The sequence below is a fragment of the Coenobita brevimanus genome, chromosome 69, assembly GCF_032717465.1.
Source record: "Coenobita brevimanus isolate Jiangsu-jjx chromosome 69, ASM3271746v2, whole genome shotgun sequence".
Lineage (NCBI taxonomy): Eukaryota > Metazoa > Arthropoda > Malacostraca > Decapoda > Coenobitidae > Coenobita > Coenobita brevimanus.
The window spans coordinates 1,531,591-1,675,769 of NC_137022.1; the positions used below are offsets into that span (position 1 = coordinate 1,531,591).

A 144,179-nucleotide genomic window follows, 5' to 3' on the forward strand; every position below is an offset into this window, starting at 1 on the left:
AAGTCATAACCTTGTGTGCACCAGACGTAGTACTAAGTAACCGACATATTTAGCATCTAATGCACTCCGGTACTGTGATCTTTTAACGGTATTTGTTAGTACTGGCGTTGATTGCATTGATGACAAACAAGGATATTAAGGTGTTTAAAGAAATCGTTGGGGAGGAGGTGATAACATTCTGTTAACGAGAAGAGACTGGACCTCAGTTGTGCTGTTGCCCCTCCTCCCTATTATTAAGGTCTACTTTAGGTTTGCGTGTATGTGTTAATGTGTACAGTATACCGTTTAATTGTGTATTTATCACGTTGCAGGAAGCAGGCGGCAGGATGCAGGATCAAGATTCTGAACTTCTGTTTGACCAGGAGGAGTACTACACCCTCCTTAGAGATGACTCACTTCTGGCTCGCACTGGCTCCAACAACTTTGCCGCTTTGATAGAGCCATCTGACCCTCCTACACCACAGAATGGCCACAGCCAGCAGCTGCAACAGCCACAGCCAGAAGTACTACAGCATCATCAACAGCAGCACTTGGGTGCGGTGGTGACCCAGGTTGAGGTTCCCAGGGAGTTTGTATACCAGGTGTCACAAAATCCCGATGATAATCAGCTTGTGGCTTTACCCTGGAACATGGTGGACAACGCTGATGATATGCAGGATCTGCAGGTGGGTGCACGTACGGTTTGCAGAGCTACTGTTCAGTATACTGTGATTATTTTAAGAAGGTGCTGTAGCGACCAGCGGTATCAATCCACTTTTTAGTCAAAAAATCATTAAACTTACACATTCTTCTGAAAAGCGTGTTGGGTTTCGCAGATGTTACCAAGTTCCAAAATTCATTGTTCACTGTCTTGCTGTACCGTATATCGTTAAGGCAGTGGGTCGATATTACAGTCCGCACTAGTACCGTAGGATGTATTTTCATGAATTTGTCTAATATTTCAATAGGGTGCTTAGAGAATGCATGTTGAGGGTACCTTGGGAAATATTTCTAGAAGATACATGAGAATATTATGTAGGATGCGCTTCAGAGAATATATTTGGGAGGGTACTAAAGGAAATATTAGGTGGTAGATATTTGAAGGAATATTGGGGCTACTGTTGTGAATATTTTAGTACTTTGAGGGGTACTTAAATATTGGTACTCTGGGAATATTTCTACATTGTACTTTTTGGTAATATTAATACTTTAGGGAAATTATTTCTTAGGGTATTTGAAATGGTGGTAATTTCTGGCTGTCAAACGATTTCCTTTCTTAAAATCAACATTCACAACTTCTTAATCATATGCGCAGTATCTTATCATTGTTATCGTCTGTCCCTATTTTCAGTGGATGCGAGTTTATTTGGTAGCAATATAGCTGTTAGAATATACGTAACTGTTTTACGCAGCTGATGGATTACATAATGCTATCCAGTAATAAGTTTCATATGAACGTTGGTGTCATACGAGAGCGTAGGCGCCAGATGCTGTGCTATAAACAGTGTACTTGCCCGTGCTTGGTTTAACGCCTGTAAACCATCTAATATCATTATTTACATTTTTTTTCACATACACTTACTGTTATTACATTTTGCTTTGTAATTGTTGAGAGTGTTGCAGTTGTGATTATCCATTGGCTTCGTCGAGTTTGAGCTGTATGCGATTAAGCGGTGTGAACAGGAATCTTGCTCAAACTTGCGAGGTGGAGGTGCATGGCAGTGTACGAGAATCTTGCATATCGAAATATTTTACGTCCATCATTTCACCTTATATTGGTACTTCAGACCTTATATATATACGATATTTTTATTGATACATTTTATTATATCTCTGGAATTCTTAGTAACCGCCTAGAGTGTTTCAAAATCGTTAAAATGGTAGATGTAATGGTACGACGGTGGTGATTGGCGTACCGTACGTGGGAGTGGAAGGTGGATGACTCGCTGGCTGCCCTTCCCTTCGTTGTCCGTATACAGCTGACGGAGCAAAGCCTGTGAATAAGTGAACGGTGGAGAGTTTATAAAAAGTGGAGACAATAGGAATTTTAAAATGATCCTTTTGGAATTAGTAAGTGAGCGTGAATAATGTTTCGTGAACGACATAGTCACATTTACGGGGTGTGAAAGTTGGCAGTCCCTTGTCTTCATCGCGTAGGCTGTGTTATTACGTTCGTGCATCGTAAAAATTTAATTTTGTGGCATAATACACTATTTTCGTATATTTTTAATGTAACGTTCGGTTTAAGTAAAACGTAACTGCTAATCTAAATGCCCCATCCTTTTTAATTCTTTTCAGTAAGGTGCCGAAAGTTTGACATATGGGGCTTTGATTCTGGTCAAGTAAGGAAGCTCCCAAACATCTTTTCATTAGGAATTTATTTTTTGATATGGTTGGTTAATGTATTTTTTAACGTTAATTATGCAGATTTTGGCGATATTCGAAGGATTCATTTAACAAGATCTATATAAGGTGCAATAATTCACTCGGGGAAAAGTTTTTAGGGAGCTTCCTTGACCGACGAGAATGGGGGCCATGGCAGCAAAGAGCAGCTCCTCCATAACTTCTTTTGCAGTCTCAAAATACCCAAAAAAATGACATATGAACTCATAAAAATGTAAGTTCTCACAGATGAGCATTTTAGTGTTAAGTAAATAAGCCGTAAATGCCATAACCTTTTAAGTGAATGTGGTTAAGTTTATTAATTTGTGGGATGTGTAAATAATGAGTATTATGAATGAAATTACATGTGTATTTTATTTGCTGTTGTTGATTACTGATTCCGTATTTGCCGTCAATGTGCTCGTTGGTTTGGTTGTCCCAGCACCCCGTTAGAGATCTGGGGGGGGGGGATATTTTGCCCTTTTTCAGTTTCCCCATTTTTCTTTGGCCGGAAAGTGGAGAAAAAGTGCCTTTATTATATCTATATGTATCTATCTATATATATCATCCGGACCTCCTTTCCCACCCTAGGGCAGGGTGTGTGTGTGTGTGTGTGTGTGTGTATATATATATATATATATATATATATATATATATATATATATATATATATAAGAACAGGAAGAGCAAATGAATAAAAAGTAATTAGTAATGATACCCAACACATAACATGAAATAAGTAAACAGAATTATTGAAAGGAATGGGATTTTTGTGTGTGTGTGTTTTTTATTACTAACTGAATTTTAAAACATGCATGTTTCACCAAAGGAACATTTTACATGCACACATCTTAGACTTTTATCTCCTTGAATTCAGGTTATGTTCTTTTCAGTTTACTGTTGCTGCTGGTAGGTGTGATAGCTTAGGTGGCCTGCCTTATTGAAGTAGGTTAAGACTGCCTAACCCCCTGAGTTTAGTTTTTCCTGAACCTGACAAAATTTTCATATTGCAAGAGTATAGTGACATTCCTTGGCCCACTGGGTCAGGTGAGAGCTGATTATGTGATATTCACAGGTAATAGATATGTTCAGGAAGCAGAAGCCTGTTTCACTTAATTACATATTGCCTCCATACATCAGAAGTAACCACGGACTATCATTTGTGTGGCCAGATACCTGATGGTTCGGGTGAGCTGATTGTGCCTGAAGCTCTGGATCAGCTGCAGGTGGGGGTGGTGGAGGGGGGGCCCAGCACCCTGGTGGCTGACAGCAGCAGCACCACCACCCTGCCACCAGCACAACCACCATCGCTGCAGCCGTGGCCTGGACGATATAACTTCACTGTCTCTGTGCCTGTAGACAATAGGGACAGAAATAAGGTTAGGATCCAGATGAAGCTTATTGCATGTGCCACAATATCTAAGTGATTCCCTGTTAGAAATAATGTCAGTCACCAAAAGGACATACGGTATATTCACAAGGCATAAGTGCCCTAGTTAATACTGTAGGATTACTTTTTGCAGAGGATATACACATTGGCATTTGTCACTGTTTAGGCTGCATCACGGTACATTTTATGTTGGCATATTGCTGTCACTGGCAAACAAAATAGCTGTATTCTTAAATTCCTGATATGCTGCAGGAAAAATTTGCTAGCTTACAGGCCTACCCACATGTACAGTGCCAGGGATGGAGCAGAGTACCATCTGGTAGTAGACTGTGGAAAGCTCTTGTTTTGTAGATATTTTTTCAATTTAGATGTGCGTCATGTACACCTGCTACATTGCCAGTATTTAGTGTAGGAGACACCATACAGGGGAAGGTATGGAGAGAGAGGAGTTGCTGGTGGTCAGGTGGGTAGGGTGTTTGTTATGAGTTCTGGCTGTGGTTGTCCCACCCTGTGTGAACATTTCCCAGGGTGTGGTGGTATGTGGTTTCACATGATTACACCCTGTCAAGGCTCCTGCAGACTGAGTCACTGAGAAAGAGGTGCTATGAAGTCTTGTAGGTAACAGAAGGTCTTGTGTTGTATGAAAAAGAAATCATTAAGGAGTAGGTGCCATGAAGCCTTACAGGTAATTTACAAAATCATGTGCAGTATGCAAAATAAATCACAGGAAGAGGTGCCAGGGAACATATGGCCCATAGACAGGTATGTGGTTGGCCTGATCAGTTGTCTTTGGTTCCGGCAGTGGTGCTTCAGCCAGATGCAGCGTAAGCTGTACTTGTGTCCCAACGTGGCTGTGCCGGTCAATGTAATGGTGAACCAGTGGACCACAAATGCATCCATCTTTATAACACCGGTTTTCAAGGACAGCCGCTTCAGGTTGGACCCAGTCAGGCGCTGCTACAACTGTAAAAGTGGGAAAGGTACCTTAGCTTAGTTCTTCAGTACTTTTTTATTTGTTCTATTTCTGGTTCAGTCTTTAACCCATTGAGGCCAGGGATCTCTCAGGTATCCATTGACACATTATCTGTCATGTGTCATATTCCATCACAGCAAATGACTGAATTTAATTAATTTCCCTGGGGGGTGGGGGGGACGAAATCCACATGTCGTTACCCAGACAATATCCTGGCAGCCATACTCTTAACCTGGAATTCTTGCTGAAGACAGATGTCATTTACTTCAAATTTCTTATGTTTATGGCCTTTTGTAATGTTTAATATTCAGTGAACATTATAGTACTGTAACCTGGCTTATGATGTCAGATTGGCAGTGTGTCATATCCTGGAGTTGACCTTGCTGCAGATGGCTTCTCTGTATGTCTAAGTTATTACCATATATCCCTGTCTTTTGTTTCTTCTCATGTTCTGTATTGAATAAGTACAGGGTCTGTCCAAAAAGAAACCAAACTTCAACAGTGCACCCGACAAACAAGCTCATGACTGGAGTGCTGTGTTGTGGCGGCTTTGAGCTTTGGTCTAACACTAGCCACATCATGCCACGTCACTTAGTCATGAAGATACATGCACTTGAGTGAATGTGTGTTTAGTGCACATGGCAATTTGCTGCAAGGTGAACAATGAAGGATCTTGAAGAGCATTGTGTTTGTGTGAAAGTCTGTTTCAAGTTGGTAAGAATTCTAATACATGGGCACAGTGATAGAAAAGAGAGCAAAATGTGCAAAAGGAGTGGAAAGTAGAGTGACACAAGGAAGGAAAGTAGCTGGTGTTATGAAGGCCTTGATAAGAAACAGAGGCTTGAGTGTTGCAGCTGCATGAGGCTTACATGATGGAGTGTTAGTGCCAATTTTAACATAGGGATGTGAGACTATGGTGTGGCATGAAAATGGAAAGTCAAGAGTAAGAGCAGTGGAAATGGGACTGCTGAGGAATGTAGGTAGAGTACAGAGGGTGGATAGGATGCGAAATAATGTGATTCGTGAAAGTTGTGGAGTGAGGAAGTCAGTGGACACCAGAAGCGAAGAGAGTGTCCTGAGTTGGTGTGGTCATGTGGAGAGAATGGATAACAACAGAGTGGTGAAAAAGGTATATCTGAGTGAATATGAAGGAGGGAGGAGGCGAGGTAGGCCTAGGAGAAGGTGGAGAGATGTGATGGATGAGTGTGTGAGGAAGAGAGGTTTGGAAGTTGGTGAGGCTTGGGGACTGACGAGAGGTCGAGCTGGCTGGATGAATATTGTGAGGAGAAGTGCATGATCAGGGATTTGGCACCCATTTTTAACGTGACAGTGTCCGGATTTACTCTCATACGTTTATGTTAAGCTACAGAACGGGGCCTTGAATGATGAGTGAATGGAAGCGTAGCCCATTGGATTGGGTAAGTTTGAGCTGTCTGGACAATGCTACTCCTCACCCTGCCCTAGGATGGGAAAGGAGGTCTGGATGATGATGGATCTTGTTGATTGTGTTGTCTAAACCTAGCTTAATATTAGACCTGATAATGTTATCAACTATTTCAGCAGCAACAGACCCTAGCCTGGCAGAACACTTGGTGCAGGTGGAGGGTGAGGGTTGTGAGTACCGACTGATGAATGAGCGTCACGTGGTGAGTGTGCCGCTCCATCCTCCACCACCTGGGGATATGGCATCCACCATCCTGGTCAAGCTCACCTGCCTGACCTCATGTGTTGGTGGCCCTAATCGACGCCTGTTTTCCCTGGTCTTCACACTGAGGAGCAAGTGAGTGGTTGGGATAGGCAGTCAGTCTTTATTAATTTAATACCCTCTCAGCCTGAGAACATTTGTTTATCATTTGTAAAGACTCCAATATGCTTGCATATGTCAGCCTTTGGTTACCTAATGGCAGCTTTCTCTTGGTAGGTTTAAAGTCCTCAAGCTTGCTTTTGTTTCATTTCACATTTGGTCATAAGTCAGTAAAATAAACAAGGAGACAAACCACAGGCCCTGCCCACCTGCACAATCCTGAGTTCAGGCATGAGGCTTGGCACCCTTAGCCCACCAGCTGTGGCCATTGACTGTGAGTGGCCTCCAGGCTGCCTGCCAGGACAGCTACAGGGACACCCTCCAAGTGTGCCCTGGCACTGTAACTGTCCAGCCATTGTAGTACACCTACTGACAGGGCAGCCTCCAGGAGTGCTACCCACAGCTTCAGGCCCCTCTTTTTGGGCAGAAGTGGCAGCTTGTGAACTGCAGTGCCCAGGACCTATGCTATGGGACAGATCTGAGCCCCATCCCATCCCAATCTCCAAAACTATGGTGGCAGAGCCCACACCTCGCCTCCCCTCAAGTTCACCACTAGGTAGCAGAGGCAAAGTTTTCTGGCTATATGCCCTTGTTGGCGTCAACCCTTGTGACATAGTGGGGTACATTGTGTGGTATGTTAAATGCTTGTAGAATAGTGCATAAGATAGATAAAAGTCTTTGGGAGAGTATGCTGGCCTACTCTTCTTGTTTGTGTTGGACTGAAAAGGTCAGCAAAGGAGCATGGTCAGCATATCCTGATGGCCAAAGTTTTTTTATTATTATTATTAAATTTTGCTTAGTCTTCAAACTGATGAGCAAGTTGAGCAGCAGCAACTAAGTAATAAAGATGAAGTTAGCTGTTAGGATTGACAGTCTCTATAGCACAGAAAGAGATCCAAATCCAAACTTCAGAAGTGTACAGTAGACTACCACATTCAAATATGGGTCAGCTTGCATAGCAGTAATGCTGTGATTGGCAGTTTGGTCCAACTCTTTTGGGTCTCTACAGTTAGGAGTGAGTGAGTGGCTGTGATATTTGCTTTTTTAACCCCTGTATTATAATGACACTTTATACTGTTCCACTTATAGGCAGTTTTATTCAACTTGTTAGTTCATCTGTGTTTCTTACAATATCTTAATTGCCAATACTGTACAAAAAAATTTGGACTTTCACTGTTGTGGCTGTCTGTTGGATGTTGCTGTATTTCACAGCTTTTTTGACTCAGAGCCATAATGTTCCCTCGGAATCTACGCATAGGGGATTATGCATTCTCAGCAGAAGAGGCATCTTTGAACTTTACCTTCGGATCACAAAAACCGAATGATGGTATGCTTTCTCTTGATGAATCTCCATAGTGAGGTTGACCATAGTACAGCTGTTGTTTTATGTCAACTGGAACCATGTGCAAGAATCTGCAAATTCTTTCCAACAGTTGCTGGAAAATGTTGGGAGAAGAGCTTGGAACTTAAGGGTTCTCACTTATGACTGAGGAACTAACAAAGATCTTGACATGTGGTGATATGCAGCTTGGGTGGAGCAGCTGCAGCATCCATCCGGGAGCCAAACCTCCTTATGCTTCTGTACACTTCACCATGGGAAGGACCCTGGTCAGCCCAGGGTGAGGCACTGTCCACCACAGGTGGGCATCAGATCCCTGCACACTGCATGAACAGTATGTATTGTATTTGTAGGATGGCTCCACTAAAGCAGTTGCTTAGGTGTGGTCGGTGGATCTGCACAGCCAGACAAATAGGTTAAGCAGTATCAGCATCCTTGTAGCTGAGTATTCTTCTGTAAGAGACAATTGTTTAGCCCTGACCACATTTTCTTGAGTGCTAATTATGTACATTGAACCTTCCAGCACAACCGGGGAAGAGATTGGCAGACAAATCCTGGATGTAAAGTGTTGCAAATGTCCTTCAAGAGACATGGGACATGAGGACAAAAACTGCGCTGCCTCCCAGCAAGCCAACATGCGTGCTGGCAGTGATGAGGAAAAGCTGACCAAGGTGATTATTTTGTTTGCATGTATATTGGGATCATTATCCATTAATTGTTGAAAATGAATTATTTGCTTAGGGATGTGTTGACCAAATCCATTACAAATAGGAGAAATATTGTTTGAATGATAAATGATTCATGGAATATTATTCTGTGTCAGTACATGCTCTGGCCTACATGTAGGGTGAAGGTGGAATGACAGTTAAAAGATGTATGACTGCATTACCCTCTCAAAAGTAATTTAGTGCCGATACACACCACCCGTCATTACACGACAGACACACACAACACATAGGCACATAGAGCAATCGCCACACAGATATTATCAAACTCACCAAATATTCCACCTCCAGACCTACCAACACTAGCAGTGAAGAAGCAGCAGCTCAATCGCACCACCATACTACAAGCTCCCTCCCAGCATCCACCCACTGGAGGTGTCCATAGAGAGATGATTGAGTTCACCTAACTTGGCGTAGAGCAGGACATCATCCCTCCTCTGTACCCAGCGTAGATTTGTTTGGGTGGAATCACAGGTGACTCATGCCCAGCTTTTTGAACCGGGCCACACAATATAGCACATAATGGAGCACTGCACATCACATGCCACATGCAGACACATCAACAAAGTAGGGAACTCGTGGGAAAACTCCTTAGTGGTGATTACTTACCTGTGATCAGTGGGTCTGCTTGATCAAATGGATGGGTGAAAGCAGCAACCTCCAAATAATACTACATCCATCCATCATCTAAACCTGACTTGCCCCATGAGTGGCTATAGTCTCACCAATCTAAAACCAAGGTTTGGGTGGAGTCCAGCCGGGGATTTCCCGGCGTACAGCGTTGCCTTGTTTCCTATACTCTGATTGGCTAGTGGCTGACCTGACACCTAGAGTTTGCCGCTCACATCTCGCCACCTGGCCTGACATGACTTCACCCACTTATGTGTGTGTGTGTGTGTGTTTGTTTATGTATGTGTGTGTAAAGACAAACTAATTTAAGTTATAAATATAACCAAAATAATGAATTTAAAAATCACATTCTCTCTCTCCCATATAATTTATGATTCCTAGTATGGGCCTGGATATTGCCGCTCGTGAGTGTTTTAACTTATTTATTTCTATTAAGAAAATAGCGTATGTTCTACTGATTCCTTCAAATTATATTATAAACGTAATTGTTACATTACTTACCCAACTTAGAACTACCATGAAAGTCGGTAAAAGTAACTACATTTTTTTCAGCAACACTGTAAAATATGTATGGAAAGGTGAAAGGGTGAGAGAATGGGAATATGGTTTAGGTATATGTGCGGGAGTCAGTGAAAATGAGAGGGCAAGAGAGGGAGTATGTCTGATGATAAGCAAGAAGTGGAAGGAGAATATAAGAGAGTATGGAACAGTGGGTGCAAGGATTGTATGGGTGAGGATGAAAGTAGGTATACAAGCGTGGGCGATTGTATGTGTGTATGCCCCGACAGAGGGTCGAGTGGCAAGAGTGAAAGATGAGTTTTGGGCGAGTGTAGAAGCGTGTATGGACAAGTTTGAGAGGAGCGAGAGAGTGCTGTTGATTGGAGACATGAATGGCAAAGTTGGGAATATACGAGTGGATGGAGTGGTTGGTCAGTGGGGTGTGCCAGCTGACGTAGATGGGAATGGAATTGCTTTGGTGGACATCTGTGCTTGTAAGGGGTTGGCAATAGCCAACACCTACTTTCGGCATAAAATGATCCACCGGTATACATGGAGAGTAATGAGGAGGATGGATGGTGAACTTGTTGAACGAAAGGCAATGATAGACTACGTGTGTGTGGATGAGCGAATGAGAAGACAAGTGTTGGATGCAAGAGTGTGGAGAGGGTGGGGGAATGGAGTCTCGGACCATCACTTAGTGATGGCCAAGGTAGAGCTGCAAAGAAAGTGGTTGAGGAGACGAAGGGGAAGACAGGAGGAAGCAACTCCTGTGAGAAGAGTGGAGAAATTGCAAGATAGTGAGAAAATGACAGAGTATAAGAGCATAGTGGAAGAAAGACTGGGATGGTATGAGCTAGAGCAGATGGAAGGGGTGGAAGACGTATGTAAGATATTCACTGAAGAGATAGGCGCAGCGTGTGAGACGGTTTGTGGAGTGAGGAGGAGATGCAAGGGTGTGCAAGGGACAGCATGGTGAAATGATGAGGTGAAACGAGCTGTGGAACAAAAGAAGAAGGCATATAGTGAATGGTTAGCGAGTAGAGGTAGGGGAGAAGATGAGAGAGAGAGAAGAGAGAGGTATATGTGAGCAGGAGAAGGGAGGTTAAGAGACTGGTGAAGGAGAGTAAAAAGAAAGTGGATGAGGAGTTTGGGAGGAATCTGAGTGTGAAATGGAGGGAGAGTAAGAAATTGTTTTGGAAGGAGGTAAAGAAAGTAAGGCAGTGTGAAAGGGGAAATAGTAGGGGAGTGAAAGATAGGAATAATAGATTGTTGGTGGAGAAGAGAGAGAAACTGAGGAGATGGAAGGAGCACTTTGAGGATTTGTTGAATGTGGAGAGTGAGAGCAGTGCGAGTATAAGTGGTTGGGGAATGGCTGGGAGAAGAAGAGATGAGAGGAGGGAGGAAGTAGTGGAAGCGATGAAGAATATTAAGTTGGGAAAGGCCCCAGGAATTGATGGAGTGTGTGGTGAAATGCTTAGGTATGGGGGTGAGATTGTTGTGGAGTGGATATGGAAGTTGTGTAGATTGGCTTGGGAAGAGGGAAGGGTTCCAGAGGACTGGAAATCAGGTATAATTGTTCCTTTATACAAAGGAAAAGGAGAGAGAGAAGTATGTGGTAACCATAGGGGTATTTGCCTACTTAGTGTGACTGGTAAAATATATGGTAGAATACTCATTGATAGGGCTAGGCATATGACAGAGGAGCTAGTTGGAGAAGAACAAGGGGGATTTAGGAAGGGAAAAGGGTGTGTAGATCAGATATTTGTTCTAAGATGTTTAGTGGAGAAGTATCTAGAGAAGGGAAGGAAAGTGTATGCTGCCTTCATGGACTTGGAGAAAGCTTATGACAGAATAGATAGGCAAGGTATGTGGAAGGTATTAAGAATATATGGAGTGGAGGGAAAATTGTTGAGTGCTGTGAAGAGTATGTACGAGGGAGCTAGGGTTACGGTGCAAGTGGATGGTGAGCTGAGTGAGTTCTTTGATCTCAATGTGGGACTGAAACAGGGTTGTGTGATGTCTCCATGGCTGTTTAATATATACATGGATGGGGTTGTAAAGGAGGTGCAGGGTAGGGCAGTGGATGTGGGGGTGGCTCTAATGAATGAGGGTGAGATTTGGAAGCTTCCGGTGTTGCTGTTTGCTGATGATACAGTACTGTTGAGTGAAGATGAATGGGAGTTGCAAGGTTTGGTGAATGAATTTGGGACAGTGTGTAGGAGGAGGAATCTGAAAGTTAATGTAAACAAAGTAAAGTTATGGTGTTTGAGAGGAATGAAGTCACAGAGTGTGCAGTGAGGTTGGATGGTGAGGATATGGAGAATGTGAGTGCATTCAAGTACTTGGGTAGTGTGATGAGTAAGGATGGAACTTTGGGGGATGAAGCGCGTGAAAGGGTACAGCAGGGAAGGAAGGTTGTTGGTACACTGAAAGCAGTGATGAGAAATAGGGAGGTGAGTATGGAAGTTAAGAAGTCACTGCATGATAGTATTGTGATCCCTACCCTGACGTATGGAAGCGAGGCATGGACCTTGCAAGAGGGGAACAAGTCAAGAGTGAGAGCAGTGGAAATGAGTTACTTGAGAGGAGCATGTGGAGTGACATGGAGGGACAGGTTGACGAATGAAGAAGTGAAGGAACTCTGTGTGGTGGATGTGGATGTGGTTGACAAGATTAGGAGAAATACACTGAGGTGGTTTGGACATGTGAAGAGAATGGAGAATGAAAGACTGACTAAGAGGGTATATGTAGGTGAGGTGGAGGGATGGAGTTGAGAGGTATATGAGGGAGGGGGGGGGGGTGAGTTGGGGGGAGGGTAGTCAAATCGTAGATGACAGAGCGACTTGGAGGCGTTTTGTCTGCGGCGACCCTTTGCGGGATTAGGGCGTCGGGCTATAGATAGATATACATTTCTTTATTGATGTACAAGAGCCATATCCATTACAAGTTTACCTTCCTTTGATATGCTAGAATACTTACTAATACGTCAGTATTAATATGTGTGTACCTATCTGTGATGCCTATTACATATATAACAGAATCTACTCATCGCTCGTTTAGGAAGTATGGCATGGCTGCACCCAGCGCCAGACCCCACCCAAACCTTGGTTTTAGATTGGTGAGACTATAGGCAGTTTGGTTGTGACATTTAAGATGAGTGCTTTTAACAAATTAATAATAATAAAGGAAACAAAAAAATCTAAATTTCAACAAACCATTCAGGTCCAGCTGTTAGCATCGACAGTCTCTGTAGGACAAAAACGAAAGAGGCCAAACATCAAACTGGAGCCAGGGACTGACACCCAGTATGTGATTGTAAAGGTGAGTGGAGTTAGTACTACCAGTTTACTGCATATGTCAGTACCTATTCTTACAAGATAATAAGTACCAGCCCTTTAAAATATGAAAACCACATACAGTACAGCAGCAACATAACACCTTTTGGTATAAATTATGTCCTTTGATATATGAAAATTGCAGATATAGATGTGGTAATTATGAATTGTAATTGGTACGCCATAAGGTGTTAACCAACGTGTCATTCTTTTCTAGGTTCCTGCAGAGTTTGAAAGTAAAGTAAAATCTTATATAAATTCCCTGGTGGCTGAGAGGGAGGTGAAGCGGCACAACAGGGGCGTCCTACCCTACCCTGATGTAGAGTAAGGCCATTGTTATCCTAATTTTCTTTGGGTAACTACTGTACACCTGTTCTTTTTTGTCTGGGTAGTGTACCCATAAATTCCACACATATTTGTTTGTTTTCTTTGTTTATGAAGATTTTCTGAGTTGCAGAAAGCTTTTTAGGATAACTGTTATTTGAAGGTTCACACTGTAGGAATGATAATTACCTTTTTGTATACAGTACACTGATCCCTTGATTGTTATGCATAATTGGTGCTGAACCTGGTGCATGATAAGGCAATTGCACTATAACAAAAATATAGAACCTGTAGGAAGGCAGTTAGGTTAACATGATAAAGACAGCCAAGCAGAGTAAGGAAAAGACCTGTACTGTAGAGATACCTGAGATAGGCTTGAGGTAAGGGGTTCTGAGGCTAGGGGGTGGAGAGTTAGTGGTCTCCACCACAATTACCCCAACAAGTAGGGCCCCATCTTTGAATTCCTCAAAGCCATCAGAAACCACTGACGCTGCCATCATTGTCGGCAGAAATCAGCGCAGGTGCATGATAGTGACGGGTTTTGAGTAAAAAAATGTGTGATGACGGCAGGAATGCAGATTTTCATCTCACAGCGATAGCCAGCAACAAACCACCATAACCAAGGGATCACTATATAGCTAAGATTTGAAATATACTGCCATGCCATTGCAGACCAGTAAATGGCAGTAGTCCAGACCTGGGGAAAAAATGTACTGTACACAGTAGCTACTGAGAATATAAACACAATTTCATGTTTGTTGAGTATATTAAATACACGACCTTGTTATAACTTGAAGTGCTTTACTAAAGCACTAAATAATTTGGTATTTTGTTTTATGTATTGCAATTTATAGGTAGATTAATCATAGTGTGATAGAGTTTGTGAAAAATTGTAATATTCTTTTATGTAAACACTTGAAGTGGAAAAAACAGCTTATATAATATCACATGATGTGACCATATTGTCATTTTTTATAAAATAGCGAATTATTTCTAGAGGGTATAAGTGGAAGTTGTGAGTGTCATGCTACAGTTTTGCCATATATATACAGTGTGTGTGTGTGTGTGTGTGTATGTATCTTTGATAGTATGGAATTTTTTACTATATATATATATATATATACCATTTATAGGTACTATGATCTGTGTTAATGATAAGTTTGGCATTATACACATGCCATACATTCCATTTGTTAATTAAATTTTATATCTGCTCAAAATATTTTTGCAACAACAATTTCCCAAGAGCATAGTTTTAATTCAGCTATATTGTCAGTTTCTAAAGGAATATTGGAGCAGTTTATTTTAGAGTATATTATATACTATTAACGTGGCATGTTTGTCAGTGTCTCATTTGCTTCTGGGCAGTTTAGTTTATGAAGTTTACCAGCCAGGATTATTGCTAAGTGCATTAGATTAAGTTAATACAGAGTAATAGTAATTTTGCATTCTTTTACTTCCTCATGTTGAAGAATCACAGTCTACATGTATTATGGTTGTCAAGGAGAGCCAATAAATACCAAAATGTAGAGCACATTTATATTTCACCACAAAACTATCAAAGCAAAGCAAAGCATCTTACAAATGTTAATATAAAATAAATAGACAACATATGCCACAGAAGTACAAATAGTCAAATATCCCCTGGTTGGAAATACTGATTTAAGATTTGTGTACAACTAGAAAATAATCAGGTGCCAGACACTGACAGCAGTTACAGAATAGTGGTTGATATACAGAATGACATATAGTAACTCATTATAAAGCTCCCTGATATTGAATAAGAACTATCATTTTACTGTGCTTTTAAGTTAGTGAAGAATGTTCTTGTCATGTTTTGGGGGTGGAAGTACTGCCTGAAACCAAGGCGTAGAGGAAACAGTATGCCTGAAATCATTCTATCAGCCATTCCTCTTAAATCCCTCATGAAGTTGTGTAGACATGTAATAATCAGTGTTTATTACATTATTACTTGGGGATTCTCGTTTGGCATAAGGTAAACTGGTTGTGCCTGTACCTGTAACCTTATGGCACACTTGAAAGCAAATGAGAAAAAAGATTACCATACATCAGTTTCAGTACCATAACTTACTTGTATGCAGAGTATTTCATATTCACTGCATAGATTTTTCAACCAGTGGGTAGCAGTGAAAGGTTGATGATCGGTAAATGGTTGACTATGTGGCATGAACAACGGTACTTTTATTACTGCTGATGTATTACTTACCATCTAAGGAATAGGTATGGATGTACAGCACTTACGTAGAATGAATGTAGTGTATCAGGGGAGCTTTTGAGAACTCCATCACCATGTCTTGGATGAGGTATTGGTCCACTGCCGTTTTTCTAGGGAGGTGATAAAACACACCATTTTTATACATTAATGAAATCAGCATTGCCAGAGTTCCCATTCAGACCCTCAAAATGCATAAAACCCCAGCAAGCCCATTAGCAACCTTGCCAATTATTTCTCTGGTTTCTCTACCACCACCATCACCTCATGAACAGCAGGTGGATATTACATTTTTTTCCATATAAACTGTGTACCTAATAACCGGAAAAGAACAGTTAATGCAGAAATTCTGTTCCTGCTATCTGTTGGACACATTCAAACTATCTATTACATTAATAATTATTAACTTAATTATTAAGCCAAGGGAAGGGAAGTGCCCCACCTGTAAAGGGTGGTTGCAGCACACTGATTACACTGTATCCTGGCTACCATTCAGTAATTTTTGTTGAGATCAGCCAGCCTTCTCAAGGTTAATTCTAAATTGGTAGAATGAATATGAATGTAACCAAAAAGTGCAATGTAGTACATGACAGATGTATAGTGGAAGGTGTGAAGTGTAGCAGCAATAATGTCTGGAATTCACTTATCAAACTCCAGTAGTTGTTTATAACATTTCTGTTGCCAACTGTATGTACTCTATATAACTGTACAACATTTTAACATACCAGCTTCCTCAGTAGACCCTTCCCATGGTATTACTTTCAAAACAAAGATGATTCCATTCATACCCGGTACATATTCTTTGCTCAGCTCCTAAGGTACGAGCAGGGGGTGTCTATGATTAGTGTGTTATACCAGAACCAGTCGATTTGCTCTTCTCAAATTGAGGATGTATTACTGTATATGGTAAAATACTTTTCAAGCGGTTGGGGTTTCTCATATCCGTTGCTAAACCATTCAGTACCAAAGGAATAAAATAATCTTGTACTACAAAAAATGAAATTCAAGTAGGCTTTATAACAAACCTCCTGTTGGACTTCTTAAAGGACCTATACTCAGTAAGGTTTAGTATATACGGTAGATGTAGCCAACTGACTGACAAGTGGTTAGTCTAGTTCTGCTTGGCATTGTGTTAAATACTTCCCCTGCTGCAACACCACTTAAAGTCAATATTTTTTTCCTACAATACTGTAATTTATTTTAATTTTTTAGTGTCCTGTACAATGCCATATATGTACAGATGCCATGCCGATAAAATGGAAAAGATGTCTGGGACTGGTGGTGGTGCTGTCTAAGCAGAGGGAGTGTGGCCATGTGTAGTTTGCCACAAGGGTGTGGGAAGTTACCTCACCTTATCCAGTATGTATGATAAAGGGTACATAAAAGGTGTAGTGGTAATAGAGGTAGGCTGTGAATTTATGGTGATATCGTGTGCTCGGTGAATGGATTGATCTTGCTGCAGTTTCTTGAGTGTGTGGAGGAGTTTTGTTATTTGGGGGACACTTGTGCTGGAGGTGAGGCTAAGGTAAGGAGTGTGTGGAGAAAGTTCAGGGAGCTGTTGTCTCTCCTGACATTGAGAGGGCTCTCCCTTTCTGCAAAGGGATCTTTTTATGCAGCATGTGTTAGTACTGTAATGCTGTTTGGTTTTGAGACCTGGGCAGTGAAGGAAAAGGATATTTATAGGTTCAGACATATAAAAATGACAATGATTAATGTGTAGTGCATAGCTGAATGCAAGGCCTGGGGAGGAGTGACTGAAGAGTTGAGAGCAAGGATGGGCCTGGAATGTATTGGGCGCTGATGAGGAAGGGTAGATTGAGACAGTTTGGGCATGTTGAGAGGATGGAGGATAAGTGTGAACATCAGGAGCAGGGTTGCAAGAGGCACACTGACAAAAAACTGGAATGAGGTCATGGAGTGTGGTTCAGGACTAAGGGACTGAATAGGAAGGCTGTCAGAGACTGAGTAATGTGGGAAGCTGCCACTGGGCAACCAAGGCTGATGCATGCAAGCATGGTGGAGTTTATAAATCGTATGAACGAAATGATATGAACCATGATGAGTTGTACAGTACCATAATGTGTCTGGCAAATTTGGAAAGGGATATGACACATTGGGTCAGTAATTTAATGACTGTTGAATATCATATGTCAAACATGTTGATGCCTGCCAGAAGAGGCAGGGGGGACAAGCAAGAAGGATAGACAAGGTGGGGGAGGCAAGCAAAACCAAAACACCAAGCACCTGGGAAACTGCATGTCTTTCCAATCTTAGAAGGGTTAATTTGAAAGAAAAAGGGGGGGGGGGGTTACAGTTAAGTATTGCATGTGTGAACTATGATGTTACTTAACCCTAAACTATTTCAACAAGCAGACCCACCAACCACATGCAAGCACCTGCCTTTGTAGAGCCATCCTACAAGTAAAGCACTCTTTGACAGTGCCTGCCAGCCACCCCACCCCACTGAGGTGCAGGAAAATGTGAGGTGGTTTGGCTCCCAAGTGGATGCCACAGCTGCCCAGCTCCACCCTAATGAGTGGACTAGAACAATATATATGCAGCACAATGTTTGTGGTAGGTGGGGGCACTCACCATCCACTGACTTGATGTAGTGCTGCTCTCGGGTGTCTGCCCTTTCCTCTCCTCCATCCTCTTCTGTCTTTCTTTCCTCATCTTTCTGCCTACAGGTGACTGCAATCCCTCTTCTGTCTTTCTTTCCTTCATTCATTCCTCCTCTCCTGCTTGTGGGTGACTCTACACTGACAAGCCAAATGATTTTCTGTACACCAGGAAACCATTTACTATGCCGGGTGGTAACCATATAACCAAATTTTGGCACCTGGTGGTTCAGTGGGTGATTATTGCACTCCAGTCGGACTGAGCCGGTGAAGGTTTATATCCAAGGGGTGGTTGGGGTTCACTGCTCATGTAATGCCACTCAGGGATGAGTGAGGCTGGTCACTCGTCTTAAATGTCAGGACCAACTTGCCTAGCCCCGGGCTTCTATATTCCTCATGGGGCAACATAGGATTGGATGATGAATGAATGACAGAATGCTTGTAATGCTGGCCTTTAATCCCACAAATGATGGGATGAGGTGTGATCCAGAAACAAGGAAGAAAAAGTACACGAGTGAGAGAAATGCTGTATCAGTATTATTAATCCATCCATCATCTAATCCTAAGTTGTCCCATGAGGAGTGAAGAAGCCTGGGGTTAGGCAAGTTGGTCCTGACATTTAAGATGAGAGTGATCAACCTCACTCATCCCTGAGTGGCATTACATGATCAATAAACCCCAACCACCCCATGGATATAAACCTACCCAGGTTCAATCTGACTGCAGCCCCTTAATTACTCACTAAACCACCATGTGCCATAGTTTGGTTATATGGTTACCACCCAGCATGGTAAATGATTTCCTGGTGTACAGGAAACCATTTGGCTTGTCAAATGTAGAGTCACCCATAGGCAGCAGGAGGATAAAAAAATGAAGGAAAGACGAGAGTGTAAAGTCACCCATAGGCAGAAAGAAGAGGAAAGAAAGATGGAAGAGAGGAAAGGGCAGACGCCCAAAGCAACACTACATTGAGTGGGTGGATGGTGAGTGCCCCCACTTACCATAGTATTATTAATAGATGCACAAAATGATAGAGAAAATGATTGATTTAGTAACTCAACAGGAAGGTAGAAGTAGAGAGCTTAGGTCATACAGGGAGGGAGGCAGGAGCTTGAAGGAATGGGTGGAGTTGTCTTCTGGTAGCCCCCATACTGCCTTTTCTGTGTTGGCTGAGCAGCACACCCTAGCACTTTTGCACTCAAGGATCTGCATAATCCATATACCTTTCCAAAATGTAGCAGAGACAAAGGTACATTGAGCCCCATATGACCCTTTTTGAGTTGTCGAGGCCAGCAGCAGGGCTAGTGTAATTCACAACATAAAAGGATAGAAGGATGGCCTACACCCCTAACAGCCTCCCATGATGAACCTATAAACCTCAGGGGATTACTTATCAAGTATACTCTGGCTAATGCTAAACAATTTAACAGACCATGCAACCTCCCAACATCTGAGGAATAAAAACTGTCCCAAATGAACTGTAAACCTCAAGGGATGATGGCTTAACTATTTTACTTGCCACTAGGAACCACCAGAGGTCTAAGGTTACATGTAAACAAAATAATAATAATAATAATAACAATCCAGCCACCTCCTGGGGATACAAATTGATGTTCACTGTACCAGACCCAGATCCTGACAGGCACCTCACACCATTACAGTACCACATCACCTACAACAACTATAAATTTCATTAAATGTATCTGTACCCAACCTCACCTCACCAGCAGGTAGGAAAAAAAGTAGGGATGATGATAATTGCAAATGTGTATACAGTATGCCGACCTGTGGAAGTGAAAATTTGACAAGGACATTAGTACAGTACTGTATTTAATTATTCTTTAACTGTTACATAATAAGTCATTGAACAGTGGTTTTGTTCAGCCAACCAGTTTAACCCCTTCAATACAAAGATTTTCTATTTTTAATCTAATTCTTGCTACCCTAGAGGATGATAGTCAGCTTAAGTGAGGTTGCAAGGAACCATACCCCTCTTGGCATACAGTAAACCCTCCATATACCAAACAGTACACCCTCTGTATACAGTAAACCCTCCACATCCAGGACTAAACTGGGGGAACAGCAACTCATTAAATCAGATGTTTACCGATAATATTCTATTAATTTACAAACCTTAGTTTATAAAAATACCTACACTAGTTTGTTAGATGTATTATGGTACTCTGAGTGTTCATAAAGTGTCTCAATATTTGGAGGGCCATAACTCTCATATATACCAAACTTTCTCCTGTATGTGACATACTCTGTTTGCTCAATGATTTTGTTAAAGTCTATCTGTCTACTGCCAGACACCTTAATCCCGTAAGGAGTGGCCACAAATCGCCTCCATGTCACCCTGTCCCCCACCATTGTTAAAGTCACAATTAGGTAAGCTGAGGACTGTTATGGAGGGTTTACTGTAGTTCAATATCCCAGCTGCCTTTACAGTCACACTAGCCACTGTTAACATCAATATAACCTGTGGTCACTCTAGGGCACACTGTAGCTACATCTTTGTGCATAATGCTTTAAAACAAACAGTTGCAGAATTTATTATTATTCATGCTGTGAGACATTCTAATATTATGGAAAATATAAAAACCAAATGAAATACAGCTCAGAAGGTAAAGATACACTTAATATAGAAAACAGCTAACTAAACGCACTGTTGTTTAGCATCGTACCATAATGGACCCTGTTCAGTAAAAGTTGCTTTGCTTTAAATACCTCTTGACAAAAAAAAATTAACTACAAACTGATAAACATAGTCTACATATCAAAGCTACAAATTTAATAACTGAAATGTTTAATATTATACGCTCACAATGTACGTTAACTTTAGCAATACGACTGAGAGTTACAGTAAGAACGCTATAATTCTGAAGGTCATTCATAAACCCCAAAATAAGTGAGGTATTTACACATATATACACACTCAGCAGCCTACAGGAACAATCTGTAGTCACCGGAAAATTTCTATAGAGGGAGAGGGAGGCAAACAAGATGGACCGTCTTCATCTACGACACAACTTGGCCAAGCTTCATGGAAATATCCCAATACATATATATATACTTCAAAGTCTTCCCATCCTTTGAGTAAGCACAGAAGAACGTAAGGAGTTAAAAGGACAAGAAAAATCCCCCAATACATATATATATACTTCAAAGTCTTCCCATCCTTTGAGTAAGCACAAGAGAACGTAAGGAGTTAAAAGGACAAGAGACTATCATCCATAAATAAATATAAAGTCAGCCTATCTAAAGGAAATACATAAAACTGGACTATCCTACTATTGAACTTGGAATTGCACCTCAGCTACTGTGACTCAAAATTTATGAGATCAAGGTTGTTTGTGGGGGGCACCGGGATTCTAAACCACGCTGACTTATGAATGTGTTTCCGATCTTTAATTTATGATAAGTTAGTCTGAGTGGTCTTAAATCTGGCCAACTTTTCTTTATCAAATAAGGATGATTTTGAGGGTGAGATGCAACCCACAGAAACAACTCTTACCTATGAGATTCAGGGCCGAATTCCTCATGGCATGGAAAGCTTGCTATCACCTTTTTGTCTATGATTTATCCTGTCTATTACACCTTTACATTCTCCTGTATGTTATCAGTACTAATATCACACTGTATCTGTAACATGCAACAGGAAACTGAGGTATAATGATTCAAGCACTCAACATTTACAAGTATGCAATCTATGTAATTTCAATATCAATACAATTTGCATAAACGACACACAAGAGGATGCTGAAGTGTGGCATTCAGAATGAATCACTCAGGTGTAATGAAACCCCCAGAGCCAGTTGGAACATGACCTGCACAGATACGAGGAGTGTGTGTCTTGTACCAGCAGTCGCACCAGCACTTCCACTAAATTTCAAGAGTAACAGTAACTCACCGGGAAAGGGTAGTATGTTCAGTGAAAGATTAACCTCCTCAGCATTATTCTTTCTCTTGTGCTGCTGACATTATGTTCCAGCTTAACCCAGTGAACCCAGCAGTGTGTTCAAGTGTTCATTTTTGTTCTTGCTCTCTCCTGGCAGTTCATCCGGCTTGCATTTTTGTTCTTGCCCTCTCCTGACAGTTCATTCAGCTTGGGGAAGACTCTGTACTGAATGGATGGATTAAGTAAGACCTTAATACACCCATCTAATACACAATGCCTTTCCTAAGCAGAATAGACGCTCTAGTAGCAGTAATTATAACCTAAACAGGACATCACGTGGATATAAGGGCTTGGGAGACCTCTCAATGACAACCTTCAAGATCTTTTTAGTAGATTCTACAATTTTTTTCTTCTTACCACTAGGTCATTTCACTGGGGTTATGAGAGAAGCATGGGACTGAAAGGGTTAATGGTAAACTCTTGTGTCAACTGAGGTCAAGAGCACAACCACCTCCTGCTTTAGGTAATGATGGTCGTAGTGTTAAAACCAGGAATGCAAAAGTGTAAACAAGACCCTAACTCTTGACAATCACTTATCGAGCACACGTACTATATTCAAGTGTGATTGGCCGGCACTCCACATCAGAAAGGTCAGACAAGTTCTGTTATGATCACACGTCTAAGAAAACATCGTCAAAAACTAGGGGTCTGTCTCTACCTTCACATTCCCAGTTTTACTAATACGACCCTGAGAGTATCCCTCCAATCAGTCTATCAACACTAATTATCCTATTTATTTGTAAAGGGCATCCAAGATACAAGCTTAGTCAGGGTAACGGGAGCACAGCGTCCCAAATGTTTCAGTAACGAGACATTACTGTACATGGATATCCTCACAATACAGGCAGTCCTTGCTATATGTTAAAAAATATTAAAAATTTTCAACAGATACTGGAAATTGAGGGAAGTGGCAAACCAGCTTCACAGGTAGCAATGGAACTTTACTTGACAATTTTTGTGTCATCTACTGTACATCTACTAGCTAGAAAAAAAAAGGATCGGGGTCAGGGAAGCGGGGGCCATATTACAAGGACTTACTGTACAATCAACTTAAACTTCATAGCACTGATAATGAACACCTCTTGACAACATCCCAGCCAGTGTACAAGGTAAGAATGACTGTCAGTACCAGCCATTGCACACACAGCAGGGCATTTTATCTCACTCGCCACTCACACCTTGCTCCCTCCTGAGAACCTTCCAATCATAGCGGTCTTGGGGCCAAATGTCTTCAGGCTACAACAGTTTTAACATCCACCTACAACTCTCAATACTATTTCACATAACAACAATACCCTTCACTTAACGATGGCCTCAAAGCTTCCAGGCTACGTTTGTTTAGTGTAAATCTCTTCCTCTAACTCTCACTGCCATCCCACTGTTAACGCTGTCTTTTGCTGCAACTCATATCTTTGTAAGAACCTTATCTTTATAAATGTTAACTGCCTATCCCATTTATCCCCTTCCAAGATAGGTTCAAGGCTGTGCTAATGTAGTCCAGTACATAACCAGCACATGAAAAGCCTACCCCTCTTGGTGGTAGTACATGCCTGGACAACTTTGAGTGACCTCTCTGGTACTCAACCTATACAAGACCATCACTCTGACTGAGGCACTCCAACCAGTGGACCATCATGCATTCTTTACACATGCTCATTCCACGACTAAGTACTGTTTTACCAGTCACCTCTGCTGCTTCTACCATGCCCAGTGTTGTGCAATATATCACTCTGTTCATCCATCCATCCATCATTCAATCTTTTACTGCCCCATTAGGAACACAGGGGCTTGGGGTTAGGATACTCATTGCAGATATTTACGGTGAGTGTGACCAGCTGCTCCCCTAAGGAGCATTACATGAACAATAAACCTGAATCAACCCTTGGATGTAAACCCTTTTGGGGACCCGTGTGGCTGGAGCACCTTACCCCACTAGGTCACTAGGCATGCACTGGGTTGCACGGGTACCACCCACTGGTTCTTTTCCACCATAAATTCCACTAATCTACAGCTGCAAGGTTATCTGTAATCTCCATTACAGTACTTCTCACAAATCACCCAAGTTTCATTCACTTGTGGGGCTGACAGAGGTAAATGTTGTTAATGCAATGGCATTGTCTTCTTCAAATCTTTACTACCCATCCTACGCTTCCAAAATACTGTTTTGCTCTCCAGTTGGCCTCCTCTGCAAGCTGTGTGACTGTCTAATCTCATCAACCACTTCATCAGACAGGTACCATACTATCACAAGAAAAAGTTTGCCAACCTTCCCCTGCAAGCACAATGTTCTATCTTTTTTAATTCTCAATCTTCTTCACACACCAGACAATATTCTCCATTCTTGCATGTTTTGCTGTGTGTGTGTCACATTGCTATTACAAAAATATTTCACATAATACTTTTTACTGCCTGAGCTGATGGAGAAATGTTAGCAAACTTTTAGTCGTAGTACAACACAGCTCGTTTTATTATTCACATCCTCAGACATCTCTCGTCCCGTCTACATTACACACATTCCATCCTTCCCTCACAGTCCTTGTGTGAATACTATTATAAACTACCATTAACACATTTTCAATGCCATATCCCCAATTAATATTACCTTTCACTCTATTTCTTTAGGTTCACACATTTTTTTGTTAACCATAAGTGTTCTTTATCTTTCTACCCTTCTACTACACTTCATGCCTCCTTATCCAGCATCACTACTCCATAAACTGTTCTTTTAATATTCTCTGACCTCTCATGTTGTACCTCCTAGCAAGATTAGTCATACACAGTTGTATTCCTCCACTCACTTATACCATATACAGGACTGTGTTATAAATATTCAAGCTAGTTATAACCAACACTGGTGATCCCACAAAGAGTTTTTACAAATACCTTTTCATTTCCTCTATATATGTGAGGTGTCCTGGCATCCTGGCTGGTGACACATCAGCCTTAGTGCAGCTGTTTCACAAGGGCACCTGGAATATGGCCATTAATACTTCCAGCTAGGCCTATGATTATCATGGAAAATTTTCAGTTCAGAAAATTATAACAGAAGTAAATCTACATGTTATATGTAAAATTACATTACTAAATCAACTGCATGTCATTATATACCTGCCATCCCCTTTGGTTCCTGCTTCAATAAAATTCAAAATAACTAGTCATTACGAAGGTTACCTAATAAAGGCAGGAAGGGATTTACTTACATTACACAAAAGGTACAGTACTAAAATCCTTCCTTTCAGGTGAAGGTTTTGCATTTACAGCTGACACTGCACAACTCGGAGAGGAACAATGCTTCAAAGCAGTGTTAATAAAGCACATCCTTCCGGTCATTCTGCGACAGGTCTTGGTGGTGGTGGTGGTGGTGGGAGTGGTGGTGATGGTGGTGATGGTGGTGGTGATGGTAGGGTGGGTATGACCCTCCAAGATGGTGGTGAGGCTCTGGCATGGTATGGGGTGTATGAGGTGGTGGCAGTGGAGGCGGCGGTGGGGGCGGCGGTGGAGGGGGTGGGGGTGATACGTACTGTTGGTCCCCTGCCTCCACCTTCATGCCAGCCGGTGCCGCTCCCTCCTGGTATGTGGGGGAAGGCTGGTGAGCAGCTGCATTCTGGGCTTGCTGGGGAGGGGCACAGACAGGGTAGGGCATATTAGTAATATTCAACCACCACGACATAAACTTGGTTACATACCCTTAAATCAACTGGACTATAAAGGGGGCGCAAATATGGTGAGGCATATTACTGTAGTAGTTATCAATAAACAGGACCTACACTTGGCCTACCCTTACATGAACTGGACTACATACAGGGCACAAACAAGGTAACAGACACTAGTAGTTTCCCATCTCCCCTCAATAACATGGAATTCATTACCCTAGCTTCAAGCCTCAATATCTCAAAAGGGACATGTATGCAACTGGCTGTGATTATTTAACTTTTCCAGTTCCTCGCCCTCCTTTTTTTTCATCAATCAGATCTGAAATATTCCAACTAGCCATTCTCTACCAGCTTCACTCCTGTTTTCACTCAGCTTTTGACCTTTCTCTATAGACTATATTCTGAACAACCCAACCCAGGGGACATCACACGCCCTTGCCTCATTCTAACACTAATGCAGATAGTCCTCATTTGAAGCCAGGGGTGAGTTAAATGATACCAGAATTTAAAAAACTACAGGTAATACAAATTGTCCTATCAGCTTTATGTGCAGCAGCAATACTTTAACATGGCAATTTCTGTGTGATGTGCTGTGCAGTTAATGGCAAAACCAGACATCAAAGAGGCATCTTTGAGTAATAACAGCTACAGTACTAAAACCAAATGCTCACTGAATCATTCTCTATCATTAGTCAGGTTTCAATATCACCATCATAGCTCTTCACGGCCCTCAACAATTTTTGGATCATTCTCTACCATTAGTCAGGTTTCAATATCACCATCATAGCTCTTCACGGCCCTCAACAATTTTTTCCCCCTAAATCTAAACATTTAAGAAGAGAGACCAGCCTGCTGACCCTCAGTGGCATTTTGTGATTAACCAACCCCAACCATCCCTTAGGTTTAAACATTCATGTACCTTTGCCCACTATTTTACCACACATACGAATGAAGTACTGTATCCAAAGTTTCTCCCTGTTTATCATGACATTTTCTTTTTCCAGATTCATAAATGCTCTAAGCCACGAAAACAATGTGCTCCAGTTGGTTACGTTGGTCTCAAATCACATGTGGGGTGCATCCATTCTGTTAGCTGTACAAAACACTACCAGATGTATACCCAAACACACTTCAACCACACTGATCTATCCACTGTCAGTTCTTTGTTTTCTTAACTTCCACCTCTCTCCAGAACTGTAAGAAAATGTTCTGGAGAGAGGTGAAAAGAGTAAGACAGGGTGGAAGTGAAGTTAGCAGGGGAGTGAAAGATAAAAATGTTAGATTACTAGTGGAGAAGGGAGAAAAAGTGAGCAGATGGAGAGAACACTTTAAGGAATTGTTGAACGTATAGGATGGAAGTAATGCGAGTGTAAGTGGCTGAGGAATGGCTGGGAGAAGGAGGGAGGTGAGAAGACAGGAAGAAATCAGTAGGATAGAAGTTGTGGAAGCAATGAAGAAAGTTAAATCAGGGAAAGCCCCAGGAATTGATGGAGTGTGTGGTGAAATGCTGAAGCATGGGGGAGAGATAGTAGTAGAATGGATGTGGAAGATGTGCAGATTGGCATGGGAGGAAGGTAGAGTCCTGGAGGATTGGAAGTCAGGTATAATTATTCCCTTGTACAAAGGAAAAGGGGAAAAAGAAGTGTGTGGTAATCATATGGGCATTTGTCTTCTTAGTATAATAGGAAAAGTGTATGGTAGGATACTTATTGACAGAGTTAGAGAAAGAACAGAGAAATTAGTTGGAGAACAGGGAGGCTTTAGGAAGGGAAGAGGTTGTGTAGATCAGATATTCATTCTCAGATCTTTAGTGGAAAAGTTTCTAGAGAAGGGAAAGAAGTTGTATGCGGCTTTCATGGATTTGGAGAAAGCATATGACAGGGTGGATAGACAAGGAATGTGGATAGTGTTAAGAATATATAGAGCAGATGGAAAGTTGTTCAATGCTGTGAAGAGTATGTACGATGGTGCGAAGGCTGCAGTGCATGTGGATGGTGAACTAAGTGAATTTTTCTCTTTGAAGGTTGGGTTGAAACAGGGATGTGTCATGTCTCCATGGTTGTTCAATCTGTACATGGATGGGGTAATAAAAGAGGTACAAGGTAGGGTAGTGGATGTTGGAGTGGCCATGGTGAGAGAGGATAGTGTTTGGAAACTCCCTGTACTGTTGTTTGCAGATGATACTGTGTTGTTGAGTGAAGACGAAGGGGAGCTGCAAGGCTTGGTGGATGAGTTTGAGAGAGTGTGTAAGAAACGGAATCTAAAGGTGAATGTAGGGAAGAGTAAAGTGATGGTCTTTGAGAGAGGTGAAGTCAGTGAATGTACAGCGAGGTTGGATGGTGAGGAATTGGAAAATGTGAGTACATTTAAGTACTTGGGTAGTGTGATGAGTAAGGATGGAGGTTTGGAGGGTGAAGTGCTTGAAAGGGTACAGCAGGGAAGAAAGGTTGCTGGTTCCTTGAAAGCAGTGATAAGAAACAGGGAAGTGAGCATGGAAGTGAAAAAGATACTACATGACAGTATTGTGATACCAACTCTAACGTACGGAAGTGAAGCTTGGACGTTGTTGGAAGGACACAAGTCAAGAGTGAGAGCAGTGGAAATGAGTTATTTAAGAGGAGCCTGTGGAGTCACATGGAGAGACAGGCTGACGAATGAGGATATAAAGGAGCGTTGTGGTGTTGATGTGGATGTGATAGGAAGCGTTATGAGGAACACACTGAGGTGGTTTGGCCATGTGGAGAGGATGGAGGGTGAAAGACTGACGAAGAGAGTGTATGTGAGTGAGGTGGAGGGGGAAAGAGGGAGGGGGAGGCCGAGGATGAGATGGAGGGATGGGGTGGAGAGGTATATGAGAGAGGGGGGTGTGAGCTGGGAGCAGGGGAGTGAAATGGCGGGGGACAGGGCGACTTGGAGGCGATTTGTTTGTGGCCACCCCAAACGGGATTGAGGCGTCTGGCAATAGATAGATAGATAGACTTCCATGTCTCACTCTCTCACACAGTCACTTTTGATAAAAAAACATTTTCCGAGCCTTCCATCCTTCCTGTCACCTTCAAACTCACTTATATGGTCCCTTTTCACCACCTCTGTTCCATCCATTCTCTTTGTGACCATAACTATCTCAGCACAAACTCTTCTGTCCTTTGATAAACAGGCTTCCTTAATCCACATCTTTTACTTTTACTTTCTTGCTATACCTAATCAACACAACAATCCCACTACCAATGCCCTCACTCTTGGCTTTTCACACTCAAGCCATACGTGTCCCATATCCTTGAGTTAATGTGGGTATTAATACACTCATACGGTTCCCTTCCAGCCTCTGAACTACACAGGAAGGTTATGTTGCAGGTTGCCTTCTTTAGACATTACAAATTTTTTTTCAGTTAAGTCTGGAATTATTTACAAAAAAAAAAAAAAAAAAAAAAAAAAAAAAAAAAAAAAATTCATTGCCATCAGTCAGTCCAATTTGCAAGTATCCCCCAATTTACAGTATCAGTTGTATGGATAAAGCTGTGATAAATTGTACATCACTAACTTATGAGAAGTGCCTGTATTTTTGTTCCATATCAGGGCCTCCATAGTACCAGCCACTTTACTGTTTCACTGTCACACCCTCTCTAATCTCACAATCGAGCTACAGTCCACAACAAAGCTCTGTCACCTCTCCTGCTCCTCCATGTGCTCTGACAAAGAAAAAGGTACGGTTAAGAACGGAAAAGTCCCACTGTCTCTATTTCCTCTCTTCCTACAGACTTATAACACCATCGGCAACGACCAAAATTAATTATTTATTTGGCTACAAATCACTGTCATCAATGTCCTTTGTTTCCGATTCACTGCACTACTTTTCAATGTTTATGGAGAGAAAAGGAGAGGTGACAGTACTGTAAAATCTTCCATTAATTCACATCTCTCATTGTTCACTAACACATCACACTGTAAGTCACCTCTCGCAACAACTCACCTTTCAGATCAGGCCACTCATAAACGTTCGCCAAACTCTCAATAATCATGTAAAGGTCTTGTTTAACATTGGGAATAAGCAGGAAATAATTTGCTTGCATCAGCTTCCAAAATTTCTCTCTCACCTGACCTGCATCTCTGCAACTCTTTTGGCCTCTCCCATCACCATCCATACACAAATACATACACTTATATGCAGTACAGTATTAACATCTTCAGTCAGACTACATAATTTTTTATTCCATTCTTGTTGGGTCCAAACAATTTTATTCAGCACAGACCAGCAGCCTTGTATGTCAAGTGTCCTGTTACGCCACATGTCTTGATGGTGGAAAGAATACAGTAAAAATTACATAATCTGACTGAGGGGACAAAACAGCCTATCAGGAACACACACATCTTACTCTCAGTACTTCCTCTTTAAGTAAACTCCAGCAATGGCTTCATTTTGATCACTTTTCTCTTTTGACCTCCTCTTACTCAACTTTCATACATCACCCTACTCTCCCTCATCTGTTAGCCAAGATCCTCCAAATACAAAGAACCTCCTTTGGCATGTTGTACCAAGGTTTCCACAAACTTCCCTTTCCACTGTCACTTACTCCAATACCCTTTGCACATGTCGTTTACATCTCTGTTTTTCAGTTTTCTTCATTGGTGTTTACTTTTTGGATGCATATGTCTGCTGTGTAGTAGGAATGGTGTATAAAATAATGATAACAGAGAAGGTAGGGAGGATATCATAATGCCAGTGATGAACGTTGCTTTAAGGGTGGTTAGGAATGCATGGATCAACTGCACTGAAACAGACAGTGGAGAAAGCTTATGATAGGCTACATGTAAGGTACTTTAAGGCATTAGTGGATCTGAAAAATGTGGGTAATAAGGTGAACAGAGAGGGATTATGAAAGATTTGATGTATAAATGACGAATGAAAAACTGTTGAAGCATCTACTACACAGTTTTTATAAAAATAGCACAGCACAAGTAAAATTAGATGGCTGTCTGAGTGGTTGGTTTGGTATCAAGGTTGGAAAGAAAAAAGTAAGTGTACGAGGTCTGTCCAAAAAGAAACAACGTGCACCAACTACCCAGCGCAGCATGATCATGACAGGAATGCTGTGTAACGGTGACTTTAAGCTTTAGTCCAACACCAGCCACATCACTCAGTCATCGAGGTACACATGCTTGAGTGAACGTGTGTTTAATGCACTTAGCAAATTTTCTTCTGTCTTGTCTATCATCTGAAACTGGCGACCTCTCAGAGTTGATTTCAACTTTGGAAACAAGCAAGCACACACACACACACACACACACACACACACACACACACACACACACACACACACACACACACCAAATCCAAGTCCACAGGGGCCAAATCTTGAAAGTAGGGTGACTGGGGGACGATAGGTGTCTCAAGCTTTGCCAAAAAGTCAGGGATATGGAGCGATACAGGTAGGTGCATTATCATGGTACAGCATCCAAGTTTTGTTTGTCCAAACCTCAGACCTCTTTTTTCACACTGCTTCCCTCAAATGCTTCAGTATGTCCAAGTAAAACTCTTTACTGACTGCCTAACCAAGTGGAACAAACTCATGATGAACAATACCCTTCCAATAACAAAAGATGATCATCATCACCTTCACATTTGAACAACTAACGTGCTTTTTTTGGTCGAGGTGACGAGGTTCCAACCCACTGCAACAACCGCCTTTTTATTTCTATATCATACCCATACACCCACGTTTCATCACCTGATATGACATTTTTCAGGAAGTTTTCATCAGCATTCAATCAAACGGCTCCTGACTGACTGTGAAAAGCTTCTCTTTTTGTTCGTCTGTCAGCAAACATGGCACAGATTTTGCAGAAACACAATGCAGCTCCAGTTTTTTGGCTAAAATTGTGTGGCATGAACTTTTTCAGATGCCTACTTCAGAAAGTTCACGGACAGTCACGTTACAATTTCACTGATCACAGCATGCACTTTCTCAACATAATCGTTGTCTCTTGGTGTGAATGGCCATCCAGATTTGGCATCATCTTCAATGGATGTTCTTCCAAATCTGAAACACTGGAACCACTTGTGACATTGCATACGGCTCAAACAATCCTCCCTATAAGCCTGCTGCAACATCTGAAAAGCCTCTGTAAAAGTTTTTACCAATTAGAAACAGAATTTCACACAGACACATTGCTCTTCAAGATCCTTCCTTGTTCAACCTGCAACAAACTGCCATGTGCACTAAACACACATTCACTCAAGCGTATGCACCTTGATGACTAAGTGACGTGGTGTGATGCGGGTAGTGTTAGGCTTAAGCTCAAAGTTGCCACTACAGAGCGCTTCCACAACCAGCTACTTGATGTGCTATTTAAAAAGATGGTTTCTTTTTGGACAGACCTCTTAATGTGCCCAAGGTTGCTTAATATGTATATCTGGATGGGGTTATGACAAAGATCAAGTCAAGAGCTACTGAAAGGAAACTGAAGCCACAAATGAGTAATGATGGGTGGAGTATTTCAAATCTGATGTGTGCAAAGGATGCTGTACTGTTTCCTAAAGTAAACAGAACCTTTGACGACTGGTTCAAAGTTCTGTGAATGAGTGTGAGCAACGTGGTTTGAAATTATATGCTGATAAGACTCAAGTTGAGGCTGTAAGAGAAAAAAAGTGATGTGGTGTAACACGTCGAACACGAAGAGACAAACTGGTGGAGAACCTTGTGTAATCCAGTGCAGTACCAGGAAAGAGAGGAGTATGTGTGCTGTACAGGACATGACGAATAATGGTTCATTGATAAAAAATACTTGGTAATATAAGGATCTTGAAATGAAACACAGGACTGAGTATGAAGGCTGGAAAAGGACTGCATGAAGATGAATTAGTGCACCCCCTGGGTTACAGGTATGAGAGTTTGCCATGTCATGAGTCTGCAGAGCCAAGAGAGGGCTGGACTTGGCACTGTTATGGAATATGTATGGCCTGCTAAAACGGGAAAAGCTAAGGAACACACAGATTCATGAAAGACCTGGAGTGAGGAAGGACAGTAATCACTCAAATATCCAGATGCTCCACATCCGACAAGCTCTGAATCTGAATGTTAGGCCTTGGCTCTATTATATCGGTATCCGGATTTATTTGTCCGTATATGAACATAAAATTTCCAACATTGACGGTTGGGCGGCCTACAAATTTAAAAAGTCGGTTTGGTGGCCAGCTGGCCTCTCTGGCCAAGCGAGAGTAATAAACCCTAACTCACAAGCTGAGCAAATATGGCCGTCCACTTCTTCGCTGAACAGACAAAGTCCTCTGGCCTCCCAGATCACTCGGAACTAACAGCCCCGCGCAAGTAATACAGAACCTAACCCACAAGCTGAGCAGTAATGGCTGTCTGCCTCACTAATAGATGGTCAAAATTGCCTGGCCCCCCTCCTGAACCAAGCCACACACTGGTAAAAGAACGTAACCCACCAGCTGACCAGAAACGACTACCTCCTTACCAGATGGTCAAAGTTGTCTCACCAGACAGTACAGACATGGCATCACTGTGACCAGTGGCAGTTACCACACATCCCCACTCTAAGTCAAGCTCCAATGGTTGGAGGAGGAGTTTTCTGACATCTGTTACGTGATTACTAGTGATGGGCGACACCAGTAATTAAATGTAGATACAATACCAATTACTCTGTTGGCCAGTATCGGTGGTATCGATCACCAATACCAACAACTGGGTAGTTTCATCATCAATACCTTTTCAGTCTGATGAACTAATTAAAAATTTAATAAAATCACAGCTACTCAACAGGCTCAGTCTGGGTTAAAATAATTAAATGGCCACTATTTTAGGGAAACATGAGCATCAAAAGTGCCATTCAGTGCACCAATAAATCTTAAAATCATCACTTGTCAATGAAACAGTACTTTTGACAATACGTTTTCAGTTAATTAGGAAGTCTATTTCAGTACTCATAGTAATCGATACCTAGCCATCAGTATCAATACTTGCAGATAAAGTTAGTATCAGAAGCATCAATATTTTGGTACTGATACGGCCACCACTAGTGGTTATGTTTGCCAGTGGACCACACGGGATTACCGTACACCAACTAGTGGCTAGCAGGTTGCAATGCATGTCTGCCATTCACTGGGTGGTAAGTATTGTACTTCAATAAAATTCTTTTTGCAACATTTGTCTTCTTCATTTATTTGTGGATTTTTGTTGTTTATGCATTGTTTTCTTAGTGGCTAAATGCCTAGCATTACAGCATTTTGCATAGTCCCATGTATGTTTTGATGTCTACATAACTGAAAGACTGAAAAACACTGCCACAATTAGGAGGGGTACTGTTCATACAGGTAAGGTATTTTGTGGATTTTTGTTGTTAACGCATTGTCTTCCTTGTGTCTAGCATTGTCCTGGATGCTCTATTACGTCGGAAAATTGAGGGATTGCTGTACAAGTGTGTGTTTACGGCACGGTATACAGAGAGAATGGATTTAAATAAAGTGGTGAAAAGCGTATATAAAAGCGAGTTTGTATCATGATGGAAGGAGGTTAAGAATGTCAGGGAGATTGGATGGACAGATAAGTGAGGATGTTGAGAAAGCAAAGCATGGAAGTTGATGAAGCTAAGACACTGACAAAGAATCAATATGGATGGATAAAATATGTATGGAGATGTACAGAACAGTGGCTGAACCCCCCCCCCCTTTGGTTCTGCTGAGATGAAGCCAAGATTTTAAAAGGCTTGGATGATAAGCGAATGCTTGTGTGACTGATTTCACTGTGCATGCTGTTTGATAGTTACGGTTTTGTGCTTTCTGCTGCTTGGTTCCTGGATTTAAATCTTACTCATCTCTTAGACAGGAATTAAAGGATAGTATGATGATAATGATAATGATGATGATGATGATAATGGCAAAATAATGATCTGAAAAGGTCAACAATGACAATTATATTACGAGAAACATTTAAAATAAGAGAGTTTTTATGATGATTGTGAAACATGGGTGAGGGTCAATGGAAATCTGAATGGCTGACTCACTACTGATGCTGAGGGTGGGACAAAGGTACATTACGGTACGTCCCTATGGCTGTGAGGATATATAGATCTTATGGTCCTAATGTCCTGCCCCACAGGAATCTGTTACCTAATCTTTTATTGTCCCATCAGGATTGCAGGGACTTAGGATGGGCAGCTCAGTCCAAACATTTAAGGCACGAATGATCAGTTGCTCTTCCTTGAGTAGCATTAGGAGAGCAACAAATCCCAACCACCTCTCAGATATAATTGGGCCACATCCAGCTGGTGTGCCTTTACCATGTATACCTTTTTTTTAAGACCACCCAATGTAGTCAATGGTCTCCAAGGCTACAATAAACCATTTGGTTTGTCAATGCTGGTACACTTGGCAGGATGGTCAGTGCCCTCACTTATTTTTTTATTTTTATTTTTTTTTTTAAGCAGGGAAGAAGGAACTAAAGGCCAGGAACCACATTATATTCCAAACCAACTTAATAGCCCAATGTTTCTGATGTAGGTATATATCTCTTGCTTCCACATCTGTCACCCAGATTTGTGACAAACATAATATCATCGATCATCATCATCCAACCCATTAATGTTTAATAATATTCAGCTTAATCCTGCATCATCCTTGAACATGCTTGGGGTTTCATTTACTCAGGACTTATCTTGGAAAGATCGTATTACATCTCTTGTAAAATCTGCTTCCAAGAGATTGGGTGTGCTAAGCCGACTCCGCTCTTTCTTTACCCCTGCACAATTGTTGACTCTATACAGGGGTTTTATCCGCCCCTGTGTGGAGTACAACTCTCATGTGTGGGGGGGCTCCCCACATACAGCCCTTCTCAATATGGTGGAGTCAAAGGCTTTTCATCTCATTAACTCTCCTCCTCTTACTGACTCCCTTCAACCTCTGTCTCTTCGCCGCACTGTTGCATCTTTATCTCTTTTCTATCGCTACTTTAATGGTCACTGCTCCTCTGAACTGTCTGCTTGCATTCCTCCACCTCTACGACGGTTGCGTAGCACCCGTCTGGCAGCAAACTCTCATCCCTTTTCTGTCCAACTCTCTAATGCAAGAGTTAACCGTTACTCCCAGTCTTTCATTTATGCAACAGGTCAGCTCTGGAACTGTCTCCCTCTGTCTGTATTTCCTGCTGCCTATGATCTCCAGTCTTTCAAATGCAGTGTGTCCAGGCATCTCAATATGAGCAGATCTTGAATTTGGCTTTCTATTGTATTTTGTTTTTCTCTTTGAGGGAACTGTTACTGTCGGCTCATGGCCTTTGGTTCCTTCTTCCTCGCATTATTTAAAAAAAAAAAAAAAAAAAAAAAAAAAAAAAAAAAAAAAAAATCCTACATTGCCCCATGAGAAGCGTAGCAGCCCAAGGCTTGGCAAGTTGGTCCTGACATTTAAGATAAGAGTGACCAGCCTCACTTATCCCTGAGTGGTATTACGTGAGCAATAAACCTCGACCACCCCTTGGTTCAATCCAACTGGAGTGCTGTGATTACTCAATAAACCACCAGGCGCCAAAATTTGGTTATATGGTTACCACCCAGCGTAGTAAATGGTTTCCAGGTGTACAGGATACCATTTGGCTTGTCACTCAGTGTAAAGTCACCTACAGCAGAAGGAAGAGGAAAGAATGAAGGAAAGAAAGACAGAAGAGGGAGTGTAAAGTCACCTGTAGGCAGAAGGATGAGGAAAGAATAATGCACAAAATATGTTTGTTATGGGTCTTGTGGGAGTGTATGTGTATGGCAATGCAGCCATCTCTTTGACCTTTTCAGAGATGCTGACCCTATGAACTGTCACTTACATGTCACTGCCATATAATGTTCAACACTACTTTACGGCACATTTGATGATAAACACGGAAAAATCTGACATACATTAATGATTACAAACTGCAATGAAACAAGGTGGTACAGACCTGTTAAGGATTTTTTTAAATTTACATGTAATTACTCTATGGGTCAAGATCCTGGATCATCCCGATTACTGTATACTGTATGTACAGCAGTGTGTGTGTGTGTGTGTGTGTGTGTGTGTGTGTGTGTGTGTGTGTGTGTGTGTGTGTGTCCTGATTACAGTATTGTTATATATATATATATATATATATATATATATATATATATATATATATATATACACACACACACACCATCATCCACTGACATCATGTAGTGCTGCCTACTTCTTCCTTCACCTTTATCATTTTTTCTGTCTGCCCTCCTCTCTTCCTATTTCTTCCATCTTTCCTGTCACTTTTTATTACTCTTCTTTCCTTTTCAGGTGGCTTTACATTGAGTGACAAGCCTAATGGTTTCCTGTAGGCCAGGAAACAATTTACAACGCTGGGTGGTAACCATATAACCAACCCATACATGTTCCTTACGTGTCAGCAAGTGGGTTGACGGAGGGTTAGTGCCCCTCCCTGTAAAACAACTAACTCTAAGACAAAAGGCCACCCTGTAAGGGATTATGGTGTCTGGCTATAGACACATAGAACAGACAGTGTATACAGTGCATTTACTAGTTTCCCTCCTAATTGATACCACAATCGTGACGCGAAACTCGTGCATATACTTTACACATAATAGGTGGTAAATGGTTTCAGGGTCAGCCATCTCATTCCCCCTTAGCTACCCATTAATGACATAATACCCTTACTATAAATTACATACAGTTAAAGGGAAATATATTATATTACAGAACTGTAAGATCAGGCAAGAATGGGCGAGGAAGATGCAAAGAAGGAGTTGCTTTGTTGATGAATGAGGTGTGGCCGAGTGGAATGAAAGATTACAGATATGTCAGCTTGAAGTGTATGTCAGGTTCAAGGTTAAGAGAGTGAAAGTGGCAGTGATTGTAGTGTATGCACCACGTGAGGATAGGAGTGAGAAAGACAGGTTTTGGGATGAGCTGGATGAAGTGTTGGGAAAAATGCCAAGGAGATATAAAGTGATCTTAATGGGCAATATGAATGGAAGAGTAGGCACTGGTCCAGAGGATAACATAATGGGTTGTAATGGAGTACCAGGAGAAAATGATAACGGGAAGCGACTGAAGAATACCCTCTTCAGGCATAAAATGATCCACAGGTATACATGGCGAGTGATGAGAAGGGTGGGTGGTGAACTGAATGAAAGGAAGGCAATGACTGATTATGTGTGTGTGGATGAATGGATACGATGATGTGTAATGGATGCAAGAGCATATAGAGGTTGGGGGAGTGGACTTTCTGACCACTACTTGGTGGTGGCCAGAATTAGGATTCAAGTAAGATGGAGGAATAGAAGAAGGGAAAGACGAGAGGAAGGAGTAGTTGCAAGGAGAGTGGAAAGGTTACAAGAGGATGAGAAAAAGGCAGAGTATAAGAGAGAAGTGGAGGGACGATTGGGCAAATATGAACTGGAGCAGATGGGAGACGTGGAAGGTGTGTGTAGGATATTTACAGATGAAATATGTGCAGCATGTGATGTGGTGTGTGGAAAGAAGAGAAGACAGAGGGGGGTGCAAGGAACAGCGTGGTGGACTGAAGAGGTGAGACAGGCTGTGGCACAAAAGAAGAAAGCATACAATGAATGGATGAAAAATAGGGGCGTGGAAGAAGTTGAGAGGCGGAAGAGAGAGTTATATGTAGAAAGAAAGAGAGAGGTGAAAAGATTAGTAAGAGAGAGTAAGAAGAGAGTGGATGAGGAATTTGGAAGGAATTTAAGTGTAAAGTGGAGGGACTGTAAGAAAATGTTCTGGAAAGAGGTGAAAAGAGTAAGACAGGGTGGAAGTGAAGTTAGTACGGGAGTGAAAGTTAAAAATGGTAGATTACTCGTGGAGAAGGGAGAAAAAGTGAGCAAATGGAGAGAACACTTTAAGGAATTGTTGAACATAGAGGATGGAAGTAATGCGAGTATAAGGGGTTGGGGAATGGCTGGGAGAAGGAGGGAGGTGAGAAGACAGGAAGAAATCAGTAGGACAGAAGTTGTGGAAGCAATGAAGAAAGTTAAATCGGGGAAAGCCCCAGGAATTGATGGACTGTGTGGTGAAATGCTGAAGCATGGTGGAGAGATAGTAGTAGAATGGATGTGGAAGATGTGCAGGTTGGTCTGGGAGGAAGGTAGAGTCCCGGAGGATTGGAAGTCAGGTATAATTATTCCCTTGTACAAAGGAAAAGGGGAAAAAGAAGTGTGTGGTAATCATAGGGGCATTTGTCTTCTTAGTATAATAGGAAAAGTGTACGGTGGGATACTTATTGACGGAGTTAGAGAAAGAACAGAGAAATTAGTTGGAAAAGAACAGGGAGGCTTTAGGAAGGGAAGAGGTTGTGTAGATCAGATATTCATTCTTAGATCTTTAGTGGAAAAGTTTCTAGAGAAGGGAAAGATGTTGTATGCGGCTTTCATGGATCTGGAGAAAGCATATGACAGGGTGGATAGACAAGGATTGTGGAAAGTGTTAAGAATATATGGAGTAGATGGGAAGTTGTTGAATGCGGTGAAGAGTATGTACGATGGTGCGAAGGCTGCAGTGCGTGTGGATGGTGAACTAAGAGAATTTTTCTCTTTGAAAGTTGGGTTGAAACAGGGATGTGTCATGTCTCCATGGTTGTTCAATCTGTACATGGATGGGGTAATAAAAGAGGTACAAGGTAGGGTAGTGGATGTTGGAGTGGCCCTTGTGAGAGAGGATAGTGTTTGGAAACTCCATGTACTGTTGTTTGCAGATGATACTGTGTTGTTGAGTGAAGACAAAGGGGAGCTGCAAGGCTTGGTGGATGAGTTTGGGAAAGTGTGTAAGAAACGGAATCTAAAGGTGAATGTAGGGAAGAGTAAAGTGATGGTGTTTGAGAGAGGTGAAGTCAGTGAATGTACAGCGAGGTTGGATGGTGAGGAATTGGAAAATGTGAGTACATTTAAGTACTTGGGTAGTGTGATGAGTAAGGATGGAGGTTTGGAGGGTGAAGTGCTTGAAAGGGTACAGCAGGGATGAAAGGTTGCTGGTTCTTTGAAAGCAGTGATAAGAAACAGGGAAGTGAGCATGGAAGTGAAAAAGTTACTACATGACAGTACAGTATTGTGATACCAACTCTAACGTATGGAAGTGAAGCTTGGACGTTGTTGGAAGGACACAAGTCAAGAGTGAGAGCAGTGGAAATGAGTTATTTAAGAGGAGCCTGTGGAGTCACATGGAGAGACTGGCTGACAAATGAGGATATAAAGGAGCATTGTGGTGTGGATGTGGATGTGATAGGAAGCGTTATGAGGAACACACTGAGGTGGTTTGGCCATGTGGAGAGGATGGAGGGTGAAAGACTGACGAAGAGAGTGTATGTGAGCGAGGTGGAGGGGGGAAAAGGGAGGGGGAGGCCGAGGATGAGATGGAGGGATGGGATGGAGAGGTATATGAGAGAGGGGGGTGTGAGTTGGGAGCAGGGCAGTGAAATGGCGGGAGACAGGGCGACTTGGAGGCGATTTGTTTGTGGCCACCCCAAACGGGATTGAGGCGTCTGGCAATAGATAGATAGATAGACTGAAGAATATGTGTCAGGAAAGAAGGTTGTGCATTTGTAACTCATATCTGAAACACAAAGATGTACATAAATATGTATGATATAGAGGGAACGGGGATCATATTGACAGGAGCCTGATTGATTACGTGCTCGAAGAGAGGTCGATGTTGGGAATGGATGCTGATACAAGGGCCATGAGAGGACGATGTGGAGGTCTGTCAGATCATATGATTGTGGTATGCAAGATCAAGCTGAGAGGAGTGAGGTGGATCAGGAGAGAGAGGAGCAGTCAGGGAGAAAGACAAAGTTGAAAAGCTGAGGATCAAATAAATGGCAGATGATTACAGGACCAAAGCAGGGGAGGAGTTAGAATCAGAGACTTGGAATGAAATGGATCTGGACAGCCTGTGGAATGCATATAAGGATTGCTTAGTTAGAAATGCTAAAGTGGTGTGTGGTGTGGCAAGAGTAACAACAAAGAAGAAAGGTACGGCATGGTGGAATGAGGAGGTTATGAGGGCAGTGGAGGAAAAGAGAAAGAAGTGGCTAGAGTGGTTACAGGACAGGGGTTCAATTAAAATAAGAAATGAATATATTGAGAGCAAGAAGCACATAAAGAGACTAGTGAAGAGGAAAAAGGAGGTAAATGATGATCTAGGAAGAAAAATGAATGCAAACTACTCTGAATACAGGAAGTTATTCTGGAAAGAGGTGCGAAAATGTAGAAGTGAATGCGGAAAGAAATGTGAAGGTGTGAAGGATGCAGGTGGTAGACTATTAACCCATGGGAATGAAGTAAGGACCAGATGGAATGAATATTTTGAAAGCCTGATGAATGGGAATAAAGAGAACAGAGCCACTGTAAACCTGATTGGTTTTGGGAGTGTGCAGAGAAGGAATGAAGCGCAGGAAATGTGACACCTGCACAAGTGATGAACGCTGTGAAGCAGATGAAAAACAGGAAAGCAGCTGGGGCTGATGAGGTGTATGCAGAGATGACTAAGTGTAAGGGAGAGAGAAGAATGAAGTGCTTGTTGGAGATATGTAAGAAGGCATGGACGAGTGAAACTGTGCCAGCAGGGTGGAAAATGGCTGTGATTGTACCCCTGTACAAAAATAAAGGTGAGTGAAGTGTGTGCATGAATTATCGTGGCATCAGCTTACTGAGTGTGGTGCAGAAGGTATAGGGAAGAATTATTAAAGAGAAAGTAAGAGAGATATCTTAAGTCCTAGTGAGTGATGAAGAGGGTGACTTTAGGAGTGGCAAAGGATGTGTGGATCAAGTATCTGCAGTGAGACAGATAGTGGAGAAGGCTTGTGAGAAGGACTATTAGGAGTTTATGGCATTCATGGATCTGGAAATAGCATATGACAAAGTAGACAGAGAAGGATTGTGGAAGGTTCTGTGCATTTATGGTGTAGATGGTAAGCTGCTAGGTGCCATGAAGAGTTTTTATGTTGGTAGTGTGGCATGTGTATGGGTTAATGGGCATCTAAGTGATGTTCACGATTGGTGTGGGCGTGTCAAGGTTGTGTGATGTCCCCATGGTTGTTCAATGTATATACAGTATATATGGGGTGATGAAAGAAGTAACAACAAGAGTAATGGAGAGGGGAATGGCACTGGTAATGAATGGTGATGGATGGAATATCTCAAATTTGTTGTATGCTGATGATGCAATACTACAGTAATCCCTCCACTATCCGACGTAATAGAGCCAAAGGCATGTCCGAAAAGTGGTCCCGTCCGGAAAGTGGGCCCCTGCCTGCTGGACTGGTACTTATGGACCCTAACCCACCCTAACTTTTAAAGCCACCTAAATAACTCCCTACTGGACATGCATAGCACCTATTTAAGACCCAATTCACACCAATAATGGACATAAAGCATGAAATAAATGAGAAGGAACCAGAGAATGAGGAATTAGAGGTATGGAAAATACTTAGCAGTGTACAGGGTACTTACAGCACCTTTGTGGCCGCCTCCTCTAAGGCTCTGGTAGTGGTGAAAATGCTCTTGAAGCACGTACAGTAAAAATGCTCTTGAAGCACGAACAGTAACACAGTGCTGTGCTACACTTAATTCCTTGCACTGTGAGTTATAATTGTTTAACACTGCACATTCTGTTCTTAATTGCATCAAGCCAGTTTCAACCGCCACTTTGCACTCCACACCAAATCCTTTGCACTCTAAATTCTAATTTCTTAACACTGCACAACACTGTAAATTCCCATGTGGTCTAGTGGTGAGGTATTGCAGTTTATTCACTGTTTATTCACAAAAACGAGCATGTGCGGCATCCATTGCGATATATCTACCTTCGACAGTGGTTAGGCGGTAACTGGGAACAGGGTTGCCAGATCTGAGCTCGGCCAGATTACCAAACTCCTCAATTTTCATTACCAAATTTAACTTTTGATTACCAGATTCTTAACCCCTACACCGCAGGCATGTTTACCAATGTTTTGAGTGTGCCGCAGGGTTATTCGGGCTCCGACAGACTCTCAAAAAATATTTGCCAAAAATCAGTTATTAGTCCTAGAATATTAAAATTACATATGCCTATGGCACATACCTTCAGCTTTCTCCTGGAATGTTTGTTGAGCCTTCGTCGGTTACCGTAGGACTTGTGGAGACCTCTGAAGTTGGGTAATGAAGTCTCCACTTTACACTTCCCGACAACCCGTAATATGATTACCACAGCCAGATATTAACACTATAAACACTACTCTATGAGTTTCAAGTAGTTTGGGATCCATACTCCAAAAAAAAAAACCCACTGTGAAAGCAATGAAAATTACGAGCGCGTCTGACCGTCGCACTTGCGCTAGTTCGCTCTTGGTACTCTGTCATTTATTATTCATAAAACCCCTCACACTTTATATTTCTATTACTATATAACACTTATATATATCTACAGTCTTTATCCATAAGTTTCCTTCAGTAGTATTAGTTTATTGTCACTGTAGGGATTCAATTTCTTTCAGTAAAATACGTAGCATTCACTTTCTCGTCCTGTATACTAGCACTGAGAGTGAATGTCACTTTCACCTTCACTCTCATAACTCATAGCATTCAGACATGCTAGAGTGAAACTTTCACTTTCATTACTCCTAGGATATATACTCGTATTCTTATAATACTACTCATTTACATTTCTATTTACGTTCTCTATTTTATTTACGTTATTTACATTTCTATTTTATTTACACTGTGTTATGCACTGTCACTTGAAGTAACTTATAAAACTATTTTCCATTGTTCACGTATATTTACATTCATTAATTTCACTTGCTGTTTACACATTATTTACAATTCCACTTGCACTGTTTTACTCAATAGAAAGATCGTAGTCACTCTTTTATCAATTGTCAGCCCTTTACCTCTTTCCACACGAGGTTTAGTAGGGGGTAAAGGTCACAGGGCCCTTTGCATGGGGGTGAAAAAGGCCCTGAAGTCAGCAAGAGGAACAGGCGTACCCCCTCTTCGGAAGATGAGAGAGAACTGATAAGGGAGGGCCGGGGTGGTGGCCTACCTAGGGAAATGCATTACTGCCAACATTAGCCTCTTGACACAGCTAATATATAGCAGTGAAATGATTGGCAGGAAATCTAGACAATACATTATAAATTAGGTAGTTCCAGGTGAATGTAAATATCACTTAGGCTTCTCCCTTCCCTCCTTATATGTATATTTATTACGAAAATAGATTATACGGCATATTTCAAGGGGAAATAAACAGCGAAAATTAGCGAATGAGTGCACGTGAGGTGTTGGCAGGTGATAATTAGCCAATTCCAGGTGTATGGCACTATCAGTTACTTTTTTTTTTTTTTTTTTTTTTTGTATACTGTAAATTATTTTGTATAAGAATAGGGCATAGGGCTTATTTCAATGGATGAAATCAGTGGAAAATTCCAGGGAAGATTTGCTTAGCGCAGTGCGGCCGGGCAGGCGAGAGGAGAGGGTAATGGAGGGCAGGTAGGGAGGGGAGTCAAGAACGGGGATAAATAGCTATATTGTCAACAATCGATGGGAGTACAGATGACATTAGCAGTGCTGACTATTGTTGGACATTGGCAGTACTGACAGATGATACAAGCCCCCACTTGGAAGCCCAGGTGAATTCAAAATAACACAGAATCACAAAAGCGACGCCCCGCGGTATGATCCCTTGCTCCCAAGCGTCATGAAAGTGACGCCCCGCGGTTAAGAGGTTAAAGGAACCATTTATTCTTCACTAATTATATGTACAAATAGAAATAATCACTCTCCTTATAATCAGCAGCATGTTTATTTTTGTGCTATGTATGCTAGCAGATTAATCAAAGAGAGCAGACAGTCCACCATCTCCATTCTCTGTACATTCACCCATGTGAAAAATCTGTTTGGTAATGGATCATGCTGATTCACTACCAAACAAACTTTTCAATACCATATTGGCCCACATTTGGTAATGAAAAGTACCAAATGGCAACCCTGACTAGGAAGGGGAGAGGAAGGAAGGAAGGGGTGAAGGGGCCGTGCATAAACAACAGCTGTTTGGCACCGTGCAGTGCCGCGTGCCAATTTCAAACTACAGGTGGGGAAAAATTTGGATTTTGGGGGGATTTCTTTTTTTTTCTTTTTTCTTTTTTTGGACCATTTTTGGGTTCTGAAGGCCCAGGCCCACAATGTCTGGTAAGTGGGGAGTCTGGAAAGTGGGCATCCGGAGTGTACAGGGATTACTTAGTAAATATTGGAAAGGAGCTTGGTACATTCGTGCAGAGTCTTGCTGATGTCTGTGAGCGTCGTGCCTATAAAGTAAACGTAGAAAATAGGAAAGTGATGGTTACTGAGAGAGAAGATGAATCCCAGTGCGATGTTACAGTGAATGGAGAGAGAGACTGGAATTCGCGAGAGGTCAAATACCTTGATACAGCACTAGAAAAAAAAAAAAAAGAGGAAAATGTGCAAAAGAAGTGGAAAGCTGAGTGACACAAGGAAGAAAAGTAGCTGGTGCAATGAAGGCTTTGATAAGAAACAGAGGCTTGAGTGTTGCAGCTGCACGAGGCTTACATGAAGGAGTGTTAGTGCCAACTTTAACACACGGATGTTAGACTATGGTGTGGAATGAAGATGAAAAGTCGAGTGAGAGCAGTGGAGATGGGACTGCTGAGGAATGTATGTGGAGTACAGAGAGTGGATAGGATACGAAATAGCATGGTTCGTGAAAGATGTGGAGTGAGGAAGTTGGTGGACACCAGAATCAAAGAGAGTGTACTGAGATGGTATGGTCATGTGGAGAGAATGGATAAGAAAAGAGTGGTGAAAAATGTATTTCTCAGCGAATTTGAAGGAGGGAAGAGGCGAGGTGGGCCATGGAGAAGGTGGAGGGATATGGTGGATGAGTGTGTGAGGAAGAGAGGTTTGGAAGTTGGTGAGGCTAGGGAACTGACTAGAGATCGAGCTGGTTGGATGAATATTGTGAGGAGAAGCGCATGGTCAGGGATTTGGTACCCCTTTTTAATGTGACAGCGTCCAGACTGACTCAGTCGGATACGTGTATGTGAAGCTACAGAACGTGGTGAATGTTTTTGGTGTATCAGGTAGTGCCAGGATTCCAGGGCCTTGAATGGTAAGTGAAAGGATGTGTGGCCCATTAGATTTGGAAAATTTGGGCTGTCTGGACATTGCTACTCCTCACTCTGCCCTAAGGTGGGAGAGGAGGTCCGGATGATGATGATGATGATACAGAACCGTAATACTAAAGACTCTACTAACATTGACACATAGGCAGATCTGCTTGATAAGGCTTGAAGATGAGTTCTAAGACTGGGAGTGGTGGTTAGTTACCACCTGCCGGTAAACATACGCTTTATTTGAGGCAGCAGAAACACCTTTGCAAATCAGTTCTTCTTCCTGATAGTCTGTTGTATTTTTCTGAACATTTCTGGGGTGGTAAACAAATATTTCATGCAAAATTTGTTTCCTCCATTGTTTTTAGCTATCTCCCATCACGTCAACTTGATTGACTGGTCAGCTCTAATGGCGGAAGGACTGTCCTAACCCAGGTGTTTAACTAAATCTAACCTAACCTAGCATAACTGTGCCTAATTAATCTAACCTAACCTAACCTAAAATAACCAAACCCAACTTAACCTAACCTAACCTGGCATCCAGTTGGGAATTTGGGAAATGAAATTCACCTTTCAGTACACTAAGTAAGATTTCTTCCATTATGCCGTAAACAAACAATCATAGGTACAGCTTAAGGAATGTGCTGATAAATAGTAGGAAATTCTTCAGCAGGAAAAGGTAGTTTATCACCCTGAAAAGACTCAGAAAAATACAGAAAACAAACTGGAATATCAATGGAATTGGTAAGGTGCTTCTACTGCCTCAAACAAGGCGTATATTTACCCCACCTGCCCCCTCACTGCTCCCCGCCACCACTGTTGAGTCCCAAATACCACCACTTCCTGATGCCTCAACGTCAAAGCCCTTAAACTCCAGTGGGAGCTCATCACGCTCACCAACGCTGTGAACAAGTGACTGAGGAGATGAATATGTGTGCAATCACTCGCTGCCGGGGCTTGCAAAACTCTCAGTAAAATTGCAAGACTCCTTGCAGAGGAACATTCCTTTGCGTCGCGAAACTGCTATTCGAGAAAGCACATTTCGCGGAACTAGTGAGTGCACTATATATATAGGACATAGGAAGAGTTCCAGAAATAAGCAAAGCTCACTATGATCTGGAAACAGTAAGGGATGACCTATCTCAACAATGATATGTATGGAAAATGCTGTATGGCTTGATAATAATGAATGAGATCTTTGCAGACTGGTTCAGGTTTATGAAAGTCTGAATGCAGTCATGTCTAAGGTTGATGCTGAGAAATAAGGTTAATCACTATCTGATGTACTAACCCTTTCAGGTCTACCAGCCACAATCGTGGCTTTATCAGTAAGGATCTCCTGGCTACGATCGTGGCTTGCCTATTTGAGCGCATCTCAAAACTGTGGCAGGAAGCTGGTCAATGCTATCAGTATTTCTCTCAATAATTACTCATTTCCTTGGTATTGGACAATCCAATTGAGAAGATATAACACAGATTTATGAGTAGGAGTGTATCTATCATTTTGCATACAGAAATGCATCTATTTGTGACACCACACCCCACTTGCTACGCAACTTCCCATCATTATTTTGGCTCTTCTATGATAAGTAAAGCCCTAATATTTTGTAGACAGGTGCATATTAGTTCATTATGCATGAATATTACATTTTTCTCTGAATTTACAAAACATGATTATCTGGTCAAAAATTCGTTTTTTCAGACTGGACATACAGACCTATTTGCGACCCAAAAGGGTTAATGGAAATGCAATTGAACTGGCAGAGGATTTTACCCCCTTCACCCCAAAGGATCTCTCCCATGCTCCACAGACTGTCCAGCATTAGTCAGAATAACATATAGTACAAAGTACATCCCAAAGAAGAAATGGTTAATGGCCACTGTTTCTATGCCCTTTGGCCTGAGGGGTTTCTTTTAAGCTGAATTAAATCACCTGGCATCACCACAATAAAAAGTATGTCCATGGCCTGAAGGGGTGAAGTACCTTGGTGAAGTGACAGAAAAGAATGCAAAGGAAGCAGGAAGCAGAACGGGACAAAGATATGTGGCTGGTACTGTAGTCTTAACACAAAATGAATAACTGAGCACAGAAGCTGCAAGATGACTGTATAATGTTGTGTTAGTACCCACATTAACACTTTCCTGACCATGTGACTCTACAGCATCGGTTAAAAAATTCCTGTTTCTAACCATCCTACACCCAATGGCATCAGTTTAAAAACTACTCGCCAGAACTCTAGAACATCATCTATTGCCTTGAAATTTGGAGAGGGTGTGGCCTCAGCACTCCCGCGCTGAGCAGACAGACACTGGTTGCTACATCCCAAGCTCTCTGGTCGCTCCCGTACTTCCCGCGCCAGAAAACATTCCACTTTCCTGTAGTACAAAATCTGTAACTCTAATGTACTGTATTTTATCTAGATTCTGAAAATAACATCATCTTCAGGATGAAAGATCGCTCAAGATGAATAAAATTAAAGTAAATATATACGAAACCATCAACAATCAAACAATGAGTAATATAGATATATAAATGTATCTTTTTTCCTGGTTCACTATTACTACTTGGTATTCTTTTATTTGTGCTGTATTGCACGGTTAATTGCTGAATTTTCTGCATCCTGTGCTGCAACACATTCTTACTTTAATCTACACTCATTAGCAATCATGATAACTCTGCCACCCCAAGAATAATACAATAATAATAATAATAATAAAAAAAAAAATGACAGGAAAGATTACTCCAGTGAGTGGTCAAATAATCTGGCAACCCCTTGGTCAGGAAAGTGTTAACATACGGGTGTGACACACTTGTATGGAATGAGCTTAAGCTGAAAGGCAAGAGCAATAGCACTGGAAATGGGAGTTATGGAATACACCTGGATAGAATAGGTTGGATAAGATGCAAAATCAAGATTTGGGAAAGATATGAAACAGGGTAGTGAAGAGTATTCATCAAAGGATAAAACAGCATGTTAGATGACTTGGTCTCATACAGGAGAAAGGATATCACAGAAGTGGTGAAAACGGTGTATGAGAGGGAGTTTCATGGTGGAAGGTGTTGATGGCCACGCTGATGATAAATGAGTCAGGTATGGAAACTGGCAGAAATGGCTGATGACAGAAATGAACAGATGAATGAAATATATATAAATATTCAACTGACAAGAGCTGCATCAGCTTTTAAGCTTGGCAACTGACAAATATTACATGGGAAACTTCAGAAAAAGTTAGGAATTATGATGATGATAGTAACTCATTTACTCTGTGCAGCCCTACCCCTATTTTCCTTCTAGGCTCCTCTCAGCTTCAAAATACTATATGCACAGTACTGCAAGATGCAATGAAGAGATCTCACACACAGTCCAATCAACCTGCCCATAACACACATTTCCATAATACTACTACTGTATCTGCAAATAGTGCACACAGCTGTTGGTAAGGTTCAACATTTTCGTAATGCATGTAAAATGGGCATAATGTGAGATGCAGGCTCAAACACACCCATATATGGCATTTCCAGCCACTGCAAGCACCCACGCCCTATAGCATGCAGATTGCTCAGAAGCCCACTGCACACCTACTCCTCACACTCCCCACATCAAGCCCATCTAATATCACAGTTCACTTTAAATGGGCTATAAATGTGTTTATACATGTTTATCAGTGTACTACATGGCCTTCTCATCAATATCTCATACTTTATAAGGCCAATTTGGGGAACGTTTGCGAGGAGTCATTAGGCATGATACTGAGGAAGGTGCCACCCAAATTCCTTTTGTAATAGACTCTTTCTTCCATAACGTGATTTTCCATTACACTCAGTATGCTGCTGACCAAACTGCCATGCTATAGGCAAACTGAATGTAAAATGAATGCCCATACAACAATTAATACCCAACTGAAGGAACTTCTATAAATGCTGCCAACACAACATATAAAGTCATGCACGTATTATAAAAGTGAACTCTTACAGCAACAGCTTTACAGTGGCTGACAAGAGCAAACTCTGATCAAGAAACATGAACTAAATCTTACATTATTCAAATTTTTTAATAACTATGATGTATTAATTAAAAACTATTGGTAACTTTTAGTGACAATGCAAAGCTTTACCTCCATTAGTATGACAATGCTTCTTCTATTCCAGCTCCTTCCTGGCAATCATTTGAAACTTTAGAGAAAACCTTTAATGAAAGCATTACATGCATTTGCCATGAACCTGTACGGCATGATGATGTGTTTTATTATTTCTAGTTCTATCTATCTATTGCCAGACCCCTTAATCCCGAACAGGGTGGCCACAAACTAATCGCCTCCACGTCACCCTGTCCCCCACCATTTCACTGCCCTGCTCCCAACTCACATCCCCCTCTCTCATGTACCTCTCCACTCCATCACTCCATCTCATCCTCACCCTCACCCTCCCTCTCCCCCCCTCCACCTCACTCACATACACTCTCCTCATAAGTCTCTCACCCTCCATCCTCTCCACATGGCCAAACCACCTCAGTGTGTTCCTCATAACGCTTCCTATCACATCCACATCCACACCACAACGCTCCTTTATATCCTCATTCGTCAGCCTGTCTCTCCATGTGACTCCACAGGCTACTCTCAAATAACTCATTTCCACTGCTCTCACTCTTGACTTGTGTTCTTCCAGCAACGTCCAAGCTTCACTTACATACGTTAGAGTTGGTATCACAATACTGTCATGTAGTAACTTTTTCACTTCCATGCTCACTTCCCTGTTTCTTATCACTGCTTTCAAGGAACCAGCAACCTTTCTTCCCAGCTGTACCCATTCAAGCACTTCACCCTCCATACCTCCATCCTTACTCATCACACTACCCAAGTACTTAAACATACTCACATTTTCCATTTCCTCACCATCCAACCTCACTGCACATTAACTGGCTTCACCTCTCTCAAAGACCATCACTTTACTCTTCCCTACATTCACCTTTAGATTCCGTTTCTTACACACTCTCCCAAATTCATCCACCAAGCCTTGCAGCGCCCCTTTGTCTTCACTCAACAACACAGTATCATCTGCAAACAACAGTACAGGGAGTTTCCAAACACTATCCTCTCTCACAAGGGCCACTCCAACATCCACTATCCTACCTTGTACCTCTTTTATTACCCCATCCATGTACAGATTGAACAACCATGGAGACATGACACATCCCTGTTTCAACCCAACTTTTGAGGAGAAAAATTCTCTTAGTTCACCATCCACACGCACTGCAGCCTTCGCACCATCGTACATACTCTTCACAGCATTCAACAACTTCCCATCTACTCTGGGACACTACCTTCCTCCCAGGCCAATCTGCACATCTTCCACATCCATTCCACTACTATCTCTCCCCCATGCTTCAGCATTTCACCACACACTCCATCAATTCTGGAGGCTTTCCCCAATTTCTAGGTCCTGCCGGATAATTCTCAGATTATGAATGATGATATTGATGATGTGAGCATCACTATACTGATCTTCAAACAGAGTCAAGCAAATACAATCCATTTCTTGTCCTGAAATATTTCAGCAAATTTAATACCAACACTCATTCATCCAGGGTCTGAAATTTACTTTTGACTCCTTGGGATACCATAACTTTTACCAGTAATCTGGGTGTGTTATGGATCATCAATTATCTTTACCCTGCAAAAGCACACTGGATGGGAAGATACAGACCATGGCCACAAGTTTACTATATTCCTACAATAATGGGAGTGAGGTTGCCTGTCCCTTTAGTCTCCATTTTAAAACCTCCTTTAATGACAGGCCAAACCTGGGTTGTAGTCTCTTCCCTGTCCCCAAGGATATATTAAAATGTCTATGTGTAAAGTGTTGCCTAAAATGAAACCCACTGATGGATAAAGAAATAGCAAATTAGAGAAGGCAACATTAGCTACAGCTGGTTAGCAATCTAATGTCTCATAAGAAAAGTTTCAATATTCTGGTTGTTCCATGATAAAATTAGCTTACCTACCTGATTTAGGGTTTAGTAAGTGGGCATATTATGATAAAATTGTGGTCCTATTGTAAATACGAATACCCCGTGTTAAATAATACAGTACATAACATGCCTCACCATGAGTATCTGTACCATCAGATTCTCGGGTGTGGTTTCTCCCTCTACGTTCTGAGACTGCTGGTCCACAGGGTAGTCGCGGCGGTATTGTGTGTAGTCCTGTTGTGTGGAGTCACCAGTTGCCTCCTGGGGCTCGTATTGATCATCTTTGCTAGATTGCTCCCTGAGATGACGCCGCAATCGTCTGGGGACGACATCTGTCCGACGCTCAGTGCTCACTTCCTCCTCAGACGTGGTGGTCTGCCGCCGAAGCCTCCTCACAGCTGCCTCTGACGCTCGCCTCTCACGCAACTCAGTCTCCGACATTTTTTCTCTTTTCTCGTGTCGCTTTCTTCTCTGCATGGCAGCAGCCTTTGCACGGTGGGCTCGTCGCTCATCGTCAGACATACGTTCCTCTCTGAGCCGGCGACGGTGTGCTGACAGAGCACTCTGCATCGCTCTCTCTTTCTGACGCTCGTCGTCACTCATGCGCTGAAGGCGTAGATGGCGGCGTATGCGCTGTGCCTCCGCCACAGTGGCTCGGTACTCCTTCCGTTGGTCTTCTGACATACGGTCTAGTCGCTGCTGCCGATTTTTTCTCTGAGCTGCTGCGGCAGCTGCACGCTTTGCTTTGATTTCCTCCTCAGTCATCTTTTTCAGCTGGCGGTGTCGCCGGGCACGTTGAGCTGCTGCTGCACGGGAACACTTGCTCTCAACCTCCTCCTCGTTCTCAGTCACTGCATTATACAGCTGCCAATATACAACAATTTTACACTTTCATCACTCTCATTACAGTATATTACATAATACTGTACGGCATTACACTGATAAGCTGTACAGAAATACAAATTTTGTTGTATTAAGAACACAGATTCAGTTACATCATACTGTCAACTCTGCACCTCACACACCAGATAAAGAATTTGTTACATAATACAGGATGCAGTAAATTCTTTAAGAAGTCGCAAACCATTTACCTATTAACAATATCACACATATCCATACAGATTACAAATGCACATAAACATCAAAATTACTTTTGCAAATAACAAGAACATTTTACATGCACACTCACGAGCTCCATTGCAACTCTGTTCTCATAGCTGTACACAGAAGAGGAGTGGTTGCCATTCTCATTGGGAAGAGGCTCTTCCTGCATTGAGGACATTGCACCATTATCATTTAATAAACTGACATCTACAGGTTCTGAAAGAGACAAAATACACAAAACTGGGCTGTAATTCATGTGGCAAAGCACCATATAGGTCATGTAACTTTCTTCATTCAGTCGTTACTATGATTGTTTCATACAACAATAGTTAGTAAATGATGGTATTACCCTAAACCCAATTATTTCCTAAATTTTTTAGAGGGATATGCATCATTAAATCGGTGAGAAGGGATAATGATAAATTCTACTTCATTCATTCTGTATTAGCCACACTCTGTTATACAAGATACTGAACGTAAAGAAACAATTCATATGGTATACAGTGCATATACCATCAATAAAATTTCCTACTACATATGTTTACTATTAACGTGTTGCATTTATGAACAAACAGACAAGTCTTTCTGCACCTTTATTTTGCTGAACAGATTATGTAGGTATAATCAGGAGGTATACTGGCTGAGGCTGACCTTCTTGGCTTCCTAACTGTAAAATTTAGAGACGGCATTAATGATGGTGCTGTTACAACTTACTCAACTGTGCTGCACAAAACCAACAGACTGTGACCATACGGCAGTGCACCTCCTGCTATCACCACCCATCATACGTTTCAATGATCAGTACAGTACAGGTACTACAGTAATATATCAATTTCTCAGCAGTTTTAGTAACTCTTCAATTCAACATAAAACAGTGCAGTATATTTTTGTGCCCACTACTGTTCTCTTCTTTCAATCTGCTGTTCCCAAACAACATTCCTGCTGGACTGTCCTGCACCTCTATACATATGGCTATTTCATAATTATCCCTCATGTACACCCCAAATGACCCCCCAAGCCTGCCCTGACCACCTGAAATTGGCCTTAAATGTACCAAACAATGGCAAACACAAATAAAAACACTAATGTACCTAAAATGAAGTGTAAAGGTATCACCCACACCATCATCCACACCACACCATCACCCAGATCACACTATCAACTAGACCAGTGATTCTCAAACTATCGGTCGCGATCCAAAGGTGGGTCATGAGAGGAATTTTGATGGGTCGCAGGGACATAGAATAGAACTAATGATTTCAATGTATTTTATTTACTTAACTGAAATTGTAATATCCTTATTACATTATTAGCATAATCATAATAACTACGATAGGCTATATATCGGTTACGCTCTCTCTCTCTCTCTCTCTCTTGTATTCCAAACAGGGTCACACACTAAAAAGCTTGAGTACCGCTGATCCAGACCATCACCCCTTCCCACCATCCCGTACCATTACCCTACATCAGTGAGCCTCTGAGCACTCAAGTAGTCCTTGCTATGGTACATAATGTCCATGCAGTGACAGGCAATGTCATACTGGCCATGTTATGACCCATGCTTCATACTGTGGTGGATATAACCACAATGTGTTAACTTTTATGACCTAACCAAGTGCCTCCCACATTATATATGATCAGCATTACAAGAGAGCATATTACAGTACAGGCATGCTGACCATTCTCCAACCCCTACATACAGTACAACTACTATTTTTACTACTGCTACTACTACTACTACTACTACTTTTGCTCCTGTTACTACTACTACTACTACAGGTACTCTACCTCTTATCCAGCTACCCAGAAACCGGCTTTCCAAGAATCTGGCTATTTTCAAGGTCTACCTGGGCAAGGTCTTTCACTTGTTAAAGTAAAAAATACGGGTATATTTATACTGAAAAAAAGAAAAGTCCTGTTGTTACCAGTTTTCAAAATCACCTCAATTTTTGTGCGAGTGCTGGCTTGGTTTGTAGTTCACATTCTTGTCACTACATGGTGTTGTAGTGTAGGTGAGATCACCACCGTCAAATGTACAGTTAATGTCATACAGGCATTTGCTTTATCAACAATGCCACTAAATGCTCTTATTAGTTTCTTTACAATACTTAAAATGGAAAGTGAAACCTTCACTGGTTGTGAAACTGCCATCCATCATCCAATCCTATGTTGCCCCATGAGAATTGTAGGAGCCCGGGGCTAGCAAGCTGGTCCTGACATTTAAGATGAGAGTGACCAGCCTCACTCATCCCTGAGTGGCATTACATAAGCAACAAAACCCAACCACCCCTTGGGTATAAACCTGCACCGGCTCAGTCAGACTGGAGCGCCTTAATTACTCGCTAAACCACCAGGTGCCATAATTTAGTTACCTTATATGGTTACCATCCAGCAATGTAAGTGGCTGCCTGGTGTACAGGAAAACATTTGGCTTTTCATTCAGTGTAAAGTCACCCACAGACAGAAGGAAGAGGAAAGAATGAAGGAAAGAAATACATAAGAGGGAGTGTAAAGTCACCCATAGGCAGAAGGAGGAGGAAAGAATGAAGAAAAGAAAGCCAGAAGAGGAAAGAAGGAAGAGATGAAAGGGCAGACAGCCAAAGCAGCACTACATCGAGTAAGTGGATGGTGAGAGCCCCCACCTACCACACTTGATATTCATTCATAAGAATAATCAAGAACAGTTGAATTATTATTCTAATACACTATAGCACTAGCCATGTGTGTGTGTGTGTATTTTGGGCAGCTGAAACTACACATTCAAATCGCACCAAAATTGGCAAAAAAAATCGCAAAAAATTCACAGTAAAAACTTTTTTTTTTTAATGCGAGGAAGAAGGAACCAAAGGCAGCGAGCCCGCAATTATTGTTCCTTCCAAGAGAAAAACAAAATACAAGAGAGAGCCAAATTCAAGATCCGATCATTTCAAGATGCCTGACACTGTTTGAAATACTGGAGGTCATAGGAAGCAGGAAATACAGACAGAGGGAGACAGTTCGAGAGTTGATCTGCTGCACAAATGAAGGACTGGGAGTAACAGTTAACTCTTGCATTAGTGAGTTGGACAGAAAAGGGTTGACAGTTTGCTGCTAGATGGGTGCTACGTGCCCGTCGTAGAGGTGGAGGAATGCATGCAGACAGTTCAGTGGTGCAGTGACCATTGAAGTAGTGATAGAAAAGAGATAAAGATGTAACAGTGTGATGAAGAGACAGAGGTCGAAGGGAGTCAGTAAGAGGAGGAGAGTTAATGAGACGAAAAGCCTTTGACTCCACCCTATTGAGAAGAGCTGTATGTGGGGAGCCTCCCCACACATGAAAGTTGCACTCCACACAGGGGTGGATAAAACCCCTGTACAGAGTCAACAACTGTGCAGGGGTAAAGAAGGAATGGAGTCGGCTTAGCACACCCAATCTCTTGGAAGCAGATTTTACAAGAGATGTAATATGATCTTTCCAAGATAAGTCCCGAGTAAATGAAACCCCAAGCATGTTCAAGGATGATGCAGGATTAAGCTGAATATTATTAAACATTAGTGGGTACACCTGTGGAAGATTCTGTCGGGTTGATAGGTGTAGAAACTGAGTCTTTGATGCATTAAAAACAACCAGATTATTTTTACCTCAGTCAGAGATATGAGCCAAGTCAGACATTAGGTGTGCCATAGCCTCATCCCTTGTTTGTTGAAGTAACTGCTGAGATGGACGTTGCGGGAACCGAATGTAAAGATGAAGGGTGGAGTCATCAGCGTATGAGTGGATAAGGTTAGATGTACAGCTTAGAAGGTAATTGATGAATAAAAGGAAGAGAGTCAATGATAGGACAGAGCCCTGAGGAACACCACTGTTGACAGATCTAGGAGAAGAACAATGGCCGTCTACAACAGCGGCTATAGAATGACCAGAAAGGAAGCTAGAGATGAAGGCACAGATAGAAGGATAGAAACCGTAAGAGGGCAGTTTGGAAATTAAAGATTTATGCCAGACTCGATCGAAAGCCTTTGAGATGTCAAGTGCAATGGCAAAGCTTTCGCCAAAGTCCAAAAAAACTCTGCTCCCGAAGCCCGGCATAGGATCTTCGTAGATTTTTTTGCCCACAGGTACCACTAAAATAAACTAGACCAGCGTGCGAGCCCTCCGCAGGAGCAAGTGCGAAGGGCCCGAAGGGCCCACAAGCACTTGTGTATATATATATATATATATATATATATATATATATAAATTCTGTGGGTTAGAGCACTCTGACCAAAGGGTTGGAGGTTCAAGTCCACCCATGGGTCACTGATAAACTTCAGGAAGGGCATTCAGTCATAGAGTGCTACATGCTCCACAACCAATGTCCTCTACCCAGGGAAAATGCCTTAGCCCTTCTCAAAAAAAGTGGACACAGTGTAAAACTTCATCATCATCTTCTATCTATCTATTTATTGCCAGACGCCTTAATCGCTTATACGGGGTACCCACAAACAAATCGCCTCCACGTCACCCTGTCCCCCGCCAATGCACTGCCCTGTTCCCAATTCACACCCCCCTCTCTCATATACCTCTCCACTCCATCCCTCCATCTCATCCTTGGCCTTCCCCTCCCTCTCCCCCTCCAACTCACTCATGTACACTCTCCTCATCAGTCTCTCACCCTCCATCCTCTCCACATGGCCAAACAACCTCAGTGTGCTTCTCCTAATGCTTCCTATCACATCCACATCCACACCACGACGCTCCTTCACATCCTCATTTGTCAGTCTGTCTCTCCATGTGACTCCACAGGCTCCTCTCAAATAACTCATTTCCACTGCTCTCACTCTTGACTTGTGTCCCTCCAACAATGTCCGAGCTTCACTTCCATAGAACAGAGTTGGTATCACAATACTGTCATGTAATAACTTTTTCACTTCCATGCTCACTTCCCTGTTTCTTATCACTGTCTTCAAGGAACCAGCAACTTTTCTTCCTTGTTGTACCCTTTCAAGCACTTCAACCTCCAAACTTCCATCCTCACTCATAACACTACCCAAGTACTTAAACGTACTCACATTTTCCATTTCCTCACCATCCAACCTCACTGTACATTCACTGGCTTCACCTCTCTCAAAGACCATAACTTTACTCTTTCCTACATTCACCTTTAAATTCCGTTTCTTACACACTCTCCCAAACTCATCCACCAAGCCTTGCAGCTCCCCTTCATCTTCACTTAACAACACAGTATCATCTGCAAACAACAGTACAAGGAGTTTCCAAACACTGCCCTCCCTCATTAGGGCCACTCCAACATCCACTGACCTACATTGTACCTCTTTTATAACCCCATCCATATACAGATTGAACAACCATGGAGACATGACACATCCCTGTTTTAGCCCAACCTTCAAACAGAAAAACTCAGTTCATTATCCACATGCACTGCAGCCTTAGCACCATCATACATACTCTTCACAACATTCAACAACTTCCCATCTACTCCATTTATGTCACTGGAATGTCACACTGCCATACTGCAGGACTTCATCCTATTAGAAATCTTTTATTTCCAGAACTGCATCTCTTTGGAACACACTTCCCCACAGTTGTTTCCCCCAGAACTTCAACCTACAGCTGTTAAAGTCCAACTGTTCCAGAATATTTATGAATGGAGGACACCAGTAATCTGGCGTAAAGATTATTTTTTTTTTAATCACTGGTTTTTCCTTCCTGTTGTTATTAAAAAAAAAAAAAAAAAAATCTGGCACTGAGATGTCTGAACAGGCATGTAAATGGTAGCCAACTGGCACTTTATTACTACATTACTCCACTGTATCATTATTTCAGTGTATTTTATGTTTAATTTTCATCTTTTACTCATGGGAAAGTTGTTAGGATAGAGGTTCAAGACGGACAGTAATGCACTATCCAGCTCATCTTTGAATATTGAGCCAAAGGGGGTACTATGCAATATCCGGATTTTTGTTCTAACCAGTGTTAGGCTTGGCGGAATTACAAAGGATAATTGACAGTTTAATGTACACTGAAAAATATAAAACTATGATATGAGAGCTGATAGGAAGAGGACTGTCTGACAGTGTGAGAGAGGCATGTGACAGCAAGGTGGCATGGAGTTCTGTCATGGCAGTCTCCAATCAGGGGGTTCCCTGGAGGAAGCATGGTATCAGAGATGATGATGATGATAATGATAACATACAGGAAGATGTTGAAACTAAGTATAACTGAAGATGCAAGTCCATGGTACCATACAGGGAGTGTAGGGTATTACAAGTTTCTGCAATTGGCCTGAAGGAACCTCTGGTGGTCAGTTTATTTCATTTTCATTTTTAAAGGCTCCAACATGCTTGCAAGTGTCAGCCTTGGTCACTTAATGGCGGCTCTCCACGCTGCACGATCCACTGCAGCCTCCCTGTTCAGTCCCTTAACCCTGAGGTCACACTTAATGACCTCGTCCCATGTCTTTCTCGGTCTACCCCTCATAACCCCACCCCCAATATTAACACTTCTCACCTTCCTCACCCCTCTGTATCTGCCATGGCTCAACTGTACATTAAGGCACCAAAGGACTTAACTTCCTCAGAGATAAGCACTGATGTCACTATGCCCCACCTCCAAGTCTGAATGTAAGAACACCACACATACACATGGGCAGAATGTACAAGAACATAAATTATGACCAGCTTGTGAGTGCTTAAATATGGAGCCACATTAATAACGACACATAACTAGAAGTACTTTTTTGATGCCTTGCCACCACAATATTTGGACCATTACAACAAAATAATCCAAAAAGAAACAGCTCATGGTGATCCACGCAAAAAATAAGGTCAAAACATTTCATGATAGTATCAAGTTCCCTGTCTGAGAATTTTCTGATGAAGCACATGTGCAGTATAATTACAACTACTTTACGTGTATCAGTAAAATGGACAGATAAGAAAAGGTTAGGCTATGACACCGAACCTATACTGTCTCATCGGACGTGTAGGGGCCCCCAAGGTATTTTTGCTACTTCAATGGCCACTGCTTTTCTGAATGGTTGATCAGCATCCCTCCTCCATTACTTCGGGCTCATAGCATCAATTTGGCAGCGCAGTCTCACCCCTTTTCTGTTCAACTATCAAATGCAAGAGTTATTCAATACTCATATCATTCATGTATGCAACAGGTCAACTCAGGAACTATTTGTATTTCCAGTCTGTATTTCCCTCTAAATATGACCCCCAATCAATAAAACATAATGTGTCCAGACACCTCACAATGTATGGAGCTTGAATTTGGTTCTGTTTTTCTTGGAGAGAACTTGATTCTTTCTTCTCTATTTTTTATATATATATATATATATATATATATACTGTATATATATATATATATATATATATATATATATATATATATATATATAACCAGATGCCTTAATCTCCTAAGGGGTGGCCACACACAAATTGCCTCCAGGTCGCCCTGTCCCCTGCCATTTCATTGCCCTGCTTCCAGCTCACCCCCCCTCTCTCATATACCTCTCCACTCCATCCCTCCATCTCATACTCAGCCTCCCCCTCCCTCTTCCCCCCTCCACCTCACTTACATACACTCTCCTCATCAGTCTCTCACTCCATTCTCTCCACATGGCCAAACCACCTCAATGTGTTTCTCCCAACGCTTCCTATTACATCCACATCCACCCCACAATGCTCCTTCCCTTCCTCATCTGTCAGTCTCTCTCTCCATGTGACTCCACATGCTCCTCTCAAATAACTCATTTCCACTGCTCTCACTCTTGACTTCTGTCCCTCCAACAAGGTCCAAGCTTCACTTCCATAGAACAGAGTTGGTATCACAATACTGCCATGCAGTAGCTTTTCACTTCCGTGCTTACTTCTCTGTTTCTTACCACTGCTTTCAAGGAACCAACAACCTTTATTCACTGCTGTAACCTTTCAAGCAATTTGCCTTCTAAACTTCCATCCTTACTCATCACACTACCGACGTACTTAAAATGTACGGTACTCACATTTTCCATTTCCTCATCATCCAACTTCACTGTACATTCACTCACTGACTTCATATATATATATATATATATACTATTTGCCCGATTGGTATTATGTAAGAAATAAACCACAACCACTACCTAAAAATCTTTTATGAGCCACATCCAGCTGAATAATATTAACTCACTAATACATAAATCATTTATCTGTTGATTCATTTCTGCATGAGCCTGGAGCCACAACAAATACAACAGGTGTAATACATTAAATGTAATGCTTAATTCACTGACTCATATGTGTAGTACAATTTGAAAATATACCGGTATCAAATACTGTATCTACCATATCAATACTGAGGATAAAGATACTGTACCAATATATTTATCTGACTGTGCTTGTAGTCCAAGACAATACCAAGCAGTACTGTATGTTTTCATTATAACAGGCCTTTGTGACCTTCTTTATTGGTACTAGTCCACAACAACTTGTGGAAAGTGCTTATTAATGTTACACTGTTACAGTACCTATATAACCGATTTGCCATCTGCCCCAATTCAAAGTAGCCTACCTGCTGAATGGTTTAAGTTGTACTATTAAAACAATCCTTGCTTTGTAAAGAGTTCGTCCTGTACCATATACAGTATAACCTCACTATAATGGACTAATTGGGGCCCAAGCCATTCTGAAAAACGCAAAATTTCGATAAAAGCGACATCTGGACTTCTCCCTGCTAACCCGGACTTTTTCCAATATATCAGACATTAGTCTGTATCAAACCAATAGTTTTTATAACTGCTTTCATTACCACTGCAGTACTGTACGGTATTATACATTCACTACGATAACTGAATGGTTTAATATATATAATAATGCTGCACTATACAACGATAAATATGTCTTTCATCTACTCTATGGTGGTGAACACAGCTGAAGCGGTCAGGCAGTCCAGGGTGCTTCTGGTTTTATCGGACTTTTTCCGATATACTGTATAAGAATTTAGTCCGGTAGCTCATCGATTCCGATAAAAGCGAATTCCGGTCTACTGAAGTCTGTTATATCGCGGTTTTACTGTATTATAGATGAAAAATTACAGTTACAGTGAAAAAATTATACAAGCAAACTTTGAAACACACACAGTGCTTACCTTCTTTTATCTCAACATAGGACAGGAAGCTTTGCACTGGTAGGTCGTCGTCTGGCTGTGAGTCAGTGCCCTGGCCTTCGTCGTGGTCCCTGCCGTCCTCGCCCCACCCAGCCTGCTCTCCCTCTCCACCAGGCACTGGGCTTATCGCTCCACTCTCACAACACTCTTCCCTCTTAGTGTGCAAATCTTGGACAGGGCATTCAGCAGACTTTGGTGTAAACATGCTATGGCTAGGATTCGGCTTAAAAAGTTTCCTCACCATAGGTATCTGAAAATATAGCACAAAAACATATAAGCTCGAGGGCAAATAGTAATTCCTCGTTATTTAACTACGGGGCTAAATATGGTGGAAGGTGAGAAGTGCGAACATGAGGATAAGGTTGCAAAAAGCAAAGAGAAAAGGACCTGGGAGAAGGCCATAGAGTGTGATCTCAGGGACGTGGGACAGAATACAGAGGCTGCCAGAGATTGAACAGTGTGGACAACCACCATTAGGTGCTCACCTTTATAAACGATACAATTATATCTTGATACCATATGCCATGGATGCCTCTTTACAAACTTAAAGTTATGACTAAGTTATAATTAACTGATGTTAAACTGTTGTTGTTGCTGCAACCCAAGACTCATCTCATTGCGAGTCCAATGAACTGCACGAAATCAGCAATGTCAACTAGTTGAGGCTATGATGAAGGACTGTCAGCGTTGTGATAATGCAGTGCATGCACTGAGTGTGTTGTGTTGTGGTGTGGTGGGCTGCACTGCTGCAGTGTGGGCACAGTGGATTGCTTGTGAACTGTGTTTTGTGTTGATACTGTTGCAGGAAGGGGTAGTGACTGCACTGCAATCTGGCTGGGTTTCCTTCCTTATCTCTCTCTAGGCAGGGAAGCTTCTGAGGAGCGTATGTCTGGTGGTGGCTCATGATTGAGATGTACCGATGTATCGGTATCAGTATAGGTGGTGTGGGCCCATTTGTAAAGTATCGGTATCAGAAACAGTATTGGCTGATTTTCTGCCGATACTCCATCCATCCATCATCAAATCCTATGTTGCCCCATGAGAAGCTACCGATACTTAAAAAGAATTTGGTACATAGCATATCACTTGCTGGAAGTTATTTTGTTAAATAGAGTTTGGATGTTTTATAGGGAATAAATTATTGGTAATATCCAATTATTTAGTATCATATTTTCTTAGTACATGGTGCATTGTAACAGTACATTCTTTGGTAATGAGCCACACCTGCCACCATGGACATGTATGAGACAGGTTGGTAGCCTCGCATCAGCGGCTCTGGGCCCTGCCACAGCCTTTAGACAGCAGGCACCACCCTCCCTCACTGGTATTGGTATTGGTAGTAGCATCGGTATCGGTCCAATTTTGTGGTACCATATCGGTATCAGTCAAAATTTTGGTATTGGTACATCTCTAGCTCATGAAGGATGTTATTTGGCCGAAGGTGAACGTTGGTGTGGATCAGGGATCAGTTTTGAGTCCCATTTGTTTATCATGGTACTGTACTTGAAGCCCTCTCATGTGACTTCAGAAACGGACTCCCGTGGGAGATGTTGTATGCTGATGATTTGGTGTTGATTGCAGAGAACAAAAGGGAGGCGGAGGAAAGCTTTAGGAAGTGGAGAGATGGTTTGGGGCACAAGGGCTTAAGGGTAAATGCAGATAAAACAAAAGTGATGATATCTAGGGTTGGTGTTGGTACTGTCAAAGACAAGGGAGAGTGGCCATGTGCAGTTTGCCACAAGGGCGTGGGAAGTAATTCTATCTTGTGCGGTGTGTGTGATAAATGGGTGCATAAGAGATGTAGTGGTATCAGAGGTAGACTACGAGATAATGCTGATTTTATGTGAACGTTGTGTCGGGGAGAGCAGGTGGAGATCGTCCAGCATGAAAGGATTGAACTTGCTCGTGAATCTCTTGAGTGTGCGGAAGAGTTTTGTTATTTGGGAGACATGTGTGCTGAAGGTGGGCCTGGAGCTAGCTCTGTGGCTAGGGTGAGAAGTGGTTGGAAGAAGTTCAGGGAGCTCTTGCCTCTCCTGACATTGAGAGGACTCTCCCTACATGCTGAGGAGTCTTTGTATGCAGCATGTGTTAGGAGTGTAATGCTGTATGGTAGTGGGACCTGAGCAGTAAAGGAGGAGGATATTCACAGGCTCAAACATACAGAAATGACAATGATTAGGTGGATGTGTACTTTGTCCCTGCGTGCAAGGTCTGGGGGAGCTGTGTTTACAATGGAAGAGTTAGGAGGTAGGATGGGACTGAAGTGTATTGGTGTTGTGATGAGGAGAGGTAGATTGAGATGGTTGGGTTATGTGGAGAGGATGGGGGATGATAATTGAGTGAGGAAAGTGAGAAGTGTTAATATTGGGGGCGGGGTTATGAGGGGCAGACCGAGAAAGACATGGGACGAGGTCATTAAGTGTGACCTCAGGTTTAACCCCTAAACCGCAGGGTTGTTTTGGCACTCCTTGAGTGTCCCGCGGCGATATTCGAGCTCCGACAGGCTTTGTAAAAATATTTGCCAAAAACCAGTTATTAGTCCTAGAATATTATAATTATATATGCATATGGCACATACCTTCAGCTTTCTCCTGGGATGTTTGTTGAGCCTTTGTCGAGTACCGTAGGACTTGTGGAGACTTCTGAAGTTGGGTAACGAAGTCTCCACTTTACACTTCCCGACAACCCATAATATGATTACCACAGCCTGATATTATCACTAGACACACTATTTTATGATTTTCAAATAGTTTGGAATCCATTCACCAAAAAAAAAAAAAAAAGAAACACTGTGAAAGCAATGAAAATTATGAGCGCATAAGAGCTTCCCACTTGCGCTCGTTCCCCGCTGGTATTTTGTCGTTTATTATTCATAAAACACTCACACTTTATATTCCTATTACTTTATTACACTTATATATATATATATATATATACACAGTATTTATCCATAAGTTTCCTTCAGTAATAGTAGTTTATTTTCATTCTCGTTCAGTAAAATACCGGTAGCGTAGAGAGCAAAGCTCTGACTGTCATTACTCCAAGTATTTGTATTCATATTCTTATATTAGTAATTATTTACATTTCTATTTTATTCACACTATGTTATACACTGTCACTTCCAGTAAATAAGGGCTCCTTTCCTTTGGAGCCAGGATGAACTTGGGACACTGAAACATTCGTAGTTTATCACCATTTCCTCCACTGGCTCATCACACGATTCACCAGAAAGATTGTAGTCACTGTCCATCATTACCATAGATAAATTAGCCAGTTCACACTCCACAGCAGAGTCATTTAGTCCTTTACCCCTTCCCACACGAGGTTTAGTAGGGGTAGAGGTCACAGGGCCCTCTAGAAGCAGCGGAAATGGAGAGGCGCAAGTGCTACATGCTTTCATCTCAAGAAACAACACTGAATTAAATGATGAGGAGGATATGGGGCCCCCAAGGGTTGACAAAGTCAGCGAGGTGACAGCTGCTAATTTATATGCTGTGAAATGATTGGCAGGAAATTAGGTAGTTCCAGGTGAATGTAAATATCACTTAGGCTTCTCCCTTCCTTTCTTATATATATTTTTATTACGAGAATAGATTATATGGCATATTTCGAGGGGAAATTGCCAGGGAAAATTAGTGAACAAGTGCACGTCGGGTGTTGCCAGGTGATAATTAGCCAATTCCAGGTGTATGGCACTATCAGTTACTTTTTTTTTTTTTTTTTTTTTTTGGTATACTGTATATTATTTTGTATAAGAATAGGGCATAGGGCTTATTTCAATGGATGAAATCAGTGGAAAATTCCAGGGAAGATTTGCTTAGCGCAGTGCGGCCGGGCAGGCGAGAGGAGAGGGTAATGGAGGGGAGGTAGGGAGGGGAGTCAAGAACGGGGATAAATAGCTACATTGTCACCAATCGATGGGAGTACAGATGACATTAGCAGTGCTGACTGTTGTTGGACACTGGCAGTACTGACAGATGATACAAGCCACCACTTGAAAGCCCGGGAGAATTCAAAATAACACAGAATCACAAAAGTGATGCCTTGAGGTATGATCCATTGCTCCTGAGCGTCACGAAAGTGACTCCCCACGGTTAAGGGGTTAAGGGACTGAACAGGGAGGCTGCAATAGATCGTGCAGCATGGACAGCCACCATTAGGTGACCAAGGCCCGACGCATGCAAGCATGTTGGAGCCTTTAAAAAAGAAACAAAATTAAACGAAGGTTTGGGATAGCTGTAGCAGCTGTGCATTTGTGAAGTGAAGAGTCAGCAGGAGGAATGGGGACGTTGATAAAACAAAACACAAAAACACAAACCTATCAAACATTGTGACCAATTAACTGGGTCATACTGTGATCACATATCATTCATGTTTTCAAATTCTTGGCTCCACCTCACAATAAACTTCATACTCCTACAGCTCAGGGACATCTTATTAAGGCTGAATAAAACTATCTGGCATTATCCACACTAAAATAAGAAGCCAGGCTGAAGACTAATAAGATTGTAATCTCTACGACTGGGAACACCTTGCTGTGTGAAAAAACTGTCTGAGGAAAAAAAAAAATCCCAAAGTGAGGAGATTACAATGATAAAAATAAGGTGGTGTTACTGTAAGAATCTCACCAGTGTCACCATCTGCCATGGCTGATAAACTCAAACTCCCCACCAAATTTCAACCAACACAGGCAGCACACTCTCTTCCTCTTATTTCCTGAAAGAGAAAAATTGTAAATAAGCAAACAAAGTATATAATCAATATAATTACCTGGTACCGGTATGTATTCACTCACGCATAAGGACTTTGAAAAAAATAAAATTACCTACTATTGTATTTGGTATAGCTACTTAAAAAATAACCTACTGCTGTACCCGGTATCCAATATTCAGGACTCTCAGACAGTAAATAAAAACAATTATGTTACTCATTTAATATATATTAGGCAGACTTTCTTAACTTCCCCCCTCCCCCCCAAAAAAAAAGTGCACTGCCACATGTAGTTCAGATATTTGCAATGTAACGCTAATTTTGTTGCTTCCTCAACACCTCCCTATCACTCACATCCACACCACAACGCTCCTTTATACTCATTCGTCAGCCTGTCTCTCCACGTGACTCCACAGGCTCCTCTTAAATAACTCATTTCCACTGCTCTCACTCTTCTTTTCTTCCACAATGGCTCACTCCCACTTTGGATCACCATCCACCTCCATGCATATACACTATATGGTCACTTCCCTGTTTCTTATCACTGCTTTTAAGGAACCAGCATACCTCACATGTACCCTTTCAAATATATATATATATATATATATATATATACAATATATATATAAAAATATATATATATATATATATATATATATATATCTATCTATCTATATATCTCTCTATATATATATATGTATCTATAGATATATATATATATATATATACAAGCCTATAGATATATAGATATATATATATATATATATATATATATATAGATATATATATATATATATATATATATATATATATATATATATATATATAGATAGATATATATATATATATATATGTATATATAATATATATATATATATATATATTTATATATATATAGATAGAGATATGGATATATAGATATATAGATAGATAGATAGATATATATATATATATATATATATATATAGATATATATATATATATATATATATATATATATATATATATATATATATATATATATATATATATATATATATATATATATATATATATGGTAATTTTCTTTACCAAACAGGCAAGGCAATTCCACCTATAACAAATTCATGATCTTAAGGTAAGTAATTTTGCAACAAAGACAGTCAACTGTTGAACTGTGAGTGCAAGAAATGATTGGGAAAAACTGGCCGCATTGTTTACCAACGCATCAGTCTATCCCACATCAAAGCTAAGCAAAACTAATGATTCAACCAAACCTAATCCAGCCTAACCTAACTTGCATTTGATGGCCAGCTTTCAAATACAGTAAAAATGCATGTTAGGAACATAAAATATGGCCAGCTACTGGCAGACGTCGGCGGCATACTTACGAATTCTAAATCCTCATTTGTAGCTTTCAGAGGTATGTCTATCTATCTATCTATTGCCAGACGCCATAATCCCGTAAACGGTGGCCATCTGACTATGAGTTATTTGTTTTACGGGGAGGGGCACTAACCCTCCACCAACCCACTTGCTGACAAGCAGGGAGCACGTATGGTTTGGTTATATGGTAAGTATAAAAAAATCCCCAGTAGCTGTGATAATCCAGGACAAATAACAAGTAACCAGTGAAAGACTCATTTAAAATAAAAATATGGAATGGTCCTGCCCATTTGGTAAAGAATTAATATACCGTACAATAAACTCTCAATTCAAGCATAATTCAGCCAAGTCCTATGCTGGTTAAAGCAAAACGCCAGATACTGTATAATACCCCTCCCCATCGGCTCAATATTCAGCATCAAGCCAGATATTGTGTTACAATCTGTCTTGAACCTCTATCTTTTATTCCTATGAATAAAAGATCAAAATTAAGCATTAAATATAAGAAAATGATGATACAGTACGGTAATATAGTAATATAGTGCCAGCTGGCTACCGTTTACAAGTCAACTGATACATCTCGATGCCAAATATTGCACAGAACCACCAGTTACATCCCTTTTCGGTGCCAGATATTGATTTAATAGAGCTGAGCCAGCAGCGCCGGCTATTGTGTTGGGCCAGATGCTGCCATGACCAATAATTGAAAGTTTACTGTAAATAATTATATATATATATATATATATATATATATATATATATATATATGCCATGTATCCAAAACGGGGTGGTCAAGGGCTTAGAGTTAATTGTTTTACAGGGAGGGGCACTAATCCTCCACCAACCCCACTTGACACGTAGGGATGCCAACAGCATCTGGCGTTCCCAGGCGGTCACCCATCCAAGTACTAACCAGACCCAACGTTGCTATATATACAGTACATATATATATATATATATATATATATATATATATATATATATATATACACACACTATTTACTTCAGTAACTTCACACATTATTTGAACCATTGGTTAACAAGATTCTTTTTTTTATCATGAATGTTAAGGTTGTTCAATAAAATACAACACACCAATCTACCTAATACACTACAACAAAGGGAATACTCAACACAGTGTATTTAACACTACTGAGGTCTCACAGTACACAAAAACTCTATTATGTTCATCTACGTATCCATTATACTGTACCAACTTTGGTTGGTACTGTGTCACTTGTCATGAGTATTCTTTGAGGTGATGAATATACTGTATTGACAAAACTAGCATACTTATTTCACTGGGTGACACCTCACACAGATATCCTGCCAGTGAAGCAGCTTTCATGAACTGAAGGCATATTAAAATAACGTCTCTGCTTCCTGACACGCTGCTTACGTACACATGTCGCACGAAACTGACAAGATCCAACTCCAACTGCAACTCCCCAAACTGCATGTTTGCCGAAAGGGTTGACATTATGCTTGGAATGGTTATGCCTTAAGATACCAGCGCATTCCTCATCCTCATCAGTCTCACCGTCTACATTCTTCCCCGTTCTATTTGCCGATGGAAGCGAGAAGCCCTGGCCATTACATGCAGGTAATAATTGGACGCCCGGACGCTGCAGGACAACAAAAGAGAACCTGCCACCATCAGACAAACCACTCGCCTACCACATTCCCGCCCAAAGTACTGATCCATTATACTGCTCTTTTTATATATTTTTTCATCAATTATTACGCACTTGGGTAAATTTGAGGTCACTATCAAATAAATGCAGCGCTCAAAACTGTAATAAAGCAAGAGGCTGATAAATAATCTCTAACATCCCAAAGGCTGAGACCAGCGTTGGTTCAGCTAAAAGGCGTCCCCATAATAAACATTGCAAATTTTGGTCATTACTTTGTTCAAAACTCATTGGTAATATTGCTTAAAAGATGTTTCTAGTGCAGTATTGTCATCAGCATATAAATACATAAGAGTTAACATGGAACTGTATTTTCTTTATTTTAAGAGAGTTGGCCCTTAGCATTAGTCGTGAGCACTTGCATAATTCCAGTGTTAGGGGCAATGGCTGAGGTTGGAGGCTGCAGTTGAAAAAGTTGCAGTATATTTCACCAGTTGCAAGGTCAGGCATAACCTCCGAGCTATACAGTGAGCATACCTTGTATTATGAAAGTTCCCCAACTAGCCACTACTTGCCTGTATTTGAAGGAGCATAATAGCCTATCTAATCTTGTTTGATTTACTTGAACTTTATCTCCATGGTTTGGTTATGGGAAAAGTTAACAAGAGAACCAATAGTAAGACTTAGGCATTTACTTGAAAAACACTGTATTATTAAGAATATTTTGGTTATAATTTTTAAGTTTATTGTCCTTACTTACCCACAACCTCTTGACTTTAAAACTACTCAAAATCATTTAATGTGATGGAAGGTCTTTTGGTGTTATTCATGCTGCAGCAATAGTCTGTCTGTCTATAGCCAGATGCCATAATGCTGTAAAGGGTGGCCATTTGTCTTTGAGTTAGTTGTTTTACAGGGAGTGGCACTGACCCTCCGCCACCCCACTTGTTGACATGTAAGGAACACGGATGAGGTGGCTATATGGATACCACCCAGAGTTGGTATGGTTAGCGCATTGCCCCTAAAAGGTGAAGATGCGAGTCCCATTGATGTTGGCCTAGTATTTGACCATCCTTCTCATAGATCCACATTCACCTGCTCAGCTGCCAGTCATATGATGAAAGGATTTTGAAAGCCAGACCCAAAACCAGGGTGATTCTAGGTTCTCAAACTGTCACCAGATTTGCTTATTGGGTACAGTAATTAGTTCCAAAGTACTTAACTAAACACCAGTAATAAGTACAGTAGCTACCATATTTAATTCAAGAGACTTAAATGTCTTTTATTGTTGCATTTTTGGCAAGAAAAGATACTGCATGATAGTATTGTTATACGAACTCTAACATATGGAAGCGAAGTTTGAATCATATTGGAAGGACACAAGTCAAGAGTATGAGCAATGGAAATGAGTTACAGGTATATGAGGGGAGCATGTGGAGTTACATGGAGAAACAGACTGACAAATGAGGAAGTGAAGGAGCATTGTAATGTGAATGTGGATATGATAGAAAACATTAGGAGAAATATGTTGAGGTGGTTTGGTCATGTGAAGAGGATGGAGAGCCAGAGACGAATGATGAGAATGTTTATAAGTGAGGTGGAGGGAGGGGAGGGGAAGGAGGAGACTGAAGGTGAGATGAAGGGATGGAGTGGAGAGGTACAGTAATCTCTTAGTTATCCGGACGGCCATTACCCAGACGCTGTGCTCTGGCTGCTCGAAACCATTATTCATACATTTTTTCATAATATCCTGACAAAATGCATGCATCCAGGTGGAAATTATGGCCGCATGAACATTTTTGCGCCTGGCTGGTAGGAAATACCCCGGTGCCGCTGCCCTGTCTGTCTGGGTAGTTCACCCAGCATCTGCTTGAGACCTCCTCGGTTGTTCCCAGCTCCCGCCCGACAACAGTGTAGTAAACAGTTCCTCTCAGTCAGTTGTTATGGCAGTGCACATCGTGGTTATCCCTACCTGTTTCAGGCCTTGCTGTTCCTTGCATGCCTTCTCCTAGGATGTGTGATGATGGCCTCTTCACCAGGGAAGAGGAAGTGGGTAGTGCTGACACTTTAGATGCAGGAGATCCTGGGTACCATAATTTTATTCTGTTTTACCATGATTTTATTCCATTTTACCATTGTGTTTTGTGTGCCCACTGCATTTTTCTTGTGTAACTGTTTTTTTCAGGTTTTCATGTCACTGTAGGGTATGGCCCTGCAGTGCTGATTGCTTGTCTGTGGTTGATGGGTCTGCTTGACCAGATAGAGTAGTGTTAAACATCAGGAACAAATGTTGTATGATATATAATAGTGGCCTTTTACACTGGGTTTCAAAGTTAGGTTATGTACATATGGGGGGCAGGGGAGAAGTCCATTATCCGAATGGAGCCATTACCCGGACATGCCTTTGGCCCTCTTACGTTGGATAATCGAGGGATTACTTTATATGCGAGAGGGGTGTGTGAGCTGGGGGGAGGGCAGCAAAATGGCAGGGGACAGGGCGACATGAAAGTGATTTGTTTGTGGCCACCCCTTATGGGATTAAGGCTGTAGGTAGATGGATAAATTTTTGGCTTAGTGCTGGGGAGAAACACCTTCATGAAGTGGCACCAAATTAACAGTAGCTACACTGTTTATACAAGTGTCCCTTATCTTTCTCCCTATCCTCCAGAAGGAGGCTGGGGAACTGCAGAAGGGCAGCTCCAATTTCCAGTCTACTAGGTTCATAGACTGTACAGATAATCTTGAGGTCACAACAACAACAGAATTCCTAAAATACTGCATATTAACCATACTGGTACTATATCTATCCATAACCAAATGCCTGAATCCTCAAGATAGTTGCCATGAGCAAAAATTGCCGTCATGTCACCATGCCCTTCACCATCTTGCAGACCTCTCTCCATCCCACACCATTCTTATTTTCGTACATATCAACACTTTCCACTTCATCATTGGCTGTAATGGGTTCCCTCTCCTGCTCTGTCCACTCTACCCATATGCACTCTCTTAGGCAGTCTCTCACTTTCCATTCTCTTCACTTGGCTCTACCAACTCATGATACTCCTAACAGTTTCCAGTGCATCCACATGAACAGCACTATCCTCGTAAAACTCTCTCGTTTGTCTGTGTATCCCGCCATATAACTCTGCATGTCCCTCACATATAGGTTAATTCATTTCCATTCCTCTTTCTCTTGACTTTTGTCCTTCCAGGAGAGTCCAGGCTTAACTTCCATACATTAGTGTGGGGATCATGGTGGTAGATGATGGCATCCATCATCCCCTCACTTGATGTAATGCTACATGCTCCTTCCTTCACCTTTATCATTCTTTTCCATGTCTGCCCTCTTTTCATCCTATTTCCCTTATCCTTTCTGGCACTTGTACTGCATTGCTCTTCTTTCCACATCAGGCAGCTGTACACTAACTGGCAAGCCTAATGGTTTCCAGTAGCCTGGGAAACCATTTACTTGTACATTGCAGGGTGGTGACCATATAACCAGATAACAGGGTGATATGGAGCCTACTATGGTTCCCATGTACAGTACAGTATTACTGTATTGTTCGGAAAATCCTTAATTATTAAGCTAGGACAGTAGTGCACAAATTATATACTAGTCTGTCATCACACACACACACACACACACACACACACACACACACACACACACACACACACATGCCTGAGATTCTAACAAAGGTGTCTCGAGTTCCACCCTGCCACGAATTAAGAAGCCCAGCAGCTGACGGTGGTTGATAACTGGGTCTCGTTAGTGAGGCCCAGGATCGAAACCATGGACAAAGGGACGGGTTTCTTTTATGGACACCGCTCGCTGGTGCAGTGGTAACATTCTCGCTTGCCAACTGGTGGACGGGAGTTCGCGCCTCGCTCAGGTTGCGGAAAGTTTCACTGACGAAGTGGGTGGTTACTGTCCCCCTCGAGCAAGGGGACGGGTGTGTGCGTGTGTGAAGGTCACAGCCTTGCCCTTAGATCGGACTATATGAGCTCCCAGCTCCCTTCCGGGAGGGTAAAAGCTGACAATCACGACCATCAAGTGATCCTGACCGACCCGGTGAATTACACACATCTGGCATATAGACTTGAATTCTGTACAGAACCAGTACTGTACTTAGCATCTCTTGCATAATATGCTAGGGATAGCACATTCAGATCTAGTGTTATGGTTTTAGTGAGTATGGTTTTATGAGGTTGTGAGGCCTTGTGTAAGGACAGTGAACACGGTACCGTACCTCATTTGAGTTCAGATCCACAAAATGTTTTCTGCAACAGCCAGATACAAACTCATCATTTTTATCCTGTAGAACTTGAACTTGGTAGGTGGTGGCGACCATCAGCCACTCACTTGATGTTGTACTGCCTATTTCATCCTTCATCTTTATTATTCTTTTTCTGTGTCTGTCCTTGTCTTTTCCTATTTCTCCCATCTTTCATGTCACTTTTTGTTCTTCTTTCTTCCTTTTGAGATGGCTTTACATTGAGTGACAAGCCTAATGGTTTCCTGTAAGTCAAGAAACCATTTAAAATGCTGAGTGGTATCCATATAACGAACCCACAAGTGTTCCCTACGTGTCAACAAGTGGGTTGGCGGATGTTTAGTGCCCTTCCCCATAAAACAACTAACTCAAAGACAAATGGCCACCTCTTATGGGATTATGGCATCTGGCTGTAGATAGATAAATAGAACTTGAACCCACTGTTAAGCAACCCTCCATGTCTGGTGTGCCCTTACCAGTTCACTGATTAGGGCTTTTCATTAACCAAGCAGGCTTATAGTTGTTGTATACACCACCCCCCTTTTGTTTTCAAATATAACCAACCTTATTGCTTGGTACATTTGTCTTATTCAGTTTATCAGTAAAAAATGAGATACGCTGTTGTGAAGTATACCATACCATTTTGAAAGTATGTAGCTTAGCTAAGCTTTTGCTGCAGACTTCTCTTATTTCCACCACCTCTAATAAAGGCTAACCTAAAATAATGAACACAGGAATGCTTGGTAACAAAAATTCAACTCTTAAATCATGTTCAGTGTTTAGGCTGTACAGGACAAATGTGAAAGTTGATCAGTACCTAGACATGTACAGTCAATGAAGAAATTTACACTATATTTTGTATTTCTGTTTTTCAGTGAAAAATGAATAATACATCAGAACTTATCAGCCAGTACAAGGAAACCTTCCCAGCATTCCGTGGTTACATGGAGTGTATGTCCCGCACTTTCCTCACTGGCATGGCATCTCTCAGCTTAGGTTAGTCATATTGTACTCCATCACCTTTATAGTGTAAAGTTTAGCATGATCCTTTTTCTTTGCTGTGCAGAGTAATGACAGCAGAGTGTCTCTGTACAGTATTTGCTGTTCAAATATAAGTTAAGTATGGTGGAATTCACAGTGTAAGCCATTAGCCACATTAGTTATAAGGTGTTTCCAGTGTCACTTGTTGAGCACGTCATCAGTTTCTCCTAAATTTGCAGCATTTGGAGGGACATACATCACCCAGCATCTGTTGGCAAAGCACCTTCCTTACTCACGCAATATTCACATTGTGGTGTCCAGCGTGGTGGCTTGTGGCGTGGCGTACCAAGTCACTTCTGTGAGGGCAAAAGCATGCCAGTCTGGATGGATGGCAGCTGAAGATAAACACACCTTCCTTCATCCCATATCAGAGAGACCCAAGCTGGAAGATAAGGAACAATAACTGTGGTGGTGGTGCTCTGGACATGTTACTGAAGAGGCACTGATATATGAAGTGTGTTGTGAGTTTTTAGCAGATATTTTTTAAAGAACATGTTGCCTGTTAGAGTCTTTGGAATGAAGGCTGTAGTATTTAGGGGTAGTTTAGGTAATTTAATACATCACAGACAAAATGTAAGCATACTGCAACATTGCCCCTCATTTGAAATTCATAGAAGTTCTAGGTATATACGCCATTTTGTCCCTAGCGTTATAAACTTGCCCAGTACACAGAAAATTATAAACAGCCACAGCTTGACACAAGGAAGGTCAATATGCCTTACTCAAGTATCCTGCAAGAAGAAAAAAGTGGGCAAAAATAAGAACCAAACTGAGAGTCCAGCTGTAAGCCCCAACGAAGATATTATTGAAGATGAGGTGCTGGACGACCCCCAGTTTGAGTACCTGCGAGACCAATCCAGGCTGCTGGGTCTGGCGGGACTGGATGCGAGGGCAGGCAGTGGCGGCGTGGGGTTGATGGTGCTGCAGCCGTGGGTCAAGTGGGGGCCACGCATGAGGACCAACACATCCTCACAATTGATGCTGGAGGAGGCTGTGGCGCTGGTGTCAACACTGCAGGGGGTGACTGTTGCGGCTCAGGTAAACACACCACATTTGCATCAGTGCCTGTATTGACACAACCATATGGAGAAAATGGTATACTGTTGTTAGGGTAGTAAAATGATAACTGCCAATTCCATTTTTGCCACTCTGGAACATATGGGTCCAAAGCTAGGCTACCATTTAAGGGCAGGAGAGTGACTTTCATCTCTGGTAGAAATTATAGGATAGTGAGAAGGGTAAAAACAGATGATTTTGAAGGGGAGAAAAGTATGGTAGACTAAGAACAGCATGGATGGATTTGGTAAATGAGTGTTTGAGAAAGCAAGGTACAGTACTGCATAGAATTTAAATTATGAAACTAACATTTATTAAATTGGATGAATGAATTATGTGTAAAGAACCTTATGACAGTGGTATAACATCCCTTTGTTAACCTGGAAGTTGACTTCTGTAGCTCACTGGCACTTTAATGTTCTCGATGTCAAAGAATATCTTGATATGAGAGGCACACATTTCTACCCGGCAGCCTTTCCTAACACACACTACTCCTGTCATTACATGTAACAACCGCACAGTACAACTAAGCTTATAAAGCAGGGCTCTCCAAACTATGGCCCGCGGGCCACATCCGGCCCGCCACATAATTTCATCCGGCCCGCCAAACAAATCCCTGTTTGGTGGCCTTGAAAAAATAATTACCGGTATCGCACGACTGGCATCGCTGAATTATTCAAAGCTGGGGCTGCTGACTGGTGGCGCTCAGCCCGAGTCAGTTTCCCTCTCTCTCGATAGTGTGACGCACAGATACTAGTTCTGGTAGGTATGTGCTGAACATTACAACCAATCAGTTGTGTATAACAAACATTTTCCAAAATGAAGTATGTGAAATCTAACTATCGAGCAAATTTGTCTGATGATCATTTGAAATCAATTCTTACAATTGGCTCATCTAATCTGGAACCTGATTTCAATGAAATTTTGAAGTCAAAACGACAGTATCATTCGTTACACTAATTTGGTTGCATAAAACTAAAGGCAGGAATCTATTTAGTTTACCCTGATTTTTTCCAACAAGATATGTTTTAATTTTTCCATGTTTATCCTCTAATATTTGAGGAAATTAAATTACTGGCACTGATTTGTTTTTTTTTTTTCAATTTTTTTTCCTTTGGCCCGCATAAATGTGGGAAATATATAATGTGGCCCTTACATTGAAAAGTTTGGAGACCCCCGTTATAAAGCATTCATCACAGAAACATTACCAGACTTTCATCAATATCCCATTTCCAGACATTCCAATACTTACAATGAAGAAACAGCTATATATTCATTTCAGTACCAGAGCAATGCAGCACCTTGATCAGAGCAATGTACTGTATGATAAACTCCCCTCCTGACGTTCACCCATCAGAGGTATCCTTAAATAGAGTTGATCAAGTACACCTGACTGAACATAGATCAGGGCATCACCCAGCCTTCCTCAATTACCACCTTAAATTTGGGTTGGGTGGAACCACAGATGACGTGCTTCACTTGCAGACTAGGCCCACACCACGTAACTCACACATGGAGCACTGCACAGCACATGCCATACTAAGGCACAGTCATAACATAACAGTGTAAGGAACCTATGGGATGACTCCACAGGGGCAGTTGCTTACTTATGGTTGATGGGTCTGTTTGGCCAAGTGAACTGGGTTTAAGCAACAGCAGTAACTGAAAGTTGACGGAGTGACTGCCCTATAGGTGTATGTGAAGTCTATCTTTTTATCTATTTCCAGATGCCTTACTCCCATAAGGGGTGGCCACAAACAAATTGCCTCCATGTTGCCCTGTCCCCTGCCATTTCATTGCCTTGCTTCCAGCTTACACCCCCCTCTCTCATATAGCTCCTCACTCCATCCCTCCATCTCATCCTTGACCTCCCCTTCCCTCTTCCCCCCCCCTTCCACCTCACTCACATTCTCTCTCCTCATCAGTCTCTCACTCTCCACCCTGTCCTCATGGCCAAACCACCTCAATGTGTTTCTCCTATCTATAAAGAATGATGCAAAGTATTAAGCTCAAATGACTCTGCTTGGAAGATACAGCCTGGTTTTCAGAGGCTTCAATGATGTGTGTGTGTGATTGTGTGGCTCATTTCACTGGGCATGCTGCTTAATACTTCTTCAGTCTTTTATCTTTCTTGTTTTTGGATTATAGCTCACCCCATCCTTCATGTGTGAATTAGGGTTAGGATGGTAGTTAATTATTAATGATTGAGTGGCCCATTTCATTGTGCTTGCTGTTTGATAGTTCTTCTACTTTTGTACTGCACTTTCTCTCCAATTGTTTCTCAGTTATACCTCATTCCATCCTTTGGTGGGAGAAGGTCATGTTGATGATGATGTGTATGATTTTTTTTTTTTTTTTTTTTTTAATGCAAGGAGGAAGGAACCAAAGGCAAGGAGGCCGCGACCTGTTCCTTCTAAGAAAATTTAAAAAACAATACAACCAAGTGATGATATAATGAAGTGGTGGTGTAATTTAGTATGATATCAATAATGTGCTTGTGATGTGGTGTTACAGGAGGTAGTGAACGTGAAGAGTGTGGGAGGGAAGACTGTGTTTGGCAAGGGTACCCTGGAGAGACTAACCACACAGGCACGCACCAACAAGGCCATATCGTGTGTCTTTATCAGCCTGGACATAATGAGGAAGATGCAGATAGAGTAAGTCCTAACAGTTATAACATGTTTACTCTAACCAGATGGAAATCCCTATCACCTTTATAGTTCTTATGTTCTAACTTGATAAGGAACCCTAACCTGTTTCAGCTTAGTTGATGGCCATGTGTAGTGAGACCAGAGAGTCAAATTTACTAATAACCAGGGAGATTCATTCTTACCACATAACTACAGTAAGATTCATGAAATTTAATGTCAGGTAGAAATAGACTATAGTTTTTTTTTTTTTCCCTGAATACAGCAAGCCCTTATTAAAGTTACCCCCCTCCCCTACACCACAAAGTAGGCGAGATGTTTTATTTTTTCAGGATGGAGCAAGAGGAAGTGGTTGAAACAGAAACCATTTTCTGGCAACTGTGAGTGTGCATCTGGGAGCATTACAAAAACTACATTTCCACCAGAACCAGGTTTTAGGTAGGATGGAACCCTTGGGCTAACCATCATGGGGGGCAGCCCCTGGGGTCCTTGTCAGTCCCAGTATGCACTGACTTTTTCTTTTCTTTTTTCTCTCAAAGATAAAATTTTGCTTCGTGGTGGTACTCCACCAGGACTAGCTCATAGACAGGTGGGCCTCTTGCTGGACCAGGTCAGTGCTGGTATCCATAGCTAGTTTGTTTGTTTGTTTTTACCCAGGAAAATGAAATTCTGCACAGTGATGATACTCTGCCAGAAAATAGTTTTAGGCAGGGTAGGATTCTCCCACACCCTTGTGGAGGAATGGCCCCAGGGGAAGCAGTGCCAGTTTTTTACCTGGTTTAACCAAACACTGCAAAATAGTACACCTCCGCTTGAGCCAGGCTTTAGGCAGGGTGCTACCCCCAAAGGACCTCTCTGTGGTGGCGTGACACTTAGGGGTCCCGAGCAAGGCCAGAGAACAGTTTTCTTCTTTTTCTTAGTAGTTTTCTTCTTCTTCTTCTTCTTCTTCCCATGAACCTGAAATATTGCACAATGGTATAACTCCATCCAGACTAAGTATAGTATACTGTAGACAAAGTCAGACCTCCAAGGGGCACCCTCCACAGAGGAGAGGGAGGCAGCCCCTAGGACTTCTCTCCAGTGGAGTAGGGTTGCACGGTTTTGTTGTGCTTGTTTAATAATTATAGAGTTCACAGTAAATTACAGAAAAATTACTGATTAAAGTACAGTGTTATCTGTAAATTTGCTTTGTCAGTTCTCCCAGTTAGCACTGCTAGTAACAGTTACATAGAAAAAAAGTTGTAATATTTTAGAAAACATGCCAGACTCATGATGAAGACTCCTTGTATCTATCTTGCCCATGATTCATTCAAGTCACTTCAGCACAGACACTTTCTTTTTTAGTTTATTCTTGCAGCTACCAGAAGGTTTTATTTGGCACAGGAGAGTCCTTGGTGGCAAAAAGGTTAAAGAAGAGTATGCAACCCCTCCTGTTGCTGAAGTTGTCAGGATTGGCTGAGTGATGTTGCTGCAATTAGAAGATATTTAAAGTAAGGCTGGATAGTGGGGAAATGGAAAATGTGAGTGTATTTAAGTACTGTACTTTGATAGTGTGATGAGTAAAGATGGAAGTTTGAAGGATAAAGCACTTCAAAGAGTACAGCAGGGAAGAAAAGTTGCTGGGTCATCGAAAGCAGTGATAAGAAATAGGGAAGTGAGCATGGATGTAAAAAAGTCACTGCATGATAGTATTGTGGTACCAACTCTAACGTATGGAAGTGAAGCTTGGACCTCATTGGAGGGACACAAGTCAAGAGTGAGAGCAGTGGATATGAGTTATTTGAGAGGTGCATGTGGAGTCACATGGAGAGACAGGCAGACAAATGAGGAAGTAAAGGAGTGTTGTGGTGTGGATGTGGATGTGATAGAAAGCGTTACGAGAAGTACATTGAGGTGGTTTTACCATGTGGAGAGGATGGTTAGTGAGAGACTAACTAGGAGAGTATGTGCAGTGGCATACCTGAGGGGTGGGTGGGGGGGCTGTTTGAAACTGCCCTCCGGGCCCCCAGTTGAGGGGGGACTCCCCAAAAGCCTTAAAGTTTATAAGCTTTTTTATTGATATAAAAAAATATATATATTGTATTTATCATCCCGACAATCCTCGCTTGAGATATTAGATAAGGTTTGAGAATGAGGGGGGCTAGGTTCTTTCCGGGGCCCCCCCTGCAGGAGAGGGGCCCCACTAAGAACCTAGCCCCCTGGGCCCCGAAATCTCTAGGTACGCCCCTGAGTATGTGAGTGAGGTGGAGGAGGGGAAAGGAGGGGGAGACTGAGGATGAGGTAGAGAGATGGAGTGAAGAGGTATATGAGAGAGAGGGTGTAAGTTGGGGGAGAGGGCGACATGGAAGCGATTTGTTTGTGGCCGGCCCTTACAGGATTAAAGTATCTGGCTATAGCTTGACAGATTAAATTTTTGTTCTGATACATGATACATATTGTAGCAGTACAGTTTCTTTTTCATTGTTGCTTTTTGTTACTGCAGTGCTTTTCAGGAAAATTTCTGGCAATCCTATAACCAGCCTTGTTCAGGAGTTTTAAATAAAATAAATGGCTGTTACTGTGGCATGTTTCAGGGCCCTTGAGGAAGCGTTTGGTATGCGAGTGGTGGACAGATACTCAGTGGTGTTGGCCATCTTCCATCAACACGCCCACACCAGAGAGGCACGACTCCAGGTGGCTTTGGCCGAACTGCCGTACATCAGGTACTTGATGCCACGTGTTCAAGTCACCCATGGGAAGTTTCACCATGTTGTCTTAAATAGCTGGTGATGACTGAGTAGTGGTAGTTGTTACAGTAGTTGCATGTAGAATCATACATAAGATCTGTTTACTCACTGGGACACTGGGAAATAGGATTAGGAATGAGGATGATGGTAATGATGATGGTGGTTATAAGTTGTAACTTTTTCACTCTGTGTTTCCTTTTTGAAGGCACCATCAAGGTGCAGGCTTTCATCCATCTTATGACACACCAGGCATTTTACATGGTGATGGGAGGAATCTTCTCACCCATGGAGAGCTTAATAGAAGGTGCAATACTTTTTGTCTCCAATTAAATTGCATCATATGGCAGTGGTGGTTGACTCTGTTTGCTTATTCAAAATTAATGCCCTGTGACATGCTTCCTGCACTTTCTCTTCAGTGCACATCAGAACCCCTCTCGTACTAGTTGCTAGTGTGCATTACCATCACTTGTGGTGCTGACACCCTCAACCATGCTTCTCTGATCTCACTAATACACACCACACTTGCTTCTGTTCCCCACTTCCTAATCCCTTAGTCTGTTTCTGAATGAAATACCCAGTATCCACCTACGCATTCTCATTCCAAACCTTTCAAGTTTCTCCATTTCTTTTTTCCTCATTGCCCAGGTCTGTAACCCATACATCAGCACCAGCCTTATTACCATTTTGCAAATTTTAATATTCCTTGTCTGTGGTGTTATTTTGCTGACACCACCCTAGATACTTCCTGCCACTTTATCCAGCCTTCCTTTACCCTCTCACCAACCTCCTCCCCACAGCCACCTTTCTTCTCGAACCATCAATCCGAGATATTTAAAATTTATCACCTATTTCATTTCCTTACCACTTACATCTCTAACCTGTATTCCATCTCCCCCAGGCCAGTGCTTCTAACCTACTTCTACCTCATAACTGAAGCTCATTGAACTTCATGTAACTGTGATGCAGCACTGTCAAGTTTTGGGAGTACGGTACCTAAGTTTCATAAAGAAAAAAAAAGAAGAGAGAGAGAGAGAGAGAGAGAAAGAAAGAAAGAAAAAAAAGCAGCTATAGTGTAAGGTGTGTTTCTGTTCACCAGGAAGCGCTTGTCATCCGAACGTGACCGCCTGCTGGTTGCCGAGCGAGAGAAGCGGCTGAGGGCGGGTTTGGCGAAGCTGGCAGGGGTGCGGGCGCAGGTCAGAAGTAACCGTGCCAGGTCCAGCCTCCCCACCGTTGCTGTGGTCGGGTATACTAACTCAGGTACCACATTGACTTTGGGTGTTTTGTGTGGAGGGATGGGGGTGGAGAGACACAAGAGAGAGGTGTTTGATATGTAGGGATGGGGTGGGGAGACACTAGAGAGAGGTGTTTTATGGAGGGATGGGGTGGGGAGACGTGGGAGAGAAGGGGGCGTGTGTGGAGGGATGAGGTGGAGAGACACGAGAAAGAAGGGGGTGCATGTGGAGGGATGGGGTGGAGAGACACGATAGAGGGGTGTTTTATATGGAGGGATGGGGTGGAGACATGGGAGAGAATGGGGGGGGGTGGAGGGATGGGGTGGAGACATGGGAGGGAAGGGGGTGTATGTGGAGGGATGGGGTGGAGAGACACGAGAGAGGGGTGTTTTATGGAGGGATGGGGTGGAGAGACGTGAGAAAGAAGGGGGTGTATGTGGAGGGATGGGGTGGAGAGACACGAGAGAGGGGTGTTTTATATAGAGGGATGGGGGTGGGGAGACACAAGAGAGGGGTGTTTTATGGAGGGGTGAGTTGGAGAGACTCAAGAGAGAAGGAGGGTGTATGTGGAGGGATGGGGTGGAGAGACACGAGAGAGGGGTGTTTTATATGGAGGGATGGGGTGGGAAGACACGAGAGAGGGGTCTTTGTGGAGGGATGGGATGGAGAGACATGAGAGAAAGGGGTGTATGTGGGGGGAGGGCACCCAAATATCAGAGGACAGGGTGATGTGGAGGTGATTTGTTTGTGGCCACCCCTTATGGGACTAAAAATTCTGCTGTAGATAGATAAACAGATGCCATTGGCAGCTCTCCCTTGTTCATGATTTCTCTTTCCTTGTTTTGTGAGTTATTTTGTAGTTCTCTCTCTCTCTCTCTCTCTCTCTCTCTCCCTTTTTTTTTCATAATACCACATTGTCATTAGGTGAGAAAAAAGTCAGGATAATGATGATGATGATGCATTGCCTAATTTCTTGCTACTTTTTATTTTTCCATACCATCATCATCATCATCATCATCCCAGCCTCTTTCACTCCTAAGGATTGTTGAGGTAGTGTGATAAGAGCAAGAAAAAAAAATAATAAAAAGAGAGCTATCAAAAACCTGCCCAATTAAGTGGACCTAACCCTCATCCACTGGCCATTCAAGCCCCTGGAATCCTGGCTCCACTTCACAGGCATAAACATCCACATTTATACACTTCACATTACCTGTTAGCTAAAATCAATGTGTCTTAATTAGGACTTTATGCTGTTTGGCCATGTAGAAAGGATGGAGAGTGAGAGACTGATGAGGAGTGTGTATGTGAGTAAGGTGGAGGGGGGGAGAGGGAAGGGGAGGTCAAGGATGAGATGGAGGGATGGAGTTGAGAGGTATATGAGAGAGGGGTGTGTGAGCTGGGAGCAGGGTAGTGAAATGGCATTGGACAGGGCATCATGGAGGCAGTTTGTTTGTGGCCACCCCGTATGGGATTAAGGTGTCTGGCAATAAATAGATAGATAGACTTTATGCTGTCAGTTGTACTTCATTAGCCTGCCTACTTTAGTTTGCTTACATTCATTCATTCATTCATCATTTAATCCATTGTTGCCCCATGAGGAACGTAGGAGCCCGGGGCAAGACAAGTTGATCCTGACATTTAAGATGAGAGTGACCGGCCTCATTAATCCCTGAGTGGCATTACATGAGCAGTAAACCCCAACCAGCCCTTGGATATAAATGTGTACTGGCTCAGTCCGATTGGAGTGCCTTAATTACCCACTAAACCACCAGGCGCCAAAGCTTACTATGTGATGATTTTATTCGTTGAGAAGAAACATCTCGTAGTGAAGGAGTTAATGTGTCAGGAGTGGCAAACGGTGATGTGGTACAGTATTAGGTATATTTTAGTCAAGTTGTTTCTATCAGATGGAATTGGGCTGCTCCCACTGCTTGAAACTACACTCAAACCTCGATTTAAGGGACTAAATGGGGAATCAACTTGTCCCTTACTTGAAAATGTCCATTGTTTTACCACATATATATCCATCTATCTATCTATCTTTATACCTAGGCTGCTTCCCCCCACATATAAAGACAATCTTGTTATGAAATGCAATGATCGTTTCACTTATCTCACTTGTTTATATGATTATGAATATTATTTTACGGTTATTGTATAAAGAAACATATTGTGTACAGTATAACCTAGACATTATGTATCATTTTTTAATGGTCTTGTCCATTTGTCAGATAGAATATGGAGTCCCTTAAATCCGAAATCCCTTAAATGGAGGTCCCTTAAACTGAGGTTTGAGTGTAACGTAATTTGTGAGTCAGCTAGTTCAGTTCGGATTATGCCCTACTTCCTCATAAGGAATCCCCATACTGAAGATGGCCGTGGTACACTTGATATTTTCTGTGGAATGGCAGGTAAACCAAGTGACAGAACCAGCTAATTATTTCCCAGCTGTTACTAGAAACCACTGGAGAAAAAGAAGTCATGGATGTGTAATAAGATTTGTAACAGTGTCAGAATCTCAGCAGGGGTTTTGACTGCTTACTTGTGGTCAGATTTTATGCTAAAGAATGGTTGTATAGGCAGTTACCAGACTTGTAGCCACATGTTATTCTTATAGTAGTACTTCCCAGTGTCATTTTCGTTTTTGTTTTCGTATTTGAAGGCTCCAAGATGCTTGCATGTGTCGGCCGTGGTCACCTAATGGCAGCTCTTCATGCTGCTCGATCTCTGGCGGCCTCCCTGTTCAGTACCTTAACCCTGAGGTCACACTTAATGACCTCATCCCACGTCGTTTTTGGTCTACCCCTCGCAAGCCCACCCCCACCATTAATGCATTTTACTACCCAAATCATGGTTGTATGAACTTTGGTTCCAGTGAACCATAGTAATGAGACAGAAATGAGCCTCCTTGTGTACGAGTCAATTCAACCTTCCAGTCTGACAACAGATGGCTATCAGCTGACCAGAAGTGGGTTAGGGATCTTCCTCAGGTTAGACACAATGCACTGTAGTAATTGAATAGGTGTGATGCCCCTCCACCCACAGGCAAGACCTCCCTCATCCGAGCCATCACCCAGGACAGCCGTGCAGAGGGACAAGACCAGCTGTTTGCCACCCTCGACGTGACAGCACATGGCACTCGGCTCCCCTGTGGTGTAGAGGTTGCATTTATTGACACAGTGGGATTCATCCAAGACATCCCCACCGACCTGATTGCATCTTTCAGAGCCACACTTGAGGATGCTGTTTGTGCTGTGAGTTGTTGTTGCTGTTGGCATATCTGAGTGTGAATCTGGTGTACTGCTGACTGAAATTGCCCTTCTGCAGTCCATCCTCCTCCTTCTGGGGATAAGTCAGGGAGTCAAGAGACATTTGTATTATTGAGCACTGGGGCCACCTAGTTTAATCAGTGCCATCACATAAAGGCATCTCTCCATCGCTCTGCTGTGATTAATATGGCAAGATGTACAGTGAAGGACATTAGTTTTGTATCGTATGATTTATAAAAGCTCCAACATGCTTACATACATTGGCTTTGGTCACCTAATGGCAGTTCTCCATGTTGCACAGTCTCTGGCTGCCTCCATATCAAGTCCCTTATCCCTGAGGTCACACTCTTTAACTTTGTCCTAGGTCTTTGCCAAATGTTTTATACCATTTCAGTTTCTTCCTGCCCCCTGCTGCCAAGCTTTCCTAAGCCAAGAAAGACTTTATGTGTTTCTTCGTCCATAGATGATTCTTAGTTATGGAGCAACAGGGAGAAACATAACAAATATCCTCCAAGTCTGAAGTACAGTATCCGTATGTAACCCAACTTTATTTCACAAAATTACTAAAATCATGATTTCCCTACAAACATGTATGTGGATTGAGGCGTTATGGTTATGAATGATGAGAGATGAAATTTTTCATATCTGATGTACTGTATGCAGAAGATCTGTGCTGCTTGCTGATAGTCAGTGGGATCATTGCAGATTTGGTTAAAGCTTTGTGAATGTTTGTGTGAGAGTGTCTGAAAGTTCTGTAGTGCTGGATTCCATCACCTTTGTTTTATCTGCATTTATTCTCAAGCCCTTGTGTCCCATACCATCTCTCCACTTTCTAAATCATTCCTCCGTCTCCCTCTCAGTCTCTGCAGTCAACATCAAGTCGTCAGCGTACAACATCTCCCATGGGAGTCCATTTCTGAATTCACGTGAGAGCTTCAAGCACCATGACAAACAATAAAGAGCTCAAGACCTACCCCTGATGCACACCAGTATTCGCGGAAATCTCATCACTCAAATCTCCATTCACTTTCACCTGGATGCGAACACCAACATGCATAGCCACAACCACTCTAACCAGCCACTCCTCAATCCCAAACTTTCTCATTGCCCAGTTCACCACCTCCATAGGGACTCTATCAAAGGCCTTCTCCAAATCAACAGAAACAAAATACAACCCCCATTTCTTTCCTATATATTTTTCCTAAAGCTGTTGGACAGTGAATTTGGCATCAGTGGTCCCTTTGTCTGACATAGACCCAACAGCATCTCATCAGTATTCATTGTATCCAGGACATTACCTTCATTATTTGGTCCAAACTTTTATGTCTCCATAATTTCATATTTCCAGGGCATCACCCTTCCTCGTGTATACATTGACAGTCACACTTCAGCCAGTCATCTGACACAGCACGCTCATATATAATCGTGTTTATCAAATCAGTAACTAAACCCACTCCTATTTCTCCTGAGGCCTTGAGGAGTTGTATTTTGTCTTGTATGATGTATATATACTGTATGTATTTTAGTGTCTGACTTGTGGGTTGTAGACACTTACCATTGCCGAGCATTTTTACACATTCAGGTTGTGATGCGTGGGCTGTGAAGTGATAATGAAAAACAATACCTTTCCTCCCAACACCAGGATGTTGTGATCCACGTGCGAGATGTGAGCCACCCAGACTATGAGCTTCAGGGCACCACTGTAAACGGCACCCTGGCCGCCCTGCCCCTTCCCACCACCACCCCAATCATCACCGCTGCTAACAAAATTGACCGTGGCACCACCAGGCCCTCAGACCAGTTAGATGATGTTCATCTTGTGTCAGCAACCACAGGCCAAGGTGTTTATAAGGGGATGGGGTTCTGAGTATGAAAGTTAGCCTTAGGTTCTTTGCATGATAAGGACATTTAACGTATTTGTGCAGTTGGTGTACTCTAGTGTTAAGTGTTTAGTTAGTGATATGAACTAGGTAATGTAATTGTACACTATATTATTTTTTTTCCCTCCAGAAGACAGCTTACAGCAAAATAAAAATAAAGTGCCATGTTTAGTGGTTAGAATGTCCAAATCAGAGTGACAGTCTTACCATGCACATAGGTTTGCTGGCTAGGAGGTGACAAGAGGATTTGTGATAATGAAATACCACTGTAGAGAGTAGGCTGGTCATATAACTTTACTGTACTGTAGGTGCCCAGCCTTGGAATCTAGCATTTTGAAGAGATTGACATGGATATGGCTGTTTTATTTGCAAAGCATGTAACTTATCATCATCATTATCATCATCATCATCATCATCATCATCATCATCATCATCATCATCCTGGCCCTGGGAACCCATATTACCACATTAAAATGGAGTGTAATAGGATTTAGAAACATGCTTAGAGAAAGTAAATGGGTGGAAGAACAGTCAACAACATCTATCTATTATTTCTCTATCTATAGCCCGACGCCCTAATCCCGCAAAGGGTGGCCGCAGACAAAACACCTCCAAGTCGCTCTGTCACCCACCATTTGACTGCCCTCCTCCTAGCTCACTCCCCTGTCCCTCATATACCTCACAGCTCCATCCCTCCACCTCATCCTCAGTCTCCCCCATCCCTCTTCCTCCCTCCACTTCACCTACATACACCCTCATAGTTAGTCAACATGCTTAGTGAAAAGGGTCACACAGTCATTGAAGTCAGTGAAATCTTAGCTCAACTTTAAAGCAGAATCATCTAAACCACCACACATATATATATTTTTTTTTCCATAAATATGCTTCACGTATTCTTGTCATAGTCATTTTGTAGATTATTAAGTAAGAAAAGGGGTACCAGACTCTTGTAGTATGCCTGTTAATAAATACATCATCAGCCATTCCATTCCATTGTTAGTTACCTGTCTTTGCCTGTATCCGGGTCTCACTCTCTCACATTTACTCTGTCTGTCCAGCTTCTTCGTGGCCTACCAATCCTCCTTCCACCTTTTTTTTTGTGTGTGTGTGTGTGGGGGGGGGGGCACCCATCATGCACTCACTTGATGTATTGCTGCCTTTAGGTGATTATTCACTGAGTGGCAAGCTTAACACATTACTATAACTCAGAGGACCATTTACACTGCTGGATGGTAACCATGTTACAGGGTGAAAAGGAGCCTACTATGGTGCCCCTGTTAACTGGGTGGAGAGACAAATGCAGTGTCCATCCAGGAACCAAACCTGCCCACTCTTTCCTGTGCATCACCATGACAAGGCACTGTCTGCCACAAGGTAACATCAGTTCATTGCATGGGATGGCCTTGCAGGGGCATTTGTTTGCTTGGTATTGATGGGTCTGCTTACCCTGACAGACCAGGGCTATTCTACTTGTGCTACCCTGTCTGTATCTATTCTCTCCATGTGGCCATCCCATTTAAGAACACACTCTTCTACCGAGTTATAAACAGACTTCCTTACTCCATGTCCATCATAAATCACTCCCCCCCCCCAATCATCTTTGTGTGCATAGATTTCCTTTATCATTCCCATTTTTACTTTCATACTCTTAACTTTCTATCATGTCATATCACAATCTTCTATTTCCAGTGTGAGCCTTCAAAAGTGTAAATCTCGTCATTTTTCAGGTTTAGATGAACTTCTTGATGCAGTACAGAGTGAAGTCTTAAGAGTCACTGGCAGGAAAATGTGGAAGTTTGCTCTGCCTACCGGGTCCAGAGAGATACAGTGAGTACAAGATAGTGGGGAACACTGTTGGAACTGTTGTTTATGTGGGAAAAAGAATGGGAAGAGTATTGATGGTGGGATGCTTGAAATGACTTCGAGAGAATGGAGTACAGTACTTAAATGGTAGAGATGTATTATTGTTATAGTCAGCATGCCAAAGTTTGGGATTGGGTGGGATACCATAAATTCTAACGGGTGTGGACCACAACCTGACAGGTGCCTTGATAGGAAAAAAGAGGGGGAGGAGGTGTTGCAAAAATAAAATACATTGTCATTCTTTGCAAGTGATTTTGTAAACACCCTGAGGAAGAGGCTTTTGCACATCTTGCACAACATCCAGGCAGTAGTCATCGCAGACTCACAGAGCTGAGAATATGGTACATTACTTCTTGTCTACAGTTATAATATCTCACAAGACACTGTAACTTACACACAGGGGTCATTGATATCTTGTTGCTAATTCAGAGTGGGTGTGCTTCATCGATTCAGCATGGCATTCGTCACTCCCTTGTGGTGTGTAAATCATTACTAGTGCTTGTGTATGCAGGTTGGCTTAGTGTTATGTGGGGAGGAAGAGGAAACAGAGCTACTCTTGTAAGAGGCAGACTTAAGCGGATACCTCCAAATTCACTTGCTATGAGAGAAAAGTGGGACTTTAGTCTTGCAAACCTCAGTACTGTATTTGCTGCAGCGCTAATGATTGGAGCCAGTAGTCTCTTTCTGGGTCAGTGGTTTTGAAGGTCCTTAGATGCCTAGAATGTATGGTCTGGCTCAGGCTTCTATCCACTAGGGGAAATATGGTGGCCAGTCATAATGGTGGCCATCTCTCATGTTATGAAAGAATCATGTCATATAAAAGTTTGATGCAACTTTTTCTCTAAAGATAAGTATCTTAGACTGCAGGTCCTCCATGAAATCAGTGTTCCCACAGGGCATGGACATTAGTGAGGTTGAAGATGATGACAACACCATCTTAATCACATGCAAGTCTTGTACATAGTCAACTTAGGTTGGGGGGTTCAGAGCTTAATCACCTGGGTTTAGCCCAAGAAAGGATTGATAGCATAACCTCCTGGAATCTTATATTCTGCCCCACAGCAGAGGCTACCAAAGGGATGGCAAATGATAACAGACATTGGGATTGGTATAAGATGTGAGAGGGATCATAATGCCAGACCTCAGTGACAGGTGGACTGCTAAATTTGGTGAAGTTGTTTATGACTGGTGAGTGTTGTCAAGGGCATCATGGTCTCCTGTTAGTGTTTGTAAGCCATAATGAGACGGCAAGGGACCAGGAAGGCATTCTTATACAAACATGACCCTTCTGCTGGTGGTATTCTTTGCACAGTATCACCAAGGGTGTGCACATGAGACATATAAGTCAAAACTCCATGTGTCACTCAGGGTGGTTACATCATCACTAAATGCAGCTGTGCCATTGAGTGGTGAGATTATGGTCATGGCCAGATAAAAAAGGACCAAGTCTCCTTGTGAGGTAAGCAAAGGAACACTTTGTATTAGCCTGGGTCACCTTATCAGTGGTCATTTTCCCAGAAGTTGGACATGTCTGGCATGTGTGATGCTGACAAGCTATCTGACAATATCCAGTCAAGGAGAAGAGGATGTGTGCAATAGACAAGGGGGTTTGTGGCTGTGCTGTGTCCTGTTGGGTAATGCACGTTAATTGCTGTTACTGGCAAAGTATATACTAAAGGGTGTCCAATAAGTCCAGCATCATAGGAAATTTTATAGAATTTGTTCATAATGACCCTCATTGTGTACAACACACAGATCCAGTACCCTATAATACCGGACTTAACCCGTTAACTGCTCTATACAGCCTGGGCTGTTCCGAGTGCGACTGCTCAATACAGCCCTGGCTGTGCAGGTGAATTTTGAATATACTGCCATGGTGACCAAGGCCGACCCATGCAAGCGTGTTGGGGCCTTCAAAACCGAAACTGAAACCGAAAAAGAAAATGAAAACCATACATTCCAATTAGGAATCAGACACTTCGATGTTCATCCATGGCTTTACCAAGGTAAATATTGAGCTAATATTTTGTTACTGTATACTTTGGCATGTGTTCTTTCAATTCCTAAGACAAAATTTGGCCTTTGGGAATTTTCATTTTTACCCCTATGTCCGCACCACGGACACCTCCAAAAAACTGCCATGGGCAGTTAACAGGTTAAGGGACACCCTATAGATTGTTGAGGCAGTGGCCCCATGAAGAAGGTAAGTGATCACTTTTTTACATTTCTGTGTTAGTAGGCATTGACAGAGCTCCTGGTCCTTACTCTTTGTGGCCTACAAGGAAAGAGACCCCAGCCTTCATTTTGAATGTTTGAGCATCCTGTGAGACTGAGGAGGTTCATTGATCAAAATAAAGCATCCACTAACAGTGATGTGGTGATCTGATGATGAGAGGATGGCTGAACCTTTACCATAGACCTAATATATGCACATTACCTAAACTAGAGGTGGCCGAATTATGAAGATAGTATCCACAGACTGTGATCCAAGGGGAAGGATTGGGAATGTTCAGAATCATGAGTGTGATGTATGGACTATGGAACTGCCAGATACTTCCTCAGATTAATGGGAGGTTGACTTTCAGTGATTTTATCCTCTAGTGCCTCATTTCAAGATGCAGTTCATTCATCTGTTTTGTTTTTACTATAAGACCTATAGATTTAGAGGTGATAAAGGGTAAATACTTCTACTACTTTTAGTTTATGTACGTAATGGTATGTGGATAGCTGTCCTTCTGTTCCATCTCATGCAATGACACAAGGGTAACTAAGCGAAAATCTCATTGTTTCATTCTACAGTTTACAGGCCTGTAGCCAGACTTTTCAAAGGGGGGGTGGGGTCTTTTCTGCTGAATTTGGACGTGCATAGCAGCCAGCTGGTCAAAAGTCTACTGCATGCCTGCTGTGGGGGTCTGGGTGTATGCATCAGCAACTTTGAGAAGCAACACAAAACTTCTGAACAACAGCATGACTTTTTGCGCTGATATTAAAAAACAGACCATGAGAAAGTGAACCTTTAGGCAGGTGAGAGAATCATCTGACCCTCTCAATCCCCTCCCCCTCCCTCGCCCTGCTTGAAGGCCTGGTTTATTATGCTGGAGAGAGATGCCTGCTTGTGGTGGCACTGATATAACCAAGTCACTCAAGTACCTGTTTATACCATTGTCCCTCACCTACTTCCTTATCCCTAAAAAGGAGGAGGATGAGCATCAGAAGATAAGCTTAAGCCTGTAGTCCACAAGGTTCACATTCCAGATGAACCTAGGGTTACTACTACTATCACCACAGTTTGTCGCACGGTTATGCACTTAGTCTCTTTAACCCACCGCGTGCCAGTGCCGTTTAAAACTGTCTGACATAATTCCGCGGCCAGTCCCAGTGCCGTTTTAAAACAGTCTAAAATAAAAAACTTCACTGTGACCGCATTTTTCAAGATTCGCTGGTAAAATCAGGCAGGCATGTAAGGTAACTGTTCCTCTACCATCCCCCAGGCTGTCAAGGCCAGACACTCACTCGCTCCCCCCCTCACGCTCGCTCTGCCTCACTCTGCCTGTGTGCCTCACCCAGTGCTGTACATAGAGAAAGCATTTTGTTAATATTTTCATGTAAGTGTAAGTTGCAAATATTTTCTTGTAAGTGTAAGGACTATGTAGTGAAGTCAAGTTGTAAATACCTTCTTGTAAGTGGCAAGACTGTACGTAATGAAATCAGGTTGTACCCATCTTCAAGTAAATGTAGGATAATGCATTCACAGTGAGAAAGACACACAAATTGTGATAGATGCTGAAGTAATAAGTAATCAGAAAAGTGTACTGAACATTGCTATACCATCTCAGCATAAATACCTGAGTGTACCTTACATAGAAAACGGCTTTCTCTCACGTATGTGGTGAGCTTGAGAGAGCGGCTATACCTGTACACGAGTATGCAGGACTCAATAAAACTCATTTCCGAGCCTCGGTGAGCATTTTAATGACAAAATTCGTTGGTTCCACATCAAAATCTATCATTTTAGCCCCCCCCCAAAAAAGGTCGAAAAATGGCCGGCACTTGGGTGACCCATAGGACTAAAAATAGCTGGCACGCGGCGGGTTAAATATGGAAATGTTTGGTGGATCATTTGGTCTGAGGTGTAGCAGACAACTTCATAGACTTGAATGACTGAATGGATGTGTGGCCGATTTCACCGGGCTTTGTTTATACAGTACAGTAATTCTGCTTTTGTGTTATTTTCCTGTACACTTCTCACTCCATACATGTATTAGTGGGAAATAGGATGATGATGATGATGATGATGAAGTCTTTGTCTATTCTCAGGTGGCTGCGTGGGGCAACAGGAATCGCACATGAGGAGGTGGACACAACGAATCCACAGACCACACACGTCATTGCAGTTATGACAGCTCAGGAGTTAGCCGCCTTTGAAAGAAATTTTGGAAGACAGCTTAAGAAATAAGAGTGCCATAAGATGAAATTTATGTGGGAAGCATAATGTGGATAATAGCAAAATTGATGTTTATAAATTATTATTTTTTTTCTTATATCTTAATATGTAGTTTCTTCTTCAGGTTACATTTGCTTCATTAAAATGAAAAGTGAAAAGTGACACAATGATGATTTATCTTCATCGTCATTTCTGATGCTGTGTTTCATCCAATAAATCCTCTCACCAAGCGATGGCTGTGACATCAACCTCGAGGCTTCTCACACTCAGTTATATTTTCCTTTGCTGACTCCCAACAATTTACTCCTCCGTTCTTATCGCCTGCATAATACACAGTCTTCATTTTCTGGTAGTGCCCTCAGTCTTATTTTTCAACTCTTTCATTTGCAGTCTGTGCTTCTTTGACATACTGTCTATATGCTTTCTTTGAATGTGAGAAACAAATAAAGCAGTATCTTTAATCAAATTTCAGTTGTAAAGTTCATACCAGGGTCCCCTCGCAGAAATGTACTCAAGGAACATTGACCTGTTTTTCCAGAAATTTCATTTGAAGTCTGCAGTTAGTGATCAGTGATACAACAGTTACCTTTTTGCATTTTTTATTAAGAACGTGTGGAGATTGTCTGAACTACTTTTTATAAATGTGTTCTTTCTCTCTCTCTCTGTCTCTGTACTGTACTGTACTCATTTTGGTTATAAAGGTAAAAATAGTTCATGACTCTGTCACACATAGAAAAGAAGCTGCAGGACAAGACAGTACATACAAAGACAATTATAGACTTTCATATGAATGTTGTACCTTACACTTCATTACTGTACCCCAGCCTGATTGTAGGAGTATCAGCGACAAGGAATTGAAGTGCATCCTGTTTTATTGCAGTGCATGAAGGTTAGGTAAAATGAAACTTATCATCATCATCCTGACCTTTTATCAGCCTAGGGGTGTGGTGAGGTAGGGTCCAGAAAGCAAAGAGACAACATGATAGAGGAAAACTGTCAACAGCAAGTCTTGTGAAATGGACCATTCACTTACACACCATTAAAGCTTAGAGAATTCTGACTGAAATGAAAATTATATCCAGACAATTCATTGAATAATTTATTAACAGTTCTTAGTTCAGCAAATCACAATACTGTAATTTCTGATTATTAACAGCTTTATGCTATATCAGAGTTAGATTTTCGAGCAACTGCTTTCTGAGACATCCTTGGTTTTATATTTTGCATATAGGAGAATTTTCCCAGACTCCTCTAGAAGGTCTGTCTTTACCATTAATGCCCACTATCAAAGAACAGCACTGATTAATATTTGCAACATCAAGATGGTTTTGTTCAACTTATGAGAGTATTATGGTAGTGAAGGTGTGAGTGAAATTTGCAAAATCTGTCTTAGGATGAATTACATTGTTTATAATGAAAACTACTGTATATACTGTACTGATAATGTAGTGTGTGTGTAGGGTATGAGTTGGAGAAAGGGCAGTCTGACAGTGGAGGACAGGGTGACATGGAGGCGGTTCATTTGTGGCCACTATATGGAAGTGAGGTGTCTGGCTATAGATAGATGATGGGTTAATGACCACCCCCCCTCTCCCAACATATAAGGTACCCATGCCATATCAGGCAAAGTTCTAGAAAAACAAGATGTAGGAATTATATTGGAAGTTTGCCAGAATGTAAGCAACGTAAATTTAGAAACTAGTTAAGATACCTGAGTGCTTAAAGCCTGAGTTTCTGGGAATGTTGTAAGCGTGAGTACTGTGGAAATATGTATTATTAGTGAGAGGTTTTACTAGTTTAAAGGTACCATGTATATTAACAGTACATATATGGATGGTGTTCAAGAGGGACACCTTTATATGGCTATCCAATGACCCTCAACTCCTTTTGGTGGCCTGTAGGAGCAGGGCAGCTTCAGCCTGCAGTCCACTGGGTAGACATCCACATGAGCTTACAGCAACAACAACAACAACAGCATTTATGGATAAGTGTGATAAAGACATGTTATGAACTGTACATAGTGAAGGATAATAAATGGTGATGCAAGTGGGTCAGTTTTGTATAATTTAACCTGAAGTTGTATAGAAACATTTTGTGGCACTTAATTGGTGCTGTGTATGTATAGTATTTGTACTTACTGGTTTTAATTTTCTTCTTGCACTAGATGTTGAACTAGTAAGACAGGGTGAATCTGGCAAAGTGGTCATGAGATCCTATAATCCTGCTATACATAGTAACAACATGTCCCATATTACCCCCTCTGAAGTGCAGGACCTCAAAGTAGATTACCAACCTACAGTGGCTTGATCAGTTGCATACTAATCTCCCTGTTTATGTGTTTCAGGCCTAGGATTCAAAACCAAGTTGTGGTGTATATTTAAAATGAGTGCCGGTAGTATGCCCTTTCATATCCTTGTGGATATTCGCATTGTCTCAGTTCTACCGATGACATATACAGACTCTGACACATATTAAAACAGCCATCACAGTACTTGAGCTTCATATGCATTGCTCGTATTACAGACACCCTTCGCCAGTTGTATTTCACCAGCATGAGGATGGATAAACTCTGGCTATGAGTCTTACTCCAAGAAGGTCTGGTCCAACAGTGGACATGATATGGACTGATACAGATATAAACCATCCTGCTGCTTTGATCAATTTATACAACAGAAAAACCTAAAGTCACCTCACAGGGATCAAAAGTGCAAGGCCATCATTGTAACTGTGTCATTTCTAACCATGAAACCACTAGGCACCATAATTTATATACAGCATAATGGAAATTAATTCTCAACAATTAAACCCCTTTATGGTTAACTTCTGTCAAGATGAACAAGTATTGTGAGCCAGACATTTCCCTAGTGAGTAAACTTAGTCCAAAACAAGGGTTCAAGCATGGTTCCAAAGCCTTATCCAAGTTGGTGTTCTCTCTTCTGTTGCTTATTGAAAAAAACTTGGTGCAAGCTTTTTAAGTAGTGAAAAGTTAATTGATATGCAAGTAAATGCTAAATTCTGGAACTGTTTTATGAATTTGTGGTGGACACCTTGTTATGACAGTCACCCTTCGCCCACAAATTAGTACAGAACACCATAACGGGGATTTACTATATATACCATATATGTTGTTATGCCCATAAGAGTGAGGTAGTTGTTATGTTTTGCTTTGTGTGTGTGTGTGTGTGTGTGAACAAAATAGTTTTGATCAGATTTTAACAAAACTTAGTGAAAGAGTTGAGGGTCAGCCAAGGGGTTGCTCTCTCTCTCTTAGTGAAAGAGCTGAGGATTCGTTACTGAGAACAAGAAGTCAAAGGTCAACAGCAGAGGGCAAAGTCAAAGCGTAACCCTCTGTGTCCTTCAAACAAAATAACCAAAACAGTTTTAACCCTTTACCGGGCACTCATAGAAACACTTAGAAATTCAATTCTCTTACCATAGATCATGAAAGTAGAGACCATTCTAAGATATTTTTATAGATGAACATTTTTCAAAAATTTTCATCTTAAGTTTTGAAAATGAGGTTGATGAAGTGATCAAATATGGTAACCCGCCTGGTTTTGGTAAAACAATGATTTTGATGAAGTGATCACATATGTCTCCATGCCTGTCTTTGGTAAAAAAAATATATGATTGTGCAATATTGAAAATGTAAATAGATGGCTGAAAAATACACATAATGAAAGCTGTAACATTGTATTATATAAAAATACAAAAGTTATTATTGTACGTCAAACATAATAAGGACCCTGAGCATTTACACATCTACATTACACAGCCCAAGTTACCTCCCCTGTCCCTACAGTGTCTGGTCTGCCGAACTATGCCACAGCCTCATGGTAGTCCATGAAGCAGTTCCTCACAGCATTGAGGCATAGGTGGACCTTACAGACCTGGCAAACGAAGTTTGAGCGAATTATGTGTTCCTTCCGGCTGCAGTGCTTGCAGGTCTGCCGGGTCTGGTAGAGGGGAATATGAACAGGGACTTATCGAAGCGCACCGCGGCATCTGGAGTTGGGGAGCGCTGACCTCTGATGAGCCTTGGGAGTTCGAAGGTGCTGGTGCTGCCTCCAGGGGACACCTCTGTCAAGCTCCTTGACTGCCGTTGCATTACAGACTTCAGGCTGCTAAGAGACTTGAATATTTCCAACCGGAAGCCCTTCAGGGAGAGGCCCCTCGTCTCCCCAAGAGCCCTGCAATCACACCTGTAGCATAGCCAGGCGTTGCACACACACAGGTCCAGGCAGTATGCGAACAGTCTCATGTACGACCTTTTTGACTTTAGGGGGGTACGATAGAGGTGGACAAGCATGTCACTTCTGTCGATGCCCCCCATGTTTGCATTGTACGACTTGATGACACTGGGGCAGTCCACCTCTTCCTTCTTCTTGGTCTCCTTCGAGTACCGCAGACACTTTGTGACAGGGTTTACCCCTATGCCAGTGGACATGATAGTGGCTATTGTTGTCCTTCCACCGAACAGCCAGGATACCGTCATCGCTGGTCGTGTGACAGTATGCTCCCCAAAGTACAGCTTTCCTCTTCATCTCCGGAATGGATTTCAGTGGAGGTATGCCAATACGGGCCTCCCTGGCTGTGCCTGTGTACCTGCAGTTTCGGGCTAGGAGGTACCGCACAAGTTCCAGGCTGGTGAAGTAGTTGTCGGCGAATATTGCGGTGGTGCAGGTGGTCATGGTGCTGGCAAGGACTGTGACTACCTGGCTTGTGTCTGTCAATGTCTTCTGCTCTGGGCTGAGGGGAATGCCGTGGGATTGCAGTGTCACTTCCATTGATCCCTGATAAAGTATCATGTCGTGGATGAACCCATCCTCTGACGCTCGAGAGAACAGCTTGAACCCCCACTCATCTGGTTTCAGCTGGATGTACTGCCTCAGATTCCCAGCAGTCTTTCCCTTATAGCCCACCATGACCTCATCAATGGACTGCTTCGGAGTTTCAGGCTCCTTCCGGAAGGCTTCGGTGATGGCGGTGAAGAGGGGGCGTACCTTGAAGAACCTGTCTACAGTGCCGTGGAGCTGGGAGTTGTCGTTGAAGTGGATGGTTCGTCGAAGAAGTCAAAATCGTTTCAAGGACATAATGTCAGCCACTTGTGGTACTCTTGTGCCTATGGCCCAATAATCATCCAGGAAGGGACACTGCAGAATCCCCATGTAGAGCAGAATGGCCACAAAGTTGGTGATCTCGTGTTCGTTGGTGGAGAAGGTTGTCGTAACATCTTGTTGAGTGGCATACAAGTTAGTTTGATAGGTGATGTGTTTGATGAGCTGGGGGCTGAAGAACCTGTGAAAATACTGCTGGGGACTCTCTACATATGAAGGTGCCTCGTGGTTGTAAGTGGGCAGTGGGGGATTGTTGATGTCCTCCTCCTTCCAGGTTGTGGGCCTCTTTTGAAGGGCACTCTTGGGCCTGCGTTTGGGCTTGCCTGTGCTCTTGCCCTTGCCTTTCCTTTTGTCCTCCTCTTCCTTCTCCTCCTCCTCTTCTTCTTCCTCCTCCTCCTCCTGAAACAGTGGCCTGGTACACCTCCTCTTCGCGGCGGGCTCATTGCTGGGGCCTGGGGTATCCGGGTCGTGTGGCTCTGGCACATAGTCAGGGTCTTTGTCGTCGTTGTCGTCCAATGCTTCATCCTCACTGAAGTTGGGGTCTAGCGGAATCAGTGTCTTCTGCTGGGTATTTTTCCTGCCACAGAACGTGCCACAACCGAGCTGGAAAGAAAGAGAATAACAGTAGGAACTTATTTATGAACTCATAAAATGGCATGAATTCCAACCAAAATTGGCCATAGGTTCCCTATGAAGGATGAATTCCAGCAAAAATTGGCAACAGGTTCCCCATGAAGAATGAACTCCAACAAAACCTGGGCATAGGTTCACCATGAAATTGGAAATTATTGATGTAACACTATTCATATCTCAAAAACTCCAGTATATGCCTCACAATAACAAATAAATATGTTGAGATCGCAAAAGAATGTAATATCACTTTTTTTTCACTATGCAACTATGAAAAAGTAATACAAATTTGGTCATTACCCAAGGTGTGGCCACGTGGCATGCTGATTTTTGTGACTATTATCTACGTAATTGTTGACATAGACCTTTAAATGTTAAAAGTACAATGTAAACAATAACAAAACAATTACAATCCTTATTGGGCGAGGTGATTATATACAATCAACTGGCAAAATCAATATTTATAGATTAACGGGCGAAGTGTCTATATATAATCAAATGGCAAATTCAATATCTATAGCTTACAGGGTGCATATCCAAAAATGATCACTCACTTTTTCACTGATGAATTTCACTAAGTTATGCATGTTCCAAGTGATTGACACCTATATATATATATATATATATATATATATATATATATATATATATATATATATATATATATATATATGAGGTTAAAGTACAACTATTCAACTGTATAATATCAGGGAATCATCAACTTACCGACATTATGTAAAGAGAGAGAGAGAGAGAGAGAGAGAGAGAGAGCCGTGGGCGTGAGGACCACAATCGCAAAGCACCTTCCTCCTAGAGAGTCTGGCCAGCAACTGATGTTTGAGTCTCTATTGTGCCAATCACAGAGGCGGAGGAGACCGTGACGTCACCCTCGGTGGTATCCTGAAACCTCGTGATTGGCTGAAGCTCAATGACGTAGTGGTGCACACACACCGATACACGTGGGGGCGCCATTTTGGACGCCCACTTTAGTGCTCATCAATGTTACGTCGCCCGGTAAAGGGTTCTGATATGGGCCAAACTTCGTAAAAGAGTTGGGGATTAGTGTTATAGCTTGCTGAACTTTGAAGAAAATAGACGTTGCATGTCATATTGTGGGGGTTTCAAAATTTGATGTCCAATCCAGCCAGCCAAGAGTGGAATCACCCTCGATTTCATGATGTTGATGTAATACTCTTGATATTACGAGAGGTCTCCATTCAAGATGTCCATCTTTATTTAAGGTTTGAAAATGCTCGAGCCCTCGAACCCTTTCCTCAGGGAGACATTGGGTTCTAAAGAGCTAATTCTCTCTTACTACAATAACACCCCCCCCCTTAAAGACTATCTCTATCTATCTATTGCCAGACGCCTCAATCCCGTTTGGGGTGGCCACAAACAAATCGCCTCCAAGTCGCCCTGTCCCCCGCCATTTCACTCCCCTGCTCCCAACTCACACCCCCCTCTCTCATATACCTCTCCACCCCATCTCTCCATCTAACCCTTAAAGACATTTTGGGTTTACCCGTGAATATTTCCGTTTTTTATCGCCTCGTAGCAAATGTACCCTAAGCGAAAGTGTAGAAATTTTTATTAGTGCTTTAATTGAGCAAAAAATTGCCTAAAGAATAAGCATTACTTAAAAATAAAATTTATTATATTTTTTTTTTATATAGGGAGATTGATACACGCTGCAGTGAAATATGGCGAAAGAACCATCAGCTTGCTTTGGAGAGGAAGCGTACGAAAATGATGAAATATGTATTTACATTATCAAAATTTGTTGCAAATTTAAGTATTTATTCTAACTCTTCTCACATTTTTTAGTTAATTATTACAATTCTCTGTTTATAATCTTATTCAGTCATAAAAGAGTGTTTTTTAAGTGACAAAACAATGTAGTTGGGGTCAGACGCAGCAAGTATCAACAAAGATGGTGTCGCTAGCAGAGTAAGATTTGCATTTTCTTTATTTTTGTCTCGTATTTGGCACTTTTGATGAATAGTTCTGATAAGGCAACCCAATTATGATGTGTAGCTACGATAGCAATAAGTTTCAGCACCTAAAGTTCAATACTATAAAACATTGTGGGCGGATTATGGACTTTATTAAAATCCCTCGAACTTGTGCACTTGGGGAGAGCTTGTGTTTGCCATATATTTACAGTTTCATGGCACGAATGACAAAAGTTTAACGTAAAATAGGGCAAATAATAAGTTCCTCCATCTACCTGTATATAATCAGTAGTTATCACTCTAAACCCTGTATGTGTACTAAAACTACCGGTAAGATATGAATGGAGAGAGCACATAACCTCATTTAACAAGTGGTAAATATTTAGCAGACTGCACAGCTAGAATTAAGTAGTTTGAAGTGTTTGCTGTTTATATCTCATCGTTTGTTGACACTTTCCTTCTGTGACACTTCCATCACAGATTTCCTCCTCCCCGTTTCCCCATGAAGTCATTAATTCCTCCCAGTAAATGTCATAGAAAAAAATAATGTCAGCAAATGGTGAGGTATAACCAGACAGATAAATGTACAGTTTCCTTGAGACAGTAGAAGGACCTTACCAATTCAGTTCATATTCATCCAGTTTGTTTTCTGTATTTTTCTGACTTTTCAGGGTGGTAAATTACCCTTTCCTGCTAAAGAATTTCCCTTTATATTTCATCAAGTTCCTTAAGCCATACCTGTGGTGGTTTGTTCCTGGCGTAATGGAAGAATCTTACGAAATATATTCAAAGGTGGATTTAGTTTCCCGACTTCCCAGCTAGATGCTAGGTTAGGTTAGGATAGATTGAATTATTAGATACAGTTGTGCTAGGTTAGGTTAGATTTAAACACTTTGGTTAGGACAGTCCCTTCTGCCATTACGCTGATGAATCAAATGAGTTGACACAATGGAACATACCCAAAAACAGCTGGGAAGCAGATTTTGCGTGAAATGTGTATTTACCACCCCAGAAATAATCAGAAAATTATAACAGACTGCCAGGAAGAAGGAGAACTGATTTGAGGCAAAGAAAGCATATGTTTACCTAGAAAACACTTCAGAACGGCTTGTACTCTGGTTGAAGTGGCTGCTAAATATAATCCAAACTATATCGAATGATGACACCATGAATATTAAAAGGGATTTGAAGATCGGGGATAATGTGGGGTTCAATAGGTAAAGGAGTTGAGCATAAATTTCCTCTATGGCCATAATACTTAATAGCATTTTAATATCATGATTTTGTGTGCTAATGTAAGGTTCAAAGTATGCCTGAGTTGAGTCCAAAGATGCTTAGGTTTTGTCTGTGGCTTTCACTGTCGGGAGTTTGGATGGTTAGTTATGGTGTATGTTAGCCTGTTTAAGCAAGCCATCTAAAAAAGACCGAGGATGAGGTGGAGGGATGGAGTTGATAGGTACAGTATATGAGGGAGGGGGGAGTGAGCTGGGGGGAGGGCAGTCAAATGGTGGGTGACAGAGCAACTTGGAGGCGTTTTGTCTGCGGCCACCCTTTGCAGGGTTAGGGTGTTGGGCTATAGATAGATAGATAGATCTGAAGGATACCAAGGTTTAACCGAAGGTCCTGTGAATTATAGGATACCAGAGTAGGCTGCTGTGGAAAACTTGGCTCATCATATTTCCAAATTTGCCGAAACTGCAGAACTCCCATGCATAGAATTTACAATTTTTTTTATTCTATTTTTTTTTATAACTACAGTATAACCTAATAATCATAGTGATTTTAAAAGTTGGTGTGTAATTCTGAAGATATTAAATATGCATTCTCATCATTTTTTCATGCAAATCACAGCAGCCAGTCATGTCAGGCTTTCAGGTTGATTTGGGTCTATGATCAATGCATCACCAGGCTTTTTTTCCCTGCTGACCTAACCTAATAGGACTTACCCTAACCTAACCTAGCTTATTTTAACCTAACCTGACTAACCAAAACAGTCTGAGGACAAATGGATTTAGGGTCAAAATTAACTTACTATAATCTGTAGGAGAGGGGGAGAGAAGGAGGGAAAGGCCAAGGATGAGGTGGAGGGATGGAGTGGAGAGGTATATGAGAGAGGGGGATGTGAATTGGGAGCAGGGCAGCGAAATGGCGGGGGACAGGGTGACGTGGAGGCGATTTGTTTGTGGCCACCCCATATAAGGGATTAAGGCGTCTGGCAGTAGATAGATAATCTGTAGGATGCCACCATAACTGCAAGCAAGCTTAGCTTAGTGCTGTTAGTAAGATATGATAAGTGTTATTTAAGTGGAATTCAAGTGTATAAATGAGTTGTACAATATTAAAGTTAATCCCTGTCATAAGATTTTGATCTCTTGTTAATGGCAGCTCTCTTGCAGTTTGTTCCCAAAATTTTAGGACTTTTTTTTTTTTTTTTCCCCTAAATTCAAATTCATAATCAGTAAGTTGGCCCATGATACCCTTTTTTTCCTCCCATTGTGACTATCATCCACTCACTTGATGTAGCTGCCTACTTCCTTCACCATTATCATTCTTTTTCAGAGTCTGCCCTTCTCTCTTCCTATTTATCCCATCTTTCATGTCACCTTTTATTACTTTTCTTTCCTTTTCTGGTGGTTTTACATTGAGTGACAAGTCTAATGGTGTCCTGTAAGCCAGGAAACCATTTGCAGTGCTGGGTGGTAAGTTGGTAACCATATAACCAACCCACTCATGTTCCCTACTTGTCATCAAGTGGGTTGGCGGAGGGTTAGTGCCCCTCCCCATAAAACAACTAACACAAAGTCAAATGGCCACCCCTTACGGGATTATGGCGTCTGGCTATAGATAGATAGATAGCCTAGATAGATTTCATTACCCACTTCAGACTCTGCCCTTTTGAGGAGGACTTAAGCCTTATGGGAAGTGGAAAGGGGGGGGTGGCAGACACCAGTCACTCTTGTAATCATGATTAAAGTCACACGGGAAACAGTAGTGGATGATGGTTGCTACCATGTTTTACAAGTATTGGATAGCTATGGTTTGTTGTGTATGGAAGCTGTTTGCTTATAAAGTAGTTGGATTAGATTAGAGTGAGTTTGGTTGTTACTACATCCAAGATTTGGAAGACTATAACCCCGGCCACACTAATACATTGTAAGTTAGTTTACCTCACCTGAGTTGTTGTTTTATAACCAATGTAAATTGTATCTTACCTGAGGCTTGCAGTAAGTCCCTGTGCAGACCTTCATTGTGCCTTATATGAGGTATACCGCTCAGCAAGGGTTGATAATGGATGAAAGCTTGTGTACGGTATGATATATTTCACATGGCACTCCGTTGACGTTTCTTCTTCACGTGTGCATTTTTGCAATCCCTACCAGCATCCTACCACCAGTGAGTGGAGCAATTTGGGACCGTGAGAGTGATGATCGGCGGCGGCGACAACTGGCACAGCAGCAACAACAGCAGGCTCTGGTTACAGCATCACGAGCAGCCCCACCATATGGCCACAGGAAGGGATGGCTGCCACGGTCACAGGAGGTTAGTGCACAGATATACAGTACGATCAATCTTTATACGATCAGTTCTCCCTGAACGTAATCCAGTTGTATAGCCAGGTTGACCTGTAGTCGGATTTGTAAATTACAACATCGTATTGAAGGGGTTAATTTCAGTATTTGGGGGATGATATTTTCACAAAAGAAGAAAACATACTATGAATGGATGAGAAATAGGGGCATGGAAGAAGTTGAGAGGCGGAAGAGAGAGTTATATGTAGAAAGAATGAGGTGAAAAGATCAGTGAGAGAGAGTAAGAAGAGAGCGGATGAGGAATTTGGAAGGAATTTGAGTGTAAAGTGGAGGGACTGTAAGAAAATGTTCTGGAAAGAGGTGAAAAGAGTAAGACAGGGTGGAAGTGAAGTTAGCAGGGGAATGAAAGATAAAAATGGTAGATTACTAGTGGAGAAGGGAGAAAAAGTGAGCAGATGGAGAGAACATTTTAAGGAATTGTTGAACATAGAGGATGGAAGTAATGCGAGCATAAGTGGCTGGGGAATGGCTGGGAGAAGGAGGGAGGTGGGAAGACAGGAAGAAATCAGTAGGATAGAAGTTGTGGAAGCAATGAAGAAAGTTAAATCGGGGAAAGCCCCAGGAATTGATGGAGTGTGTGGTGAAATGCTGAAGCATGGGGGAGAGATAGTAGTAGAATGGATGTGGAAGATGTGCAGATTGGCCTGGGAGGAAGGTAGAGTCCCGGAGGATTGGAAGTCAGGTATAATTATTCCCTTGTACCCCTGGGGGTAGGGGGGTTTCAAGAATACTCCCCCAGTATCCCTGCTTGTCGTACGAGGCGACTAAAAGGGTTGGTGGTGGGTTAGTGCCCCACCCCGTAAAAAGAACTAACTAAAAAAGCAAATAAAGCGCCTCGGACCCGGACGGACCATACGTTGACGACTAAGGAACGGACAAAGGACATTCTGAGAGTAGGAACGTGGAATGTGAGAGGAGTGAATGATGAAGTGAAAGAGAGAGAGATTGTCCAGGTGCTTGAGGATGCAAAAGTGGATATATGTGGATTGACTGAAACTAAATGGAAAGGTGAAAGGATGAGAGAATGGGAATACGGTGTAGGTATTATGTGCGGGAGTCAGTGAGAATGAGAGGGCAAGAGAGGGAGTATGTCTGATGATAAGCAAGAAGTGGAAGGAGAACATAAGAGAGTATGGAACAGTGGATGCAAGGATTGTATGGGTGAGGATGAAAGTAGGTATACAAGCATGGGCGATTGTATGTGTGTATGCTCCAACAGAGGATCGAGTGGCAAGAGTGAAAGATGAGTTTTGGGCGAGAGTAGAAGCATGTATGGACAAGTTTGAGAGGAGCGAGAGAGTGCTGTTGATTGGAGACATGAATGGCAAAGTCGGGAATGTACGAGTGGATGGAGTGGTTGGTCAGTGGGGTGTGCCAGCGGAAGTAGATGGGAATGGTAGTGCTTTGGTGGACATCTGTGCTGGTAAGGGGTTGGCAATAGCCAACACCTACTTTTGTCATAAGATGATCCACCGGTATACATGGAGAGTAATGAGGAGGATGGATGGTGAACTTGTTGAACGAAAGGCAATGATAGACTACGTGTGTGTGGATGAGCGAATGAGAAGACAAGTGTTGGATGCAAGGGTGTGGAGAGGGTGGGGGAATGGAGTCTCGGACCATCACTTAGTGATGGCCAAGGTAGAGCTGCAAAGAAAGTGGTTGAGGAGGCGAAGGGGAAGACAGGAGGAAGCAGCTCCTGTGAGAAGAGTGGAGAAATTGCAAGATAGTGAGAAGAGGACAGAGTATAAGAGCATAGTGGAAGAAAGATTGGGAAGGTATGAGCTAGAGCAGATGGAAGGGGTGGAAGACGTATGTAAGATATTCACGGAAGAGATAAGCGCAGCGTGTGAGGCGGTTTGTGGAGTGAGGAGGAGATGCAAGGGTGTGCAAGGGACAGCATGGTGGAATGATGAGGTGAAACGAGCTGTGGAACAAAAGAAGAAGGCATATGGTGAATGGTTGGCGAGTAGAGGTAGGGGAGAAGATGAGAGAGAGAAGAGAGAGGTATATGTGAGCAGGAGAAGGGAGGTTAAGAGACTGGTGAAGGAGAGTAAGAAGAAAGTGGATGAAGAGTTTGGGAGGAATCTGAGTGTGAAATGGAGGGAGAGTAAGAAATTGTTTTGGAAGGAGGTAAAGAAAGTAAGGCAGTGTGAAAGGGGAAATAGTAGGGGAGTGAAAGATAGGAATAATAGATTGTTGGTGGAGAAGAGAGAGAAATTGAGGAGATGGAAGGAGCACTTTGAGGATTTGTTGAATGTAGAGAGTGAGAGCAGTGTGAGTATAAGTGGTTGGGGAATGGCTGGGAGAAAAAAGAGATGAGAGGAGGGAGGAAGAGATCAGTAGGTCGGAAGTAGTGGAAGCGATGAAGAAGATTAAGCTGGGAAAGGCCCCAGGAATTGGTGGAGTGTGTGGTGAAATGCTTAGGTATGGGGGTGAGATTGTTGTGGAGTGGATATGGAAGTTGTGTAGATTGGCTTGGGAAGAGGGAAGGGTTCCAGAGGACTGAAATCAGGTATAATTGTTCCTCTGTACAAAGGAAAAGGGAGAGAGAAGTATGTGGTAACTATAGGGGTATTTGCCTTCTTAGTGTGACTGGTAAAATATATGGTAGAATACTCATTGATAGGGTTAGGCATATGACAGAGGAGCTAGTTGGAGAAGAACAAGGGGGATTTAGGAAGGGAAAAGGGTGTGTAGATCAGATATTTGTTCTAAGATGTTTAGTGGAGAAGTATCTAGAGAAGGGAAGGAAAGTGTACGCTGCCTTCATGGACTTGGAGAAAGCTTATGACAGAATAGATAGGAAAGGTATGTGGAAAGTATTAAGAATATATGGAGTGGAGGGGAAATTGTTGAGTGCTGTGAAGAGTATGTACGAGGGAGCTAGGGCTACGGTGCGAGTGGATGGTGAGCTGAGTGAGTTCTTTGATCTCAATGTGGGACTGAAACAGGGGTGTGTAATGTCTCCTTGGCTGTTTAATATATATATGGATGGGGTCATAAAGGAGGTACAAGGTAGGGCAGTGGATGAATGAGGGTGAGATTTGGAAGCTTCCGGTGTTGCTGTTTGCTGATGATACAGTATTGTTGAGTGAAGATGAATGGGAGTTGCAAGGTTTGGTGAATGAATTTGGGACAGTGTGTAGGAGGAGGAAGCTGAAAGTTAATGTAAACAAAAGTAAAGTTATGGTGTTTGAGAGGAATGAAGTCACAGAGTGTGCAGTGAGGTTGGATGGTGAGGATATGGAGAATGTGAGTGCATTCAAGTACTTGGGTAGTGTGATGAGTAAGGATGGAACTTTGGGGGATGAAGTACGTGAAAGGGTACAGCAGGGAAGGAAGGTTGTTGGCACACTGAAAGCAGTGATGAGAAATAGGGAGGTGAGTATGGAAGTTAAGAAGTCACTGCATGATGGTATTGTGATCCCTACCCTGACTTATGGAAGCGAGGCGTGGACCTTGCAAGAGGGGAACAAGTCAAGAGTGAGAGCAGTGGAAATGAGTTACTTGAGAGGAGCATGTGGAGTGACATGGAGGGACAGGTTGACGAATGAAGAAGTGAAGGAACGTTGTGGGGTAGATGTGGATGTGGTTGAAAAGATTAGGAGAAATACACTGAGGTGGTTTGGACATGTGGAGAGGTTGGAGAATGAAAGACTGACTAAGAGGGTGTATGTAGGTGAGGTGGAGGGAGGGAGTGGGAGGGGTAGACCGAGGATGAGGTGGAGGGATGGAGTTGAGAGGTATATGAGGGAGGGGGGGGTGAGTTGGGGGGAGGGGAGTCAAATGGTGGGTGACAGAGTGACTTGGAGGCGTTTTGTCTGCGGCCACCCTTTGCGGGATTAGGGCGTCGGGCTATAGATAGATAGATAGATAGATAGACAAAGGAAAAGGGGAAAAAGAAGTGTGTGGTAATCATAGGGGCATTTGTCTTCTTAGTATAACAGGAAAAGTGTATGGTAGGATACTTATTGACAGAGTTAGAGAAAGAACAGAGAAATTAGTTGGAAAAGAACAGGAAGGCTTTAGGAAAGGAAGAGATTGTGTAGATCAGATATTCATTCTTAGATCTTTAGTGGAAAAGTTTCTAGAGAAGGGAAAGAAGTTGTATGCGGCTTTCATGGATTTGGAGAAAGCATATGACAGGGTGTATAGGCAAGGATTGTGGAAAGTGTTAAGAATATATGGAGTAGATGGGAAGTTGTTGAATGCTGTGAAGAGTATGAATGATGGTGCGAAGGCTGCAGTGCATGTGGATGGTGAACTAAGTGAATTTTTCTCTTTGAAAGTTGGGTTGAAACAGGGATGTGTCATGTCTTCATGGTTGTTCAATCTGTACATAGATAGGGTAATAAAAGAGGTACAAGGTTGGGTAATGGATGTTGGAGTGGCCCTTGTGAGAGAGGATAGTGTTTGGAAACTCCCTGTACTGTTGTTTGCAGATGATACTATGTTGTTGAGTGAAGACGAAGGGGAGCTGCAAGGCTTGGTGGATGAGTTTGGGAGTGTGTGTAAGAAACGGAATCTAAAGGTGAATGTAGGGAAGAGTAAAGTGATGGTCTTTGAGAGAGGTGAAGTCAGTGAATGTACAGCGAGGTTGGATGGTGAGGAAATGGAAAATGTGAGTACGTTTAAGTACTTGGGTAGTGTGATGAGTAAGGATGGAGGTTTGGAGGGTGAAGTGCTTGAAAGGGTACAGCAGGGAAGAAAGGTTGCTGGTTCTTTGAAAGCAGTGATAAGAAACAGGGAAGTGAGCATGGAAGTGAAAAAGTTACTACATGACAGTATTGTGATACCAACTCTAACGTATGTAAGTGAAGCTTGGACGTTGTTGGAAGGACACAAGTCAAGAGTGAGAGCAGTGGAAATGAGTTATTTAAGAGGAGCCTGTGGAGTCACATGGAGAGACAGGCTGACGAATGAGGATATAAAGGGAGCATTGTGGTGTGGATGTGGATGTGATAGGAAGCGTTATGAGGAACATATTGAGGTGGTTTGGCCATGTGGAGAGGATGGAGGTTGAAAGACTGACAAATAGAGTGTATGTGAGTGAGGTGGAGGGGGGAAGAGGGAGGGGGAGGCCGAAAATAAGATGGAGGGATGGGGTGGAGAGGTATATGAGGGAGGAGGGTGTGAGTTGGGAGCAGGGCAGTGAAATGGCGGGGGACAGGGCGACTTGGAGGCGATTTGTTTGTGGCCACCCCAAACGGGATTGAGGCGTCTGGCAATAGGTTGGTAGATAGATATTTTCATAATGTAATAGTCTGATGTTTCTGTTTCAGGACTTTGGGGATGGTGGAGCATTCCCTGAGTGCCACATTGCCCAGTACCCTTTGGGGATGGGCAAGAGTGGTGCCGGTGAGGGTGGAGGGGGTGGAGGGTCAACGTCCAAAGCCCTGGCGGTGCAGCTGGACGAGAAGGGCAAGGTGAAGTACGACGTGCTGGCCAGACAGGGACATGCTAAGGATAAGGTGAGAACAACACCCAGTTTCATGTATCCCTAGATTACCTTCTGTACTTCCAGTCTCTTCTAGTATTTGAGCTATACTTTATCCAAAATAACTTGCCAAGGCAATGGTGTTTTACACTGGGAAGAATACCAACATAGATGATGCAGTTTAAATATTTTCTTCTCCCAGAACGAGAAATAAAAGTTAAGCAAGTGCTGCTGCTCCTGTGTACTAGGCATCGTACAAGGCAGGAATAGGTGCCTGAAATCCTGCCTCCTTATACTGACATAAAGTGGCCTGGCCAACCAACACCATTTGGTGTTTCCTAGAAAATATTAGGCCACTGTGGCAAAAACTGAAAATGTACAGTAATAATTGACACCTCTTACATCAAAATATAGTTTATATTTATCCCCTAACGGTTTGGCATCTCTCCATGTAGCTTTAATGACCATCATAAATGTAATGGCATGGATTTGGCAAGGTTCCAGAATATTGAAACCAATGACTATGATTCATTATCAGGAGTGGGGACTGAAGATGTATTTCATCTTTCTAAGTATTATTTTTTTCATTTGTTTCCACCAACCCTCAATTGGATTGAGGTTTACAGTTTCCAGATCACTGCAATGTCTCAACATTCTTTTCCATATAGGCCTATGAGTTTTTAACTTTTTTTTTTTTTTTTTCCCCATTATGGCAAAGGCCCCTTCACGCTTTAAAATTTTACATGCAACAGTCTAAGATGCAAGCAGTAAATAGTCAGACACCTTTAGGCAATGTTCACTGTTAATTGCTTAGTTTCTAAGTAAGTATGCACTCCACCTCAGCCAGCATCACCATTGAATCACACCCATACTATGACACTGTTGAACAGAATGGTTGATGGCACTGACAGTAGACTGCAAGTCATAACAGTTGGCACCCCAATGACCATTCCATCTTTCCTCGCATTCCTGGGATACATTTAAAAGGAAGACTCATCAGACAATATCAGTTTACACCACTGTTCTTTTGTATAATGACTATATCTTGACAGAATCGATGAGTAGGCATTGTAAGAAGTTTTGCACCAGTATTTTTAAAGAGGAAGCTGAATGTTGGAATAGACAGAAATGAAGGTGTAGAGACTTATCATTAGAGCATCAGTGAAAGAGAGCTGAAAAGAGCGTACAATGCTGTGAGGGAGATTAGCCTAAGAGATATTAGCAGAGTGATGCTAATGGAGAGGGAAGAATAAGCAGGTTGTGGGATGAGGCCTGTTTGGAGACCTGGATAGTAATATAAATAAATTAAAGGATGTTGTCACGAATAAAATTAAAGCAATATACCGTGTATGATCATCGAATTGAAAAAAATGGCAAAATATCATTGGAATGCAGGTGTTAATGTTGGAAATATGAATGTGAGATTGGTACGGTAATGTTTATGGTATGTTTTCGGTCTTCATCACATCTGAGAACAACACTGTCAGACTCCCGTGACTTGACATTTAGCTGAAATCTTTTGACATTAGCTAGAATGAAATACTGTACTGAGAATTCTATCTATCTATTGCCAGACGCCTTAATCCCATACGGGTTGGCCACAAACAAATTGCCTGCATGTCGACCTGTCCCCTGCCATTTCACTGCCCTGCTCCCAGCTCACACCGCCCGCTCTCATATACCTCTCCACTCCATCCCTCCATCTCATCCTTGGTCTCCCCTTTCCACTCCCCCACTCCACCTCACTCACATACACTCTCCTCGTCAGTCTCTCACTATACTGTACTGTACTGAGAATGAATGTGAGAAATACTGTACTGAGAATTAGTGTGAGAAATAGAGATATAGTGATGATGATTACAGTAGATGAGATGGAGGGATGGAGTGGAGAGGTATATGAGAGAGGGGGGTATGAGCTGGGAGCAGGACAGTGAAATGGCGGGGGACAGGGCGACATGGAGGCGATTTGTTTGTGGCCACCCCTTATGGGATTAAGGCGTCTGGCAATAGATAGATAGATAGATAGGTAGATTACAGTGGATGTTGCATATGTGGATTGTATACTTGAATCTGGTTGAAGGGGTTTGTGTGGGAACACGGATTATGAGAATAATGATGATGATGAGTTTCCTCTTTCTACATGGCTCGTATTAATGAGGGAAATAAAGAGCACAGGATTTCCTCATATAAGTCAGGAAGGATGGAGAGTGAGAGACTGACGAGGAGAGTGTATGTAAGTGAGTTGGAGGGGGAGAGAGGGAGGGGGAGGCCAAGGATGAGTTGGAGGAATGGAGTGAAGAGGCATATGAGAGAGGGGTGTGTGAGCTGGGGGGAGGGCAGTGAAATGACAGGGGACAGGATGATATGGAGGCGATTTGTTTGTGGCACCCCTTATGGGATTGAGATGTCTGGCAATAGATAGATAGACCTAATGTTTTAAATATCACAGGTTCTTCCATAAAGCTGGTACTGTACTTTAACCTGGAGAAACTGATTGATTAGCAAGGTACAGTAGATCATTAACAGGCAATTTTTCTGTACATTAAATTGCTATGGATTTAATCACTAAAAAGAACATTAAAAGGTCAACTTAGAGTCTAAAGTCACCCGTAGGCAGAAGGATGAGGAAAGATTGAAGGAAAGAAAAACAGAAGAGAATGGAAGGAAAGAAGGATGGAGGAGATGAAAGGGCAGACACCCGAAAGCATTACTACATCGAGTGAGTGAATGGTGAGCGCCTCCACCTACCACATTCAACAAGGACTAACTGTGTGAAAATGATGCTGTTGATGTTTAATGTGTTTTTTGTCTCTGCAGATTGTGTACTCAAAATTGACGGACCTGCTGCCGTCGGCCATCACTTCCGAGGATGACCCAGAGCTGCAGCGGCCCTCAGCAGAGGAAATTGAGGACACCACAGAAAAGACACGCCAGGCCCTTGAGAAGCTTACACAGGTACAAAATTGTATCATTAAAAGAAAAAATGTATATATCAGTGTCTTTCATGTAACCCTCAGTGAGTTATATGGACCCCAGACTTACCTTATTTCCTTGATGATAAAATAAATTGTTTGGGGGGGTTTAATAGCCTGACTTCACTGTCACTGTATGAATTTGTTATCAAACGTGTGATGTAATTATTAATTTACTCAAGAAGATATTTACAAGAATACACTTCAGAAGTACCGGTACCCAATATTTAACCCCTGCCATGCTGCAGACCTCATATGAAACACAATGAAGGTCTTTATGAGCCATTCTGCAAGCCTCATACAAGGTACTGTTTACATTGGTTAGAAAACAGTAACTGATGAGAGGTAAACTAGCTACCTAACAGAGAATCAGTGCATCAGGGGTTAAGAATACAAACACTTCCATGACTGTATAATAAACTTTCAGGGTAAGATATCATCGGCAATGCCAGTACGGTGTGCAGAGAAGCAGGCGCCGGCACAGTACATCCGGTACACTCCATCACAGCAGGGAGTCTCATTCAACTCAGGGGCAACACAACGCGTCATCAGAATGGTGGAGCAGCCTAAGGACCCCATGGAACCACCCAAGTTTAAGTAAGTGTGGAAGATTAAGTTCAGGTAACGTGGATGGGCTACAGTGATCCCTTGGTTGTTGCATGTAACTGGTACCGTGCCTAGTGCATGATAATGAAATTGCACAATAACGAAAGCATAGAGCGTATGGGATGTATCCTAATTAATACTGGGCACCCCGCTTGTAAATCCAGATTTTCCCATTTACAACAGTTTAGCCTCACTGAATACAGTATATACATACTGCTATGGTAAGTCTGAGAAACATACATAGGCATGGTTAGGTTAATAGAAAATGATGAAAAAGGGATATTAAGGAGGAAACTTGTACCATAGACGGACTTGAGATGGGCTTGAGGTAAGGGGGTCTGAGGCTAGGGGGTGGAGAGTTAATTGTCTCCAACCACCGGGGATTAATGCTTTGAGTAGGGCCTCATCTTTGAATCTCTCAGAGACATTAGAAACTACAGATTTTGCACCATCGGTGTTAGCAGAAACCAGCTCAGGTGCGCGATAACAAAGTTTTGTAACCAAAAAATGTGCGATAATGGCAGGAGTGCAGATTTTCATGTAGCAGTGATAACGAAAATCTCCGTAACCAAGTGTGATAACCAAGGGATAACTGTACAGTAATCCCTCTGCTTTCCGGACATCCCCACTTACCGGACATAATTGTCCCAGGATCCAATATTCCCAAAATGGTCCGGGGGGGGGGGGAATCCCGCCCGTAATTTGAACTTGGCGCAAGCGACAGCTTTGTTGTGGTGCGTCATTCCTCCGACATCTGTTAGAGCGCCTCTGCATCCTCCCCACTTTCCGCCTGTCTCTTGTCCTTAATAAACGCTCATCATCATGGCTGCCCACGTGCTCGCTTTTGTGGTGGTGCCTTACCTGCTGCAGGCACTCCTGCTGCTCTCGTGCCTCTCCTTCGTGTGTGTGATGATGGCCCCGCCGCCTGAAAAGAGGAAGAGAGTGGTGTTGACTCTGGAGAAGAAACGGGAAATATTGGAGAAAGTAGATGCGGGATGGTCTTCGTCATGCATCCTCTGTGAGTTCAACCTGGCCCGGTCTACTTTGTTTGATATTAAGAGATCCCGAGACAAACTCATGCAGTACACGGCTGACTTCTCCTCGAAAAGCAAACGCAACGTGGAGAGGAAGATGATGGTTACTCCCAAGTTTGCTGAAGTTGACCGCTCCACTTTCATTTGGTATCGACAGCAACGTGCTGCTGGTGTGATGGTACGTGGTATGGAGCTGAAGGCTGCTGCTGAGAAGTTCGCAAGGCTTCACGACGCCCTAGACTTCAAGGCATCCGGGGGTTGGCTCTTCGCGTTTAAGTTACGGCATGGCCTTACCAACTGTAAGTCTCATGGCGAAGCTTTGGACGCTAACGAGGATGGAGTAAAGGAGTTTCAGCACAAGGTGAAGGGCTTGATCAACAGGGAGGGCCTCATTCTCGGTCAAGTCTACAACGCTGACGAAACTGGTTTATTCTATCGCTCTTTGCCTACGAACACTCTAGCCAAGGAGACGGAGAAGCATGTACCTGGCCGCAAGCTCTCCAAGCAACAGCTGTCAGCTTTGTGTTGTGCCAGTGCTAACGGCGTGCACCGGCTTAAGCCCGTTATTGTTGGCTGTGCAAAGCAGCCTCGGTGTCTTCGTGGGGTGATGGATGTCCTTCCTGTCGTCTGGTACCATTCCATGAAGTCATGGTTCACAGCCCAGATCTTCAAAGACTGGTTCCACCGCCATTTCGTCAAGGAGTTCATACATTACCAGACGGAGAAACTGGGAATCCCACGCGACCAGGTAAAGGCCCTCCTTCTCGACAATGCACCTGCCCACCCATGCAACAAGGACTTGGTGGCTGAGAATGACCGCATTAGGTGCATGTTTCTGCCACCTAATACTACTGCTCTCATCCAGCCAATGGACCAAGGAGTGATCGTGACAACGAACCGCCTATACCGACGGAAGTTCCTGGACGAGGTGATGGTTGTTCTCGAGGACGAGGACGAGCACAGGGAGGGACGGGACACGCGAGGCCAGCGGACTTTGAAAAACATTCGCCGCTACAACAAGTCTGCCATTTACAACTGGGCCAGTGCATGGAAGGAAATCCTTATCAAGACTCTAGAAAATGGTTGGTCTCATCTGCTTCTCGGAACGGATGTGGAGTACGATTTCCTAGGTTTCGACGTGGATGACTTCCATGCACGTTTACGTGCGCACGGCAACAATGTTGATGTGGACGAAGTGCATGAGTGGTTGGATGACGACGAGGGCGATCCTGGGTATCAGACCCTGTCTGATATCGAGATCGCATCTTCAGTTGCAGGTGTCAGTACCCAGCTTGAAGATTCCGACGAGGATGGCGACGATGATGCGGACTCCTCTCAGCATGACACAACTTCAGCCATCCCCAAGTTGAGCACACTCCGGGAACACCTAGAGTTTGTTCTGGACTGCCTGGAACACCCGGACTGCGACAGGGAGATGGGGCTCTTGGGACTTGTGGAGGAAGTGCATGCTTTCAGGCAGCGCATCATAAATCATCAGAATCGTCGTTTCTTGCGTCAATCAACGATTGACAGCTTTTTCAGGCCCGTGATCCCTGCTGTGCCCGGCTCTGGCTCCACTCCGTTGCCTCCCCAAGACAGGCCCTCATGCTCCGAGCCACAGCCCAGCACATCAGCCACGGTGGAGTCACCGCTCGAAGTGAGTTTGCGTTTATCTTCCGAGTCATCTGCAGTGGGTATGCCATCACCACGACCCAGCGACGCACCCCTAGGTCACCTCCCAGCGATACTCTCAGACTCTGACAGTAATTAAACGGCAAGAACTTCTCCACTAGACCACGCGGGAATTTAGCGTTGTGCAGTTAAAGAAAAACAGTGCATACAGTATTGTTAAGAAATTAGAAATTTGAGTGAAAAGACAAAATTTTTGGACTATATTTAGTGTAAATAAACTTGTGATTTGTTTTGAAATTGGTTTTATGAGTGGAAAGACTTAAAGTGCAGAGTGCAACACTTATTAAGTTACAATGGAGCATAAGTAAGACAAGAGTGCGCAGTGTGAAGAGAATGGACTTCTGAGTGCGAATGACTAAGTTAAGTGCAAGACTTCATGAACAGTGTACTGCAAGTGCTTCAGGAAATCCTTCTTACTGTCAGAGTCTGAGAGGAGGCGGTTATTCATCGAGATGACTAGGGACTTGCTGTAAGTAGGCAGAATGTTTCATACTGTACTGTACTGTATTTTCCATACTATACTTAACTCAAACATCTCATTTCACTCTTTTATGTCCCTTATTGGTGTAAATATGTAGTGTCTTAGGTGCTATGCATGTGCAGTAGGAAGGTGTTTTTCTGAGTTAGGCTAGGTTAGGGTCCATAACTACCAGTCCAGGAGCCAGGGACTTGTAAGTACCCAGAATGTTTAATATTGTATAAACCTTCCTCAAAAACCTCATTTTATGCTTCTTTTGCATTTTTTTCAGTCTTTTATGTCCCTCATTGGTGTGATTTGGGTCTTAAATAGGTGCTATGCATGTCCAGAGGGAGTTGTATAGGTGTTTTTCTGAGTTAGGGTCCATAAGTACAAGTCCAGGAGGCTGGGGCCCACTATCCGGACAGGACCACTTTCCGGACATGCCTTTGGCTCCATTATGTCAGATATTGGAGGGATTACTGTATTTTTAATTTGTTTTTGTGTAGACAGTCAAATACAACAACTGGAATGCTAAATGGGAGTGAATAAGGTTGCTTCCTCCTCCATTCAGGTGCCACCTCACCGGAGTTGATAACGAGCATGTAGGTTGTTGTTGTTGACCAACCCCAGTCTATCTGGCTGAATATACCCATCAACCTCAGGCAAACAGTCACCCCTCCCATGCAGTGAACTTATGTTCCCTTGCAGTGGACAGTGCATATAGCCTGTTAGTGTTATTGCAGTGCAGGCATGGAACACTTCTTTCCAGTTAGATGTATACTGTGTCCACTTTAAGCTGACTTAATTTTCCATCTTAAATGCTGAGCTGTACTTCTGTTTATGGTGCTTATTGCAAAAAGTGCTGTGGAAAGGATGTTAAGCTGTAGTTTATATTATTCAGTCATTGAGCGATGTGAAGTAAGCTGCTAAGGGACATCAAGATCTGCCAGTTGAAAGTGGACAAAATATGCTTATTATTGTTCTGCATTTGAACAAATATAAGACAGTACCCATATTCTTTTGAAAATTTTATTAATCATGATCTAACTCCAGGATTAACAAGAAAGTGCCCCGAGGACCCCCATCACCGCCAGCCCCAGTCATGCACTCACCCACACGCAAGGTTGGTTAATGTGTTATCTTTGTTTTCGGTCTAACTCTCTCATGATTGGGTCAGCTCTAATAGTTTTTTCCATTTAAGATTAGACAATTTCCAATTTATTCTGCTGAGAGTAAGTCATAAGAGCCTGAGTGTTAAAGTGTCATGAATAATCTGCTGAGCCTGATAGTGTCTTACATGCAATATCTCCATCAGCTATTCTCTCACTTGGTTCTTTATTATATTTTGCAGAGGTTAAGTTGAATAAAGGCAGAATTATAACTCTTGCATTTTGGAGATTGAGAATGCTAAGTGTTACATTTCGTAATAAATATTGTGCTATGATTTGTTTAGATGTGTTAAACATACAAATGATATGGTGATTATGACAGTAAGTAATGGCTATGAAGTGGATGGTAGTTATAATGGTGATGGTTAATGATCATGATGACAAGGTTATTAGTGTCACATTAATCATCATCATCCGGACTTCCTTTCCCACCCTAGGGCAGGGTGAGGATTAGCAATGTCCAGACAGCCCAAATTTGCCCAATCCAATGGGCCACGCTTCCATTCACTCACAATTCAAGCCCCTGGAATCCTGGCTGTATCGGATACACCAAAAACATTCACCACATTCTGTAGCTTCACATAAACATATCTGATAGACTTTTAACTCTTGCATTACACATTTGTAAATGTTCAGTGCTTAATTAAATTTAGTAATAGATACTGTGCCATGATTTGTTTAGATGTGTTAAACATTTGATTGATGATGATGATTATCATAATAAATAATGGTTGTCTGTGGTAGGTGGGGGCGCTAACCATCCACTCACTCAATTTAGTGCCGCTCTTGGGTGTCTGCCCTGTCCTCTCCTCCATCCTTCTTTCCTTCCATCTTCTTCTGTCTTTCTTTCCTTCATTCTTTCCTCATCCTTCTGCCTACAGATGACTTTACACTCCCTCTTTTGTCTTTCATTCCTCCATTCTTTCCTCTTCCTTCTGCCTATGGGTGACTCTACACTGAGTGTCAAGCCAAATGGTTTCCTGTACACCAGGAAACCATTTACAATGCTGGGTGGTAACCATATAACCAAATTTTGGCGCCTGGTGGTTTAGTGGGTAATTATTGTGCTCCAGTCGGATTGAGCTGGTGAAGGTTTATATCCAAGGGGTGGTTGGGGTTGATTGCTCGTGTAATGCCACTCAGGCAGAGTGAGGCTGGTCACTCTCATCTTAAATGTCGGGACCAACTGCCTAACCCCGGGCTGCTACGCTCCTCATGGGGCAATGTAGGATTGGATGATGGATGGATGGAATAATGGTTATGAAATAGATGATGGTAATGATGATGATTAATGATCATGATGACAGGGCCATTAATGTCATTTTACATTGGTTGCAATCAGTGACAGTAGTGATTATAATGATGGTAATGGATGATAATGGTGATGATGATGATAGTTACTAATGATGATGATAAATAATGATGGTTATTGTTGTTGCATAACCCTGGTTTGTCTGATAGAGCAGATCCATTGACCACAGGTAAGATTCTGCTTCTGTCCAACTGATACATAATAGTACATACAGTGTTGGGATCTCACGACCCCTGGTGGTAGACGGCTGCTCACCAGGGTTGAACCAGGCCCCGTCCCATGGCTAGGCACAGGAAAATATGAGGTAGTTTGGCTCCTGGGTGGGTGCCACAACTGCCCCACCCAGGTCGCACAACACCACCATGTATAGGCTCATCATCTGTACCTGAATAATGATGGTGATGATAGTGAGTGATAGAGAATTCATATCATCATCATCATCATCATCATCATCTGGACTTCCTTTCCCACCGTAGGACAGGTTGAGGAGTAGCAGTGTGCAGACAGCCCAAATTTGCCCAGTCCCATGGGCCACATTTCCATTCACTCATCATTCAAGCCCCCAGAATCCTGTCTTTATCGGATACACCAGAAACGTTCACTACGTTTTGTAGCTTCACATAAACGGATAGAGAATTACAGTGATAAAAATGAATGATGATATGTTGCTTTACACAGGTAACAGTGAAGGAGCAGCAGGAGTGGAGGATCCCGCCGTGTGTCAGCAACTGGAAGAACGCCAAGGGCTACACCATCCCCCTGGACAAGAGATTGGCGGCAGATGGTCGAGGACTCCAGTCTGTTCACATCAATGAAAAGTTCGCTAAGTTGGCCGAGGCACTTTACATCGCCGATAGGAAAGCCAGGGAACAGGTGAGCACAGTGGTCTCAGGGATCAGTATATACTTTCTATCTTCAACTGAATTGTTGTAGTTTAGGGAGACTTCACTATGATGGGGGCCAGCAACAGTATGCATAAAGTTCCTCTGCTATGCATCACTGACAGTATAGCCAGAGAAAAGGTGGGCACATCTGGCTAACACATCAAGCAATCAAGCAACATATTAACACTGTCAGTGATGTTTTACAGAATATCACATATTTTAAACTGTAACACCATAACCCATAGCATCCACAGTTCTCAGTATTGTTTGCACACGTGCACATATCTGGTACACTTTCTTTAACTTCTGTGATTCATTTCCACTTTTCTTGTATTGTTATATACGTCTCTGCATCACAAACACTCTTCTCTAATTTCTTCCCTGCCTTAACTAACACAGTACTAACTTTCTTCCCTGCCTTACTGACACAGTATTAAATTTCTTCAGTTACTCCCCATTAATATATTTTTTTTTTACTATTGAACTGTTAATGAATTAGCCCATTTCTTCACTTAAGCTTACTTGTAATGCATTTTAAATTTTTGGATGTTCTCCCCCCATCCCTTGAATTATGAACCAGAAGCATGTTTCACTTTGTTATTTTAGTTAAGACAGCATTTTGCCAGCACACATCCAAAGCATTAGGTGAGGACTACTCCCTTACTCCAGCCATGCTGAACTCGCAATTGCCCTCACCCATCCAGTTTGAGAAGCATGTGGTTTAGAAAGAGAAGATGTGTGTGGAGGACCTACTCTTTTCCCAAGCCTCGCTTCCAAAATCCTCCTAAGCCACTCTTTCACTGTTCTCCCATGTAGGTAGATGCACTCCCAGCTGAGAAGTGTGTGACCAGAAGAAAACCCACTCATAGGAGCTGCTTTTTCCCACTTACTCTCATTTTCCTCCATAGCCTGACTCCCACTTTGCTCGCATGTAGGTTGAGATGCGTGCCCAGCTTGAGAAGCGAATGGCCCAGAAGGAGAAGACACGTAAGGAGGAGCTTCTGAAGGGCCTGGCCAAGAAGGCGAGGGAGGAGCATGCCGGTCTACGCACCACCGCCGCAGCCCCAACCTCAGACGACGCTGAAAGGGACCGAGACAAGCTCAGGCAGGACCGCTCCAGGTGAGACTCATGTTTTTAAAGATTTTGCATTACTTTTATCGATGGTGAGTGAGAGACTGTGCATTACTTTTATTGATGGAGAGTGAGAGATTGACTAGGAGAGTGTACGTGAGTCAAGTAGAGGGGGAAACGGTGACTTTGGATGAGTTGGAGGCATTGCGTCAGTGTTTCTCAACCTGAGGGGCATGAACAGTTTCAGAGAGAGCTTGAGGACTCAGCAAAATAGAGTGCACTCAAGAAGTGTGTGTGTGTGTGTGTGTGTGTGTGCATGTGTGTGTGTGTGTGTGTGTGTGTGTGTGTGTATGTGTGTATTTAGTGTTCATATTCTGCCTGCCCCATGCTTCAGCCTTCAAAGCACACTTTTCTTTGTTTTTGTTTTTTTTTTTTTTCTGGTCTGTGTGTGTGTGTGTGTTTCTGATCTGGTCATTTCGAGAGAAAATTAAGAAATAACAATAGTAATTTGAGAATAAGGTTTTAGAGGCAAATGATGGCAGAAAAATACACTGAGGTGGTTTGGACATGTGGAGAGAATGGAGAATGAAAGGCTGAATAAGAGGGTGTATGTAGGTGAAGTGGAGGGAGGGTGAGATGGAGGGAGAGAGTTGAGAGGTATATGAGGGAGGGGGGAGTGAATTGGGGGGAGGGCAGTCAAATGTTGGGTGACAGAACGACTTGGAGGTGTTTTGTCTGCGGCCACCCTTTGCAGGATTAGGGCATCAGGCTACAGATACTTACTGTAGATAGATAGATGATGGCAGGACATGGGAGAGGGGGGGATATGTGCATCAAGGCTAGGGGTGGTGAGACCCGAAAAGGTTGAGAACAGATGGACTGGGTAGAGAGGTACATGAATGAGAGTGACGTGGGGGAGAAAGGGCCATCTGATTGTGAATGACAGGGTGATGTATTAGCGGTTTGTTCTTGGCCACCCCCTCTGTCTTGTTTGATGGAATGACTTGAATGTGTGGATGAGTGTCTGGCTCATTTCATTGGGCATGCTGTTCATAATTCTCTCCATTTATGCATTCATTTTTCTTGTTTTCTAAACCCTGCCTCTCCCCAACTTTAGGTGGGAAAATGGTCATGATGATGGTGGTTGTGGTGATGAGGATATTGATGATGATGATGATGATAAGGAGGATGAGGAGTTTTCCTATCTATCTATCTATCTATAGCCCGACACCCTAATTCTGCAAAGGGTGGCCGCAGACAAAACGCCTCCAAGTTGCTCTGTCACCCACCATTTGACTGCCCTCCCCTCATCTCACTTCCCCCTTCCTCATGTTATATATTACTAATGTGATATTTCTGTTCATCCCTCAGAGACCGTAAACGTGAGACAGCCATAGCCAACTCCTCTGCTGACAAACGTGGGAAGCTGGCGGCCCGTGAACGTGATGTGACGGAGCAGATTGCATTAGGTCTGCCACAGAATGCTGGTGCCGGAGGAGGCGAGGCGCAGTTTGACCAGCGGCTGTTCAATCAGTCTCGAGGAATGGACACTGGCTTTGGTGATGATGAGGCCTACAATGTATATGATGCTCCCTGGCGCAACACTGACAATCTGGGCTCCGGAATTTATCGTCCCACACGTGCCGCCGAGAATGAGTACGGTGCCGGCATCGAGGAGATCATGGCCGCTAATCGTTTTGTCCCAGACCGAGGCTTCTCTGGAACGGATGCCGGTGCCAGCAGGTCAGGTCCAGTGGAGTTCCAGAGGCCGGGTGCAGTGGAGGAGAAGGACGAGGATGATCTGTTCGGTGTAATTGGGTTGCTGTCTGAGGCCAAAAAAGCCAGCAAGCGAACTGCAGACACAGAAGAGCGTGGCAGCAGCAGAGACGACCGTGACAAGAGAAGGAAAAGAGACTGATGGGGAGGAGGTGTTGGTGTGGCTGAACTCCTGCCCTCACCACCACTGCCACTCACCACAACAGCCACAGTAACATATTTGCCATCCCTCGTATGTTTGTGGTGGGGCAGTTTTCAGTGGCAGTATGTGTGTTGTATGTTTGTCTGTGCCACCAAAGCTGCAAATATTGTGGTGTCAGATAGTGGTAACCCAGCTGCATACAATGTCAAGAAAGTTGGTGAAATGCTGAAATCAGTGCTCACATACAGCCATGTTTTCACCTTGTACTTGCACGTGGTAATAGGACAGCATTATAAGATGATTTACCATTGCGTGGTGTGAAGTAACAGCAGCAACACCATCCTTGTTATCGTACACTTGTTTAATGAGGTGGTTATTTTTTGTTGTATTATTGGTACCTCCAGCTATTGTTATGCACTTTTAGGGATTGTGAAGCCATCAGTGACATCCATATGGTATCAGACGTCTCTTCAAAATCTTTCTCCTGTGTATGCTGAGTATAACTGCCTAGAAATAGCAGGAATAAAAAGAAAATGTATGACTGGATTGAAGGGGTTAAACAGAACTCATATTATATCTGTTTTGTTTTATTTAATTTAATATGAGATTGCCTGGTGTTCCCTTTCATTCTGAGACAGTTTTGATTTTGTTCTTGCTACTACCAGATGATGTTATTCAGCTCAGGAGAAGTAGAGGGATTAGTGAAAGCCATTATTATCCTTATCACACCAAGGAATTTTCTGATACAGTGAATAAAACCCCCTGGAGGTAGTATTATTAAACTGTAACATCACCAAGTTGAATAGGTTGTTGGTTGATAATAGTACTGTAATGTACTGTTTAGTAATAATGCACGTTTGCCTTTCTCGGTTGTGAGAAATGCCGGTAATTTTTATGGTTCTCTAGGAAGTGTTTCCTAGACACACGTATATATAATAATGCCAGCCACAGTTTATTTGTTATGTTAAATATGTACAATACAGAGTGTAAGACTGGATTTTTTTTTTTTTTTTTTTTTTTTTTTTTCTGTCGTGGCTAATTTTAAGGAACTACCAGTTGTGAAAACTTTTGGTTTCTTCTTCATCTCTAAATATTAACACCAGAAATATGTTGGACAGGTGTGGCAAACTTTTCATAATTGGCCATAACTGAAAATTTTAAATATAATCAGCAGCTAATTCTGAAACTATAAGACAATGTGCATGAAGCAAAAATGTTTTGTTGGTACTGATCAGTGGCAGCCATTGTCATTTTTTTTTTTCTTTTTTCTTTTTTTTTAATACTGACCTATGGCAAAGTCAGTGCCACATGTTTTGATTATGGATACTGACCTGTGAACATTGTCAGTGCCACTTTTTCCTTAGTGTGGTGTGTGTTCAACCACAGTAAATTTATGACCACAATGTTGGACCAGTTGTACGTGTGCTTCATTCTCAGTTTACACCTTCAGCTGATACTGATAGGTTAGTTTTGTTATATCAGGAGCAATGTTGTATCAGGAGTTCCACAGGACATCTTGCTAAGCACCACCATGAGAGAAATGAGAGTAATTACCTGTACACTTTTATCATCCACTGAGTCTACTGGTACTTTATCAGTCAGCAGTGTTAAATGTCACTAAATGTTGTTATGGGAGTGACAGACCTGTTTCTAAAATAGGCTACTGCATTGGTGTTCTGAGGCATTGGTCCCAAGTTAGTCACATAGGCTTGGGTAATCAGTCAGGCCAGTAACGTGGAGTTACTGTAAATTTGAAGTTGTGTGACTGCATTTTACTTGTTCGTTTAAGTTTGTCACTTTGCAGGTTCTGTTGCCTGATGTCCATTCTTTATATTGTATGGTGTGAGGGCGACAGATGCTCCTGGGGCCACTTGAGAGAGGGAGGCAGGAGTGTTTATTATGTTCGCCAGACATTTTCACACATCATGTAGGACCGGTGTTTGTTTTAGTGATTTAATAATTGTAAATAGCCAAGCATGATCTAACAGGAAGTAAGTAAAAGCTCTCATGGGACCGACCCTATATCACACCCTTCCTGAATGGGAGGAAAAAGGTCAGAGTGATGATCGGGTAATTGATGGAACTCACAGTATATGTATCTGAACTACCAGTATATGTAATCTAGGCTCATCATACCATAAGGAATAAAAAATCTCACTGTTTGTATCAGCAAGTCATCACTGCACTTCCGCAGAATCCCACTGTGTTCATGAAGCATATTATGGGCTGTGTCTTGGTATCACAGTGCCATGAAGTGTTTAAATGGAAGAATAATACTTTACCCACACATGGAAATTGTTTACTGGGAAGATACAACACTTTCTGGCCAACTAACTTTAACTCCTTTAATCCTTTGACATTTTTTTAGTTTCCTCTTGTTTTCTTCAAATGGTTTTATTCAGCTTTGAAAAACCTCATAGTAAAGCAGTTCATGAAGGCTGCTGTCAGTCCGTTCAGTTTGAAGAAATGTCTTATGAGCTGAATAAAGTTGTCTGATGATAACCATTAATATTTCCATAGATTGAAGGTGTCAAGAGGGTCCAAGTCAGGCTGAAATGGCAGAATCTTCACAGTAAACAACACTTTTGTATGTGGGTATAAGTCTTCTATTCTTGGCTGTGTTAATGTGGTTTCATAGCATTATCATTCAGTCTCTTGGCTGTCATGTATTTGAAGAATATATTTTGTTCAAGTTAACATTAAGAGGGCTCTCCCTCCATGGCAGGGGATTTTGTGTGCGGCATGTGTTCAGAGTGTAATGCTGGACAGTAAAGGAAGATGTTCATAGGCTCATTATGTACAGAAATGACAGTGATTAGATGGATACTAGTGTGTCCTAGAATGCAAAGCCTGGGAGGGCTAGCATTGCGAATGTGGAGGTGAGAGGAAGGACAGACCTGGAATGTCTTGGTGTTGTGATGAGAAGGGATAGATTGAGGTGGTTTGACCATGTTAAGAGGATCAAAGACGACAGTTGGGTGTGGAAGGTCAGAAGCGTGAACATCAAGGGTAGAGTTGCAAGAGGCAGACCTCAGGGGCAAGGGACCAAATGGGGAGGCTGCCAGAGATTAAGCAGCGTGGAGAGCCGCCATTAGCCTGGGTGACTAAGGCCAATGTGTGCAAGCATGTTGGAATCCTTATAAATGATACAAACAATACCAATTCCAGACTTTTATGTTTTCAGGAAGGTTAATTGAGACAGTTTGAACCCTTCAGCCTCAGTAATATCTCTCAGCTCAGATCATCTTGTAACCAGAGTAAACAACATAATTCGTCCATGAAAGGCATTGGGTTCATTTCAGCTGTTATATGTGAAACTGTCTCAAAGTCAGCCATTATTTGTAAAATGTTTCGCCCTCCTAATTTATATGTTTTGATTTACACAGTCCAGAAGAAATTAGACAGGTAGAAGTGTATGTACTGTTATTATTATTTTAGGTATAAAGTGTATGGTAATTATTTTGAGGTAACATACCTAATGATAAGCTTTGCTCAGTGTTTAGTATTTTTTAGGTAACTCCTTCATCCAGTGGTGTATTTTTAAGTTCATACTCGCTATCCCCAGATGACTGTTCAGCTTAGGAGAGACTAAACAGAAGGAGTTGGACATTGATTCTTCTCCACCGTCTTTACTACCACATTTTGGCGCCTGGTGGTTTAGTGGGTAATTACGTTGCTCCAATTGGATTGAGCCTGTGTAGGTTTATATCCAAGGAGTGGTTGATGTTTATTGCTCATGTAATGCCACTCAAGGATAAGTAAGGCTGGTCACTCTGTTCTTAATTGTCAGGACCAACTTGCCTAGCCCTGGGCTCATGTGCTCCTCATGGGGCAACGTAGGATTGGATGATGGATGAATGAATGAATAAATTGCTGCTGGTGGTCTGTTATAAGCTGAATAAAAACTAATTAGTGGTGGCAAGAATGAATAAGAAAATACCTCATTGGACTGAAGGGGTTATGGGGTTGGTTGCCGAAACATTGACACCTTTGGTTATTAGTGAAAATATCCTTAGAGCCTAAAATTTATGATTAAGAAAATATTGATAGAACTAAAACTTTTCACCATCAACTGTTTACAAGCAGAGTGTAACAGGAAATAGTACTGTTTTGTATGTATTGTACTGTACAGTGTCCTGCTTTTAGGAACACGTTCATTTGTACAGAATTGTTTATGTACAAATAAAATACGTAGACATAACTTGCCATACTGTATCTTCTGGACCTACGTCATATCTGTAAGTTCTGGGAGTGTGGCAGGTGTGTAACCAACACTGACGTTTGAGTGAAAATCCTGTCGGTTATCAAGGATTGAATGGAGGCCCATACACACTGAAGTTCTTTGCATTCGTTATTAAGGCACCCTCATCTACTTACTAAATGTCATACTACCTTCAGTTCAGTCTAATACAGTAATAATAGATATACACTATACAGCTACATCGTTTACTCTAACGTTAGGTGATTTTGCTTGCCACAGTAAACATCCCATTGTCTAAGGGCTAACAAGACATGGCCTGTACAGACGAGGGAGAAAGCCTAAAGTTTATGTGAAGGAGACACAAAACAATGTAGGGAGTGTAAGTAGGCAGAGTGTAGGTGAGTGTGACGGGCAGGAGGAATGGAGGTCAAGGCTGATGGAAAGAGGAAGGAAGGTGGCCAAGGCTGATGGGAGAAGGAAGGAAGGTGGCCAAGAATGATGGAAGAAGGAAGGAAGGTGGCCAAGAATGATGGAAGAAGGAAGGAAGGAAAGTGGCCAAGACCGATGGAAGGAAGAAGGAAAGAGGGAAGAAAGGAATGTGTCCAAGGCTGATGGAGGGATAGGTCATAGGCAGGCATGAGTGAACAGCTAAATATTCTTAAATTCTGAACAGTACTAGTATTTTTTCCTGCTAACGCCAAGGTGTATTTTTCAGTTGAGTCATTGGAGCCTAAGAATGTTAATACCGATACTACTGATTTTTGCAGCTTCTAGACAATTTTAGTATTTTTTTCCTGCTAACCTTCATCGATTGTGTTTAGCTGAGGGTGTCATAGGAGCCTGACTATTAAGGAAGGAATTTAATTTGTCAGGCAGGAGGGAAGGCCGATTGATCAGGAAGGCACTTAACCTCTTTAGTATGATTATGGCCTCTTTATTTGGTTCTTGCTACTGCTAGACGATTTTTTCACTGGCAATCGTTGGCCTCTTCACTACGCAAAGTTTCCCCTATGTTTAATTATCTCCAGGTAGAGACAATAAAACCATTACAATATGCCACCTGATTGAAATAACGTGAGAAGGAAGGCAGTGAATGATTTGCAGGACTAAGAAATAAATTTGTTTTTTGATATATAAGCAGGAGGGAAAAGGTGTTGCTTGTTAGGGTGCAAGGAGTTACGGTAAAATGAAAAAGGCAAGGCAAGTAAAGGATACATGGCTAAGAAGGAATTAAGGAAAACTGGCTTTGACTGGAGAAAAGAAGAAAGTGGTGGAAGACAGTATACCGCAATTTGAATAAAGAAGAAGAAGAAAGAGACTGGAGACAGTGGTCTACGAACGTGCAGAGGCGGAAGATAGAAGTGATTATTATTAGTTTTCTGTTCTTGTCATATAAGGTTTGAACAAAATGGCACTTGAAAGGGAACAGATCTAGTGGCGGTAACATACACTTCAGACACCCACAACAATGCCACTGGTATGTGAGAAGGAGGCTAGTATATAAACATGAGGGCAGCATAGAATTGCCTTAGGAAATAGGTTTCATGCTTATAATACAGATAATTTCTCGCTGCATTAGATCAAATGTGATTGTTTGGGGTTCATTCTTCCACTCCACGTCAATGACGATCATTTTAATTATTGGAAACGGCAGTAATATGACCATCGAGGTATTAGATAAACTAACATAGGCAGCTAAGCAGTTGTTTAAGCTGTTTCAGCGCCATTTCTCCCTCCTCAATGGACAAGCGATTCAGAGAGAAACATGGTGCATCTACAGGTTCATCCACAAGGACGCAGTTGCATATATATACAAGTTAGTCCACCACCCACTGTCTCCTTTATATCTCTCATGTCACACCTCATAATTATCCAGGTTACTCTTCCCCTCAACAGCGCCAACGTTCTATCGGCGCTTAACTCCACGCCCACAGTACGTCCCTCTACATCTTCATGACTCAAAGGGGCGGTGTTGGGTGCGTGGCTGTGTGGATGTGATGTCAGGTATGGGTAACACGGTAACTCAGTTGAGGAAAGGGTAACTGATGTCAGGTGCAGTGCGAGAGAGATGAGAAGGGATGTTTGCATTTTATTTAAAGTTACGTGCAGATGAACTTAACCATTCTCGATCTCTAATTCCGGCCGTCCACAAAGGAGGGGAATAGCGTCACCAAAACCGTTTGAAATAAATTCATCATGTATCAGTGTGTCTCTTCTCTATTTACGTCAGTGATGTGGGTACGTATTTCATTCATACACCTCAGTTTCCTTGCAGTCAGAGTGTGCCTTCTTTCACAGGTGATGCCACAGGGTCACAACTTGGGGTTAACTCAGCGTGTCTCCGGGCTCCCTGCATACCTTCCTCCTCACCAATATCCCAACTATGTCAGCTCTTTTCTTACATATCTTCCATCCCTCCCCTTGTTAATCCATTCTCCTAACCTACTTGGAGTTACATATGTATTTTACCTGCTCTTAGTGCCATGTTTTCCACGTTTAATTCCAAGTATAAAACTGATTCCATGCATACCACCTCCTCACCATTATCACAACTATGTCAGCTCTTTTCCTACATATTTTCCATCGCTCCCTTTGATCCTCCATTCTCCCAGCCTACCTGCAGTTACACGTATATTTTATCTGCTCTCATCACCATGTTTTCCACGTTTAATTGCAAGTATAAAGCTGATTCCCTGGCATAATTTTACGAAAGAGAAAACTACTCCCCTTCATTGCTCGCAGCCTGGGAAAATGTTTTTAAAAATTCGGTCACTCCTTCGACAAATAAATTAAGCAGAGACAATCGATCTCTTCTACGCCAGTCACCGCCATCAGGAGCTTGACATCAGCAGAGGGAGACGTCCTGAGTACAAAGATAGCCAGGTGGCAATCATATGCCACGACCACCACACTGCCGTACCACTACACATCCACACCACCACACTGCAACAGCACCACGCTACCACACTATCACACCACAGCACCACCACACTACCATACTACAGCAGCATCACATTATCAAACTAAAACACTGCCACACTACCACACCACCACATGTGAAGGTCTGCATGTCATCGTCAGTAGATCTACCCATGAGTAAAGCAGAGATCGTTCAGATACTGTGTATTTCCGACTGACTCATTCTTTTTTTATTGTGTACCTTCCCTGACATATTTCCATTCACCCCTTATCCCCATATTCATCGTCTTGTCACACACACACACACACACACACACACACACACACACACACACACACACACACACACACACACACCTTTATCTCCAATGTGCTCTAGAAATAATGTATCTTATGGGGTATCTGAGAGTGTATTAATTACTCTTGTCCTTCAGGCCTTTTAGATCTTCAGTCTCTCGCTTGGCCTTCAGGAAGACGAAGTAAGAATATAGCTTTCTAATACAGGGTTACTTCTTCTATATATTTAACGCCAAGGACCAAAATGAATTATGGGTCATGTTTGTTTAAGTTATAACATTATTTTTGAGTTATCTCCTCCCATATACGTACAATGAATCACTCGAGTTTGTCATGTGCAGTGTGCGTCTCAGTTGGCCGATCGTTATTCCAATTTAAAATCCTTCAGGTCGTCTAAGTTTCCAAATCACAACACAGCTGCTTCGACAGACCTTTGTGTTATGCGTGCAAGCTGTCCGTTATTGTTTTATTTTTTTTAAAGAGACAATAAATAGAGGAAGGAAAAACAAAGGAAAATAAAAATGAGAGGCCATGATTCCTGCGAGGCGGTCTCCGTGGTGCTGCCTGGCCGGTTACTTCGTGGGTCGTCCATCCTGCAGCATCCCTACCAAGGCCTGGTGGACATGATACCCATGGCATACACAGTGCCACTTACTTTCATTCCGCAATGTCTTCAGCATCTCGTCTGTTCGGTGCCCCATGACACCAGCTACTTGTGGAGCTGGTTTACTGGCTCCTGGTCACTCCTGGATGTCTGGGAGATCATCTCATGGCTAGATAGGCTGAGGCTGAAGTGTCTACAACTCAGCTAAATGCCCTAAAGGCATAGAAACGTCTCCCAAGTTTTCTAATGAAATGTCTGCATTTTGTACTAACCGGTATGTACAGTAGGCCTACGTTAGTTCTCAGCATATGGCGACATCCCCGGATGACAGTCCTTGCGACGTGATGCACTGACAAGAGCGACGTTTGTATGCTTATTGTGCCCACACCGGGTGACGCGAGGAACGCCCTACCTCAGCCACAGGGACAAAGACACCAGCGTCTCCACACCTCTTATTTTGAGAAAACCACACACACGCACGCACTCTCTCTCTCTCTCTCTCTCTCTCTCTCTCTCTCTCTCTCTCTCTGTACGTGGTGCAGCAGCAAACACATTTTTTTTTTAAGCCAGAAAAAAGAACCAAAAGCTGGAAACCTGAAAAAAAAATTCTTTCTAGAAACAAAAAATGAAAAAAAAGCCAGCTTCAAGATTCATTCATTTCAGGATGGCAGGACACACTGTGTTAGAAGACTGGAGGTCGTAGGCAGACGGAAATACAAGTGCATACGAAGGAGGGTAATTTCAGAGTTGGCTTGCTGCATACATGAAGGACTGGGAGTATGGGTTGATTCTAGCACTACTGAGTTAGACAGAAAGGGATGAGAGTGTGTAGTTAGCTGGATGTTGCGTGCCCGCCATAATGGGGGAAGTAATGCAGGCAGACAGACCAGAAAAAGCAGTTGCCTTTGAAACAGTATTAGTAGAAGGATGAAGATACAACAGTGTGGCGGAGAGAGAGAGAGAGAGAGAGAGAGAGAGAAAGAGAGAGAGAGAGAGAGAGAGAGAGAGAGAGAGAGAGAGAGAGAGGTTGCAGGAAGTCAGTAAGAGGAAGGAGTTTAGAAGAGCTGTGTGTGGTGAGCCCCTTATGCACGAGAACTGTACTCCACACAGGGCCGAATAGCACCTCTGTCGAGCCGAAAGCTGTGCAGGAGGAAAGAAAGAATGGAATCGACTCAGCTTACGGCGATCTTAATTCAGGGATGGTACAGCGTGACGGAAAATGAAACGTGGGACAGTGCGGGTTCTTTATATCTATCTATCTATTGCCAGACACATTAATCCCGTAAGGCCACAAACAAATCGCCTCCGTGTCGCCCTATCCCCCGCCATTTCATTGCCCTGCTTCCAGCTCACACTTACTTCTCTCACATACCTCTCCACTCCATCCCTCCATCTCATCCTTGGCCTCCCCCTCCCTCTCCCCCCCTCCACCTCACTCACATACACTCTCCTCGTCAGTCCCTCACTCTCCATCCTCTTCACATGGCCAAACCACCTTACTGTGTGTACGGGTTCTGAGGCTGGAGCTGTACATTTACCTACGTACACAAACACACGTAAAACAGTCAGAAGATATGTACAAAGAAGAATTGGAGTTCTTGCCTATTTTTTGCGTCCAGTCTAAACGGTGGTGTCATATTTCTGATGTTAATTGTCCAAAATCTAAACTGCGGCCGTTGGGAGCGAGAAATAGGCACTAAATTGACGTGTACTGTGGGGAAAATAAGGATACTGCCAAGTAAACCTTTATACATGGCGTGTGCGACCTGAAGGCGTGTGTGTGTGTGTGTAGTGTGTGTGTGTGTGTGTGTGTAGTGTGTGTGTGTGTGTGTGTGTGTGTGTGTGTGTGTGTGTGTGTGTGTGTGTGTGTGTGTGTTCTTACCTAATTGTATCTTTACAGGAATGAGTCAAGCTCGTACTGTCCCGTGTCTTAAACCATATTTATCGTACATATCCTTAAATTTGTGAATTGTTTTGGCACACACTATTTCATTCGGTAGTGCATTCCATTGAACAATTGCTCTGTTTGGGAAACTGAATTTCCTTACGTCTTTATCACCTCTCTTCTTATGCAGTTTTTGCAGTGTCCTCTTGCTGATGCTTCCCCATATGTTAAGTAATCATTTATGTCTATTTTCTCCTTCCCTGATATGCACTTATATAGCATTATCATGTCACCTCTTTTCCTTCTCACCTGCAGTGTTGGTAGGTTCAGTTTATTTAGTCTTTCTTCGTAGCTTAGGTTCCTTAAGCTTGGTATCCATCTTGTAGCGGCCCTTTGAACTTTTTCAATCTTGTCTATGTGTTTTTTGAGATGAGGACTCCAGACTACTGATGCATATTCCAGGGTTGCTCTAATGAATGCTGTTATTATCCTTCTTAGCATGTCTTCATTTATGTATGTGAATGCTATTCTCATATTTGCAAGCAGTGTATACATGTTCCGTACCTTCTCGCTGATGTGGTCAGCCGGAGATAGTCTGTTATTGATAATCACACCTAGGTCCTTCTCTCTTTCTGATGTGTGTAGGGTTTTATTTCCTAACTTATAATCCCAATCAGGTCTTTTTCCACTTTAATCAAACTTGATTACATGACACTTGTCCACATTGAATTCCATTTGCCATGTACTACTCCATTCATGAAGTTTTTTAATTCTTCTTGTAGCTCTTTACAAGAGTCTGTGTTAGTAATTCTCCTTTGTATTTTTGCATCATCTGCAAACATATTCAGATAGCTCTCATTTCCAGTGTTACTGTTTATATCATTTATATACACTAAAAACATGATTGGTGCCAGCACTGAACCCTGTGGTACTCCACTAGTCACTTCTTTCCATGATGAGTAGTTTCCTCTTAGTACTGTTCTATCTATCTATCTATCTATTGCCAGACGCCTCAATCCCGTTTGGGGTGGCCACAAACAAATCGCCTCCAAGTCGCCCTGTCCCCCGCCATTTCACTCCCCTGCTCCCAACTCACACCCCCCTCTCTCATATACCTCTCCACCCCATCTCTCCATCTCATCCTCGGCCTCCCCCTCCCTCTTTCCCCCTTCACCTGTTCTCATTTCCCTTTTTATGAGAAAGTCTTGCATCCAACAAAACAGTTTGCCTCGAATTCCTCCTTGATGGTACAGTTTCCATCAATGTCTTTGGTGTGGTACTGTGTCAAAAGCTTTCTTGAAATCTAAATAGATACTGTCCACCCATCCTTCCCTTTCCTGTATTGTGTTTGTTACTCTGTCATAGTAGCTCAACAGATTAGTAACACATGATTTTCCTTTTCTGAAACCAAATTGTCTTTCTGTTATCATACTGTGTTCTTCTAGATGATTTACCCAAGCTTTTCTTATAAGCTTTTCTAATACCTTGCTTACAACACTGGTCAGTGATACTGGTCGGTAGTTGAGTGGATTTTGTCTATTTCCTTTCTTGAATAAGGGGACAATATTTGCTTTCTTCCAAATATCAGGTAGTTTACCTTGACTCAAGGATTTCTTGAAAATTAAAAATAATGGTTTACTTAACTCCTTTGCACATTCTTGTAACACCCAACATGAAATTTTATCAGGACCACTTGCTTTTCCTCTGTCTAATCTACTTAACTCCTCCTGTATTACTTTTTCTGCTATTTGTATATCTGGTAGTATGTGTGGACGTGCATGTTCCACATAGTCCCACTCAAAAATTTTTTCTTCTGTAAAAACTAATTGGAAATTCTTATTTAGTGCTTCACAAATATCTTTCTCTTGTGTATAAGTGATTCCCTCATCCGTAATTGATTGTATTATATCTTTTACTTTGGTTTTGCTTCTGATGTAGCTGTAAAACAGCTTTGGTTGATCACTACTTTTATTTATTATATCCTCCTCAAACTGTTTTTGGGCATCCCTCCTTATTCTCGTATAATCGTTTCTTGCCTGTTTGTAATTATTAAACCCCCTTTCACTATTGTGTCTTCTGTATCTATTCCACAACAAATCTCTTCTTTCTTTTGATTTTTTACATTCTGTATTGAACCATTTCTGTATTTTCTTATCTGCTTCTTTGTGCTGTGGGATGTACTTCTGGACTCCTATTTCATAAAATTCACAGAATTTTTTATATACAGCATTTAAATCTTGTCCTCTAAGCTCTTTTTCCCAGTCAACTTCTAAGAAATACTTCTTTAGGTCTTGATAATTTCCCTTTTTATAGTTCAGGCTCTTTTTGTAACTGTCATTGCTGTTTACTATGTCATATGCTATCCTGAAGTTGTAATTTAGTACTGCATGATCGCTTTTGCCGAGTGGAGGGTGATATATTAAACTGTCAATATCATTTTCTTGCCTAGTAAATATTAGATCTAGCACTGAAGGTACATCGAGTCCTCTTTTTCTGGTGGTTTCCCTCACATGTTGCGTGTGTGTGTGTGTGTGTGTGTGTGTGTGTGTGTGTGTGTGTGTGTGTGTGTGTGTGTGTGTGTGTGTGTGAGGAACGGTGCTTGTATTTCTGGGTCTCTCGGTTCAGGGAGCAATGGAGGCGAATTGAAGGGCGACTTTCCTTTGCTGGTGGGAACGGACTCCAGGGCAGGGGGTCAAGGTTGAGGTTCCAGTGCCACAATAGAGCATAGGTGAGGGCGTTCAAGTTCTGCTGAGTTTCCACGACGAGGGGCACAACAATCAGGGATAACCGATGGAGCAAGAGGCTGACTGACTGGACACTAAGAGACTGTAAGCGTAGCAGAAAAAGGCTAGACAGGAGATGGAGAGATGAGATAGAGAAATTTGCAGGGGAAACGTGGCAAAGATTGTCTCAGTCAAGGAATTCGTGGAAAAGATTGGGGGAGGCCCTTTTTCCAGCAGTGGTCTTGTAATGGCTGATGATGATGATGATGGTGAATTCATTACATAGTTCCGTGATAGGATGGCCTTTTTCCTTGTTGCCTGCTCCTGTTCTGCTGCTGGATAGTGATGATAAAAACCTGGATGAAGTGCTGGGGTTGGGTGAATTATAGTTGTCGAAGCAAGGACTGAATTAAGGATATATATATAGAGTTTACATGGAAGGAACAGCAGTATGGCGATTGGTAGAGCAGGGTTCGCTAACGTCGTCTATGGAGAGTGAGATTTTAAGGGCAATTTCCTGTATAAAAAAAAGCAGCTGACCGAGTATTAATTTTCAGCCTTGCACTTATTTTTGATTGCGGTTTCATTGACTCTTCTTGCGTCGTAACTGTAACCAACGAAGCGCGGAAATTTGAATAAAATGGGAGGGATTTCTGTGCTTTCGTGGCATAGATTTTAAGAGCAATTTCTTGTTAAAAAAATATAAAAAAGAAGCTGACCGAGCATTAATTTCCAGCCTTGCATTTATTTTTGACTGCGGTTTCATTGACTCTTCTTGCGTCATAACTTCACCAACGATGCGCGGAAATTTGAATAAAAAGGGAGGGATTTCTGTGCTTTTGTGGCGTTTGGAGATCATGAATATCCAGCCTGCAGCCATCTTTGACCAGAGAAGAGGTCCTGAATCTTGTAAAAAATCGTTGAGGTGGGTGAGACAGATTGGGGTGCAGATGATTATTGTAGGATTGGTGAAAGGCGTGGTGAAGGTTTTGTAATCTTTTGTACCCTCTTAACTTCGTCTCTCTCTTATTCCTTCTTCCCTCCTCTTTCCCTTTGCGTCTTCTTTTTTCCTCCTTCCTTCCTCTTTCTCTCCCTTGTCGTCTCCCTTATTCCTCCTTCTCTCCTCTTCTTCTCCTTTTTCGTCTGCTTTCTTCCTCCTTCCCTGCTCTTTCCCTTTTCGTCTTCCGTCTTTCACTTTCTCCCATTTTCTCCATCCATTTTATCACTTTCTCACCATCTCTTCATTTCCTTCTTTCCTCCACACCCTCTTTCCTTCTCTCCCCTCTGCTCTCTCGCTTTCGTCTCTCCCTATTCTCTCCGTTACCTCCTCCTCTCTTCTCTTTCACCTTTCATTTTTCTTCCCTCTTCCTTTCTTTTTCCTTCTCCCCTATCCTGCCTCCTCCCTTCCCTTCACACCCCTCGCTTCCCTTCCCCTCTCTTGCCCTACCCTCTCCCCTCTCTTCCTCTCTCTTCTCCTCTCCTCTCCCTCTCTTCCTTCCCCTCCCATCTCCCCCTCTCTCTCTTCTCCTCCCCTTCCCTCTGTTCCTCTATTTTTTCCTCTCCTCTCTCTTCCTCTCTCTTCTCCTTTCCCTTCACTTCCTCCCTCTTCTCCTCTCCTCCCCTCCCCTTTCCCCTCCCCTCTCCTCACCTCTTCTCCTCTCTCCTTCTCCTCTTATCTCTTTCTCCTCCCCTTTCTGTCTCTCTCCCTCCCTCCCTGTCTTTTTTTCCTCCACTCTCTTCCTCATCTTTTACCAATCCTTTCCCTCCTTCTTCCTTCCTTTTTTCCTCTCATCCTCATCCCCTTCACCTTTCTCTCTCTCTCTCTCTCTCTCTCTCTCTCTCTCTCTCTCTCTCTCTCTCTGTCTGTCTGTCTCTCTCTCTCTCTCTCTCTCTCTCTCTCTCTCTCTCTCTCCCCGCCTTTCCCTTCCCTTCCATCTCTTTCCCCTCCATTCTTTCTTCTCCCCCCCTTCTGCTCCTTCCTCCGATCCCTCCTTCCTTCTCTCTTCCTGTTTCTCTTCCTCCCTACTTCTCTCTCTCTCTCTCTCTCTCTCTCTCCTTCTCTTTCTCTCTCTCTCTCTCTCTCTCTCTCTCTCTCTCTCTCTCTCTCTCTCTCTCTCTCTCTCATGCATTCTCCTCCCTTCCCCTCCTTCACTTTTACACCCTTTTCCCCCTCCCTCCCTCCCCCTATCCTCTCCTCGCTGCTCCCCCCTCTCCCTCCCTTTTCCTCCTCTCCCTTCCTCCCCCTTTCCTCTCCTCCTTGCTCCCTCCTTCTCCCTCCCTTTTCTCTTCCATTCCTTCCCTTTCCCTCCCTTCTTTACGTTCTTACCTCCTGTCGGTAGTGGTGTGGTAGTGTGGTGGTGGTGGTGTGGTAATGTGGTGCTGTGGTAGTGTGGTGCTGTGGTGTGGTGGTAGGGTAGTGTGGTGCTGTGGTGTGGTGGTGTGGTAGGGTGGTGCTGTGGTGTGGTGATGTGGTAGAGTAGCGTGGTGGTGTGGTAGGGTAGCGTGGTGCTGTGGTATGGTGATGTGGTAGGGTAGTGTGGTGACGTGGTGGGGTGGTAGGGTAGTGTGGTAATGTGGTGTTGCCGTAGTGTGGTTGGTGTGCTAAAGTGGTGATAGTGTGGTGATAGTGTGGTGGTAGTGCGGTGGTGTGATGGTAGTGTGGTGGTGTGGTTTTGTGGTGGTGGTAATGTGGTGATAGTGTGGTGGTAGTGTGGTGGTGCGATGGTAATGTGGTGATAGTGTGAAGGTAGTGTGGTTTTGCGGTGCTGGTAGTGTGGTGGCAGTGCGGTGGTGTGATGGTAGTGTGGTGGTGGTAGTATGGTGAAGTGTGGTGGTAGTGCGGTGGTGTGATGATAGTGTGGTGGTGGCAATGTGGTGATAGTGTGGTGGTAGTGCGGTGGTTGTGTACAGTAGTAGTAGTGTGATGGTATTTCGGTTGCTGTTGTTTGTGGCCGAGCAGACACATCAACCACAGGCAAGCAACCCCCCTGCAGGTCCGTCTCGTCAGTTAACCAATGCTCCCTTTCGGTTGACGAGGAGAGGGAGTTTGTCTCCTGGTGGACGCCGCATTTGCATCTCTCCATGCAGTTGTTATTTAATTATATGGTTACCACCCAGCGTTGTAAATGATATCCTTGGTTACAGGGAAGCCATTAGATTTGCCACTCAGTGTAGAGTCACCTGAAGTGGAAAGAAGAATAATAAAAAGTAATAAAGAATGGAGAATGAAAGACTGACTAAGAGGGTGTATGTAGGTGAGGTGGAGGGAGGGAGAGGGATGGGAAGACCGAGGATGAGGTGGAGGGATGGAGTTGAGAGGTATATGAGGGAGGTGGGAGTGAGTTGGGGGGAGGGCAGTCAAAAGGTGGGTGACGGAGTGACTTGGAGGCGTTTTGTCTGCGGCCACCCTTTGCGGGATTAGGGCGTCTGGCTATGGGTAGATAGAAAGATAGAATAAAGAGTAATAAAAAGTGACAGGAGGGACTGGGAGAAGAAGGAAGAGAGGAGGACAGCCACAGAGAATGATAAGGGTGAAGGAAGAAGTAGGCACCACTACATCAAGTGAGTGGATGGTGGTTAAAAAAGAAGCGTGCTTGTATGATATCGGTAGTGTGGTAGTGTAGTGATAGTATTGTGGTAGTATAGTGTGGTACGAATGTGTGGTACTAGTGTGGTGGTAGTATGGTTATGAGGTAGTGAAGTGTGGTAGTGTGATGGTAGTGTGGTGAAAATGTGGTAATGTGGTGGTAATGTGGTGGCAGTGGTAGTTTGGTAGTGTGGTGGTAATGTGGTGGTAGTGTGGTGGTACTGTGGTGGTGTGGTGGTACTGTGGTAGTATGGTGGTAATGTGGTGGCAGTGTGGTGATAGTGTGGAGGTAGTGTGGTGGTTGCGTGGCGGTATTGTGGTGGTAGTGTGGTGGTAATGTGGTGGTACTGTGGTGGCAGTGTGGTGTGGTGGTAGTGCGGTGGTGTGGTGGTACTGTGGTAGTATGGTGGTAATGTGGTGGCAATGTGGTGATAGTGTGGAGGTAGTGTGGTGGTTGCGTGGCGGTATTGTGGTGGTAGTGTGGTGGTAATGTGGTGGTACTGTGGTGGCAGTGTGGTGTGGTGGTACTGTGGTGGCAGTGTGGTGTGGTGGTAGTGCGGTGGTGTGGTGGTACTGTGGTAGTATGGTGGTAATGTGGTGGCAGTGTGGTGATAGTGTGGAGGTAGTGTGGTGGTTGCGTGGCGGTATTGTGGTGGTAGTGTGGTGGTAATGTGGTGGTACTGTGGTGGCAGTGTGGTGTGGTGGTAGTGCGGTGGTGTGGTGGTACTGTGGTAGTATGGTGGTAATGTGGTGGCAGTGTGGTGATAGTGTGGAGGTAGTGTGGTGGTTGCGTGGCGGTATTGTGGTGGTAGTGTGGTGGTAATGTGGTGGTACTGTGGTGGCAGTGTGGTGTGGTGGTAGTGCGGTGGTGTGGTGGTACTGTGGTAGTATGGTGGTAATGTGGTGGCAGTGTGGTGATAGTGTGGAGGTAGTGTGGTGGTTGCGTGGTGGTAGTGTGGTGGTAGTGCGGTGGTGTGGGGGTAATGTGGTGGTGTGGTGGTAATGTGGTAGTGTGGAGGTAATGTGGAGTTAGTGTGATATGTGGTGGTGGTGTGGTGGTAGTGTGGTAGGAATGTGGTAGTATGGTGGTAGAGTGGTGGTAGTGTGGTGGTAACGTGGTTGTGTGGTGGTAGATTAGTGGGCCTGTGGTGGTAGTGTGATAATGTAGTGGTGTGGTGTAGTGTGGCAGTATGTTAGTACTATAGTGTCGTATTGTGGAGGTAGCGTGGTAATGTGGTGGTGGTAGTGTGATAGTAAGATGGTAGTGTGGTGGTATTGTGGTGATGGTGTGGTAGTGGGTGTGGTAGCGTGGTGACAGTATGGCAGTATGGTGTGCAGTGGTACTGTGGTGCTGTGGTAGTGTGGTGGTGTGTTACTGTAGTTTTACGGGTAGTGTGGTGTGGTAGTGTAGGGGTAGTGTGGTAGTGTGGCACTGTGGTAGTGGTATAACAGTATGGTAGTAGTGTGGTGGTACGGTGATGTGGTACTGTGGTAGTGTAGTGTAAGTGTGGTACTAGGTTAGTTTGGTGGTGTGGTGCTGCTGTGATAGGTTTGCGATAGTGTGGTACCAGTGTGGTGGTAGTGTGGTAGTGTGGTGTGACAGTACAACAAACAACAACAATTTTGGACTCCTCCCCTCACTCCTTGCCCCTCATGACGTCACAGCTGACCTAGTTCCTTCCAACTCTCCCCTTCTTCCCTCCCCTCTTACTAACACAGTAAAGATTTAGTTGGACAGTTAGCGGGATTTATTGCTTTTAAATTTGTTCGTATGTTGTGGTATTTTGTGGTAAGTGGCGTGAGTTAGGGAGTGTCTGTTTGGGTGTGAGGGAGGCTGGGGAGCATCAAGAGTGGGGAGTGTTGTCATGGCGACGTTTTAGTGGGGCTCCGGTGCTAAAAATGGGCCCCCGCCGCCGACTACACATGCTTGTTGAACATCCGTACTTGTTTGTGTTCGTGTAACTTTCTTATGCAACATCTACATCACAGGTACATGTTTAGGAGGCTGGTGTTTAGCTAAGCATTCCTTTTTTGGATACTGCGTGCATTATTTACGTACGTCAATTATTATAAAATGTAAAGAGCACCAGTGTAATCTATGATAGCAAAAATGGACCTCTACAAACGGATTCCGCCTCTTTTATTCTTTGTATTTTACCGAAACGACTAAGTAATCGTATGTGGATACCGGTATTTAAAATAATCTGGCTAAAATTGAAAGTAGGAGTGAGAGAGTACGAGATATCGAGCGTGGTATGTGGTGTGCGGGATGGGTTCTCGGGAATCACGAGCCTCATCCCGCGCACGCTCAACTTGTTGGAACGTAGCCTCACATATCCTTGTATTTACCTCCTCCTACCTCCCTCAGACCCTTAGGAAAGTGCCTGGGTTTAAATTACATCACATATAACTGAATGCATCAAGAACTTCGGCCTAGAACGAAGAGAAAATTGCCATTTCTTGGTGTGGGCGTGGAGGGCGAGGGAAAGACGGAGGGTCAGTGTGTGCCTAGCTGTCGTGGGGTGTGGGTGTGTGTGTGGTGTGCGCGGCAGCCGGCCCCGCCACCAGGGCCATGTGACACAATTCAGGCTTCACGATTATCTTCACCGCCATCATCACCTCCACAATCAGCAACCGTGGCCCGAGTAGCGGTAGACACAGCAGGTGAGTTGGAGATGCGGTATCACAACATCTCAAATTCTAATGGCTCTTCTTCTCGAAATGTCCTGCATCTCAGTAGTCGCAATCTGTCACGCTGGAAAATTCGTTATAGTGATGTTAAAAGATGATTACGTGAACTGAGAAAAATTGACTATTATAATATGGTTCGTTACGTGTATGATGCGAGAAAATTATTTACATCCGCCATCATTTCGCAAAATTGTAAATATTATGCTATAGATACTAATACACAACCCGCATGGCACACACACACACACACACACACACACACACACACACACACACACACACGAGTATTATTTATCACAATTATAAACGAGTGTGTGAAAAAATCTGAGGTTACTGAATAAAAGAAGTGATAATCTTGCTAAGTTGAGGCAGCAGGTTATATATCGTTATCGCAAAGACCAGACGGACACCAGACGATTTTATTCAGCTTACGGGGTGAATGAAAGCTTATTTAACCCCTCCCGGTCGAATAACCACCACAGTACCACACCACAACACCATAGTACCATTATACCACCACAGTACCACTTCCTTACACCACCACAGTACCACACCACGACACCACCACAATACCACACCACAGTACCACACTACTGCACCACCACAGCACCACACCACGACACCACCACAATACCACACCACTGCACCACCACAGTACCACACCATTACACCACCACCGTACCACACCACTACATCACGGTACCACATCACTACACCACAGTACCACACCACTACTCCACCACAGTACCACACCACTACAGCACCACAATACCACTCCATTACACCACCACAGAACCACTACACCATCACCACAGCACCACACCGCTACACCACCATCACCACCACAGTACCACACCACCACAGTACCACACCACACCACCACCACACCACTACACCACCACCACAATACCACACCATTACACCACCACAATACCAGTTCAATGTCATCGGATTGAAAGGATTAACCGTTTTTTTGCACAGAACGTATCTTCGAACGTTAGAACGAAAAGGAGAGGCAGACCGAGGATGAGGGTAGGTTGGGATGGGGGTGTGGGCGTCTGAGTGGGTGTAGATAGTGCGTTCCCTGAATACTGTCAAACC

At 42.6% G+C, this 144,179-nt stretch overlaps 5 protein-coding genes across 11 annotated transcripts in view; 4 read left to right on the forward strand and 1 right to left on the reverse strand.

Moving 5' to 3' along the window:
- Positions 1 to 16,439, forward strand: part of LOC145406094 (cellular tumor antigen p53-like) — a 95,181-nt gene extending 78,742 nt beyond the window's left edge. For 4 of the 5 annotated variants that reach the window (XM_080277289.1, XM_080277284.1, XM_080277288.1 and 1 more), the window contains exons 2-8: positions 312 to 665; positions 3,534 to 3,740; positions 4,554 to 4,731; positions 6,285 to 6,504; positions 8,391 to 8,538; positions 12,946 to 13,044; positions 13,276 to 16,439. In XM_080277289.1, the coding sequence (XP_080133415.1) occupies positions 327 to 665; positions 3,534 to 3,740; positions 4,554 to 4,731; positions 6,285 to 6,504; positions 8,391 to 8,538; positions 12,946 to 13,044; positions 13,276 to 13,386 (1,302 nt within the window). In that variant the 5' untranslated portion in view covers positions 312 to 326 and the 3' untranslated portion in view covers positions 13,387 to 16,439. The remainder of the gene's footprint in view (positions 1 to 311; positions 666 to 3,533; positions 3,741 to 4,553; positions 4,732 to 6,284; positions 6,505 to 8,390; positions 8,539 to 12,945; positions 13,045 to 13,275) is intronic. The other variant, XM_080277286.1, reaches the window with a different exon arrangement.
- Positions 16,440 to 22,724: 6,285 nt separating this feature from the next.
- LOC145406028 (uncharacterized) lies at positions 22,725 to 69,908 on the reverse strand. Its single transcript, XM_080277215.1, has 9 exons — positions 69,801 to 69,908; positions 66,814 to 66,901; positions 62,168 to 62,435; positions 53,138 to 53,268; positions 52,084 to 52,812; positions 25,608 to 25,804; positions 25,075 to 25,143; positions 23,370 to 23,427; positions 22,725 to 22,793 (listed from the first exon to the last, which is right to left on the reverse strand). The coding sequence occupies exons 2-9, from the start codon at positions 66,823 to 66,825 to the stop codon at positions 22,725 to 22,727; spliced, it is 1,533 nt and encodes a 510-aa protein (XP_080133341.1). The 5' UTR covers positions 66,826 to 66,901; positions 69,801 to 69,908.
- Positions 69,900 to 75,609, forward strand: LOC145406095 (transmembrane protein 141). 3 transcript variants are annotated; one of them, XM_080277292.1, is made up of 3 exons: positions 69,900 to 69,953; positions 75,041 to 75,161; positions 75,386 to 75,609. In XM_080277292.1, the coding sequence occupies exons 2-3, from the start codon at positions 75,047 to 75,049 to the stop codon at positions 75,607 to 75,609; spliced, it is 339 nt and encodes a 112-aa protein (XP_080133418.1). In that variant the 5' UTR covers positions 69,900 to 69,953; positions 75,041 to 75,046. The 3 variants fall into 3 exon arrangements, with proteins under 3 accessions (XP_080133418.1, XP_080133416.1, XP_080133417.1); XM_080277290.1 differs by lacking the exon at positions 69,900 to 69,953 and adding an exon at positions 70,230 to 70,418; XM_080277291.1 differs by lacking the exon at positions 69,900 to 69,953 and adding an exon at positions 70,230 to 70,392.
- A 55-nt stretch (positions 75,610 to 75,664) lies between these two features.
- LOC145406093 (putative GTP-binding protein 6) lies at positions 75,665 to 94,834 on the forward strand. The gene is made up of 8 exons (XM_080277283.1): positions 75,665 to 76,244; positions 78,777 to 78,919; positions 81,484 to 81,612; positions 82,733 to 82,893; positions 85,914 to 86,122; positions 87,780 to 87,978; positions 89,745 to 89,844; positions 94,198 to 94,834. Exons 1-8 carry the CDS (start codon positions 75,699 to 75,701, stop codon positions 94,334 to 94,336), a joined length of 1,626 nt encoding a protein of 541 aa, XP_080133409.1. The 5' UTR covers positions 75,665 to 75,698; the 3' UTR covers positions 94,337 to 94,834.
- Positions 94,835 to 101,999: 7,165 nt separating this feature from the next.
- Bx42 (Puff-specific protein Bx42) lies at positions 102,000 to 124,401 on the forward strand. Its single transcript, XM_080277437.1, has 9 exons — positions 102,000 to 102,018; positions 105,404 to 105,563; positions 110,899 to 111,087; positions 113,871 to 114,008; positions 114,453 to 114,622; positions 118,871 to 118,940; positions 120,977 to 121,171; positions 122,118 to 122,302; positions 123,626 to 124,401. The coding sequence occupies exons 1-9, from the start codon at positions 102,002 to 102,004 to the stop codon at positions 124,170 to 124,172; spliced, it is 1,671 nt and encodes a 556-aa protein (XP_080133563.1). The 5' UTR covers positions 102,000 to 102,001; the 3' UTR covers positions 124,173 to 124,401.
- Positions 124,402 to 144,179: the final 19,778 nt, after the last annotated feature.

Excerpts from the sequence above, each read along its gene's own strand:
- LOC145406028 (XM_080277215.1), bottom strand. Across the intron at positions 53,269-62,167 it reads CTATGTTGAGATAAAAGAAG|AACCTGTAGATGTCAGTTTA; the intron begins GTAAGCACTGTG and ends TGTCTCTTTCAG. Across the intron at positions 25,144-25,607 it reads CCTCACCACCATCTTGGAGG|CTGCACTAAGGCTGATGTGT; the intron begins GTCATACCCACC and ends CTTGTGAAACAG.
- LOC145406095 (XM_080277292.1), top strand. The coding sequence starts at position 75,047 with ATGAATAATACATCAGAACTTATCAGCCAGTACAAGGAAACCTTCCCA. Across the intron at positions 75,162-75,385 it reads CATGGCATCTCTCAGCTTAG|CATTTGGAGGGACATACATC; the intron begins GTTAGTCATATT and ends CTAAATTTGCAG.
- LOC145406093 (XM_080277283.1), top strand. The coding sequence starts at position 75,699 with ATGTTGCCTGTTAGAGTCTTTGGAATGAAGGCTGTAGTATTTAGGGGT. Across the intron at positions 81,613-82,732 it reads GCCGAACTGCCGTACATCAG|GAAGCGCTTGTCATCCGAAC; the intron begins GTACTTGATGCC and ends TCTGTTCACCAG. Across the intron at positions 87,979-89,744 it reads GTCAGCAACCACAGGCCAAG|GTTTAGATGAACTTCTTGAT; the intron begins GTGTTTATAAGG and ends GTCATTTTTCAG.
- Bx42 (XM_080277437.1), top strand. Across the intron at positions 118,941-120,976 it reads TGCACTCACCCACACGCAAG|GTAACAGTGAAGGAGCAGCA; the intron begins GTTGGTTAATGT and ends TGCTTTACACAG. Across the intron at positions 122,303-123,625 it reads CTCAGGCAGGACCGCTCCAG|AGACCGTAAACGTGAGACAG; the intron begins GTGAGACTCATG and ends TTCATCCCTCAG.